Source organism: Phocoena phocoena, chromosome 19, assembly GCF_963924675.1.
Source record: "Phocoena phocoena chromosome 19, mPhoPho1.1, whole genome shotgun sequence".
Classification (NCBI taxonomy): Eukaryota; Metazoa; Chordata; class Mammalia; order Artiodactyla; family Phocoenidae; genus Phocoena; species Phocoena phocoena.
The window spans coordinates 32,459,800-32,603,978 of record NC_089237.1 but is presented as its reverse complement, the minus strand read 5'-3'; positions in this window follow the sequence as shown (position 1 = coordinate 32,603,978).

Below are 144,179 nucleotides of genomic sequence, written 5' to 3'. Positions count from 1 at the left end.
AAGCCCTGAGATAAGAAGGGTTGTTTTTAGCCCATAAGTTCTGGCATACTTTGGTACAGCAATAGGTGACTAACCCTCCACTTCACTTCACTCAGGTCTCTGCTCAAATGTTTCCCTGTTTTGGGTTCTCTCACCTCCCAAACCTACAAAACCAACAAAACTCATCACACATTATCCTTTATCCCCTTACCCATCTGCATTTTTCCGTAAGGAAATTATCGCACTTATATTTATATTATATACTTATTTATTAGCTGGCTTCCCTACTAGAATGAAAACCCAATGAACACCATATCTGTCATTTTCCTGGTAAATAAAATGAATATATATTTGCCTTGATGGTGCTTAGGTTCCTTTGTCAAATACTTATGTTAGGGCTACTATATACCAGGTCCAGTGACCATAGGTTATTTATTCCTGTTCCATGTCACATAATAGAAAGAACACTCACAGTAAAGATGGACCAGGACTCAAACTCAGAGCCCAGCACCTGCTGGCTCTGTGCCACCTGACAAGTCTCTGAGCTGCCATTTTTCTCATCCCTAAAATAGGGTAATATTCACACCCTAAGTTGTTTTGAAAAGTAAATAAAATTAGGTACGTAATCTCTTAGTGTATTTAAAATGCATCTGCCCCTCTTTCACCACTTTTCCCACTTAGCCATCTTGCACATAACAATTATCTCATTCGTTACAAGTCTGAATTAAGTGATTAATACCCATTCATGTTTTTTCCTTTTCTTACCTTTTGAAAAATAAAACTCTTAGAAAGTCAAATCTATAATATATTATTAGATGTTTTTGTCTAACAACTATGGTGTTAGAAGATGTGAGTCCATCCATCACCTTCAAGTTTCTTTTTGTTCAGGTATGGGATTGATGTTAAGAAAATGCCATTCATATCCTGACCAGGTGGTCTGAAATTGCTGCTACTTTGTAAATGTTTTATTGCCAGTGGCTGTTTGATTTAGCATGTTTATGATATTGTCTGTGTGTCCTGATTCCTCTGTCTACAGTGCTATCTTCCTGCTTCGAACCTGCCAAGCACCTGCACTTCTTCAGAACAAGTTCAATGCTAGATCCTCCAGCAAAACTTCCTAAACCCCTTCTTCCATCTTTTACTTATGATGTTTCTACTGAATTGTGTCATATCTCAAAACACCTTAAATTGTTTACTACTAGATGGTAAGCAGCATGCTGTCAGAAGAAAGCACTCTTCTTTCTTTCTATTCCCAGCTTATGGGACTAGGAACAGCCAGTAGGCACTTGTTAGGGATAATTCATGGAAGGCTGTATGGAAAAAATGACTAGAGTTTATGGTCCTTGGGCATCAGGCTTCATCCTCTAAGAAATGAGAGAGAGAGCCAGGTGCCTTAAGAAACCAATTTGAGCACTAAAATGCTATGATTCTTAGCCTTTGTATTATGGTACTCAAATGCAGTATATCTTTTTTATTTCATATATTTGTCTTAATGCCAGAGCTTTCTGTATATTCAGAAGTTTCTTGATTTTTAAGCAACCAGCATTTGGATGCTTATAAAACCCCTCTCTCTTACCCTTTGCCTGCAATTGCACCAAGGATATGGCTGAGTTGATGTATCTACCTTCTTTGCCTCTTAAAGCTTATTCATCCTCTCGGTTTCAGTTGAAAATATCATTTCCTACAGAAGAAGTCTCCTGATTCTCCTATTATAGCACTTACTACACTGTTTGGCAATTGTCTGATTATATGTGTGTTCTCTTCACTTACTTGTAAGATGCATACAGAAGATGACATCTTTCTTGTTTATTGTTTTATCCCTAAAGCTTAGCACAGTGCCTGACACATGGTAGTTGTTCCTGAATCTACTGAATGAATTAATGAATGTAGGAGTCCCTGCTCTCAAGGGGATTGAAATGTTATAGGATACACAAATAAGCACAAAAATAACCAACCAGTATGTGCATGTCTATCATTTATGCTTCCCAGGAATCTGTGGAGTTAGCATTCTTTCTCCTATTTTGCTGAAAGGAAAATTTAGGCTTAGAAGTTATATCACTTCCCAGGATGACTCTACAACTATAAAGTGGCAGAATTGGATTTGAAACATTGCAGCAATATGCAGCAAGTATTAAAAATTGGTACAAAAATCTACTGCTTTTCAGCAATGGGAGAATTCATTTCTGCATAAGATAACATTTAAGTTTGAATTTGAAATACAAGTCAGCTTTTTTAAAAAGAATTATTTTCAGTTATAAAAACATAAACTAACAACCCTATGTGTTATAATAAATTCAACTAATACAGACATATTTAATGCAAGAAGTAAAAGTTCACCCCACTCTTGCTTTAATTACATTTGCAAGACATAACCATCATAAACCATATCCGTGTATATATACATATGCTGGTTTTGTTTTATTTGTTTTAAAAGGAATCACACTATAAATATTGTTCTGCAGTCCTAGCCCCTGCCATTTTAAACTTCAATAATTCTGCAATAATTCTCTTGTATATACATCTCTGAGTTTCATTAAAGATCTTCTGTCCATTAATTCCTAAAAATAGGATTTCTTGTGTCATGGGTTGTATGCCTTTTAAATTGTATATGAAACTGACAAAAATGCACAGAATGTGAAAAGTTGGAATTGGGGGGCAAAAACTATTCAAGGTGGGGAAAGTCACATAAATAAAGGTGCTGAGAAGCATAAGTCACATTCCTTTATTTCTCCCAAGAAATTTCAGCATTTTCATCCTTTGTGTGGGCTCAAATGACAAATTCCAGCTCCTTCCAAGTGGCCACAAGCTATTTGTTAATCTCTCTATCTCTTCCTCCTGTCCCTTCAATGATGAATTCCCCAGAGGTTAAACACTCTCATTAGTAATCTTACCACTAGAATCCCTGAAAACCAATGTTTGCTGCCCTTTGTTTTTTTTTTTTATTTTAATGACTCCTCACCACACACAGACTCTTCATTGTGCCATTCACAAGTTTCCAAATGAAACCAAAGACTTGATTCAACTGTAGTCAAAGAAAAGTAATTCTGCACAATTCCAGACACATACACACACTAACACTACATTTTCCAGCAGCAACGAAAACTTAAAATTGAATGATCATGACATGAGATGTTTCTAAAGATCTGTCACCTTCCCTTCAGTTTTTTTAAGGCACAAATGTGCAGTCACATTTAATCGTGTTTATTTGGAAGCGTGCATGTTTACCCTTGGAAACCTATTATACATCTCTCACCCTACAGTGAACAAAAGGGCATTGTAACTTCATGTAGTCTGACTGCTTGCTTAAATTTAGCAAATTCTGCACTCAACTGAGAAAAATGCTCGATTATCAGTCATCTTGGAATCCAAGGGACTTATTCATAGAGCATGTGGAGCTCTATTCATAAATAATTTATGTCATTGCATAAAAGGGAGTAGGGGCTGTGTGTGTGTGTGTGTGTGTTGCTCAGAGAACCATCAACGGCCTCTCCTGAGTAATTTATACAAGATCAATATTTATCGAAGTGAGCCAAGAATTGTGCCATACTTATCGAGAGCCAAATACTTCATTTACAGTTCCTTCACCCACAGAAGGGAGAGCAACAGATTGAAATGTTTGCGTAAAAGCTACTCGAAGTGGTTCTCACTTTGTTCCTTTTGCTTTAGATACAGTGTGATGCTTTGGTTGGAACTGCAGATTTATTTCATGGATGATGCTTATGACTAACACAGAGTAGGTATTCAAAAATGTATTTGTTGAATAAATGACTAAAGAAAAATAAGCAAATATTGTTGGCACTGTTCTCATGGAAAAAAAGAGGGTTGCCCACTGAAATTACTCTTTTAACATATCTTAATTGAGCACCTGCTAGGCATTTTGCATTGAATGAGGACACAGTTGTTAATGGGAATGTTCTCCCAGACAAATGTGTAAATAATTAAAAACATAATAATGAAAAGTGCTATGTTCTCTATTAAAGATTTTAGAAAAGTGTTCTGGAGATCCAGAGGAAGGATCAACTAATTCTGCCTAGAGAAGTTTAGGAAAGAATAAGAGTTAAACGGGAGTTAAACAGGTTTGTAGTGAATAAGGAAGATAATTTTAGAGTGATGTTATGGCATGAACAAAGGAAATATAAAAGATCTTCAGATTACAGAAATGGGGTAGATGTGTTGCCGTGAAAGATTAGAGTACTTGTGTCAGTAATACAATAAGTAAATCTGAAATTTTACATTAGAATTGAATTGTAAATGGCCCTATACACTCAACCAGTGAGGTGTTACCTTCTTTTGTAAGCAAGAGGAGACTCGCATAGATTTTTAAACATGCAAGTGGCATAATCAGATTTCCTGTAGTGATATATCTCTGGTGACAAATCTATACTATCTACATACCATCTGGTGGAGGAGGATAGAGAGAAGAGGACAACTGGGATTCCACTTGCTTCTCAAGTCTACTAGTGTCTCTATGGATTGCTGCTTTGAGAAGGACTTCAGAACTGCCTTTGGACTCAGCAGGAAAGTCTCCATTAATGTAAAGAAGTGATGCTTGTTATTAGTGTAAGAAGAGAAAGAAGAGAAAGTGGCAGCAGGCATAACCTAAGCATTTGCCATCTGTGAACTAGCAGGATGTTGGGAAAGTCTAGGTGAGAAATCATAAGTCCTAACTTATGGCAGTCTCAATTTGTGAGTGAAGGGAGCATATTTAAATATTTTATACTATATATACTAAATATGCTCTTATAAAATATCATATGTTATTTTTACTACTGCATATAGAAGACTTGATGAATCATGTGAAGTTTAAGATAAAATAGAGGATGACATTATAAATTTGTAGTTTAAGATCAGATGCTGGGGAAAGCAGCCATCATTAATTAAGAAAGAGAATAGAAGCAGAAAAATAAGTTGAGAGTGGAGAAGATGAAAATTTTTAGCTGAGAACTAGAATATATTTAAAAATCAAATAAAACCATGGAACTGAAAAAATAAAACTGAAATTAAGAAATCAACATATGGGCTTCCCTGGTGGCGCAGTTGTTGAGAGTCTGCCTGCCAATGCAGGGGACACAGGTTCGTGCCCCGGTCTGGGAGGATCCTGCATGCCATGGAGTGGCTGGGCCCATGAGCCATGGCCGCTGGGCCTGTGCATCCGGAGCCTCTGCTCCGCAACAGGGAGAGGCTGCAGCAGTGAGAGGCCCGCGTACTGCAAAAAAAAAAAAAAAAAAAGAAATCAACATAGGAACTTAGCAACAGATTAAACACAAGTAAAAGGAGAATTAAAAAATGTGAAAACATACAGGTAGAGTCACTGAAATAACAGAATAATGGAAAATACCAAATAGTCAAGAAAGATATGCAAGAAGATGATAAAATATAAAATATGTGCATTGTGATACCATAAGAGTGAGAAAATATGGTAAGGCGGAAGCAATATTTGAAAAGATAGTGGCGAAAAACTTCTAAACTTGGTGAAGGACATCAAGCTATAGATTAAAGAAGTGTTACAAACAGGAAAAAATACAAATAAAACCACAGTACAATTTAATTCATCACAGTATAAACTGATGAAACAAGATAAAATATTAAAAGCTGTCAAAGGAAAAAAAGAAATACTTTAGCTTAAAAGAAAAAAACAACCCTAAGACTTACAGGTGACTTCTCATCAGAAATTATGGAAGCCAATGAAAATTGATTGGCATTTAAAAAAATATTATAAGAAAAAACCTGCTAATTGAGAACTCTACACACTGAAAAATATTCTTCAAAGATTTGACATATTAAAAGCACTTTCAAGAACTATAATCTTAGGGAATTCATCAAACTCATAGTAGATAGACCATTTAAAGGATATCTTTGCATAGAGGTAAAATGATTGCAGATTTAAAAAGGAAAATGCAGAAAACAATGAATAGCAACAAAAAAGATTATATTTGTGTTTAAATCTCAATAAATAGGGCTTCCCTTGTGGCGCAGTGGTTGAGAGTCCCCCTGCCGATGCAGGGGACATGGGTTCATGTCTCGGTCCAGGAAGATCCCACATGCCACGGAGCAGCTGGGCCCGTGAGCCATGGCTGCTTAGCCTGTGCATCCAGAGCCTGTGCTCTGCAACAGGAGAGGCCACAACAGTGAGAGGCCTGCGTACCGCAAAAAAAATAAATAAAATTAAATTAAATAAATCTCAATAAATATTGATGGGGTAAAAATAATAATAATACCATATTGGGTTTAAAATATCTGTAAAATTAAAATAAATTACAACACTAGCACAAAAGAGAGCAAGAGGTAGTTTTATTTTTTACATTGATTAAAGTCATAAACATTTATATTTATATTAGACTTTAATAAATCAAGTATTCATGTTTTATGATTAATGATATACATGAAATAATTTGTTAAAGAATGTACAATAAACTAGGTAACAGAGGGTGGAATTGGAATAGTGATTAATGAATGGCATGAGTGAAATAAAATAATACAGATATTTATTTAATCCCAGATATGTCTACAATCACTTGAAATGCACATGGATTAAATAGTCAAACTAATAAACAAAGATTTTATACAAAAAAAAAATACAACTATGTGCTGCTTACAAGAAACACTGTTTAAATATAGAAAAGTTGAAAGTAAAAGCCTTGATAAAGAATGATGGCATAGCTATAGGAATATCATACAAACTAGACCTTAAGGCAAAATTATTAATAGGGATTTTTTTTCAAAGCATTTCACAGTGGTAAATGGTCAATCCACCAGAAAGATAGCACAATCATAAATTTTCATGCACCTAACAATATCACTTCAAACTTTATAAAGAAAAAGTTGAGAGAAGTAGAAATAGACAAACACAGCATTATAGTGGGAGGCTTTAATATACCTCTTTCAAGAGGTGAAAAACAAGCCAGACATGTTCACTAAGAATATAGATCTGCACTATATAATTAGGAAATTTGTATTCTTTTGGTACCAGATCTGCCTGTGTTTTGTTTTGTTTTTGAGAAAGCATATAATAAGTCCAGCAGTGTTTGGTGTATGTCTGTCTCTCTCTCTTTCTCTCTTTCTGTGTGTGTGTGTGTGTGTGTGTGTGTGTGTGTGTGTGTGATTTTAGAGAAATCTCTTTGTTCTCATTGGAGAGAGGAATACATCCTGAATAATGAAAATATTTTTATTCTCCTTCAAGTGAAAGGAAGCAGGCTACAGTGTTTCTAGGGAAGGTGTTCTCCTTACCATTCTGGAAAGATAGACAAGAAGCAAAAGCCTAGTTTCTTTTTCAAAGAGCCATTATGTTCTTTAAAAGAGACCACTGAGTCCTATTAGAAAATAGAAGCACAATGAGAGCTTTTGCATTCAGAAAGGCAAATGAGAAAGAAGAACAAAGGGACCGGAACTCAAACATCTGGATACCTGGATGTCATACCTAAGAGGGACACCCTTAGGAGAGTGCAGAGGTTGTACACCAGGATTATCACAGGATTATGCTGGAGCTACTGGTTCATTCTGCCTCCCAAGCACCTTTTGTGTGCATCTCTTCCCAACTCTAATTTTAGTAACATCACATTAGTAGGTTAAAATCACCTGTGGTAGAAATATTCACAACACAGAAATTGGCAAATGCTACACATCGGGACTTTTTTGAGGGAAGCTATTTTATAGACATTTACCAGTATACCACTGCTTGAGGACTACTGTCTAATGCCCAGGGACTACACAGGACCAGGAAAAGAACTCCATCCTCTTAGTCACATGACTGTTTGCCAAGGTAGATTGCCTATTGGAGACACAACCCACTGGGGAACCTGACTTCATTACTGGAATTCAGCCACTATTTTATTCAGTCATTGTGTAATTGGAAACGTCATTCTACCTGTGCCCACAGTAGACCCCAATCTATTATTCTGTTCTGCAGTAGGGTAGGAAACAACACCCTACCCTATGGAGATAACTCTCTTTGTTCTTATAAATTCTCTCATGTCTCAAGGGGATCTCTGTACACCTACTGAGGGCAGTGGGGATTAAGAAAGCAAGGCTCCTACCTAAACCAGAGAACTGGACAAGAACCTGTGAAGATATTCTGACTTTTGGATGGGAGTATGCATATCACTGCTACAGTGTTTGTTTTCGTGGAAGTAATATAAAGAGTCCTTTGCATTTCATATATTTTAAGGAAAAGGAGAATATTTTCATCTTCATCATAAAAAATAGATTTGTGGAAGAGACAGGGATTCCCCAGTTGAGTCCTAAGAAGAGGTGACTTTCTATATTCCAAAGTTACACACAGGTCATAGATGAATGTTACTCTGTTAATAACTCAGGAGGCATTTAGTACACTTTTCCCTGTGTGAAAATGAAATTTACATACATGTATAGGAAAACAATGTATATCAGAACATGTGAAGAACAGCCATGAGGGGATTTTGATCGTGGAAGTCTCTTCTTCATTTCAAGAACTTTCCTTTGATGGAGTTAGGCCATAATGGAGTCCAAAAATGAGCTGTGAACAATAGTTTAATCCTTAGGGCAATAAAATCATACTGATGAGTTATGGTGATTTTTTTATCATCAGCATCATCACCATGACTGCTACTTGGAAACCACTGGGTTTACAGCAGCTGTGTTCATGAAGGGCAGAGCTCTCATGTGTTTATAGGACTAATACAACTTAGAGATTTCTACTGGCAGAAACTAGTTATCAGTGTTCTGGGAGTTATTTTCTGTATTCCTTTGTCACATGGGGCCTGGCAAGACTGACATAAGTATCAGAGCCATATCTACAATTTTGGTTGAAGATGGACTCTCTTCTTTTCCTTCCCATCTCCTCTGGGCACAAAGAAAATCCTTGGATACTTACTGTTTTCCTATTTGTAAGTTTAAGAGAACCCTGTCTTGTATAAGATAGTAGATCTCTGGATGATACCACATCCATGTTGATAAAATGCACTGTAGGAGATTTGATTGACCTTATTGTTAAACCTTTTGCATGAAGCTGATGATTAACTTAGCTATAAGTATACAGCTGATCATTATAAAGGCAAACATCGCACTCTGGAGAGATTGGGGAAATGTGTGGTTTCCTTTTTCACTTTGAATCATATTTAGCATTCTCAGGAGTTAAAACTCTGGAGTAGATTAGAATCAAGACAATTGTGAAATGGATGTCAATTTACCTTGAATTCAATTTATTTCATTTTGAAAATTCTATTTTTCAACTCCCCCAGAGTAAAATAAATTCCAACATTTTTAAACTATTTATAACTTTTTCTTTTTTAGTAGGAAGCCTATCCCTTATCTTATTATAACCTCCTAAAATGCTAAGAGTAAATAAAGTAGATATTAGTGATAATGATAATTACAGCATTGGTAGGAGTATTGGTTTTAATGATGATGATGATGACACTTCCTAAATTCTAGGTCTTGTGATAGTTTCTTGACATATATTACATCATTTAATCTTTCCAACAATCTTATAAGGTGGAGAAGTAAAACCTAGATATTTGAAGAGATTTGTTGAAGGTCACACAGCCCATAAATACTAGAATACCTTTTGGAATCTAAGTGTTTTGTCTTCTGGCTCAGGCTCCTGTACTCATGTACTTATTGCCAAATCTGATGAATAAAATGCCCTTCCTCCTCCTGAGATAATGCACCTCACTTCTTTCAGAACTTGGATTAACCGCACCTCCTCTGGGAAACATTCCCTGCCTTTTAACAGCCATGTGGTTTTAGGCCAAATTATTTAACATGAGTTTACTCATCTATAAAAAGGAGGTAAAAGTACTTGCCTCAAGAGTTGTTGCAAAGATCAAATGAGTCAACTTAGAAAAGTCTGGCAAGTCTCACACACTCTCCAGACTGTGTTTCATTTTCCTATACTGGCCACTAGAATTTTATGCTTTATCCTAATCATGAGGAGTGCAAGCAACAAAAAGAGTCATGGTAACCTGAGCCTCACCATATTTTGATGTCAGCACACTATTCCAGATCACTCATATTAGCCTTCAAGTTGTAATCTTTTCCCTCTGTCCAGAGCTCTTAACAGCACTGCACTGGACCTTGGTCCTGCCATAGTGATGGAGAATAAAATGTCCTAAAGGAAGGTGTCCAAAGAGAAAGGGATAAAAGAGAACCCTGGGAGGTCAGTCCTAGAATGAGCCAAAGCTTGCACTTCCTCAGAGAACAATCTCTTTCTCCAGCTCATTTAATCTGTAGTTTCTAAGAAACCAGCCTAAAGGACTTTAGCCAATCTGATATCAGGCAACTGCTCCAACACACTTCCCATCAATACATGGTGAGACAGTGGTGTCCAAGAAATATCAAGTCAGGGCAAAGGGAGCAACAAGTCAGTCAGGCCTGAATGTTACATCATTAGTTTTCTCCAACCTTGGCTTAAAAAGACATGTTTGGTAAAAGACTATGAAATAACACTTTTTCTTTCAAAAAGTACCATTTTTTTCTTCTCTGTCTCTAAATGAGAAAATACAATACTGACTTGAAAAAATAATATTTAGGATTTTCCTCTAATAGTTCTCAAAATAGTGGTTGTCATTTTTTCTTCTCCTCCCATAGAGAATATTCTTAAAACAAACAAAAACTCCTTATAAGTTGAGACTGAGTTCAGTCTTATTTTTCATTTATTTGGAAATGTTCTCTGGGTATTATTTTACATCTGTTTTCTGTTGGCACTATGACACCCCTTAGGATAAGCAGAGTTAGTTTCATCATCTCTATTTTATAGATGTGGAAGGAAACTTGGAAAATTTTGTGACACACCCAGATGTCTCAGCTCATAAGTTTTGGGGCCAGGACTGGAGCCTCCAAGTTCTGACTCTGCTTTCCAAAATCAGAGACCTTCAGAGCACTTCTGTTTATACCCTTGTTGTTATTGCTCTTGTTGTATTGTGTGGTGTGTGTGTGTGTGTTTGTGTTTCCTCCATACATACTAAACATAGAGATTCACTATGCAGAATCATAAAAAAATGAAACTCAAAACTAATGAAACTGTTACTACCTAAAAATTTACTTTCTGATTGGCCTATAAATGATATTACTCAGAACAGAAAACAAAGTCATTGTAATTAAGTCCTGGAAAGACTGAGAAAACCAATGATAGAAGCTTCATAAGAGTCATCAGAGAAGACTTCTGGGAACAGGTGAGGACCCACTGTTCTGTGAGATACAGGACACTGGTTTTCTCAACTTCTGACACAACCAGCTGTGGGGGAACTGTCCCACTGAGTGGTCTGTGCTTTTAGGAAGTTCTGTCACTGAGTGCAACTTTAATGAGCTTTTAAAAATTTATTTTATTGAAATATAGTTGATATATAATGTTGTGTTAGATTCTGCTGTACAGCAAAGTGATTCAGTTATATATATATTCTTTTCCATTATGGTTTATCACAGGATGTTGAATATAGTTCCCTGTGCTATACAATAGGACCTTGTTGCTTATCCATTCTATATATATTAGTTAGCATCTACTAATCCCAAACTCTTAATCCGTCCCTTCCCCAAGCACCTCCCTCTTGGCAACCACAAGACTGTTCTCTAAAGCATGGGATATCTTTCCATTTCTTTGAATCATCTTCAGTTTCCCTTATTAATGTTTCATAGTTCTCAGACTATAAGTCATTCACCTCCTTGGTTAGGTTTTTTCCAAAATATTTTTTTTATGTGATTTTAAAAGGACTTTTTTTTTATGTGTGTGCTTTTTTTTTTAACTTTCTCTTTCTGATATTTCATTGTTAGTGTAAAGAAATGCAACATATTTCTGTGCGCTAATCTTTACCTTGTTATGTTGCTGAATTTGTTTATCAGGTCATGGTAGATTTTCTGTGGAGTCTTAAGGGTTTTCTATATACAGTAGTATGTCATCTGCATATAATGATAATTTTACCTCTTCTCTTCCAATTTGGATAAATTTTCTTTCTTTTTTCTTGTTTGATTGCTGTGGCCAGGACTTCCAATACTATGTTGAAGAGAAATGGTGAGAATGGGCATCCTTGTCTTGTTCCACATTTGAGTGGCAAGGCTTTCAGCTTTTCATCATTGAGTATTATGTTTGCTGTGGGTTTGTCATAAATGGCTTTTATTCTGTTGAGATGTGTTCCCTCTATACCCACTTTGGTAAGAGTTTTTTATCATGAATGGATGCTGAATTTAGCAAATGCTTTTTCTGCATCTATTGGGATGGTCATGTGGTTTTGTCTTTTCTTTTGTTGATGTCGTGTATCAGATTGATTGAGCTGAGTATGTTGAACCATCCTTGTGACACTGCAATGAATCCTACTTGATCGTGGTGTATGCTCTTTTGTATGTGTTGTTGGATTTGGTTTGTTAATATTTTGTTGAGAATGTTTGCATTTATATTCATCAAAGATATTGGCCTGTAATTTTCTTTTTTGATAGTGTCTTTTTCTGGCTTTGGTGTCAAGGTGATGTTGACTTCATAAAATGACTTTGGGAGTGTTCTCTCCTCTTCAGTCTTTTGGAAGAGTTTGAGAAGGATCAGTGTAAGTTCTTTGTATGTTTGGTAGAATTCTCCAGTGAAGCTATCTGGTCCTAGACATTGTTTGCAAGGGGTTTTCTTATTACAGATTCTATTTCACTTCTAGTGATCACTCTGTTCAAATTATCTGTTTCTTCTTGGTTCAGTGTTGGTGGGTTGTATGTTTCTAGAAATGTGTCTATTTCTTCTAGGTTTTCCAGTTTTTTGGCATGTAATTATTAATGATATTTTCTTATGTTTTTTTATATTTCTGCAGTATTAGTTAGTATTCCTCTCTTTCATGTCTTATTTTGTTTATTTGGTCATCTCTCTTCTGTTCTTGGTGAGCCTGGCTGGAGATTTGTCAATTATGTTTACCCTTTCAAAGAACCAACTCTTGGTGTTGTTGGTTATTTTTATTGTTCTTTTAATCTCTGTTTTATTTATTTCCTCTCTGATCTTTATTATTTCCTTCCTTCTGCTGCATTTAGGGTTTTTTGTTCTTCTTTTTCTAATTCTTTTAGGTAGTAGGTTAAGTTGTTTATTTAAGATTTTTCTTGTTTTCTGAGGAAGGCCTATATCGCTTTGAACTTCCCACTAAGAACTGCTTTTTGGCATCCCATAGATTTTCTATGGTTGTGTTTTCATTGTCATGTATCTCAAGGTATTTTTTAATTTCCTCTTTGATTTCATCATTAACCTATTGGTTATTTTTAGTATCATGTTGTTTATTTGCCATGTAATCTTTTTTTTTTTTTCTCATTTCTCTTTCTGTGGTTGATTTCTAGTTTCATGCCACTGTGGTCAGAAAAGATGCTTGAAATAATTTCTATCCTCTTAAATTTCTGAGGCTTGTTTTGTGTCCTAGTGTGTGGTCAGTATTAGAGAATGTTCCATGTGTACTTGAAAAGAATGTGTATTCTGGGGGATTTTTTTTGGGGGGGGAATGGTTTGTCCTGAAAATATCAATTATGTCTCACTGTTCTGTTATGTAATTTAGGATCTCTGTTGCTTTATCGCTTTTCTGTCTAGAAGGTCTGCCCATTGATGTCAGTGGGATCTTAAAATCTCCTATTATTTTTTTGAATTTCATTTAATTTATTTTTTTTATACAGCAGGTTCTTGTTAGTTATCTATTTTATACATATAGTCTCCTACTATTATTGTATTACCATCAATATCTCCCTTTTTTTCTGTTAGTATTTGGTTTTTGTATTTGGATGCTCCTATATTGGGTGCATATACCTTAACAAATGTAATATCCTCTTCTTATACTGATCCTTTTATCATTATATAGTGTCCTTCTTTATCTTTCTTTATGACCTTTGTTTTAAAGTCTATTTTGTCTGATGTGAGTATAGCTACCCCTGTTTTCTTGTCATTTCCAATTGCATAAAATATCTTTCTCCATCCCCTCACTTTCAATCTGTGTGTGTCCTTTGCCCTAAAGTTGGTCTCTTATAGGCAGAATATTGTAGGCTCTTGTTTTTTTTTACCCAGTCTGCCATCCTATGTCTTTTGATTGGAGCATTAAGTCCATTGATATTTAAGGTAATTATTGATAAGTATGTATTTATTGTCATTTTAAACCTTGCTTTCCAGTTGATTTTGTATTTCTTCTTTGTTCCTTTCTTTTCCTTTTTGTTTTTCCTCTTGTGGTTTGATGGTTTTTTTTTTATTATGCTTGTGTTCTCTTTTTTTTGGCTTTTGTGAATTTACTGTATGTTTTTGCTTTGTGGTTATCCTATTTTTCAAATATGTTAACCCCTTCCTATATCTACTTGCTTAGACTGGTGGGCATATAGGCTTAAACATGTTTTTTAAAAATCTGTATTTTCTCACTCTCCTCTTCCACATTTTATGATTTTCATGTCCTCTTTTACATCTCATGTTTATCATTCTGCTGTTCAATGTGGTTATCACTGCTTTCACAGAAATTTTTTGATTTTTGTTTTTAATCTGTGTACTGGCTTATTTAAGTGAATTACTTTCCAATTGTGATTTTTCTCTTTCTTATAGATTCTTGCTTCTTTTTTATTTAGAGAAGACCTTTTAATATTTCATTTAAGATAGGTTTAATATTGCTCTATTCTTCCAGTTTTTGCTTGTCTGAGAAATTCTTTACCTCTCCTTCTAATCTAAATGATAATCTTGGTGGTTAGGGTATCCTAGGTTGCAGGGTTTTCCCTTTCAGGACTTTGAATATATCTTGCCACTCCCTTCTGGCCTGCAACATTTCTGTAGAGAAATAAGCTGATAGCCTTGTGGTGCTTCCCTTGTAATTAACTCTTTGTTTTCCTCTTGCTGTCTTTAGAATCCTCTCTTTATCTTTAACGTTTGCCATTTTAATTATAATATGTCTTGGTGTAGGTCTGTTTGGGTTGGTTCATCTTGTTTGGGATCCTCTGTGTTTCCTGCACCTGGAAGTCGGTTTTCTTTTTAGGTTTGGTAAGTTTTCAGCCATAATTTCTTCAAATACATTTTTGATCCTCTTTTCTTCTCCTTCTGGGATCCCTATTATGCGTAGATTGGCAAGCTTTATATTATCCCATAGGTCTCTTATATTGCTTTTATTCTTTTTTTTTTTTTTTCATTTGTCTCTCCGTTTGCTATTCTGATTGGGTGATTTCCATCATTCTATCTTCCAGATCACTTATTCATTCTTCTGCATTATTCAGCTTGCTATTTATTGCCTCAAGCTCAGCTTTCATCTTGGCAAATGAGTTTTCTAATTTCTTTTTGTTCCTCTTTATAGTTTCTAGTTACTTTTTACAGCAATTTGCATTTCTATTGATAGCTTTTCAATTCCTTCAGTATTTACATTACCTCCTTTTTGAACTCAGTGTCTATTAGACTGAAGAGGTCTGTTTCATTGTTTGTTCTTTCAGGGGAATTCTCTTGATCTTTTAATTGGGAGTGATTTCCTTGCTTATTTATTTTACTTATATTTCTCTTACTTTATGAGTTTAGGAGAAACAGTTGTCTACTGTGGTCTTGAAGGTTTATTTTTATGTGAGTGCATCCCTGTTTAGTCTGCATGAGTTTAATATTTTTGGTGTGAGGGCTGTTTTTAGTATGGATGCCTGCCACGTCTTTCCTCAGTGTGTGCTGGTCAATATTACTTTGATAGGGGATGTGACTGGTGTTGTGGTGACCAGAGTTTGAACTGGATATTGAGTGAGGCCTTCTCTTTGCTCTTTGGTTGTCATAGTCCTGTTGGGGGCAGGGTCTGATCCCCAGTTGTTGCAGTAGAAGCCCCCAGATCCATTTCTGAGCTGCTGTGTGAGGTAGGTGGTATTGGAATACTCCTTCTGGGAGAGGAGCCACTGAGGATTTCTCTGTCAGAGTTGTCTACAGGGGAATGCACTCTGTGGTGTCACCCATTGTGAAGGCTCACAAAGTACACTATTTCTTGGCACTGCGTTCAGCCCCACCTCAACTGTGAAAATGCAGGCAATCAGCCCTGGTGTCCCTCAGGTGCTGTGATCACAAATCCATCAGCACAGATCAGCTGGTGCATGTCCATCAAAGTCAGGTACCAGGACCGCAGTAGTCACACACCTCGACTGACTGTGGGAGGTATGGAAGCAGCCTAGACCCCAGTCCAACCTCCATGTGTGTGTGCCCACATATCCCACAGCTGCCAAGGCCAGTCCCATTCCAGCTATGGGAGCACACGTACTGGGATGCCCTGCAGCCTCTGAATTTATAAAGCTTGAGGCAGTGACATAAGATGGCAAATCACACAGGTGGAGGGAGAGGGCTCAGATTTCAGCCTATAGGACTAAAGGGACCTGTTCAGTTGTCATGTATTTCAAACAGCTCCTTATCTTCATTTCATTTGTTATATACAAAGTCTTTTCTCCAAAAATAATACATGCTTATTAGAGCAGAAGTAAGAATGTGATGCATTTTGAAAGTTCCAAAGACCTTGGTACGATAATCATTATCACTATAGCAAACACACATTCAGGTCTTACATGTGCCATGTTCCCTTCTGAGAATTTTTCACACATCTCATTTGGTCTTGATAACAACAACCTATGCAGTATTTCCTATTATTTTCCTATTGTATGCATGAGGAAACTAAGTCATAGAGTTTGATATTCCCAAGGTTGCCTTGTTTAAACCACTGAGATGTTAACCTCTGAGATCTCCTCAGGCCTTGAACAATTTCCGCCAGGCATTTTTGCCTTGCTCAGCTGCCAAGGAAGTAGCTGTTACGTGAAATCTGAATACAGCACCTGGATGGAGAGGGTTGCTTGTCTGATGATTCACACTTTTAAATAAAATAATAAAATTCTTGGCTAGACATCTTCACCATCCCACCTGGAATGTGGTCACTGCAGGTCCAAAACACACTTGGATGATATTTCAGCTTGAATATCATAATTTGCACATTCAGTTGTAGAAGTTCTGCATGGTGGCCTTGTGATCACAGTCCTTGTCCAGCGCCTGCCAAAAGCTGGCTCCTGCTTTGGCTTCCTGTCTGGCTGCTTTTTGCTGGAAGCAGATAGGGGAGGGTGGGATGTCTTCTCCTTTAGTTGCAAATCTAAGCTAAAAAGAGACAAACTGAGTGAGTGGCCCAAATGGAAATCCTGCTTCAACCATTATTTACTGAGCAGTTAGTATTCATCGAACGTTAACCTGTATCTTATTACAGTGGATCTTCCCAGGAGCTCTGTGGGATGAGTGTCACTATCGATGTTGTACAGATGGGGCACTAGATTCAGAGGCACTAAGTACTTGTCAAAGTCATTCAGCTACGAGAATGGAAGGAATCTGATTCCAGGTTCCCTGCTATTGCTGCTGTATCAAGGTGCTTCTAGCCCACTTTGTGATGAACAAACTGAAGAATGGAGGGGAAATATAATAAAGATGATGGTCATAATAACAAACATCACTATTAACATTTATTGAGTTCTCACTATGTGCTAGGCACTATGGGAACACTTTACAAGCATCATTTCATTTCATCCTCACTACAACCATGTGAAGTAGGTACTAACTTCCCTTATGTTACAAAGAATTAAAATGTTGCTCAGAGATGTTAAGTCATTAGACCAAGATAACAAAAGATAGCACCAAGATATGAGCCCAGGAATTTTGTCTTTATAGCTGTTATAACAGCTATACAGCTATACATAAACATACAATGTGGGGATTCTGGATTAGATTCTTCCCCTGCCCTATATCTTTAGTCTGAGCACCAAGAGAGAGATGAGACAAGCACTTTGAAAAAATAGGTCCGACTGCCAACATTGCCAACAGAACTCATTCAGCCAAAGTCACAATTCTCAACATTTACCTCCATTTTCTAAGGCAGTTTCTTAGGAAAACTGCAAGCAGACTCTGGGGCAGATGATGGAGGTCAGGATGTCCAGGCCAGTTACCTGTGTCAAGAAATCCTTTTTATCCCACCTGATCGGGAGTCAACTCGGGAGGAAATTTGGATGCTTTGCCAAGTATTTGAAAATACACCACCCTGTCACTGAGATATGAGAAGGACCCTTAGGTTAGTAGCGTTATAACACCACTTCTGGATGGGAATCACTCATGTGTCTCTGCAGCCATGGAGGTTGTCACTCCTCCTGGTGAAGATAGTGGAAACTCTTTGCAGAGTGACTGAGAACAGAGTCATGTCTGGCAAAGGAGAAAGGGAAAAAGAAAAGGAATGGCAAACTGAGGATTAGTTTTATATCTAGTTATTAACATACAAAACCCAAAAGGAGCAGGGCTGTTTTGTGTGTATGTATTATTTGTGACACATTTTCCTTTCCCTCCTCACTAAAACAAGACATCATTTAAACAATGTTACAGCAACATTAGAAGAAGTTTAACAAAGAAAATATTCACATTCTGCATTGGTTCTTTATGATCCTTGCTAGTCTTTGTTCATATACTGTCCATTTTTATGTGACTGTGATCATAGACTAGAGTGAATGTTTTTCCATGTTGTCCCATATTCTTGAAAATATTTCTTATCAGAAGATAACTCAATGTATGGATTACCCGGACCTATTACTTTTTTCTGTCTTGTTTTCAATGACATCTTTGATGTTTGCATCTCTATTCTAGAGTGTGAGCTTATTCATATACCTTCCAGAGGGTACAGAAAGCCTGAAAATCCAGGGAAATGTGAATTTTTCTATTCTGTCATGTAATCATGACTCTCATTAAAAATAAGACAGCTGTTTGAAAGAAGAAGGGAGAAGGAAAAGATGGGTCAAAATAGTTTATTTAAATGAACTTTCATTCTAGTTATTTTCAAGTTAGGAAAACTAAATGTGAAGAAACTCACCAACAAGCTGAGGAGCAGCTTTGCACTCTGCAGCCTTGGCAGTGGGCCAGCAGCCACTCCCAGGGGAGGGCACCTCTGGCTGCACCAGCAGCCTTGCCAAGGCTGGTCAAGGGGAGGGAAAGAAATGCTTCGCATTCCTTTGGCTATGTTTAGTCACTGACTCAGGAAGTAGGTCTGTGTCACTCAGCTGGTAGCTTCACTACATCTTCCTGAGAAGCCAAGGTTTCAGGTCCCACCCCAGGATCTTGGCAGCTTCCCAAAGGCAGCTTCCTTGTCATGGAAGGTGGATGGAGGCATGCACGGGAGAAGGGAGCTCTTTCTCCGTGGTTCTTCCAGGGAAACGGGGATCAGAGGAGCAGGAATGACACCACATCACTCAGCTTAGTTTGACCCACAAACTCCAAAGAATTCCAGTATGAAACCTGTACAACTATCACCCAGTTGCAGGTACTTCCAAGAGAAGAGGAAAGATTGGGCTCTCTGCCCCATGCCCCACTATCTCCTTAACCAGCACTCAGCTTAGCCTTTGCTCCAACCACAAAAATGTAGAGACAAAAACAGCACAAAACGGTGGCAAATCCTCATTGCCAGAGTGAAGAAGCAGGGGTCCACAGGTACAGAGGACACCAAACCTGGAACTCAGAGTTATACTCCTGAAGAATAATCTCTCTCTCTCTCTTTTTAAATAAATAAATTATTTATTTATTTTTGGCTTCTCTGAGTCTTCTACACTGCACGTAGGCTTTCTTTAGTTGAAGCGAGTGGGGGCTACTGTTCGTTGTGATGTGTGGGCTTCTCATTGCACTGTTTCCTCTTGTTGCAGAGCATGGGCTCTAGATGTACGGGCTTGAGTAGTGTGCATGTGGGCTCAGTAGTTGTGGCGCACAGGCTTTGTTGCTCCACGGCATGTGGAATCTTCCCGGACCAGGGCTCGAACCCGTGTCCCCTGCATTGGCAGGCAGGGTACACGGGTTCTTAATCATTGTGCCACCAGGGAAGTCCCAGAATAATCTCTTGATGAACTTTTTTTTTTCAATGCTTTTTTTTAAAATTTTTTGAATTTTATTTTATTTAGTTTTTTATACAGCAGGTTCTTATTAGTCATCAGTTTTATACCCCTCAGTGTATACATGTCAATCCCAATTGCCCAATTCATCACACCACCATCCCCACCGCCCCCGCAGCTTTCCCCCCTTGGTGTCTATACATTTGTTCTCTACATCTGTGTCTTAACTTTTGCGTCTTGATGAACTTTTTATTTAAAATTCTTATACAGCACTGCTCAACAGTTTCATATTGCCTACAACAGCAATTTATCATTTATAATATTTCAATCGTTTAAAATTTTTAAGTGTTAACACATTTGAAATTATTTGGAGTTATTTATATTAAATATACCTGATAATTTTGCTTTTGACTAAATATGGGAATTTGGGGGAACAAACAAAAATGGTGGCAAAGAGGGTGTATGGTAAAGGTGACAATGGTGATGGATATTTTAGAAGAAAATAAGCCCACACCAATAAAAAATAAATCCCTTAAACATGCAGTAAAATATCTTTGTCTGCCTGAAGAATTTCTATGGCAGCTTGCGGGGCCTGAAATATAGGTTTGTGTTGTTTGTGTATGGGGCAGTATTTAGACATATAAGTTGCTTCAGGGCTAGTTCTTGTTGATTTATTTTCTGGACAGCCCTGATTCTAGAGCCCTTTCCCCAGGAGCATGGGAGGCTGAGTGAGAGTGGGGATGGTGATATTCTGGAGAGATTTAGAATGGAGAGGTCACAGTTACAGGAGACACCTCTCAGATGTAAAAAGGTCACCCTCCCCTTTTTTCCCCTTTAAATAAGACACTGTTCTTGCCACCAGCTATCTGGGAGGTTGGACCTGCATGGGACCCCACCAAGAGGTTCGAGTCTGGTGTTGCTCCTCCCAGGACATCTTTGCCATCTTCCCATGGGTTTCATTTCTAGTCAGTTATTAGAAGCTCTCTTCCTGTTCCTGTAAGTCCCTCTCTCCCACCCTCCCAGACCTAAACATGTACCAGGAGAGGTCCTGACAGTTCCGTATGAAAGGAAAGCCCAAAGCCAAAAGGAAGCTGTGCTGTGTAGATCTGCCTCAGCCCCTGTGGTACTTATCTTTAGCTCTTCCTATTTCCACCTGAAAGTATTAACATCTTTCCTCTCTTTGTGAGGGCAAGGTTTTGTGGTTTTTTAAAATGGCTTTATTGAGTATAATTCACATACCATGCAATTTTCTCACTTAAAATGTACAGTTCAAGGGCTTTTAGTATATACACAGGGTTGTGTGACCCTCACCACAATTAGTTTCAGAACATTTTATTACCCCCTAGAGAAACCCCACATCCTTTAAGCCAGCACTCTGCAGCTCCTCCATCCTCCCAGCTCTAGGAAACCACTAATCTAATTTTTGTCTCTACGGATTTGCCTATTCTGAATATTTCATAGAAACAGAATCGATGATCTTTTAAAGCATCCCACTATTCTTCCACAGTCTGGCAAAACAAAAACAAAAAACTTGAACCTAGCAGGTGAATTAGTTAAATGAGTTACCTTATTAAGTATAATTAGATAACCTGGTTTGAGGATTAATATAATCCATGAAGTGGGAAACTAGATAGTCCAAGATGAAAAGTCTCATATTTTGTTAATCAGAGTCTGCTTTGGATATCATCAAAGTGTAAGGACAACCTATGATTCATAGCTTCCCCTAGGTGGGCTCCCACAAACACAGCCCCTTGTGCTTCCAGCCTGTTCAACTTTACAACAGGGATGCCATAGCTCAACAATTCAGAAATCAATTCCTTAGAAGACTGGTGTTCTCTCATGAGCTGGCACACCACTCTGAGTGTTAACAGGCAATAACACTAAAATGCACTAAAGATCATGTAATTTATTCCCAACATGCTGTTATTCTTTCCAAACATTAGCTTTGGAGCAGAACGTTTGCTAAATGTTGTCTTTATTTCCAAAGCTTGGGGTAAAATCATATGCAACCAATGACTGAGAGATAATTGGCCACTTTACAGTTTTAACCCCAAATGAACTCCCCTGTCTGAGTAAATTTCCTGGTAAGAGATCCCATTTTAACAGAACGTGAAAGTGTCAAGAAGGATGGAGCTTACAGATCACAGTATGGTCTGTTAGATAAATGACCAGGAGTAATATTTCTTAAAACCACATTTTTGTAGACAGAGTTAACAGAAAACCTAGGGAAAAAATACCCAGTGGTTCAGCATTCATGCTTAAATGAAAATAACATGTGTGCATTTCAGCCCAAGATGTGCCAGGGCTTGGAGGGAAATTGGCAAGGACTAATACTAAGAGCCTTTCAGGGGCTGTTAGGCATTGTCATCTTGAGTCTGACCTTACAGCCTTCTCTTTGAGGAGAAAGCAAAAGGTGACTGACTGCTTAAGGCTTTGCTCTCAGAGTTGTGACAAAGAATCCCGAAAGCTCCTCTACTGAAGCTGGCTTCTTTTCACTGAGTTGGCACTGAGTCAGAAGTTAAGTGATCATTTTGTTTAATAGCTAAAGACATGAATGTCTTGTGCTTTTCAACCTAAAGATGGTCTCTGGCACTGACTCTAGATCCCTGGATGTTGAGAAGTATCCAAGAAGGTTAGGGTACTCTTGTCCTGTGTTTAAAGTGAGGCTTTTGGTTTCTTCCTTTGGATCATCATCTTTCCTAAGGTCTGCCTCATGGTGACCTGATGACTGTGAGTTGTGTTTTGCAGAATGGATAGGCAGTTTTACTGTTTTAAGTTCAAATTTCAGGTCTTGAGCCACTTGTTTTAGGATTCAGATTCTCCACAATGGAAGGAAATATGAAATTGTTCCAGTCATTCCTCTACTTGGATGGAGAGGTGATTTAAATCTCCTATCAGAGAGGACATCTGTCAGTAGGAGCTCATCCTGAAGATTAAATAAGTAATTCAAGAAGCATTGGACTAGGAACTATCCTGAGTCCTGGGAAACAGGAGAAAACTAACTATGGCCACTGCCTTCAAGCTGCTTATGATTTATTGGTTATAGGTTGTGGGGAAGATGGAGGAGAACATCAATGTGGAGAGCATTACGACATAGGTGAGTATGGATTATGATGGAGCATAGCCTAGTGTGGGTCAGAAAGACTTCCTAGGGGAAGGGATTCCTTTATTGGGTCTTGAGTAGCAATACAAGTTGGCCAGGCATCTAGAAGTTGGCAGTTGAGTAGAAGAGACAGGCAGAGATACATCCTATGAAAAAGTACAGCAATAGAGCCTAACGTGGTTCGGCATGGTTTGGGTGGGTGGACATTTTTTTTTTTTTTTTGAAGATGGGACTGGGCCAATAGGCAAAAGCCAGAGAAATAGAACCCTTGTATTTGAAATAAGACATATCACTTTCCTAGATTGTCCTGCCTCTTCCAACATGGCAACTGGTGTCCCGAGTTTTGTCTTAGCAATTATGACTGTACACATGCCCTTCCCTTTTGCTCCAAACAGAGAGATCTGTAATCAAATTCTGGCTCTGCCACTTACTGTGTATGTAACCTCAGACAAATTAGCCACATAGATCCTCTGTTTTCTCTTCTGAAAAATGGGACCAAACTAGGAACAATATCTTGGGGTTATAGTGAGTATTCTCAGGATCAAACAAGCACAATTCCTGGCATTAAAAGTTCTCATAAAATATTTGTGGAATCAAACTGGGCATACAAGTGAAAAGGAAACAAATACCTGGAAAACAGGCTCTTGCTTTCCAAACACCAGTAGCTGCCAAAGCAGCCTAGCACACCTGGAAAGAGGTAGAAATGGGACCTGAACACTGAAGAAGAGTGACAGGAAGCCAGGGATCCAGAAACAGGAGACAGTAGGCCAGAAAAGTAGATCAAAGTGGGAGGGATGCAGCTTGTGCCAGAACAACAAGGTCACCACTCAGTCAGAAGTGCAGACAGAAGGGAAAGGGTGGCAGATACTTGCTCATAGGGCACTTCAGGGAATGGATGCACAGCAGCCCATGGCTTCCTCTTTCCTGATGTAGTCTTGATGTCCTGTCAGACCCTGGAAAGAAATCAAAAAACAGGGAAAAAGGCAGTAAAAAGGGAAAATAGAACAGTTGCATTTTTGTATAGTAACAATAACATTCTTTCATGATAAGTGCAGACAACAAACTTGAAAAGGAAAGGAACTTCCTCAACTGTATAAAGGTCATCCATGAGCAGACAACAGCCAACCTCATTCTTAATGATGAAAGATTCTTTTCCCCTAAGATCAAGAACAAGACAAAGTTGTCTGCTCTTGTCACTTCTATTAAAAATTATACTGGAGCCAAGAAAAAGAAATAAAAGATTGGAAAGGAAGAAGTAAAACTATCTCTATTTGTAGATGACATGGCCTTGAATATAGAAAAACAATCTTGGAAAGAACAAAAAGTTTGAAGATTTACAGCTTCTGATTTCAAAACTTACTACAAATTGACATTAATCAGGACACTGTGGTATTGGCATGAGGACAATCATAGATCAATGGATGAGAACTGAGAGTCAGAAATAAACCTTCTCATTTATGATCAACTGATTTTCCACAGGTGGTGCCACAAGATTCAATGGGGAAAGTATAATCTTTTCAATATACAGTGCTGGGGCAACTGGATATCGACTTACAAAAGAATGAAGTTCGATTCTTACCTCACACCATACCCAAAAATTAACTCTAAATGGATCAAAGACATAAATGTAAGAGCTAAAACTATAAAATGCTTAGAAGAAAACACGGGAGAAAATCTTCATGGTATTGGATTTCACAATGATTTCTTAGATATGACACCAAAATCACAAGCAACAAAAGAAAAAATTGGTAAATTGGACTTCATCAAAAGTAATAAATTTTCTGCTTCACAGGATATCATCAAGAAATTAAAAACAACCCACAGAATGAGAGAAAATGTTTTCACATTATACATATATTTAAATGAAATACTGATATATACTACAACATGGATGAGACTTGAGAATATTATGTCATATGAAAGGAGATCAGTCAAAAAAGACCACATCATTCCATTTATATGAAATTGTATAATTCCATTTATATGAAACATCCAGAATAGGCAAATCCATAGAGACAAAGAGTAGACTAGTGGTCGCCTAGGATTGGGAAGTAATGATGAGTGACTAATGGATAAGGAGTTTCTTTTTCGGATGATAAAATGTTCTAAAATTGATTGTGGCAATGATTGCACAACTCTATGAATATACCGAAAGCCACTGAAGTGTACACTTTAAATGAATAAATTGTATGGTATGTGAATTATACCTCAATAATGCTGTTCCGAAAATTACCAATAACGATAGACATAGTCGTCATTAACGAGTGCTTTCCAAATGCCAGGCACTGTGCTAAGCTCTCTAATCTTACCTAAGTCTCACAATATATATGCCAGGAAGGTTTTCTTATCTTTATTTACAATGAAAAAGCATAAGTTCAGAGACATTAACGAACTTGCCCATGGTCACAAAACCAGTAAGTACCATAATAGTTAGGAGTTAGGACTCTGACCCATTTTTGTCCCACTTTGGGTGTCAGGGTCTTATTAAAAGGTCTTAGCTGGATCTTGTGAGCCTTCCTGTGCTGCAAGTCCAGTGTTTACAATATGACCAACTACCAAAGAGCAGGCGTTAGTGAAACCTCTGCTTCCCAACTTTCCCACCAGGGAACAGTGGTGAGGTGTTGGGTCCCAGTTGCTGCTTGATACGGGGTGGAGAGGACTCTGTGCTCAGTTAGTTGTGTTCTCTGGCCTTCTTAGGACACATTTGTTGTACAGACTCCCTTAACTCCCCCTCAGATGTGTTACAGCTGTAATTCTGGAAGTGAGACTCTCGATCCCCCACCCCCAGCATCTGATTTTACAGATTATGTCTGGTGTTTGAAACTGAGTCCTGTTCCTATTGGATCTGTCTGCTTCCTAGTTCCAAGAAATAAAACGTGAGAAGGAAGGTGTTAGGCTCATGAAGACAGAGATTTCAAATAGTTCTGACCAATGAAAATTTGGATGAGTTTTGGGAAAATGACTCTGAAGCAGATGGATTACATTTTCTGTTTGCACTCAGCAATTAAGGGGGAAAGGGGCACCAGAGCCAAATGTGCTTGGGATCTTGTCAAATTCCCAATGTCGGAAAACATTTCAGGATGTTTGACTGAGCTTGGCAAAATCAGTACCTTGACTGTGCCCCTTATTTCTTAGTCAAAGGTGACTGAACAACTTGCAATGATCCAAGTCCATGAGAAGCCACAGGCATGATTACTATTTTGTGGGAGGTGGCACAATAGCACCTTCTCTCAATGGAAATTTCAATGGGGGTATTAACTACAAACACAGTTATGATAACAGAGTTTTTGAGAAAGAGAGTGAAAATCAACTGAAGTATCAGAATTTAAGTCCTAAGGAAAACAATATAACCTTCTATTTCGCTCTTTGTGATCAAGAGCAGAGGCTGGCTTAGGAGATTGAGACTGACATATACACACTACTATATATAAAATAGATAACTAATACAAACCTACTGTATAGCACAGGGAACCCTACTCAATACTCTGTGATGACCTATATGGGAAAAGAATCTAAAAAAGAGTGGATATATTTAATGTATAGCTATTCACTTTGCTGTACAGCAGAAACTAACACAACATTGTAAATCAACTATACGCTAATAAAATTAATTTTTAAAATTAATTAATTAATTTAAAAAAAAAGAGCAGAAACTGAAAGGGAAATTGTCTTTCCATGACAGGCCCCAAACCCTTATTCTCTGCATTCTAAAGTATTTCCAGGAATTTTTATAGCCTCATCTCACCTTTTGGTTTTTCCACTGGATTTTTTAGAATCAGAGCAGAACAGGGCTTCCCTGGTGGCACAGTGGTTGAGAGTCGGCCTGCCGATGCAGAGGACACGGGTTCGTGCCCCGATCTGGAAAGATCCCACGTGCCGCGGAGCGGCTGGGCCCATGAGCCATGGCCTCTGAGCCTGAGCGTTGAAGCCTGTGCTCCGCAATGGGAGAGGCCACGACAGTGAGAGGCCGGCGTATCGCAAAAAAAAAAAAAAAAAAAAAAAGAATTAGAGCAGAACAAAATGGGATGCTCAGGATCAGAGAGCCGTCCTCTAGTTGTCAGTAATCCCAAACTCTCCATGATAGATTGAGTGGAAGGAAGGGGAGGACAAGGACGATGTCATAGGAAGAGCTGAGCCCTTGTTGAAACACTGAAATGGGTGTGAGGCTGTCCATGTGCAGATATAAGGCTTTCAAATTGGTTATTCTCATCTATTCACAGTGTTTACTGAGTGTTTGCTACATTCTATACATTAGAAAGACAGCAGTAAATAAAATAGATAAAATTCCCTGTCCTCCTGGAGTTCTCATTCCAATGGATAAAAAAAAAACACATTGTCATTTGGGAAATATAATATTAAATTACTAAATTTTTTAAGTCAGTTGCTGAGTTGGTAAAAAAAGGGCTAGAAATTATTATTTTTTCTCATATATGCAGCTGTAATCCCGTGTCAGAATTTTTTTTTTTCGGTTCGCGGGCCTGTCACTGTTGTGGCCTCTCCCTTGCGGATCACAGGCTCCAGACGCGCAGGCTCAACGGCTATGGCTCACGGGCCCAGCCGCTCTGTGGCATGTGAGATCCTCCCGGACCAGGGCATGAACCCATGTGCCCTGCATCAGCAGGCGGACTCTCAACCACTGCGCCACCAGGGAAGCCCACCTATCAGACTTTTTACCCTCGTATTACAAATATTTATTCTATTTTGCTGATAAATTTTAACATTAACCTCCACTGTTACTCCAGACGGAGTATGTTTTCTTTATCATTAACATAATATCTTATGCCCAAAGTTAAATTTTCTAAGAAGGGAAAGCAACTAGATACATCTTTAAAATATTTTTTTCCCACATGACTAAAACATAGAGACTGGGAAGTGCTTATATCTTCTTGGATATGTCTTTCCTTCATCTTGCTTTCTCATCATCAGATATATTTTATTCACTGAGAAACCAAGATTTGAAAGTATAGATATAAAAGAGAATCTTGTAAAAGAATTAACCTTGTTATTTTTGCTTCAAGTTGAAAGGATGGTTCCCAGTCTCCCCTTCTTTCCATTTATGCATGTCAATGTCATATATAAAGGCTTTCTGGTAGGAAATGTTGTTTTTAGTGGATTCTAGTCCAGGCAGTTATCAACAGAGCTCTTGTATGGTAATCACTGTGGATAGGTTAACAGGTCCAAATTTCTCAGCGCTGCGTTAGAAAGCAATCCCCAGCCTTGCTTTCACTGTTTCTGAGTCCCCAGCTGCTCACAGATGGTTCTGCTGATTCTCCCCAGCTAGAGCCTCAGCCCCCTCAACTACTGCAGATGCCGATGAATAATGCAACATGACTCCCATTCCAGGTTGGTATTATATTATCCCAGACCCAAGAATCTTGACCCCAGATGACTGAGGGGCTCTCACACTGCTTGCCACTAATTAGATCTGAGATCTACTAGCAGGATTGGTTACCAGGAGGGATGGGAAAGAATTGGTTACAGTTCACTTCTTCTACTTTCTTCCCCTACATTCACCCAGTCCACAGACTAGAGCTGCAGTCTTGATGCCCTCTCCTTTGTCCAATCAGTTTACTTGCCTGGTTCACTAGTCCAGATTCTAGCTGTAGTGACCCAGCTCCTGACCTGGAAATTCTTGCTTTGAACAAGACTTTGTAGAGTGTGTCCACCTGGCCTGTTAGACTCTCAGTGTCCACCAGTCTAATTCTAACTCCATTGACTGGATGAAAGTTGTTGGTACAGACATTTCCAAAGTGAATATAGAGACAGGTACAGCCCAAGCAGCACTGAGCATGACTTGGCTTCTCGCACCTTTGGATCTATCCCTTGTCTCACCTCAGTGTGCATGTCTCAGCCCACCTGACAATATTGTAGACATCAGTATAAAGTTTCTAAGGCCCAAATATCAAGCAGTGGTCATTTATTATTGGAGCTACCTCATGGTAAGGAGGGAAGTTTTTGGTGCCAACATTTTTTAGCTGTTACGTATTCTGTAGGTCACTTGGTTCCTGATCGTAGAAATAGACAGACCTGGGTTTCATATTTATCCCAGTTCCCTGAAGGAGGTCAAGACGTTGGAAGCTGAGCGTCCTGGAAGTTCTCTGGGACTAATTCAAGACCCAATGAAACTGTCTAATGGGATATCCTACGATCCACAGCTCCAGATTCTATGGTGTTCCTAGAGCATGGCATGGATTTCAATCATCACCAGTCCTTTTTAATGTTCCCATAATCTTCTTTCACCCCTACTCTAATAGTTCATTGAAAAAACCTGACTTTGGATGTACAAATGAATCTGCAAATGGGAAAGAGGAATTTGGAAGAGAAAGTGAAAGTGAAGTTAAGAAGAAGCTTGTCTAGAAAACCAGATGGCTATTAACTTAGGAAAAGAGCCACCTGGTAGGCTATATTCCCACCAAGTGCCTAAATATATGTATTTTTAACATCTTTATTGGAGTATAATTGCTTTACAATGGTGTGTTAGTTTCTGATTTATAACAAAGTGAATCAGATATACATATATATATATCCCCATATCTCTTCCTTCTTGCTTCTCCCTCCCTCCCACCCTCCCTATCCCACCCTTCTGGATGGTCACAAAGCACCGAGTTGATCTCCCTGTGCTATGCGGCTACTTCCCACTAGCTATCTATTTTATATTTTATAGTGTATATATGTGCATGCCACTCTCTCACTTTGTCCCAGCTTACCATTCCCCCTTGCCATATCCTCAAGTCCATTCTCCAGTAGGTCTGCATCTTTATTCCCGTCTTGTCTCTAGGTTCTTCATAACCACTTTTTTTTCTTTTTTTTTTTAGATTCCATATATATGTGTCAGCATACAGTATCTGTTTTTCTCTTTCTGACTTATTTCACTCTGCATGACAGACTCTAGGTCCACCCACCTCACTACAAATAACTCAGTTTCGCTTCTTTTTATGGCTGAGTAATATTCCATTGTATATATGTGCCACATCTTCTTTATCCATTCATCTGTTGATGGACACTTAGGTTGCTTCCATGTCTTGGCTATTGTAAATAGAGCTGCAATGAACACTTGGTACATGACTACTTTTGAATTATGGTTTTCTCAGGGTATATAGCCAGTAGTGGGATCGCTGGGTCCTATGGTAGTTCTATTTTTAGGAGTTTATGGAACCTCCATACTGCTCTCCATAGTTGCTGTATAAACTTACATTCCCACCAACAGGGCAAGAGGGTTCCCTTTTCTCCACACCCTCTCCAGCATTTATTGTTTCTAGATTTTTTGATAATGGCCATTCTGACCGGTGTGAGACGATATCTCATTGTACTTTTGACTTGCATTTCTCTAATGATAAATGATGTTGAGCATTCTTTCATGTGTCTGTTGGCAATCTGTATATCTTCTTTGGAGAAATGTCTATTTAGGTCTTCTGCCCATTTTTGGATTGTGCTGCCTGTTTTTCTGTTATTGAGCTGCATGAGCTGCTTGTAAATTTTGGAGATTAATCCTTTGTCAGTTGCTTCATTGGCAAATATTTTCTCCCATTCTGAGGGTTGTCTTTTGGTCTTGTTTATGGTTTCCTTTGCTGTGCAAAAGCTTTTAAGTTTCATTAGGTCCCAATTGTTTATTTTTGTTTTCACTTCCATTTCTCTAGGAGGTGGGTCAAAAAGGATCTTGCTGAGATTCATGTCATAGAGTGTTCTGCCTATGCTTTCTTCTAAGAGTTTTACAATGTCTGAGCTGACATTTAGGTCTTTAATACATTTTGAGTTTATTTTTGTGTATGGTGTTAAGGAGTATTCTAATTTCATTCTTTTACATGTAGCTGTCCAATTTTCCCAACACGACTTATTGAAGAGGCTGTTTTTTTCTCCACTGTATATTCTTGCCTCCTTTCTCAAAGATAAGGTAACCATATGTGTGTGGGTTTATCTCTGGACTTTCTATCCTGTTCCATTGATCTATATTTCTGTTTCTGTGCCAGTACCATACTGCCTTGATTACTGTAGCTTTGTAGTATAGTCTGAAGTCAGGGAGCCTGATTCCTCCAGCTCCTTTTTTCGTTTTCAAGATTGCTTTGGCTATTTGAGGTCTTTTGTGTTTCCATACAAGTTGTGAAAATTCTTGTTCTAGTTCTGTGAAAAATGCCTGTGGTAGTTTGTTAGGGATTGCATTGAATATGTAGATTGCTTTGGGTAGTAGAGTCATTTTCACAATGTTGATTGTTCCAATCCAAGAACATGGTATATCTCTCCATCTATTTATATCATCTTTAATTTCTTTCATCAGTATCTTATAATTTTCTGCATACAGGTCTTTTGTCCCCTTAGGTAGGTTTATTCCTAGATATTTTATTCTTTTTGTTGAAATGGTAAATGGGAGTGTTTTCTTAATTTCACTTTCAGATTTTTCATCATTAGTGTATAGGAATGCTAGAGATTTCTGTGCATTAACTTTGTATCCTGTTACTTTATCAAATTCATTGATTAGCTCTAGTAGTTTTCTGGTAGCATATTTAGGATTCTGATAGTAGCTTTAGGATATGTATAGTATCACGTCATCTGCAAACAGCAACAGCTTTACTTCTTCTTTTCCAATTTGGATTCCTTTTATTTCTTTTCTTCTCTGATTGCTGTGGCTAAAACTCCCAAAACTATGTTGAATAATAGTAGTGAGAGTGGGCGACCTTGTCTTGTTCCTGATCTTAGTGGAAAAGGTTTCAGTTTTAAACCATTGAGGATGAAGTTGACTGTGGGTTTGTCACATATGGCCTTGATTTTGTTGAGGAAAGTTCCCTCTTTGCCCACACTCTGGAGGGTTTTTATGATAAACCGGTGTTGAATTATGCCAAAAGCTTTCTCTGCATCTATTGAGATGATCATATGGTTTTTCTCTTTCAATTTGTTAATATGGTGTATCATGCTGATTGACTTACATATATTGAAAAATCCTTGCATTCCTGGGATAAACCTCACTTGACCATAGTGTATGATCGTTTTAATGTGCTGTTGCATTCTGTTTGCTAATATTTTGTTGAGTATTTTTGCATCTATGTTCATCAGTGTTATTGGCCTGTAGTTTTCTTTCTTTGTGACATCTTTGTATAGTTTTGTTATCAGAGTGATGGTGGCCTCATAGAATGAGTTTGGGAGTGTTCCTCCCTCTGCTATATTTTGGAAGAGTTTGAGAAGGATAGGTGTTAGCTCTTCTCTACATGTTTGATAGAATTCGCCTGTGAAGCATTCTGGTCCTGGGCTTTTGTTTGTTGGAAGATTTTTAATCACCATTTCAATTTCAGTGCTTGTGATTGGTCTGTTCATATTTTCTACTTCTTCCTGGTTCAGTCTCAGAGTTGTTGTGCATTACTAAGAATTTGTCCATTTCTTCTAGGTTGTCCATTTCATTGGCATAGAGTTGCTTGTAGTAATGTCTCATGATCCTTTGTATTTCTGCAGTGTCAGGTGTTACTTCTCCCTTTTCATTTCTAATTCTATTGATTTGAGTCTTCTCCCTTTTTTTCTTGATGAGTCTGGCTAATGGTTTACCAATTTTGTTTATCTTTTCAAAGAACCTGTTTTTAGTGTTATTGATCTTTGCTACCATTTCTTTAATTTCTTTTTCATTTATTTCTGATCTGATCTTTATGACTTCTTTCCTTCTGCTAACTTTGGGGTTTTTTTTTTTTTCTTCTTTTTTAATTGCTTTAGGTGTAAGGTTAGGTTGTTTATTTGAGATGTTTCTTGTTTCTTAAGGTAAAATTGTATTGCTATAAACTTCCCTCTTAGAACTGCTTTTGCTGCATCCCATAGGTTTGGGGTCATCGTGTTTTCATTGCCATTTGTTTCTAAATAGTTTTTGATTTCCTCTTTGATTTCTTCAGTGATCTCTTGGTTATTAAGTAGTGTGCTGTTTACCCTCCATGCATTTGTATTTCTTACAGATTTTTTTCCTGTAATAGATATGTAGTCTCATAGTGCTGTGGTCAGAAAAGATACTTGAAACAATTTCAATTTTCTTAAATTTACCAAGGCTTGTTTTGTGACCCAAGGTATGACCTATCCTGGAGAATTTCCATGAGGACTTAAGAAGAATGTGTATTCTGTTGTTTTTGGATGGAATGTCCTATAAATATCAATTAAGTCCATGTTGTTTAATATACCATTTAAAGCTTGTGTTCCCTTATTTATTTTCAGTTTGGAAGATCTGTCCATTGGTGAAAGTGGGGTGTTAAAGTCCCCTGCTATGATTTTGTTGCTGTCGATTTCCAATTTTATGGCTGTTGGTATTTGCCTTATGTATTGAGGTGCTCCTATGTTGGGTGCATAAATATTTACAATTGTTATATCTTCTTATTGGATTGCTCCCTTGATCTTTATGTAGTGTCCTTCTTTGTCTCTTGTAATAGTCTTTGTTTTAATGTCTATTTTGTCTGATATGAGAATTGCTACTCCATCTTTCTTTTGATTTCCATTTGCATGGAATACCTTTTTCCATCCCCTCAGTTTCAGTCTGTATGTGTCCCTAGGTCTGAAGTGTGTCTTTTGTAGACAGCATATATACAGGTCTTGTGTTTGTATCCATTCAGCCAGTCTATGTCTTTTGGTTGGAGCATTTAATCCTTTTACATTTAAGGTAATTATTGATATGTATGTCTCTATTACATTTTCTTAATTGTTTTGGGTTTGTTATTGTAGGTCTTTTCCTTGTCTTGTGTCTCCTGACTAGAGAAGTTCCTTCAGCATTTGCTGTAAAGCTGGTTTGGTGGTGGTGAATTCTCTTAGCTTTTGCTTGTTTGTAAAGGTCTTAATTTCTCCACCAAATCTGAATGAGATTCTTGCTGGGTAGAGTAATCTTGGTTGTAGATTTTTATCCTTCATCACTTTAAGTATGTCTTGCCACTCCCTTCTGGCTTGCAGAGTTTCTGCTGAAAGATCAGTTGCTAACCTTATGGGGATTCCCTTATGTGTTATTTGTTGTTTTTCGCTTGCTGCTTTTTATATTTTTTCTTTGTATTTAAATTTTGATAGTTTGATTAATATGTGTCTCGGTGTGTTTCTCCTTGGATTTATCCTGTATGGGACTCTCTGTGCTCCTTGGACTTGATTAACTATTTCCTTTCCCATATTAGGGAAGTTTTCTACTATAATCTCTTCAAATATTTTCCCAGTCCCTGTCTTTTTATCCTCTTCTTCTGGGACCCCTATAATTCTAATGTTGGTACATTTAATGTTGTCCCAGATGTCTCTGAGACTGTCCTCAATCCTTTTCATTTTTTTTTTCTTTATTCTGCTCTGCAGTAGTTATTTCCTCTATTTTATCTTCCAGGTCACTTTTCCATTCTTCTGCCTCAGTTATTCTGCTATTGATTCCTTCTAGAGAAATTTTAATTTCTTTTATTGTGCTGTTCATCACTGTTTGTTTGGTCTTTAGTTCTTCTGGGTTCTTGTTAACATTTTCTTGTATTTTCTCCATTCTATTTCCAAGATTTTGGATCATGTTTACTATCATTACTTTAAATTCTTTTTCAAGTAGACTGCCTATTTCCTCTTAATTTGTTAGGCCTGGTGGGTTTTGTGTAAATATTTTTTGTTTGTCTTTTTTTTTTCTTATTTAAGAAAGAGAGCAATTGGGTCAATTATATGACTCTTTGTGAAGCACAGATAGATAGTACTCGATATTTATCTTTTCATCCATGTCCAGGAGGGTTGACATCCCTTAATATGAGCTCTGAGAGCCCAATGAGTAGCCTGTTCCTTATAGATTGAGGAATGGCCATCCCTTCATTTTATAATTCTGTGATTCTCCAAGTCACATGTAAAGTAAGGATGTGAAAATTGTAAGACTGCTTCTATTTTATCTTGAATAAATGCTTGCTTGACATAGAGAAGCAAAAGTTAAAAAAGAAAATGAAATGGTTTGATGCATTCATTAAGATTAAGTGTTGAATGTTACTGCCATCTAGTGATGATTTTAGTGATGATTTAACACCTGGCTTCCAGGGGAAGGTGAAGAGTCATATTTTTGTTGCAAAGACAGTGGCATCACCTTACCAACTATCACAGCTTTGCAAGCTCTGGAATGGAAGTGACATCTAGGTAATCTCCTAAGTACCAGAGGACAGTACCTCTTGAAAAAGTCTACTCTTTACAACTCTGAGAACAGTGCATGGCCTCATATGAAATCCTAAATCTCTGTCTATGATATTTCTGCTTTTGTTTTTAAAACTTCATTGGAACAAAAACTTGGCTTCTTTAAATATAACTCCACTTTCCCTACCACATTTCAGGTGTTGCCAGAGACCAAGTTCTATAGCACCCCTCCCTGTGTCTGTCCACAACCTTGTCTCTTCACAGAAGCATCATTAAGCTCTAATTCCAGGCACATTCCTCTTCTTGCTGTTCCACTCACATGGTGCCTGGGGTCGGGGTGAGGAAAGAAGGGAAATACTATGGTTGCTTGCCTACTTTGTACTAGGTGCTTATCTGTCATGGTGGTCCTCACTATAGCACCATAAGGTGGGGTCATCCCAGTATAAGAAATGAGGAAAGTGAGGTTCAGAAAGAGGATGAAGGGAAGAAAAGAAAAACAGATGATCTAAGCACAGCATTAGCAGTCCCTCTGGTGTTGAGAGGAAGAACACTGAATTTGGTGGCCAGAATAGAGAATGGGACTTCGGCTGCCTTGGAATTTGGGTTGATGCCTTAAAGATGAGACAATGGAGACAACTTGTTTCATTTTCTTCGTTGGCACCAAAGAAGCTGCCGTTTGCAGTTAGATAGTCAATGGAATCCAAGCCAAGTTCAGGCCAATGGAAATGATGTAAGCCGTGTCTGACCTCTGAAACCTCCTGCATGATATTTTATGCACTCTTTTTCTCTCACCTTAGGTTACATATGGAAAATCAAAGAGTAACTCTGAGGTTTTAGAAGAAGGTGGAATCAAATCTGGGACCTTGAAAAATTACATAGAGCAGAGATCCTTCTCTCTCCAACACACACCAGCCTTTATTGGACTGGGCTGTGAACAAGAAAAAAAGCCACTGAGATTTTTGGCTTGTTTGTTACAGCATTCAATGTGACTTAGCCTGACTGAAACACAACAACATATGGTAAGTATCCTTCCAGTGGGAAATTGCAAAAAAACAGTCAGATGCTTCACAGTTCCTTGCATCAGGCTTTCTGCAATTCAGCTTTGCACTTTCTCACACTAAAGAGGTAGAATCTATCTCCCTACCCCTTGAATCTGAGCAAACCTGTGACTTCTTTTACCAAGTAGAAAGCAAAGAGGAACATTCTTTGTGGAGTTGAGGCCTTTAGAGGTTTTGTCTGCTTCTGTCACTCTTAGGATCTTGTCCAGCCACCACAACAACAATCCTCAACCTGCTGAATAAAGAGACACATGAGGTCCAGGCACCCCAACTAACCCCAGATATGTGAGTGAGGCCATCCTAGTTCAGCATTCAGCCAGCCCCCTGTCCACCCACCAGTTGACCACAGAAGCATGTGTAAGCACAGCTGAATTCAGCTAAGCCTGCCCCAGATCAGCAAGAATACCAGCAGACGGTATTGTGTGCATTAGTAAATACTGATTATTTTCAGGTACTAAAGTTTGGGGCAACTTGTCATGTGATATCAGCTAACTGACACACATACATTTTAAAGAGCTCTACTAGACATACTCCAGCAAGAGTTACTAAGGAAGTGGCAGAACTGGCTCTACTTCCAAACCAGAAATTTCTACAGTAGAAGAGACATTACTAGGATCAGGAGTTAGAGGCTTCGAGGGAGTTCTTGGTAAGAATTCACTCCATTCTGCCCCTCAGGGAAAAGATCAGAGGTTTTTCCACTAATAGTCCAGACCAATTAAGAAGAAGTTCTGAGAAAATCACTTTGTAGACATTGGTGGCAGTGAGAGAGAGGACCTGCAGGAAAGGGGACTGAGAATCTCACTCCATGTCTTGTTGAACTGCAGAGCCCATAGGACCACTCCACTGCTACCCAAAGATCTAAGCATGATGGAAGAGTTCTTGACAGAAGCTGACTCATGCCAGGGAATTTGAGAATGTTAAGTTAAAATAGAGCATTTTGCCTATTCCTCACTTGGGAAATTCTGAAGGAAGGCAGCTTTCTGGAGCAGTCTGTGATGGTAGACAAAGGGACAGAAAATTAGTCTATTAATCTTTTCTACAATTCATTAGAGGGGCAAAGAGGTATATAGGTTCCTTATGGGAGAGGGAAATTTGTAGCTGGACTTGAACTATTTTGCCAGTACAGTATCTGTATTTGTTTCCTACGCCTGTTGTAACAACCTACCACAAACTGGGTGGCTTATAACAACAAACATTTATTGTCTCACGCTTCTGAAGACTAAGCCATCTGAAATGCTATGCTGCCTCTGAAGCTGCTGGCAAAGGCTCCTTCCTTGCTTCTTTCAGCTTCTGGAGGCTGCAGATGCTCCTGGGTCGTGACAGCATGACTCCCAGCTCTGCCTCCATCTTTACATGACCATCTTCCTTCTGTGTCTTCACATGGCATTCTCCTCTCTTTGTGTGTTGGTTTCCAAATTTCCCTTTTCTTCTAAGGACAACCGTCATTGGATTAGGACCCCTCCTAAGGACTTCATCTTAACTTGATTACTTTTGGAAGTACCTTGTTTCCAAATAAGGTCACATTCACAGGCACTGGGGGTTAAGACTTGGCAGGGCGGGGGGAACGGAGGGAGACAATCCAACCCGAAACAGTGCCCTAAAGGTTGGTCGCTGGGTGAGGAAATCCAGCAGTAAGAGCTGAGAGGTTTATGACTATGGCAGGAGCCGAGGTAGGGAGTGGGAAGAGGTCATGCTGCCCTTCAGCGCCTCCAGAAGAAAGTACAAATACACCACGAGAAAATCAGCAGGGGGACTCTTGCCTCATGTCGGGGAATAGCCAAGAGAGGACTATAAACGGCCCCAGTAAGGTCAAATGACTCCTGCCACCTTCCCTCAATCTTCCCTCCCAGACCCTACCTGTTGGAGGTGGAAGAGACACAGGAAGCAGAGGTTGTGTTCCAGGAATGAAGGATCAGGCCACAGTCCCAATCCCCACTGAGGGTCCTGGAGCCACGGGAAAGGCCACAACAGAGGGAAGGGAGGTGAAAGGAAGGGCTGGGCTTAGTATGAGGTTGACATGTTAAACTGGATCAGGCTGAACCAGACTTTGTGAAACCTGAGTGGACATACAGGTCTGGGATTTGCCCAAGAAGTGATCAAGGGGTAGGGAAGGGACCTTCAGGGACAGTAAGTGGGAAAACAATATTATGTGCTTACATTTTATCTACTAAGTCAGACAGTTCAGTACAGGGGTTCTCAGAGTTCAAATCCAAACTCTGTGACCTTGGGCAAATATCATTCCACCTCTGAGCCTCCATTGCCTCATCTATACAAGTTGGATGATAATTTTAAACACACACATTCACACACACACACACCCTCTGCAAGGCTGTGAAAGAACTTTCTAAGTTTCAGGGTGCTGCTGTGATAGAGGCCAGAATCCATGATTGGTTTCTGCTCTCCCACTTCTTGTTTGTGCTGTCTCACACAATGCACTTAGCTTTTCTGAGCTTTGGCTTTCTCATCTACAAAACCGGGCCATGAGTCATGGGGTTAATGGGAAGATTCAATGAGATGTGAAATTGCTTTTTATTTTGTAAAGTGTTTTATATTTGTAAAGTGTTTCAGGCATGTCTATTTCTTTTATAATATCAAAGAGATGTAACATGTTGAATTAAGTATGAGAATTGACATTACTTGAACTACTATTGATAATAATTTGTGATCAGCAACGAGCCCTGTACATTGGAAATTTCTGCAAAACTTTAAAAAAAATACTGACATCGAGGTCCTACCACCCCCCCTACCAAAGATCCCAGTTTAGTTGATCTAGGCTGTGATCCAGGCATCAGTGTTTTCCCAGCTCCCAGGGGACTTAATGGTGTGGTGTGTGTTGGTGGGAAATCCTGCTGCTGTGCCTGACGGCTGGGTTGCTCCCTTTTTATCTCTTTCTTTTTCTGTTTACCTCTGACAGCTGCTACCTGCAGCACAATTTTTATCCATGGGCTAGAAACATGCTGATTTAAGTCTAATTTTCTGGCTACTCAGTGATTTTTTTTTCACTTTGTTTTTGTCAGGTTTGATCAACTAATTGATCATTTTCAGCTTGCAACATGAAATTGCGATTGTCATCTTAAAAACAAAACTTAGTTGAGAACTTCTGAATTCTGATGGGAAAAATAACATCTTTATTGCGAATCCGAAGCAGGGTTTCCTTTCCACCACTGAAACAACTGCTTTTATTTTTTTAATAATCTCAGGTATCTTAGGAGGTCCACAATTGCACAGTAGGATAACACATGATATAAATAAATCAGAATAAATGCAGTTGTGCAAAACACATTTGAAAGTGCCGAGCAGAAAAAGACCAAGAATATCAATCATTCGGGGAAGGGGGGTAGATGGAGGTGGCTGTGATGAGAGAAGATTTCTGGGAGAGGGTTTAAACACACCTAGGAACACTTGAGCCACTCAGACTGGCTGCTGCCAAGGCAGCAGTGAAACTGCCCTGTAGGAGATAATTCAGACTTTGGAAAGGAGTGATTAAAAGCTTGAGGTCAAAATTGATGGTACAAAGGCAGATGTGTTCTTAACAGAAAACCTTCTTGTTGGCTGTGAGTGCCTTCTTTTCCAGTCCAGTTTGTACAGCAGGGGCAGCGGGTTTCTTCCCTTCAACCTAAACAGGAGAAGAGTTCATTTAATCTATTACAGGCTGTCCAAAGAGAACTGAGACCAAATGACTTTCCTCTCCTCCTCCTCCTCTGCCTCAGAAGGTGCAAGGATGAAACGCCAGATTTCAAAAGTTGTTCAATTACTGAGAGTTCCTGTAATACTCCCAGTCTCAGCTGCCCTCCTAACACCAGGGTGTAATTATCCTTGTACTTCATTGGAGGTTCAGGAGAGCTTACTAGCTTGCTCTATTGTTGCATAATTCAGGAGTTCAGTTCAGGCTTCCTTAACAGCCTTTTCTTTGCTTTTGGTCTCAAAAGACCCTTTTCCAAATGGTCCATTTTTGCAGAAAACTTCAGGATGGAGGGAGGGCTGCAGAAAGCAGTGCAAGCTGCAAGGCTAGATACCCAGGAATGGGGAGACCTGGTCCTATCCCTGCTCTGCTGTTAATTCACTGGGTGGTGTCAGCCAAGAAGGTGCCTCTCTGGGCACCAGTTTCCTTCCTCATCAATGAGAAGGCAGAACTGGGTCAGCACTTCCAAAAATGTGCTCCCTGGAACACTGTCTCTTAAGATGTTTCTGCAGAAAATGGTTATTTAATGACCATAGTCTTAAATAACTTCTGGAAATGCTGTGTACCAGGCCTGCTTGTGGTGTGGGTAATAGATGGCCTCACTAAGTGTCTGCCCCAGCAGCCTTCTGGTTTATTACTTTAATACTACATTTCCCAAACTCCTTTGCACTAGAGTCCAGATATGACTTGGGCTCCCAGTAAGATGCATTTGTGCACCTGGGATTGAAGTAACTGGGCAGGGAGACATCCACTTAAATGGCATGGTATATGGTCACGGTGGCAACTTCCTGAATGCCTGGTTTCCTGACTGTGTCTGGGTTCCCTTAGCAAGCCAGGTCTCTGCTGTGGTTCTGAAAGTTGCTCCTGGAGGCCCGCTATGGAGCTTGCTTTGTTAGTGTTCAGCAACACTGTAAGTTCCCAGCTCCCTGTATCAAATCCCTGGCTAATTAAAATGACCAGAGTGATTCTGTTATCTGCAGCTGGGTTTGACTGAAGCACAGCCTCTTGGTTATTCACAAGAAACATAAAACCTGTTAAATGTTCTAAGATTTTTGGCAGTAAAGAAATCTATTTTACCTAGTATGTTTCAAACTGAATGAATTTATATACACAGGTCTATATCTTATGTTGACTATTCTTATACATTTTATACTTCAAACACTCATGCTGTTAAAATTCATTGTGTAAAGCATATATTTTTTCTTTATGTCTAGCAGTATGTATTTTTCTTCATTGTCTTTGAGAGGGTAAAGAGAATGAAAATATTTATCTTTTAAAACACTGCAAGTTCTGATCCTCACTTTGCTTCCAGCCTTCTTGATATAGGTTATGCAGCTGAGGAATTGATGGAGACACATGTTCATGATCCTTCTGTTCCCCATTCTACCTCTCACTTCTTTGTAAGGATTCATTCTCTTGTACATTGTGTGACTCTTTGGATCTACAGAGAGGTCCAAGACTCTGAGTGGTTAGCAAATGCCCCTGGTGATTCTGGTGCAGCTGATGTGTGCTCCTCCACTCTTTTAGAATAACTGCCCAGGTCTCAGAATGAAATGTCCATGAACAGGTGCTCATGGCTGTCTTCTCAGAAGCCCTCTCCCAGCCACATGGAACTTCAGTCTGAGAGCAGCTATCTTGGCTGCCCCTCCTTCTTCAGCAGCCAACACATTAAGCTCAGTTACAAGAGGAGTATTTTAACCCCTTGCATCAGACAGTTTGCTTTTGAGTCAGTCACACCCCAGGGAAGCTGGGTCCCTTTCTTTCCTCTCTGCATTTATGACATGCTGTAATGCTTCCATCATTATCCTCCTGGAGTATCTCTAAATATCTCTTAGGTGAGGATATGAGATCTTTGAGGGCAAGGTCTATGTCTCAATCATCTGTGATTCCCTAGTGTTTAGAACATCATCTTGCACAGAGTACACTATTATTATCCATTTTATTTATTTATTTTTTAACATTCAGACTCATTCTTCTTCTAATATGGTTACTGTCTCAGGACATTGGAAGAGGGAAAGAGGAATAGAAACTTCTAGTCCAGGAAGCCTTGGAATGAAGAACAAACAGTAAATTGTTTTCCTCTCCTTCTCCCCAGTCCCAGTTCTTAGAAGTCTCTTGCCTGCATGCACATTTGTGTTATTTCTTTGCTTTGTGGTACTTTCAAAGGCAAGACTGCCTGGCTGAACAATGTGGACTCAACCTGAGTGCATTTTCTAAATGTGCAAGATGTGCTATGCTCCTAGGCCTTTGAGAACTGCTGTGTGTATTTCCTAAGAATATGACTTATCTGTGCTTCTATCAAATTATATCTTGTCTGAGCCATCTGGGCACAGGGGAATATTCCATTGATTTATAGGTTTGGTGGGGTAGCAAATTTTTGCTAGATATCAATTATTGCTGTGTTCTGCTGGGCCCAGGCCATTGGAGTGTGATTTACAGCAAAGCATGTGTTTTGATCAGGGCCACCAGCTAAGCTGAGTGTCTGGGGGGCTCTAAAGGGCTGTAACAGCTTCATCATAATTCAGTGTAAATGGTTCAGGAGTTTGAAGAGACGGTTGTTCCCCTCAGGGAACATTTCCTCTTGGTTCTACTTTTCTGTCATGTGTTCCCCAGAGAATACTGCATGGTACTACAGGCTTCATGCTGACTGCCACCCTGGCCCTCAGCAAGCTGAGGCAGTTAAAGTTGGTTTTTGGATGTGTTCTCTTAGGAAAAATCACTCATGAGAGTTTCAGGAGCAAAGGCTAAGCAAAACCATGGACCTTAGGAGGTTAGAGCCAAGAGGGACCTAGGAGATAAGATAATTCAACACTGTCATTCGATAGGTAAGAAACCTGAGACCCAAAGACATATATGTAAACTTGGAAGCCAGCACTCTTTTCTGAATACCACCAGGACCCTCCAGGAGTTTTTGATTTCTATTTCTAGGAATAATCAGAGAAGGAACTTAAATCATGCTTCCTACATACCTCCTCTAAATTTCTCCAAATGCTTTTTAAAAAAAGAACAATTGATCTGAGATGTTGGCCCATGTAAGGGAGGCATCGTCCCCTATTGGGTTGCCTGAGGACGCCCCCACTCTGATACAGCATCTGGCTCTGACATAACTCCGGATTTCAAAGTGAGTAGTTTTCGAAGTGTAGTCCCTGACCCACAGCATTAACTTCACCTGGAATATTGTTAGAAAAGCAAACTCTCACACTCCACTCGAGACCTACCAAGTCATAAACTTAGAGGTGGTCCCAGCTCTCTGACTTTTTACAAGCCTTCCAGGTAACTCTCATGCATGCTCAAGTTTGAGAACCACTGAAGGATCCTGGCCTCTCCTTAAACAATGTGATTTTAGGAGCAATTAGACTACTCCCCATTCTCCAAAAGACCCTGCCTTCTGCCTGCTGTTGCCTGGAACTTCCACTCTTTAGATTTATATATTTGGATTAAGACTTCTAGCTCTAGGATATCCTGGAATATAAAGCGTGTTAAACCTTCAAATCCTTCACATATCAGTTTGTACAACCTTAACAACATTTTCTTTAAGATTAGATTTTGATGGAATGTATTTATAATGTATTTATAGCTTGCTTGTAACTGAAACCTATTGAAGCTAGTGGTAAAGAAAGAGTGGGAGAATTCAGTATAATGGAATGGGAGGTTTTCTACCAGGGACTGGAATGCCCACAGCCATCCTGCTTGCCTCCTGTCTCTGCTCTGCTCCAGGAACCCATTTTGTTCTCCCTTCTTGCTGAACACTGGCTTTCTCTGCTTCTCAGTCCCATGGGAGAAGCTGGCTACAGGCTGCAGCTCTCAGATGGAACAGGTCCAGCCACTAGGAAAGAGCCTGTGTGTCTCTCCCAGTCTCAGTTCTAAGTTTCAGAAAGGGGATTTCAGCCCAGGTAGGATCAGCTCTTCACTTGAAGTCAATCACCTGTGTGTTGGGTGCAGGAACATGGCCTTTGGGAGCCCCACCCTTGTAAAGGTGTGGATGGTAAATAGATAGTTTTCTGAGAAGAGGGGAATGGCTGGAAGTTAACTTGATAGACAGAGTTTGAGGACTCTGAATTGGAAGGAAATTTTCTGTTGAAAGGTGGAGAGGATATGGAAAAGGGAAAGAGAACAGGGAAATACAAGGAGTGAATTTACCAGATGATAGTTATAAAGGTCAGTGTTTGTTACGGATTAGCTTTTGTCCCCCTTCCTGCCCCCTCAAAAGATATGTTGAAGTCCCAATCTCTGGTACCTCAGGATGTGACCTTATTTGAGCATGGGGTCATTTCAGATGTCATGAGTTAAGGTAAGATGAGATCATATTGGAGTAAGGTGGGTCCTTAATCCAATATGACTTGTGTCCTTAAAAGAAGAGGGAATTTTGGACACAGACACAGACACCAAAGGAAGACAATTATATGAAGCTGGAGGCAGAGGTTCTAGTGTGGTCACAAGGCAAGGAACGTCTGGGGCTACCAAAAGCTAGAAGAGCCAAGGAAGACTTCTTGCTTGGACTCTTCAGAGAGAGTAGGGCCCTGCCAATACCTTGATTTCAGACCTCTACTTCCAGAAATCTGAGATAACAAATTTCTGTTGTTTTAAGCCATCCAGTATGTGGTACTTTGTTATGGCAGCCCTAGGAAGTTAATATAGTGCTCTTTAGCCCTTCCATGCCTACTGACCTGCCACCCTGCCCCATATTCTAAGTGCCATAATACTACAAGCAGTGGGTGGTAATAGCAAGATTTTAAACAAGTAACAACCCAAATAGATTTGCATTGGTAAAGGTTATTCTGGCTCTGTGTGCATATTGGATTGTGGACAGGAATGAACGGTGCAAGATTCTTACTGTGCACTTGTGTGATGTTGTCTTGTCAATGGGCACCTACCCTTGTTGGGTATCTATGATGATACTTGTCTTTGGTAAAATGCAATTCTTGGATGACTTAGAGGCTTAAAATTCAATGTGTCTGAAAACCATCTCATGGTGTTCTTCAATGCCGCCCTCCTCCCATAAAATCCCAAACCTGTGTTGCATGTCTTGACAAATAACATGAGCATGCATTTGCTTTTGCGATCTAGAGTCCGTGAATTTCTTTCTCCCTCTCACCTCCCACTGTAAATCCTTCACCAAAGATGTCTATTTTACCCCCCAAATAGTCCTCAAATCTATCATATCTCTCCATCTCTGTCACCGCCATCTGCCCAAGCCACTTCTTGCTCAGAGGACCACTGCCTCTTCTCTCATGTAGTCACCCCCACTCTGCTCACTCCCCTCCAATCTGATCTTCACACCAGAGTGATTTTTTCAAAATGCACATTTGATTATGTCACCTTCCTGCATTACAACTCTCTTTGCTCTCAAGATCAGACAGAATGTGTTAACGTGGCCTCCAAGCCTCTTCAATGTCTAGCCTTTAACCCTCCCTCAGCCTCATCTCTCTCTGCTCCAGTCGCAGTGAATTCTCTGAGTCCACTGATGGAACTTCTCTTGCTACAGGACTTTGTCTCCGCTGTCCCCTCTGCTCAAAATACTCTGCTCTGTTCTCTTCACTTAGTTAACTTATATTCCTACATCATCTCTCTGTTCAAGGGTCACTTCCTCAAGGAGCCTCTTCTGACTTCTTCAAGCAGGTTGAATCCTTTTAGAGCATCCTTCAGCTCCATGTTAGTGTTTATGGCCATTGCAACTTTGTATTTATCTCAGATCATTATTTTCTCTTTCACCCACTAGATTGCAATCTCCATGAGGGAAGTAACTGTTTTTTGTCTTTTTTTTCACCATGTAGCCCAGATCCTCATAGAACCTCAATGGTATTTGTTGAATGAAAAGTGACTAAATAAATACATATCAAATGGTGTTTTTTGTTGAATATCTAATATGGACCAGGCACTTTACACATTTTAACCCAGGCTTTATCAGAACCTGGAAAACGAGTATTTTTTTTAATTTAAAGATAAGGAAAACTTCAGCTCAGAGATATGAATTTGTCAAAGATAATAGAGTTGATAAGCGGTGTCTATCCAGGAGTAAAATCTAGGTCTATCTGTTTCTGCAGGTGGTGCCATTTCTAATATATCAGAATGTTAAGGCTAGAGGGTATCTGGAAAGCATATGGGAACGCTGTCAAAAACACTGTCATCCTGCTGAGAAGGAAGCTGAGACACAAAGTTAAGAAAATAAAAATGCATATAAATTCACATAGAGTATCCACAACAGAGCACAGATAGAAACTAAACCTCTCTTGACTGTGTTTATTCTATTATCATGTGTCATTTTAACCCTTCGAGAAAAAGTAGGAGCAGTAACTTAACAGACTGTATTTTGCACCACCCACAATTGCCAAAAATGGCCACCCAGATCAGGGTCAGAGCTGAATTATACTTGTAGCAAGGAATTCTGGCAGACTTTGGGGTCTAGTGATTGCAGAGGGAGGGAGGGAGAGAGAAAATGAGGGGGAAAGGAGGGAGGGAGGGAGCATGACTGAATAGTAAATAAAAACAGTTTTCTTGATGCTGATCTTCTTGTTACTTGATATAAAGCCATAATTGTTACCATAGCAACATGCTCATTGCACACAACATGAATATGTAGATTCCCTAGGGGAAAATGGAATAAACTGTACATTTGTGCAACTTTACTTAAAAAGAGAAAAAGCTTGTATAATTCCAGTCCATGGTTGCACAAACAGGGCTCTTCATCCATGTAGATGATTATTCCAGTGAATCTATGACAGCCAGAAGTGAATGATGTGCTCACTGAGGCCATAGAAAAATAACCAACAATTGGTGTGTGTGTGTGTGTGTGTGTGTGTGTGTGTGTGTGTGTGTGTATGAGAAAGAGAGAGAGAGAGAGATTAAGACAGAGAAAAAGAGAAAGAGAAAGACAGCAACAGAGAAAGAAATCATAGAGTCATAGACATGGACATTTCTGGAGGGAAATCCACTTAAATAGTGGCCTCCTTTCAGGATTCAAGTTTCCAAAGTGATTATTGAAGTACTTGTGTCATTGATGCTCCAGAGATTACCAGAATGGAAACTATCTTGTAGGTTGTGGACCACTCAGGGGAAATAGAAGAGCACTGTGGTTCTAGAATTTCCATAGAGGAAAGGTTTAGAGTGACCATCCGGTCAGAAGGTTGGGGTGGGTCTGGTACCCATGGGGATGTCCCAGAATATTTGAAGTCTCACCATGGATTTAATTCGATTACATTTTTACTGGGTTAGAGATGGGAGTATGATAAAAGTCCCCCAAGCCACCCTTTGGCACTGCCACCAAGAAGAGTCCTCCAGTTCTCCACTTCACCCCACCACAGAAGACTGATGACAAGGTCTGTGGTTTGGATGCTGCTCTCTGTATAGATGGTTCTGGATCTCAGCCTGATATCCCAGGTGAGGAGGGGGCCGCCATACCTCAGCTGAGGTCTAAGTAATGAGCACCAGAGACCAGCCTGGATTTCCTGGAAGAGTCCCAGTTCCAAATCCTCTCCCGGGACTCCATAAGTAATTGTTAGATTGGATATGTTTATTATTTCTTCAGAAACCATTGTGTCTAGAAGCATACACATGGTGATCCTCATTATGGCTGACTCTGTTTTAATGTTTTCTATCTCTCATTATGTCACTTCCTCTACACCCACATAAACACAAAGGCATCTCTACCTACTTACCTACTAGCTACCTATATCTTCATCTCTATTTATCTAGCTAGTTGTCTTTATTGAAATATAGGTGTGAGTGTGTGTGTCCATTTATACATCTCTTACTATACACACATATACGTATATGGGGGGGGGAAACAGCCAACAAGCAATAACTAAAATAAACAAGTTACAACAAAAGGTACACAAGAATTAGGGTGGAGCAACTGGAATAGGGGTGGAGCAGGTTGCAATTGTAAATAAGGTGATCAGGAAAGTCCTCAGTGAAGTGACACCTAAGTAGGAGTGTATATTATCCAGGAGAGGCTCCTAAGTCTCAGAGCAAATGGGAACTGTTTGGTTTAAGTTACATGATTTTTCCATTGCCTGACTTTCATTGAGTTGCTGCAAGTCCCAGCATTGTTAGATCAGTTCTTGAAAGGGCAGAAGTTTGCCTGAAAAAAGCCAGATCCTAAGTTAATCAGAAAGAGACTGGAAAGAGCCAGCCTTTAGTTTAAAAAGTGAAGAACCAGACTGGAAAGATCAAGACCAGATCCTGATGACAGGTTGGCGTCAGCTTGGAGGCGTGAAGAAATTGGACAATTTATGGTCAGCCTGTGAGGTTGCATCATAATTCCTTGTCTGCACAAGAGCTCCAGTGGAGGGGGGATGAATTGGGAGATGGGAATTGACATATATACACTAATGGGTATAAAATAGATATGTAATAAGAACCTGCTGTATAAATAAATAAATAAAATTCAAAAAACAAAAACAAACAGACAAGAAAAGAGCTCCAGGGAAAGAACAAATAAGTTTTCTGGTTCTATTTTCAGTTTATGTTGCTCTCTTTTTTATGAATTTCAGACTCTTTAAAGATATTCTTTAGGGGCTTTTGTTTCCAAACACAAACAAGAGATGATACTGGAATTTCACAGATAAAGTGGGTGAAAGAAGGGCTCACCCTGTCCAAAATCCTGGGAACAATTGTTTTGATTAACCAGCTAACTTTAAAGTGGGGAAAACACATAAACAAGATGGGCCCTGGAAAGTGCAAGTGGTTTGACCACATCCTGTCAAAGTGGAGATGATACCAAGAAGATGGTATCATTTACTGTTTGTAAGAAAGTATTCTAAACCGAAGAAGCTGATTCATAGATGCTATCACCACCCTGTAAACACATTAAAAATCAAATACAGATTATATTACATATACTATCTGCAATGATAAAATGCAGAAATTGTCAACAGCTTAAAAAAATTCTAGTCACTCGTATTAATTCTCATTGTCATCTTATCTTATTTCTCTTAGTCTCAGTTTTGTTTCTTTTAGGTCTTGAGCACTGAGGCCTTTGAAATGTTTTCTGATTTTATTTAAGGATGATTGCATTGCAGGAAATCCTTCAGTGGTTTCCAAATTTCTTTAGGATAAAATTCCTTTAGGATGAACTAAATGGCTTATAAAATATTACAAAGTCCTTTTGATCTGCCCCCTGCCTACCTCTCCAAATTTATCTTCTGTTGCTCTCCCACAGTCATCCTCCTGGCTGCCAGCATAACCTCATGCATCTCCCTGAATAATTCACACTGTTCTATGCAGCAGTACCTTTGCTCATTATAGTTCCTCTGCCTAGAATATGCTTCCTACTCTCACCTACTAGGCTAGATTTGTCAAATCCTCATGATAGTTCTCCTAACCTTTTTTATCCTCCAGGCTATGTTGAGTTGTTGAGCCTCACAGCACCCTGCATAACTCTCTCATGGCCAGTTTGTCATGTAATGGTTGCCCTTTTTGTTTTCTTATGCTATAAACTAAGATTTTCTTGAGGGCAAAGTTGAAATGAACTTATACCACAGCTTCTAGAATAGGATTGTAGTGCCCAGCATATATGGTGGATCACTGTGTGTGTGTGTGTGTGTGTGAGTGTGACAGAAAGACAGAGAGAGACAGAAAGACAGAGTGAGATATAGTTTGAATTAAAGCACTGAAGGTCTCAAATATTGCAATATCCATAAGCAAAGGAATGAAAACTTGGCAGCTTCTTGGCAATCATTTAACTAATGCTGGTAACAGAGATGAGGCTCAATAAGTCATAACCATTATTATAAGAAGGAATTTTCCAACCTCAGCAGTTCATTATGAGCAGTTACTGGGTCATACTGTCTTCTCCATAACCCTGCAGGGGACAGACAGATTTGGCAGGGAGGGAGAGATAAATAGCTTTTTGATTTCATTTATTTCCACAGTTTTTAAACACTGTATCCCCACAACTTCAAATCACTGTTCTATAAATGGAATTGATCAAATTGTATCATGGCAGAATATTTCGCCTTTGACCTAAGATGGACCAGCTAACAACATTATCTGTATGTGTGCAAGGCTATTTTGTGTCCAAATTAGGAAGCAGGTGGAATCTGTGATTATAGGACACACACCTGGCCCTGGCTCCTCTGTCTAGTGCTCCACCCCATTTTCCCAGGCTCCGGGTTCCCCACCACTGTGCGCAGTGTAAATCAGGCATCCATCCCTCAACCACTGCCCATCACTTCATATCTTGTTTCCTTTCAGTGCTGTTAGCTGACTTGCTAATCCATATTGACTTAATTCTTGTTAGGCTGTCAATGCCATAGCTTCATAGAAACTTAGAGTTTTAATCCATAGAGGGGGTTTAATGCAATCCCTTCATTTTGCAGAGGAGAGATGGAAGGTGGAAAGATAGAAGATAACCCGCTCAAAGTCATGGAGCTGACAGAGGCAGAACTGGCAACTGGGCTCTCCTGGATCTCACAGCATAGCCCCTCAGAGCTGGGCTCAAACCCCCCTCAGCCACTTACTGCTCACATGGTTGTTGAAAACCACTTAAGCTTCCAGAGCTTCTGCCTTGTTCTCCCTCAAAACTAGAAAATGAGAGCTTCCACCTGACAGCATTGTTATGAGGATTAAATAAGGGAATAGATATAATGGACTTCGCACAGCCTCTGACATGTAGTAAACACTTAAATGCTGAACAGTTTACTAGAGCCGGATGCCGGGGGAGGTGTTGGAGCAGGGTGACCCTTTTAGTTTTTAGATCTGCCAGTTGGCATCCCTGATTTCGACCACTTACCGTGCACTTGGCTCATAGGTCTTTCAAGATCAATCGAATGTTCCTAACCATTCACGTTTTGGTTATCCGCGTTTGGCCCTCTTGAGAGGGAGAAGCCACTTCAGCCTCCTCGCTGTCATTCGTCACCTCTCCTGCCAGATCCCGTCTCTGGACTGTTGCTTGTGGAGTTGGAGCCGTCTCTGTACAGGGTTTCTGCAGAATGCTCAAGGGGGCAGTGTGGTCATGCCGAAGAAGGCATCCTCGCTTCGAGGAAAGCCTTGGCCATTTTTGCATGAAAGTGTTTACCCTGGAAATTAAATTATATTTGGGATTTTTGGTTTCCCCTCCCCCACCCCCGCCGTGGGAGGTTTCGGAAAGTTACTGTGGTGACAGTTGCAATCAGAAGGCTGTCAGCATTTCAGCTCTGCACCGGGAGGCCCTGCAGGCTCCTTCAGCGCCCCGGCCCCTAGGGACCCTGTGCACGTGGGGGAGGACCCTGTGCACGTGGGGAAACCCTGTCCCCGTGGGGGGCTGGGCCTCCAGCTGTTACTGGCTCTGCACTCCCTCTACACACATTCTCCCATCTTCAGCCAATTTCGGATCAACAGCTGAGCGTGAATTTCAAACTTAAGTTGGATAGTTGTTTTTGTTTGCGTGTGTGTTTTCCAAAATATTTCTGAAAGTAAGTCTTAAAATGCTCCCAGTCTATCCATGGATTCATACATATTCATAGCTTCTTCCTCTGGGTAGGCTCAAGGTTTCTTCTCTGTCAAAGGAGGCATTAGATAAGTTCCCAGCTCTGGTATTCCAGAGTTCTAGGTTCAACAATATAGAGAAATCTATGAAAAAGATCCAACCCTTGGGAAATTCCTCTTTTCTTTGTGGTTTCCCCCAACTAAGCCAGTCACTCAACCCTCTTGGTAACTTGAAGATTAACAATTCCTGTTCTCCAGGGATCCTACTTAATTAATCATTATTCACCACCAAATAAATATGTAATGGCCCTTGATCTTGTGTCAAGGACTGAGCTAAGGTCATTCATACCAAGTGGTGAAGAAAACAGACACCGTCCCTACCCTCACGAAGCTTGCAGATTAGTGGGGATACAGACGCTACACAAATAATCGCACAGAGAGAGAAAGTAATTACAAAGTGAGAGGAATGCTGGGCAGGAAAAATAAAAGGCAATGAAGATCAAGTATAAAGGGACCTAATTTAAAATTGAGTCAAGGTATGAGGAAGTGATGTTTTAGTTAAGACCAGGAGGTATGTGTGAGTAGCATACTATGTGTAAAAGCCAGAGGTTAAAACCAAATTATCGGCTTAGAATGGTAACAGTGACGCCATATTTTGACATCCAAGGAAGAAATTAACCCATTCTAATTTTCAATGAATACTGGTAGCAAAGTCCATGATATTGCTTGCAGATAATTTGAATTGTCAGAAACTCAGAGCATCCTGCAACGAGAATAACTTCTGAGGACATCTGATTCAACTCTCTTCTAATTTAGGAATCTCCTCAAAAACATGGTAAATAATTATCAAGTTTCTGTCAGGGAATCCAGTCAGTTTTTCCACTTTTAACTGTTCAACTTTTTCCTTCCATTGATTTCTTAGATTTCTCCTTACTTGGATTTCCCTTTCTAGACAGGGAAATAAATTTTGTTTTCTTTCTTCATTGATATATCTCAACTATCAAGAACACTGCCTGGAATACAGTAACTTCTCAAAGCTTATTTATTGAATGAATTAACTGAGACAAAATAGGCTTCCCTAAACTTTGGCTCATGGGCTGTAGTTCTGCTCTCTAGAACAGCAAAGAACAAATTTAACATCTCATATAAGGACAGTAGTACAATCATTTGAAAATAGCTCTCATTTTCCAGTTCTTCTTTTCTCTCTGTTAAATATTCCCATAGATGTAGCTTTGAAACTTTCACAATTTTGATGACTAATTTGGATCCAATTAGGCATGATAATTGAAAAATGTGAGTCTACTTTTTTACATTATCATATATCCATCGTTTCTCTAATTTTTTACATAGGTATGTTTCTTTCTTTAACCCTTCACATACCTCATGTTATTGTTCTTGGAAGATATAGTGTTTTCTTACAAATTGAAGTTTTGCAGTAATCCTGCAACAAGAAAGTCTATTGGCGCTATTTTTCCAACAGCGTTTGTTCACTTTGTGTCTCTGTGTCACATTTTGGTAATTCTCACAATATTTCAAACCCTCCATCTGGAAAAAGATTATGACTCACTGAGGGCTCAGATAATGGTTAGCACTTTTTATTAATAAAATATTTTAAAATTAAGGTATGTACATTTTTTTTACACATAATGCTATTGGACACTTAATAGACTGTAATACAGTGCAAACATAACTTTTATATGCCCTGGGAAACCAAAAAATTCACCTGATTCATTTTATCATGATATTCACTTTATTGTGGTAGTCTGGAATTGAACCAGCAATATCTTCAAAGTATGCCTGTGTATATATAGGTATGCTTGTATATATAAGGAACACATATATATGTGTGTTCCTTATGCTATAAGAAATTGGCTCACATGATTATAGAGCTGAGAAGTCCCAAGATCTGAAGTTGGCAAGCTGGAGACACAAGAGAGCTGATGTGTATTTCCAGCATGAAAGTTGACAGTCCTGAGACCCAAGAAGAGCCAATGTTTCAGTTCAAGTCTGAAGGCCAGAAAAGACTGATGTCCCAGCTTAAAGCAGTCAAGCAGGAGAAGTTTCCTGGTACCTCAGGTAGAGGAAAACTTTTTTCCTATTCAGGCTTTCATTGATTGGATGAGGGTCAGCCACATTAGGGAGGGCAATGTTCTCAGTCTCGGATTCAAATGTTAATCTCATCCAAAACACCCTCACAGACACACCCAGAACAAGGTTGACCAAATATGTGGGCACCCTGTGGCCCAGTCAAGTTGACACATAAAATAAACCATCACATTATCTATCAGACAGTCAAAGAGGAGTGTATGTAAGGAAGCCTTGAGCTAACTTACAAAGAGAGAGAGAGAGTACCTCACAGGTGAACAGCAAGTTGTGGCAGCTTCCGGAAAGATGGTAAACTGTTGAATCTGGGTACAAGCAAGGGGAGAAGAAAGCATTCCCTTTACTGGGTCCATAAAAACCAGTGGAGATAATGGCACTGATGGGAGCAGATGGGACAGATTAGAATCAGGAAAACCCCACATGCACTAATAATTTGCTTGAGATAATGATGCTCTCCAACTATCACCTCCAAAGTTTGTTGTAAGAATGGCAGTGAAAGCAGAACCAAAAAACAGTAAGAACTTTTACAGTCTCAAGCATTTGGGGGGACTTTGAAGTAAGCCTGAAACTGATCACTCCAAGGGTGATACTGCAGCCCACCCCTCCTGGCTTCAGGATCAAACACTGATAAGAAGAGACTAACACTTAATCATCAGTGCCTACTGCAGTAGAACTGGAAGTTGGGAATTGAGCTAACAAGAAATGTGTTCAGCTTTCTAATGCTGGGGATCAATCTTGGATCAACGTATCACATGGTAAAATGTAAACAATCATGTTCTCGACTTTAGCTATCACACATAGAAAAGAGTTTACAATCTCTGGGATAAACCAAACAAAATAAGAGTATAATTCAATCTCCATGTAATTATATATACAACTTCTTACAATAAAATATTATGAGGCATATAAAGAAGTTGGATAAAAATATTCATCATCAAAAAATCGAAAAAATGAAACCAACCTGACCCACAGATGAACCAGATGTTGCAACAAGAAGATGAGGATTTTTATATCATTGTAATCATGTTTGAGGATATACAGGAAAAGATAAAGAAAGTAAATGAATAGGCAAAGAATCCCAGGAGACATTTGGAAACTATGAAAAAGAGCCAGAATAGAAATTCTAGAGCTGGAAAATACAATAGCTAAAATTTTAAAAAGTACATGTTATATGGCTGGATAGGAAATTTCCAGGTCCATATGGTTTTACTGACAAATTCCACCAAACATTTAAAAAAGAAATAACACTAATTTTACACAATCTCCTTCAGACAATAGGAGGAAAACTCAACAAATTTTATGAGATCAACATTGCCCTAACACTAAAACCAGACATAGTACCAAAACAAACAAACAAACCCATAGACTCCTATCCATCCTTTTTGTAGATACAAAATTTCTCAAAAAAAAAAAAAAAAAAAATGGTTAGCAAATTGAACCCATCACTAAAAAATACACCATAGGGCTTCCCTGGTGGTAAAGTGGTTGAGAGTCCGCCTGCCGATGCAGTGGACACGGGTTCGTGCCCCGGTCCGGGAAGATCCCACATGCCACAGAGCGGCTAGGCCCATGAGCCATGGCTGCTGAGCCTGCGCGTCTGGAGCCGGCGCTCCGCAACGGGAGAGACCACGACAGTGAGAGGCCTGCGTACCGCAAAAAACAAAACAAAACAAAAAAAACAAAAATACACCATAACCAGGAAGATTTTTTTCCAGGAACATAAGGCTGGTTCAGAATTTTTAGAAATCTAACAGTATAATCCAATTTATACAGTTGGATTTTAGTTTATGTAATGTAGTTTATATATATTTATAAATATATATAAATAAGTTTAAATAAGAAAGTTTATATATACAAACAGTTTAAATGATCAGATCTATTGATGCAAAAAAAAACCACATTGGACAAAACTTTTTATGACAAAAACTCTCAGAAAGCTAAGAATAAAAAGAAACTTCATCAAACTGCCTAAGGACATCTATAAAAAAGCTACAACTAACATCATACTTAATGATAAAACACTGACTGCTTTCCCCAAAAGACTGGGGAAAAAAAGGATGTCTGCATGCATCACTTCTATTCAACGTGGTACTGGAAGTTTTAGCCAGTGCAACAGGGTAAGAAAGGAAACAAAAGACAAGCCAATTGGAAAAGAAGAAATAAAACTGTCCCTGTTCACAGGTGATATGATTGTGCACATAAAAAATGTCTCAAAGAACCTACAAAAAGAAAAAACTTCTAGTCCCAAAACAAATAAGTAAATTTAGCAAGGTGAAAGAACACAATATAACACAAATACCAAGCGTATTTCTTTCTTTTCATTTTCTGAATTTGTTCTTCAATTTGAAAAAAATTTATCATAGGATCTTAACTACAATGACAGTATATATATTATTTTTTTTCAATTTAGCTTTTAAAAAATTATTTCATTTTAAGAACACTTAACATGAGACCTACCCTCAATTTTTTAAATGTACAATATAGTCTTGTATTTATTTTATCTCATCTTTTCTGTCTTGTTTCAAGTCTGTGAATTCTTTTTTTTAATTTAATTTTATTTATTTTTTTATACAGCAGGTTCTTATTAGTTATCCATTTTATACATATTAGTGTATATATGTCAATCCCAATCTCCCAATTAATCACACCACCACCGTCCCCACCACTTTCCCCCCTTGGTGTCCATATGTTTGTTCTCTACATCTGTGTCTCTATTTCTGCCCTGCAGAAAGGTTCATCTGCACCATTTTTCTAGGTTCCACATATATGCGTTAATATACGATATTTGTTTTTCTCTTTCTGACTTACTTCACTCTATATAATAATCTCTAGATCCATCCACATCTCTACAAATGACCCAATTTCGTTCCTTTTTATGGCTGAGTAATATTCCATTGTACCACATCTTCTTTATCCATTCATCTGTCACTGGGCATTTATGTTGCTTCCAGGACCTGGCTATTGTAAATAGTCCTGCAATGAACATTACTTCTTCTTTTCCAATTTGTATTCCTTTTATTTCTTTTTCTTCTCTGATTGCCATGGCTAGGAATTCCAAAACTATGTTGAATAATAGTGGTGAGAGTGGACATCCTTGTCTCGTTCCTGATCTTAGAGGAAATGCTTTCAGTTTTTCACCCTTGAGAATGATGTTTGCTGAGGGTTTGTCATATATGGCCTTTATTATGTTGAGGTAGGTTCCCTCTAGGCCCACTTTCTGGAGAGTTTTTATCATAAATGGGTGTTGAATTTTGTCAAAAGCTTTTTCTGCATCTGTTGAGATGATCATATGTTTTTTATTCTTCAAATTGTTAATATGGTGTATCACATTGATTGATCTGTGTATATTGAAGAATCCTTGCATCCCTGGGACAAATCCCACTTGATCATGGTGTATGATCCTTTTAATGTGTTGTTGGATTCTGTCTTCTAGTATTTTGTTGAGGATTTTTACATCTATATTCACCACTGATATTGGTCTGTAATTTTATTTTTTTGTAGCATCTTTGTCTGGTTTTGATATCTGGGTGACAGTGGCCTCATAGAATGTGTTTGGGAGTGTTCCTCTGCAATTTTTTGGAAGAGTTTGAGAAGGATGGGTGTTAGCTCTTCTCTAAATGTTTAATAGAATTCACCTGTGAAGCCACCTGGTCCTGGACTTTTGTTTGTTGGAAGATCTTTAATCACAGTTTCAATTTCATTACCTGTGATTGGTCTTTTCATATTTTCTATTTCTTCCTGTTTCAGTCATGGAAGGATATACCTTTCTAAGAATTTGTCCATTTCTTCCAGGTTGCCCATTTTATTGGCATACACTTGCTTGTAGTAGTCTCTTAGGATGCTTTGTATTTCTGCAGTGTCTGTTGTAACTTCTCCTTTTTCATTTCTAATTTTATTGATTTGAGTCCTCTCCCTCTTTTTCTTGATGAGTCTGGCTAATGGTTTATGAATTTTATTTATCTTCTCAAAGAACCAGCTTTTAGCTTTATTGATCTTTGCTATTGTTTTCTTTGTTTCTATTTCATTTATTTCTGCTCTGATCTTTATGATTTCTTTCCTTCTACTAACTTTGGGTTTTGTTTGTTCTTCTTTCTCTAATTCCTTCAAGTGTAAGGTTAGATTGTTTATTTGAGAGGTTTGTTGTTTCTTGAGGTAGGATTGTATTGCTATAAACTTCCCTCTTAGAACTGCTTTTGCTGCAACCCATCAGTTTTGGATCACTGTTGTTTGCCTCTAGGTATTTTTTGATTTCCTCTTTGATTTCTAACCTCATAGCATTCTGGTCAGAAAAGATGCTTGATATGATTTCAACTTTCTTAAATTTACTGAGGCTTGATTTGTGACCCAAGATGTGATCTATCCTGGAGAACATTCCGTGCGCACTTGAGAAGAAAGTGTAATCTGCTGTTTTTGGATGGAGTGTCCTATAAATATCAATTAAATCTATCTCGTCTATTGTGTCATTTAAAGCTTGTGCTTCCTTTCTAAATTTTTGCCTGGATGATCTGTCTATTGGAGTAAGTGAGCTGTTAAACTCCCCCACTATTTTTATGTTACTGTCTATTTCCTATTTTATAGCTGTTAGCAGTTGCCTTATGTATTGAGATGCTCCTATGTTGTGTTCATATATATTTATAATTCTTATATCTTCTTCTTGGATTGATCCCTTGATCATTATGTAGTGTCCTTCCTTGTCTCTTATAACATTCTTTATTTTAAAGTCTATTTTATCTGATATGAGTATTGCTACTTCAGCTTTCTTTTGATTTCCATTTGCATGGAATATATTTTTCCATCCCCTCACTTTCAGTCTGTATGTGCCCCAAGGTCTGAAGTGGGTCTCTCATAGACAGTGTATATGGGTCTTGCTTTTGTATCCATTCAGTGAGACTGTGTCTTCTGGTTGGAGCATTTAATCCATTCACTTTTAAGGTAATTATTGATATGCACATTCCTATTATCACGTTCTTAATTGTTATGGGTTTGTTTCTCTAAGTCCTTTTCTTCTCCTGTGTTTCCCACTTAGAGAAGTTCCTTTAGCATTTGTTATAGAGCTGGTTTGGTGGTGCTGAATTCTCTTAGCTTTTGCTTGTCTGTAAAGCTTCTGATTTCTCCATCGAATTTGAATGAGTTCCTTGCTGGGTAGAGAAATCTTGGTTGTAGGTTCTTCCTTTTCATCACTTTAAGTATGTCATGCCATTCCCTTCTGGCTTGTAGAGTTTCTACTGAGAAATCAGCTGTTAACCTTATGGGAGTTCCCTTGTATGTCAGTTGTCATTTTTCCCTTGCTACTTTCAATAATTTTTCTTTGTCTGTAATCTTTGCCAATTTGATTACTATGTGTCTAGGCATGTTTCTCCTTGGGTTTACCCTGTATGGGACTCTCTGCACTTCCTGGACTTTGGTGGCTATTTCCTTTCCCGTGTTTAGAAGTTTTCGACTATAATCTCCTCAGATATTTTCTCGAGTCATTTCTCTCTCTCTTCTCCTTCTGGGACCCCTATAATTCGACTGTTGTTGCATTTAATGTTGTCCCAGATATCTCTTATTTCTTTTCATTCTCTTTTCTTTATTCTGTTCCACAGCAGTGATTTCCACCATTCTGTCTTCCAGATCACTTATCCATTCTTCTGCCTCAGTTATTCTGCTCTTGATTCCTTCTAGTGTGTTTTTCATCTCAATTATTGTATTGTTCATCTCTGTTTGTTTGTTGTTTAATTCTTCTAGGTCTTTGTTAAACATTTCTTTCATCTTCTCGATCTTTGCCTCCATTCTTTTTTTGAGGTCCTGGGTCATCTTCACTATCATTATTCTCAATCCTTTGTCTAGAAGGTTTCCTATCTCTACTTCATTTAGTTGTTTTTCTGAGGTTTTATCTTGTTCCTTCATCTGGTACATAGCCCTCTGCCTTTTCACCTTGTCTACCTTTCTGTGAATGTGGTTTTTTGACAGGCTGCAGGATTATAGTTCTTTTTTTTTTTTGTACGTGGCCTCTCCCATTGTGGAGCACAGGTTCCGGATATGCAGGCTCAGCGGCCATGGCTCATGGGTCCAGCTGCTCCACAGCATGTGGGATCTTCCCAGACTGGGGCACGAACCCATGTCCCCTGCATTGGCAGGTGGACTCTCAACCACTGCACCACCAGGGAATCCCTAGGGTTTTTCTTGCTTCTGCTCTCTGTCCTCTTGTGGATGAGGCTATCTAAGAGGCTTGTGCAAATTTCCTCATAGTCTTATATTGTTGACTATAGGCACAGTATTTTACAACCAATCTCTAGAACTTATTCACCCTCCTTACCTGAAACTTTATGTCCATTGTTTGGTAATTCCCTCTCCCCCCAGCCCACCAACCACTATTCCACTCTTTGATTCTATGAATGGACTATTTTAGACTCATGTAAGTGAAATTGTGTAGTAGTTGTCTTTCTGTGACTGGCTTATGATGTCTTCAAGGTTCAACCATGCTGTTGAATATTGCAGAATTTCATTCCTTTTTAAAGTCAAATGGCATTTCATTGTGTGTATATACCACATATTCTTTAACCATTTATCTGTCAGTGGACATTAGTGTTGTTTCCACATCTTGGCTATTGTGAATAGTGCTCCAATTTTTGCAAAACTGCCATTGGGATTTTGATAGGAATTGCATCTGTATATCTGTTTATTGCTTTGGGTAGCAGGGACATTTTAACAGTAATAAGTCTTCTAATCCATGAACATGCAATGTCTTTCCATTTGTTTGTGTCTTCTTTCGTTACTTGCATCAATATTTTGTAGTTTTTAGCATTCAAGTCTTTCACATTCTAAGTTTGTTCCTTTGTATTTTATTATTTTTGGTGCTATTGTGAAGGGGATTGTTTTCCAAATTTCCTTTTTAGATAGTTTTCTGTGAGTGTATAAAATAAACATATTTCTATATACTAATATTATTAACAAAATGAAATGAGCCTTTAAAACACAATAGTATTTACAATAGCCCTGACCAAATAAAATATTTACATGTAAATATAACAAAATATGTACAGAATACATATGCTGAAACCTACAAAGCACTAAATGAGGAAGTAAAAGAAAACCTGAATAAATGGAGAGAGCATACTGTGATTATGGATGGATAAAACACAATAAAGATGTCAATTCTCCCTAAGCTGATATACAATTCCTATGAAAAATTCCAGCAACATATTGACAGATAAAGACAAGCTGATTCTAAAATATGTATCAAAGAAACTAGACTAGCTGAAAACAATTTTGAAAAAGAAGAATAAATTTGAAGGTATCCTACTATATGATTATAAGATTTACTATATAGTTAAAGCAATTAAGACAGTATAATTTTGGTAGAGGGTTAGACACATAGATCAATAGAACAAGGAGAGCCCAGAGATAGACTCATATGAATATGACCAACAGACTTTTGATAAAGCTGCAAAAGCAACTCAGTGGCAAAAAATTTTGTTGAAACAATTATTCATAGATAAGAAACATGAACCCTGATAATAACTTAACACTTCATACAAAAATTAACTCAAACAGATTATAAATCAAAATAAAAAAATGTTAAACTATAAAATACATTAGATGGATTAAACACCTGAATGAACACTGCAGAAGAAAGGATCAGTGAAGTTTATGACATTCCAACTTTTAAAATGCCCAAAATGAAGCACAAAAGGAAAAGACTGAAATAAAAACAGAACAGAATGTCATCACTATGAGAAAATATCAAGCAGTACAATATACATGTAATCAGAGTCCCAGGAAAAGAATGAGACAGAATAATATCTGAAAAAACACATGATATTTTTATATAATAGCTTTTCAAATTTGATGAAAACAGCAAATCTTAAATATTAAAACTAGCAAATCCTAAGCAGGAAGAAGGGCTGAGAACCACACTTATTCACAACATATTTAAATTGCTGAAAAACAAAGAGAAAAAAATTTAAAAAAGAATAATAAAGAGAAAGTTATAAATGGCTTGGGGATAAGGGGTGGGGAGAATTACCACATATAGGTGAACAATAAGATTAATAGTTAATTCATAATGCAACCATGCTCTGAAATTATATAGATTATAATTAGTTGGTAATCTTGATCAAATTGTATCACTTTAATATCTCGATCTGTTTTCTCATCTATAAAATAAGAGATAGGATATGTCTCATAGGAGTGTGGCTTTTCGGAAGATTAAATAAAATCATGAACATAAGTGCTTATTAAACTGCCTTTTATACAATGAACATACAATGGTAGCTGCTTTTAAAATGCATACATATGACATGTCTCCTTAAAGAATGACAGAAAATAAAATACAGGCTGGGGGAACCTCTTTACTTCTTGGGTTCTCAGTTTCCTTCATGATGAAATTAGGGGGTGTGTTGGATCAAAACAATGGTTTTCTTTTCTGATTATATTTTTAATTTCAAAATATTTTCAACATACAAAATGGTATAATGAACCCATGTATAGTCATCCGTATCAACAAACCTAATTGACATCTGACATTTTAAAAGAAGTGACATGTAATAAACTACAGTTGAAAATTCCTTTATGTACTATCCTGATCTCATTTCCTGCTCTTCTTCACAATCCTGGAGGTAGTATGTGTCCTTCCATTATTGTGTTAGACTTGATTACACATTACGGATCAATAAACAAAATGTAATATTATTCTACTGGTTTTAGCATTTGAGTCCAATTGTATCAAACTCTAGATATTATTTTGCATTTTCTATTTTCACTCAAATTTATGTTTTTGATATATTCCCATGTTGACATTTGTAGCTCTAGCTTGTACATTTTAAATGTTGTGTAGTATTCTGTTTCATTAATATACACTGAAACCTTGGAATAAGTGTGAAATTCAGGTACAATGGGATTTATCTTTGAAGAATAAGACCAAAATATGCCCCCTTGTCTCCAGTTTCTTTCAGCCTAATTTCCTTGAACATGGTCCTCATAAAAGGTGACAGTTAACTGGGAAGATCTCAACATTGTGACCAATCTCTTGGAATTCCTCTCCAAACATAGTACTTCGAATCACTTTTATTGATATTTAAACTGTATCAGACAACTCCAGCATGCACTACCAAACTAGATAGTAGATCCCAGGAACTGCAAGACTTCATAACTTAGCTGCCTCATTTTACCTGGCTGAATATTTGGACCTTATTTATTGTTATAGAGGGATTTTACTATACCATAATTAATTTATCTGTTCTACTGATGAACATTTTGGTTGTTTCCAATCACTTATTTCTAGTGTATTTAGCATCATTTTATGTTTTTTCTACCCATATATGAGTATTTCTCTATCATCTTCATCTAAGAGTAGAAGAACTGTTGGATGAATAAACAAACCTGCACATCTTCAACTTTGCTAAATATTGCCAATTGCTCTTCTAAGTGGTTGTACCAATTTATAATCCAACAAGCCACTAGGGGTTGAATAATTGTGTTTCCCCCCACTCTAAAATTCATATGTTGAAGCTCTAACTTCCAATGTAATGGTATTTAGGGTGGAGCTTTTGAGAGGTAACTAGGTATAGATTAGCTCATGGAGGTAGGACCTTCATGATGCAATTATTGTCCTTATGAGAAAAGGAAAAGATATGAGAACTCTCTCTCTCTCCACATGCACACAAGGTAAAGGTCATGTCAACATCCAACAAGATGGCAGCCCTCACCAAGAGCTGAGTAGGGTAACACTTTGATCTTGGACTTCCAGCCCTCAGAACCATGAGAAATAAATGTCTGTTGTTTAAGCCACCCAGTTTATGGTATTTTGTTATAGTACCTCAAGCTAAGACACCAGCAATTTATGAAACTTCTCATTGCCCCATATCTTCATTCCACATTCACTTGGCATTGTCTGATTGTTGCCAATCTAACCAATATAAAAAGATATCTAATTATGGTATTAATTTACATTTCCCCAATAGCCAGGGAGACTGAATATTCTTTAATATGTTTTTGGCCCCTTTGTTTACCTTCTGTGAATTACCTGTTTATATATTTGGTACATTTTGTGAGTAGTAGTTGTCTTTTTCTTACTGATTTATAAGAATTCTTCATATGTTGTGGATATTAAACTGTGGTCAATTATATGTATGAATATTAGCTCTCAGTTCATGGCTTGTCTTTTAATTTTGTGTGTGTGTGTGTGTGTGTGTGTGTGTGTGTGTTCCTATACAAGTATCTACTTTTCAAAAAACCTTGTTGAAACACTACGTGCAGGAAATTGAACAGAGCATTATAAGCACACCTATGTAGCCAGCACCCCAGAGGCCTCATCCTGCTCCTTCTCAATCAGACCTTCCCTCAAAGGTAACCTCTATTCAAACTTCTAACACTGTTAATTAGTTGTGTCTGTCTTCTGCTCTTCATTTAAATGGAATAAAGCACAATATTCTTTTCCTTTGACTTATTTCATTCAATATATCTAGTGAAATGCATCTGTGTTTTGCTTGAAGTAATAGCTTGTTCCTTCTCATTACTATGCAATATTTTGTTCTTTAACTATATCCAGATTATTTATCCCTTCAAATATTAATGGACATGGCTTTTGTTTAATCCAAATAGTCTTTCTATGAACATTCTTTTATGTAATTTTGGAGAAATTGTCAAAGCCAAACACTTCTGCATGACATATGTCTACTAATGGAGTTGCTGGTGATAGGATATGCATATATCATCTTTACTAGATAGTACTATACAGTATTCCATATTTTTGTACCAATTTACACTCCCACCAGCAGTGCATAAAAGTTCCTGTTGCTCCACAGCCTTGCTGCCATTTGATACTGACAATTGTTTTCATTTGAGCCATTCTGGCGTATGTGTGTAGCAGAATCTCATGGTGACTTTAATATATATTTTCCTGATGATTAATAAAACTGAACATCTTCTTCATGTTATTGGAATGAGGATTTCTTCAATTGTGAAGGGCCTGTTCAAGTCTTTAGCTATTTGAGAGGGGAGTTTTCTGTCTTTTCCTTCTGATTTGTGGGAGTTCTTTAGTATATTTTAGACAGGAGTTCTTTAACAGATGTATATTTCAGAAAATATACCTCCTCCTCACTTGGTCTTCCTTCAGTTGGTGCTTTGCCATCTCAATCCCTCATAGCATCTTTTTTTTTTTCTTTTACTCTGTATGACTTTTTCTATATATTTCTCTATTTAATATTTTCCATGTATTTTGAATGATATAAAATTACCTTTTAAAAATTGAGCATAACACATAGACAGAGAAGCACATGTAAATATTTAACTCAAATTTTCACACACTGGACAAAACCATGGGCTCAGACCCCAGATAAAAGACAGAACACTATGAGTAAATCATGTCTCCTTTGCATCCCTTTCTAGTCACAGGCTTCCAAAGGTAACCACTAACATTACTTCTCAATCCATGGAGTAATTTTTGTGTTTTTGAACGTAATATAAATGAAATGAAACTTTTTTTATTTTCTTCTTTTTTTGGGGGGTAGAAATGTAGTCTGACTTCCTTTGTTCAATAATAGGTATTGTTGTTTATAGCAATTCTTTTATTGATAAATAGAATTCTCTTGTATGAATTCCATAATTTATATGTTCATTCTACATTTGATGGGTATTTTGATAATTTATATGATGTAGCTATTGCAGATAGCATGGCTATGAACAATCAGTCTTTTTACCAATCGACACTCCCACCAGCAGTTTTTGGAGACATTTTAGAAAGTCAGCCAAGATCAGAAGAACTACAAAACTCATTAGCAGACTTGTAAGCTAAACAAATGTTATTGCTTTGAGCCATTGAATTTCAGGGTCGTTTGTTAAACATCATTATTGTCACAATTTATAACTCATATGCCTGCATTCTTGGATTACCCTTAGTTGATTATACTATATTAGCCTTTTATATATCACTGAATTCAAGTGGATAATATTTAGATCAAGATTTTTGTACCTGTCTTCATTAGGGATGTTGGCTTTTAAATTCCCCTTTTTTTTGTAATATTCTTATTAAATTTTAATATCAAATAATGCTGGTAAACAAATTGACAAGAGAATTTTCCCATTCACCCCCACCTCTGAATATTTTCTCCCCCTAATCTCTGGTGGAGAGTGTGAGAAATTGTTACTCCTTCTTTAAATGTTAGGGAGAATTCACTAGTAAAGCCTCCTAGGCCTTGAGATTTTATAACGGAAAGGCTTTAAATACTAGATTCAATTTATTTAATACATATGGGATTATTTGTATCTTTTATTTCTCCTTGTTTCAGTTTGGCAATTAGGAAACTTCTAAAAATGTGTCAATCTCACCAAAATTTTCAAAGTTATTCATGTGAAATCTTTAATAATATCCCTTTATTATCTGTTAATATATGCAATATCTGTAATGATGTCCTCATTTTAATATCTGGATATTAGGGGATTTTCCCATCTCTTTTTTTTTTTTTTTTTTTGCGGTACACGGGCCTCTCACTGTTGTGGCCTCTCTCATTGCGGAGCACAGGCTCTGGACACGGAGGCTCAGCGGCCATGGCTCATGGGCCCAGCCGCTCCGCGGCATGTGGGATCTTCCTGGACCAGGGCACGAACCCGTGTCCCCTGCATCTCAACCCCTGTGCCACCAGAGAAGCCCCCCATCTCTTCTTTGATCAGCTTTGCTAGAAGTCTATTAATTGTCTTAGTCTGTTCTAAGAACAATTTTTGTTTTTTTATTTTTGTATTAATAAATTTATTTTCTACTTTATTAATTACTTCACATTATTTTTATGATTTCCTTCACTTTCTTGGGGTTAATTTTTTCTTCAGTTTCTTGGATTTGGACACTTAGGTAATTGATTTTCAGCCTGTCATATTTTCTAATATATGCACTTTGACTATAAATTTCACCCTTAGCACAGCTTTAGCTGTATTTCACACAGTTTGATGGCTGTACTTTCACCATTATTCAGTTCAGAATGCATTCTAATATTCTTTGTTTTTTCTTCTTTGACATTTGGATTATTTAGACACATTGCTGAATTTTCAAAGAGTGAGAATTTTCTAGTGATGTTTGTTTTTAATTTTTTACTTCATTCTACTGTTGTCAGAGAACATGTTCTGAATGATTTAACTATCCTTGTTCTGTGTTCCAAGCAGAGGACAGTTTCAAAGTATAAAACTATCATGCCGTCTTGGCTGGTTTTCAGATTGTGAGACATTGGGTCTTGTGGTTTTCCAAGTCACCTGGGAGTCAAAAAAAAAAAAAAGACACAGGCTGAATTCTATTCTACCCCCTGCTCTACTTCACTTTATCTAGAGCAGTTCCACTTTGGCTTATTTATTAGGTGTTATATTAAAAGGTTTTTGTTTAAAAAACAATTTGACTGTTTATAATCCAGTAAACTTGAATATCTTGCCATTCTTCCAATTTTGGAATACCATTATTCTATGTATTTTGCTATTAGCAAAACCCCAAATCACCCTGTAAGGGTCAGCATGACCTTGTCAGGTTAACATGGCACCATAACCTTCACAAAGTGGCTCCATTAAATTGATCCAGTTACATTATTATTATGTTAATTTACATATATAATCTATGTGTGAATGATCAGACAGGGATCTGCTAAATTTAGTAAAGATCAATAGTCAGTTATCAATTACTCTAAAATTATAATTGAACATCTAAAAGATGTTCATCCCATCCTAGGAATCAACAAAGTGCAAATTAAACCAATAGTGTTAAATGGTTTTCTTTATCAGAATGGCATAGATTAAGTATTTTATACACTTGGTGGGAATCCATATGAAAAATTATTTGGCTTCTATATTTTTTGTTTAAGGAAAAAGGTGGACTAAAGTCAGATATCACAAACTCAAATATCTGCAGGAGCCAAGAAGGGGAAATCACGTTGGCATTACTCTTTCCATGGCAGCATTCAACTGTAAAAGCCTCCTACAAAGTTTCTGAGAGTGTGACTAAGAAAAGTGAATCCAGCCAAGATTCGTTTCAAATATAAAGACGACAATTAGATATATTCAAAGATGAAGCATTTTAGCACCCAGCAACACTTCTTATCACAAACAAATACACATATGCTTGATGACAAATTCAGCGAACGAAAGAATGAAGCAAAAAATTTAAATCAGAACTGAAAGAGGCACAGTAAAAATATTAGTGTGTATACTGAATTCTTTTAAAACTAAAACTAATATGAGCAATTATGTAAATTGTATTTACATAACAGATTACACATATGACAAAATATAATAAAAATAATAATAAAGATAATAAAATTACATTTAAAATTAAAGAAGCAGAGGTTGTAGGAGAAGGAATGAGATTGCTCTTTTTCCAGACGCACAGGTTCAGCGGCCATGGCTCACGGGCCCAGCCGCTCCGCGGCATGTGGGATCCTCCCGGACCGGGGCATGAACCCGTGTCCCCTGCATCGGCAGGCGGACTCTCAATCACTGCGTCACCAGGGAAGCCCGAGATTGTTCTTTGGTAGAGTTGATTAATAGGGTAAAAATTTAAATTTATTTTAAAAAATCAAAGACAGGGCTCTTTCCTCTTCTATGTGTACAGGTTCTTGCACTGTTCTATGCCAATTGTAATTTAAATCCTACAACTAATTTCCTCCCTGCCTACCTCTCCCTTGGAGGGAACCATATTTACTGCTTTAGTTAGAGCATGAAGCTGTAGGAGGAAGAACAAGTCTTCAGACTTTCTCTTGACAGCTTCAAACTGGGGAAGCAACTTGGAAACCCTCTGCTGAAAGAAGTTCCAGCTGGGTAATTAGTACTGTGCAGCTAATAGTTTTAAAAAATATGGGATGGGGGATGAGGATCAGTGTAAGCATCTTTAACAAACTTTAACATGCTAAAATGGATTTCCAAATATGTTGCAGGTGAAATGTTTGGGGGATTTTTTTCTAAATGTGACTTAACGTATTAATGTTCTCTTTGTGTGGAGGAGGGAGCAAGATGCTGACATTCATCTAACCTGCAGCAAATGTCATTGAATTGCTGAGCTGACTTTCTTTGTGTTGAAAGGAAAGAATAATTCCCCACAATTATTCCTCCAAGGAGCATTACATTTTCCAACTGATTAAGGCAAGAAAAGACAAAGTTTCTCAAGGTTATTTTAGGAATTCACCAAAGTCTGAATAAGTATTAAGTTTTTAAGGTAATAACCTATAGTGTGTCCAGGGGTGGTTTCCAAAATTATTAATGACTAATCAGAATAGAAGGTAGACATTATTCTGTACAGGCCCATTATACCTCAATATTAGCCCTGGTTGAGTCTTTTGTTCACATACAATGTACCTCTGCATTGTTTGGGAACAGGGATATAAATCTCTGTTGGTCTCTAGAAGAAGAAATTATTTATAGGCAAATTTAATGACTTTCCATAAATTCTGAACACAATCATCCTTTATTCATTTATTCATTCAACAACCAAATATTGAAGGCACTCTGTGCCAAACATTAGGGCTACAGAGATAAACAAAAAAGACTACACCCCTGCTCTCAGAAGTTGATTTTCTAAAGCAGGGGTCAGCAAACATTTTTGGTAAAGGGACAGATAATAAATGTTTTCCACTTTGCCAGACATTCAGTATCTTTCACCACTATTCAACCCCTCTGTTGTAACATAAAAACAGCCATAGATAATACATAAGCAAATGAGCATGGCTGTGTTCCAATGAAATTTTATTTATGGACACTGAACGTTGAATTTCACCTAACTTTCACATGACACCAAATAGTGTTTTTCTTATGATTTCTTTCTATTTGAAAATGTAAAAGCTATTCTTAGCTGGTAGGTTGTACCAGAACAGTGGCCAGCCAGATTGGGAGTATGGGCTGTAGTGTGCAGGTACCTGATCTGGAGGTTTAACAGTGAAGGGATCGAATCATTAGGGGCAGTTGGTTGCTAGTGAAAATGGAGTGATAAATTAAAAACTGGCATAGATGACCATGTGCCCACTGGTGTGTGAATTAGAGAATCTTATGTTTGGAAGAAATCTCAGAGTCTTTGTTGGCCTTGAATAACCTTCACAGAGTATTTGCTTCCCCTACAGGACATTCCCAAAAGGTAAAGAGCCCTTGTTTGAGCACCTTAAATGGTAGGACATTGGCAGTTTCCCGAGACAGTCTATTTTATTGTTGGACAGATAATTTTCATTAAATTTGTACTTTTATTGAGTACAAATATTCATATACATGTAATAAGGACTCTGAGTCCCAGTAAATTTAGCTCAACTAGTATTCCTAGTCTGTCCTCTTTGGCAGGCCTCAGGAAATAAATATAAGCAACTTTTCCACATGACTTAATTTACAGACAGCTATCCCATCGCTTGTAATTCTTTGTATTAATTATATTGTTTGCTCACTTTTGGTCCAAGAGTTTGGTTCCTCTAACTGGAAGTTTAGAAAGGTGTGGTTCTGGGGTTCTCTCTGATTCCTTTATATACTCAGCATTAGAACATTTGTTTCCAGAACAGAGAAAATTAAGAAGGATAGGGAGAAGAAAACCAGATTGTTTCCTTTTAAAGTGGCAACCCAAAACATATTTGCACAATAATAACAATTTGTGCCAATGTGCCCTATTAAAATTAATTTGCTTATGTGATAAGGCTTTTGGAACATGGGACCTAGCTTAGTTTCACCTTGACAAAAAGAGCTAATCTCAAATGGGCATTATCTTCCTTGCAAAATAAATATTGCCCGAGCTAGCATTCTAACCTTTCTTGTGTTTTCTTATCTTTATTCAAATATAAGGCAACTGGTTGAAATCAGCTTAATAACAGAAGTTGCATTCAAATGGACCAAAATACTAGGGTAAAATCCATGCTGTGTGTGTGTGTGTGTGTGTGTGTATGTAATTACACCTATAGCACTATATCATAACCTCTGGGCATGGCATTATACTAGGAATACAAGAGATTTTGGAATCAGACAGACTATAGCAAAGAACAGCTTCATCACATGATATTTGGCTAACTTCAGGCAAGTTACATCTCAGAGCAACTTTAAGTCTTACGTTGTTCATTTGTAAACTGAAAGTAATAATACACATTTTATAGCATTAAATGAAAAATGTTAGCAAACTGTTAAACAGAATGTCTGGTACTGAAATATTATTCTCTTCTGCTTCCTTTCAACCTCCACCAAATTGCTTCTAAAGTTAATAATCGGCAAATTGGGAGTGAGAGGTGGAAAAAAAAAAAAAAAAGATGAGATAGACACTGAAAAATTCAAAAGGAAAAAATCTCAGTAGGAAATACAAACACATCATCCAACCACTTTGCTCTCTGGTTTCTTATATAAAAACCTTTCCCTAGAGTAATTAAAATATGATTGTAATATGAATAAATACTTGGTTAAAAGGAAAATCCCTTTCTCATTTGGAGGTGATTATAAGGAAACAAGCTGGTGTGGTCCTCATTTAAAATGTAAATGTTGCTTGAAGGATATGAGATTATCTCAAAGTTGGGCACTGAGACATTTGGATAATAGCTAACACTTTTATAGCACTTTACTGGTACCTTTAGACTGTGTGCTTTATATCTATCAACTTCTTTAATCCTCACAACCAAACTCGAGGTGCTATTATTATTTCCATTTACAGATGGAGAAACTGAGATGGGTGAAACCCACAATGAGTTAGTGGTAGATTCAAGATATGATTCCAGGCTGGCTGGCTGTGGTTTACAATGACCCTCCTGTGTTCTGAAATGCACTCCTCCTCTCTCCACTGCCCTTCATCTTTCTCTCTATTTTATTGGGAGAAAAAGTGAGCAGTACTTTAAACTGGATGAACAGAAGTCTTAAACCCATAGCCTCTAAGGCCCAACAGGTGACATGAATGAGAGATGCAGGTCATACAAGGAGGTCCATAGACAATGTCATGTATAGGGAACAGCCAATACCTAGCTCAAATTAAGTTTTTTTCAACATTTAGCAAATATTTGCCAGTCTCCTAGGCACTGAGACTTCCATGGTTAAGAAAATAAAACCCTTCTGTCTTGGGTTGAATAGTGTCCTCCCCAAAATTCATGTCCACCCAGATCCTCAGAAGGTAAATTTATTGGGAGCTAGCATCTTTGTAGTTGTAATTAAGGTAAGGATCAAGATGTGACCATACTAGATTAGGGTGGGTTCTAAATCCAATGACAGTGTCCTCATAAGGAACGGAAAGGGACATACAAACACACAGGGAGAAGAGAGCACTGCGAAGATGGAGGCAGAAGTTGGAGTGATGTGTCCATAAGCCAGGAACACCAAGAGCTGCTGGTAGCCACTATGGACCAGATCTCCCCCAAAGCCTTCAGAAGGAGTCAACACTGCTGACACCTTGATTACAACTTCTGACCTCCAGAATGATGAGGAAAAATTTCTGTTGTTTTAAGCCACAAGTTTGTGGTAATTTGTGGCAGAAGTCCTAGGAAACAAATACATTCCACCCTTGCTGATGTGCATTCTAGTAGGGGAAAGAGAAAATACATAAATAAGTACATAATATAACACAGTCCTGAGTGCTTCTTATCATTGTACAAAAATACTGAAGGACTGAACATTTCTACCTAGCTCCCTGCTCACTAAACCCAAACTGACCCACAAGAACTATTAAACTTCAGCCCTAGTCTTGCCATCCCTACATCTTGTCCCAAGAGCAGGACAATCTTATTTTCCTCAGTGAAAACTACCTGGAACAAATATGAACACTCACTGACTTTCCCTGATTTCCTTATAAACTCTTCAAACTACTGGTATTCTGCGGAATAGTCATCTTGAGTTGTTCCCATATCGAAGATTTTAATAAAGGCTTGAGCTATCAATTTTGGTTGGCTTTCTCCTTCCATGTCTTAGAATGGAAGGGACCTTAGAAATCTACTTACTCCATCGTAGGGCAGCCATGATGTCATTGGAAGGGATAATGACTGGTTAGCAATAAAATCACGAGCCTTATTCTATCACATACAAACTGTGTGAACTTACATCATTCCACCATTCTGTCAGTTTCTTCATCTGTAAAATGGGAAGGAATTAGAATAAGTGACCTCAAAAGCCCTTTCCAGTCTTAGTCTTGTATGCTTTTTTGGGTACAGCTGCGTGAGAACAAGAGTCAACCAGTTGGATATCCTGTGGCTTAAAAATATTTAAAGCCCAAATCAAGACTAACAAGCATTTCACTGTTATTCAATACATTAAAGGCCATTTAATCCCAAATTTTATAAATCAGCAAATGTCTCATCTGTACCTCATCTAGGATGTGTTGCTTTTTTCAGCCATATGACGAAGAAGTTATTTATTCATGAGGTTCTATTCATGCCCACTGTTGATTACATAATTTGACCTCCTCTACGAAATTTTGTCTCACCTCTCCTGTCCAGAACAATCCCTCTCTTCTGCAAACTGTTACCACTGACAGGTACGACTAAATGTCCCTGTGCATGACACTTAGATTTTTCAGCTGGGCTACAATTTCTTGAATAATAGGAGTCCAGTAATTTTACATTCTATAACTATGATTTTTCGAGAGAAACCGGAGATTTAGATTTATTTGTAAGATCTTCTTACTTTTGTTTATTTATTTATTTATTTATTGCTGTACGCGGGCCTCTCACTGTTGTGGCCTCTCCCGCCGTGGAGCACAGGCTCCGGACGCGCAGGCCCAGCGGCCATGGCTCACGGGCCCAGTCGCTGTGCGGCACGCGGTATCCTCCCAGACTGGGGCACGAACCCACGTCCCCTGCATCGGCAGGCGGACTCCCAACCACTGCACCACCAGGGAAGCCCAGATCTTCTTATTTTTAAATGTTAGCAGTTAAATCAAACATTTTCAAAACACCGTGTGGCCATGTAACATATTGACAAGACAAATTTACTTCATGGGCTGAGTTTGAGACCTCTGAAAGACAGAATCCCTAAAAATTTGAAGATTATGTTTTGGGAAGTGAGAAAGTCTCTGGAACAAACACCCATTCAATAACTCAGCAAATGCCTCCAATTCCCACATCTGTAACAAAGTGGGAGACTCTTCAATATTTAACAAAATATTTTTCTAGAGTCTGTTTGCCAAATATTATTCCTGCCCTCAAGAAACCGACAGTTTTATTCAAGAGCAAGTTTTTAAAAGCAAGTACTAACACATATCTATCACATATAAACAAAGTTCCGTAGATCCTAAATAAAATGTGAAACGAACAGAACACTGTGATTAAGTTGATTAACGATGTTTTATCCCAGAGGTGCAAGGTTGGCTCAACATTACAAAATGTGGGGCGTTCCCTTGTGGCCTAGTGGTTAGGATGCTAGGTTTTCACTACCATGGCCCGGGTTCAATCCCTGGTTGGGGAACTGAGATCCCACAAGACACAAGGTGTGACTAAAAAAAAAAAGAAAGAAAGAAAAGAAAATCTGGTCTCATAATTTGTTATATTAAAAAAAGAAAGAGAAAAATGAAGACTGTGATCCTATCCAATAGAAGCTGAATTTTAAAAATAAAATTTGGTATTAACTCCTGTTACATCTCTAGGTAAATAGAAAGAAACCTCTTACAGAAGATAATGTATCATCAGAAATAAATAATAAACTTATTTAGTGGTTTAAAACTATAAGAATTCTCATTAAAGTCAGACATAACACAGAAATACCTACACTCTCTACTGTTATTCAACTTAAAATTACAGCAAAACTTATATAAGTAAATTAAAAAGAAGCATACAATAGTATTATGAGCATAAAATAAAATCTGAAAAATAAATATGCTTCTTCTGAATAGAAGCTTAAACACTGTAAAGATGCCAAATATTCCTAAATTAGCATACACATTCAACACAGTCACAGTGAGATTGCTAAGGCCTATGTTTTTAGTTTGCATTAGTGAGAGGGGAGCTTGACAAAGGATAGTAAAATTTCACTGGATAGAATACAAGCATTAAAATAGATGAGAAAATTTTTTTTTTCATGTTGAGATAATTTTAAGCTTACAAAAGAGTTGCAAAAATAGTGGTGTTTTTCCTTTATAGCCTTCATATCCAGTTTTCTCTTACATTAACATCTTATATAGCCATAGAAGAGTTACCAAAACTAAGAAATTAACCATGTTATAATATTATTAACTAAATTTTCAGAATGTATTCAGATTTGACCAATTTTTCAACTAACAAACTTTGGCTCTTTCAGGACCCCACATTGCATTTATGTGCATGTGTCTTTAGTTTCTTCCAATATATGACAGTTCCTAAGTCTTTCCTTATCTTTTGTGACCTTGACACTTTTGTAGACTACTGGTTAGTTATTAGAATGTTCCTTAATTTGGGTTTGTCTGATGTTTTCCATGATTAGATTGAGGATATGTGTTAATGGGAAGGATGCTTCAGAGGTGATTTGCACTTCTCTGTGTGTCATATTGGGGTATGTGATGTTGACATGGATTATTAGTGATGTGACATTTCATCACTTGGGTAAGTGCTATCTGCCAGGATTCTCTACTATAAATTTATTATTTGCCTCCTTCAATTACTAAATATTTGGGAGGAGATACTTTGAGACTATGCAAATATTCTATTTCTGCTTAAATTTGGCTTACTAATTTTAGCACTCCTTGATGGATCTAGGCAAACCATTTTGAAACAGAATATTTAAACATCAAGACTTGCCTAATCAGATTATAAATGACTGTATAGCTTATATGATTTAAAGAAGTATGAAGAATAGACAAATAGATTAGTGGATAAGAAAAGAGAGCCCAATAAAAAGTCCAAGTGTATATGCAAATATAGGCATAATAAACACTGAGGGAAGGATGTATTATTCAATAAATTATGTGGAGATAATTGGCTAACCATTTGAAGGAAAATAAAGTTAGATCTCTATTTTATGTATGCACAAATATGTATTCCAAATATGTAAATATAAAATTAGATCTATAAATGTGCTAGGATAAAGTACTGGAGAATAGTAATATAATCTTGAAAAGGGGAAATCTTTGCCAAGCATGATTCAAAACTAAAAGCCTTAAATGGAAAAGCCGACAGATTTGACTGCATAGAAGTTTAAACATTTATCCAGTGAAACATATTATAAACAAATACTTTTTTTAAAAAAAAGGAACAGAGTGGGAAGTGTGTGTATGTCTGTGTGTGTTTGTGTGTGTGTATCTGAGAGCTCTTACAAATCAATGTAGAATAACAACAAACCACACCAAAAAAATAGGCAGGAGTCATAATCAGGAATGTAAAAAAATACATATGCCATACATATACAGATTTCATTGTAGAATTACTTGAAATATCAAAAACTGGAAACAAATATCAACCTGTAGATGCATGGTTAAATCAATTATAGTATAGTCATACAAAGGGTTAACTACACAGCTGTTAAAAAATAATATGAATGTTCTATGTGTTCTGACATCCAGGAACCATAACTTAATTAAAGTAAAAGTAGAGTCAGACTGGGAAACGATACACCAAAAACTCACGAAAAAAATGTCCATTTTTTTTAGTGATTACAGAAACTAAAGACAGAGCAATGAGAATGCAATAGAATCACCCCTCTCTTTCTCGCTCTCTCTCATTCAGACCCTTTTACTAAATTATCCCACCTCTGTTGTTTTTATCTTATGGAAATAATAAGGATGTGACAAAATTTATGCTCACAGGTTTTCATTAAAGTATCATCAAAAGTGGTAAAACCAATAGCTAGTGGGAAGCAGTCACATAGCACAAGGAGATCAGTTCTATGCTTTGTGACCACCTACAGGGGTGGGATAGGGAGGGTGGGAGGGAGGGAGATGTAAAAGGGAAAAGATATGGAGATATATGTATATGTACAGCTGATTCACTTTGTTATAAAGCAGAAACTAACACACCATTGTAAAACAAATATACTCCAATAAAGGTGTTAAAAAAAAGTGCAATGTCCCACATTTGGGGAACTTATAAGTAATATAAATATAATGTGAAACTAAAAAAGCAAAAGAGGTACATATGTGTAGTATGCTCTCAACTTAGTAAAAATGCATAGAAAAAAGGGAGAGAAATTGTTCTATGTTTTAAAAAGTTTATTTCCTTCAGATCAGAAATTCCAAACCTGGGAATCTGAATTTTCTCATCCAAAGGGTAGACATTATTGAAACATTATTTGCTGCAGCATTATTTGTTACATCTAAAACACTGGAAACTAAATAAATAACCAGAAATTCGGGAACTGTTAAGATAAAATTTGACACATTCATATGATGGATTATTTTTTGGCTATTAAAAATAATATTAAAAAAGAATTTTAAGGGACATGCAAAAATACAGTGTCATACAAAAAGCTGGAAATAGAAAGGTAGCTGGTCTTAACTGTAAAAATATATGCTTTAGAAGAAATTCAATAAGAGGTAAGAAGAAAATGTACTTGTTTTTCTTTGTGGTGGGGTTATGGGCAATCTCAACATTTTCCTTTACCCTTCAATTTGCACATTTTCTCCTATGAGTATGAGTCAATATTAATCTCAGCAAATAACATTTGTTTTAAAAACAAGAAAAAGTATGAGGAATAGGTGTTTTTCAGAAGGGAGTTCTATTCAATAGTATCACTAGCTTCCCCAAAAACAAAGTGAGGCAGCAAAAAATTGGCCTTTAAACTTGAACAACCCATAGATCTGAGAGAAAGTGAAGGGCAGACCTTTAACTGTTGATTTTCCTCTAGCTGAGGGATGAGGCATACAGTAAAAATAATGTTAGGGATAGACAGATAATTGGTGCCTTGAGGTCTGCACTGTACTGCTTTGAAAGAAAAAATTGTGATAATAATATTTCTGAGTCAGTCAGACATAGACCTCTTGGTGTGAATAAAAACCTAAGAGAAGTGCATGTTAGAAAGCCAAAGGAGGGAGGGAAGAAGATGGCAGAAGAGTAAGACGTGGAGATCACCTTCCTCCCCACAGATACATCAGAAATACATCTACACGTGGAACAACTCCTACAGAACCCCTACTGAATGCTGGCAGAAGACCTCAGACCTCCCAAAAGGCAAGAAACTCACCACGTACCTGGGTAGGGCAAAAGAAAAAAAGAAAAAACAGAGACAGAAGAATAGAGACGGGAATGTGCACCAGTGGGAGGGAGCCATGAAGGAGGAAAGGTTTCCACACACTAGAAGCCCCTACGCAGGCCGAGACTGCGGGTGGCAGAGGGGTGGAGCTTTGGAGCCATGGAGGAGAGCACAGCAACAGGGGTGTGGAGGGCAAAGCGGAGAGATCCCCGCACAGAGGATCGGTGCCGACCAGCACTCACCAGAGCGAGAGGCTTCTCTGCTCAACCGCTGGGGCGGGTGGGGCTGGGAGTTGAGGCTCGGGCTTCAGTCGCAGTGCAGGGAGAGGACTGGGGTTGCCGGCATGAACACAGCCTGCAGGGGGTTAGTGCACCACGGCTACCCGGGAGGGAGTCCGGGGAAAGGTCTGGACCTGCCGAAGAGGCAAGAGACTGTTTCTTGCCTCTTTGTTTCCTGGTGTGCGAGGAGAGGGTATTAAGAGCGCTGCTTAAAGGAGCTCCAGAGATGGGCTCGAGCTGCGGCTATCAGCACGGACCACAGAGACGGGCATGAGACATTAAGGCTGCTGCTGCCACCAGCAAGAAACCTGTGTGTGAGCACAGGTCACTCTCCACACCTCCCTTCCGGGGAGCCTGTGCAGCCCACCACTGCCAGGGTAGCGGGATCCAGGGACAACTTCCCCAGAAGGACTCATGGCACGCCTCAGGCTGGTGCAACGTCACGCCGGCCTCTGCCACTGCAGATGCGCCTCACACTCCATACGCCTCCCCCCGCCCAGCTTGAGTGAGCCAGAGCCCCCGAATCAGTTGCTCCTTTAACCCCATCCTGTCTGAGAAAAGAACAGACGCCCTCCAGGGACCTACACGCAGAGGCGGGGCCAAATCCAAAGCTGAATCCCGGCAGCTGTGAGAACAAAGAAGAGAAACGGAAATCTCTCCCAGCAGCCTCGGGAGCAGCGGATTAAATCTCCACAATCAACTTGATGTACCCTGCATCGGTGGAATTCATGAATGGACAACGAATCATCCCAAATTGAGGAGGTGGACTTTGAGAGCAAGATTTATTATTTTTTCCCCTTTTCTTCTTTTTGTGAGTGTGTATCTGTATGCTTCTGTGTGAGATTTTGTCTGTATAGTTTTGCTTTCACCATTTGTCGTACGGTTCTATCCATCCATTTTTGTTTTGTTTTGTTTCACTTTTTAAAAATATTTTTTTCTTAATAATTATTTTCTTATTTTAATAATTTTATTTTATTTTACCTTTCTTTTCTTTTCTTTTATCCTCTTTCTTTCTTTCTTTCTACTTTTTCTCCCTTTTATTCTGACACATGTGGATGAAAGGCTCTTGGTGCTGCAGCCAGGAGTCCATGCTGAGCCTCTGAGGTGGGAGAGCCAACTTCAGGACACTGGTCCAAAAGAGACCTCCCAGCTCCACATAATATCAAACGGTGAAAATCTCCCAGAGATCTCCATCTTAACACCAACACCCAAATACACTCAACGACCAGCAAGCTACAGTGCTGGACACCCTATGCCAAACAACTAGCAAGACAGGAACACAACACCAACCATTAGCAGAGAGGCTGCCTAAAACCATAATAAGTCCACAGACACCCCAAAACACACCACCAGATGTGGACCTGCCCAGCAGAAAGGCAAGATACAGCCTCATCCACCAGAACACAGACACTAGTTCCCTCCACCAGGAAGCCTACACAACCCACTGAACCAACATTAGCCACTGGGGACAGACACCAAAAACAATGGGAACTACGAACCTGCAGCCTGCAAAAAGGAGGCCCGAAACACAGTAAGATAAGCAAAAAGAGAAGACAGAAAAACATACAGCAGATGAAGCAGCAAGATAAAAACCCACCAGACCTAACAAATGAAGAGGAAATAGGCAGTCTACCTGAAAAAGAATTCAGAATAATGATACTGAAGATGATCCAAAATCTTGGAAATAGAATAGAAAAATGCAAGAAATATTTAACAAGGACCTAGAACTAAAGATGAAACAAGCAATGATGAACAACACAATAAATGAAATTTAAAATACTCTAGAAGGGATCAATAGCAGAATAACGGAGGCAGAAGAATAGATAAATGACCTGGAAGATAATATAGTGGAAATACTACTGCAGAGCAAAATAAAGTAAAAGGAATGAAAAGAACTGAGGACAGTCTCAGAGACCTCTGGGACAACATTAAACACACCAACATTCGAATTATAGGGGTTCTAGAAAAAGAAGAGAAAAAGAAAGGGACTGAGAAAATATTTGAAGAGATTATAGTTGAAAACTTCCCTAATATGGGAAAGGAAACAGTTAATCAAGTCCAGAAAGCACAGAGAGTCCATATAGGATAAATCCAAGGAGAAACACACCAAGACACATATTAATCAAACTGTCAAAAATTAAATACAAAAAAAAAAAAATATTAAAAGCAGCAAGGGAAAAACAACAAATAACACACAAGGGAATCCCCATAAGGTAAACAGCTGATCTTTCAGCAGAAACTCCGCAAGCCAGAAGGGACTGGCAGGACATATTTAAAGTGATGAAGGAGAAAAAATCTACAACGAAGATTCCTCTACCCAGCAAGGATCTCATTCAGATTTGATGGAGATATTAAAACCTTAACAGACAAGCAAAAGCTGAGAGAGTTCAGCACCACCAAACCAGCTTTACAACAAATGCTAAAGGAACTTCTCTAGGCAAGAAACACAAGAGAAGGAAAAGACCTACAATAACAAACCCAAAACAATTAAGAAAATGGGAATAGGAACATACATATTGACAATTACCTTAAATGTAAATGGATTAAATGCTCCCACCAAAAGACACAGACTGGCTGAATGGATAGAAAAACAAGACCCATATATATGCTATCTAAAAGAGACTCACTTCAGACCTAGAGACACATACAGACTGAAAGTGAGGGGATTGAAAAAGATATTCCATGCAAACGGAAACCAAAAGAAAGCTGGAGTAGCAATTCTCATATTACGCAAAATAGACTTTAAAATAGAGACTATTAGAAGAGACAAAGAAGGACATTACATAATGATCAAGGGATTGATCCAAGAAGAAGATATAACAATTGTAAATATTTATGCACCCAACATAGGAGCACCTCAATACATAAGGCAAATACTAACAGCCATAAAAGGGGAAATCGACAGTAACACATTCATATTACGGGACTTTAACACCCCACTTTCACCAATGAACAGGTCATCCAAAATGAAAATAAATAAGGAAACACAAGCTTTAAATGATACATTAAACAAGGTGGACTTAATTGTTATATAAAGGACATTCTATCCAAAAACACCAGAATACACAGTTTTCTCAACTGCTCATGGAACATTCTCCAGGATAGACCATATCTTGGGTCACAAATCAAGCCTTGATAAATTTTAAAAAATTGAAATTGTATCAAGTATTATTTCTGACCACACACTATGAGACTAGATATCAATTACAGGAAGAGATCTGTAAAAAATACAAACACATGGAAGCTAAACAATACACGATTTAATGACGAAGTGATCACTGAAGAAATCAAAGAGGAAATCAAAAATACCTAGAAACAAATGACAATGGAGACACGATGACACAATACCTATGGGATGCAGCAAAAGCGGATCTAAGAGGGAAGTTAATAGCAATACATTCCTACTTAAGAAACAAGAAACATCTCAAATAAACAACCGAACTTTGCACCTAAAGCAACTAGAGAAAGAAGAACAAAAAAAAAACCCAAAGTTAGCAGAAGGAAAGAAATCATAAAGATCAGATCAGAAATAAATGAAAAAGAAATGAAGGAACCGATAGCAAAGATCAATAAAACTAAAAGCTGGTTCCTTCAGAAGATAAATAAAATTGAAAAGCCATTAACCAGACTCATCAAGGAAAAAAAGCATAAGACTCAAATCAATAGAATTAGAAATGAAAAAGGAAAAGTAACAACTGACACTGCAGAAATACAAAAGATCATGAGAGATTACTACAAGCAACTCTATGCCAATAAAATGGACAACCTGGAAGAAATGAACAAATTCTTTGAAATACACAACCTGCCAAGACTGAATCAGGAAGAAATAGAAAATATGAACAAGCCAGTCACAAGTACTGAAATTGAAACTGTGATTAAAAATCTTCCAACAAACAAAAGCCAAGGACCAGATGGCTTCACAGGCGAATTCTATCAAACATTTACAGAAGAGCTAACACCTATCCTTCTCAAACTCTTCCAAAATATAGCAGAGGGAGGAACACTCCCATACTCATTCTACGAGACCACCCTGATACCAAAACCAGACAAGGATGTCACAAAGAAAGAAAACGACAGGCCAATATCACTGATGAACATAGATGCAAAAATCCTCAACAAAATACTAGCAAACAGAATCCAACAGCACATTAAAAGGATCATACACCATGATCAAGTGGGGTTTATTCCAGGAATGCAAGGATTCTTCAATATATGCAAATCAATCAATGTGATACACCATATTAACAAATTGAAGGAGCAAAACCTTATGGTCATCTCAATAGATGCAGAGAAAGTTTTCGACAAAATTCAACATCCACTTATGATAAAAACCCTCCAGAAAGTAGGCATAGAGGGAACTTTCATGAACATAATATTGTCCATATATGACAAACCCACAGACAACATCATCTTCAATGGTGTAAAACTGAAGCATTTCCACTAAGATCAGGAACAAGACAAGGTTGCCCACTCTCACCACTCTTATTCAACATAGTTTTGGAAGTTTTAGCCACAGCAATCAGAGAAGAAAAGGAAATAAAAGGAATCCAAATCGGAAAAGAAGAAATAAAGGTTTCACTGTTTGCAGATGGCATGATACTATACATAGAAAATCTAGAGATGATACCAGAAAACTACTAGAGCTAATCAATGAATTTGGTAAAGTAGCAGGATACAAAATTAATGCACAGAAATATCTTGCATTCCTATACACTAATGATGAAAAATCTGAAACTGAAATCAAGAAAACACTCCCATTTACCATTGCAACAAAAAGAATAAAATATCTAGGAATAAACCTACCTAAGGAGACAAAAGAACTGTTTGCAGAAAATTATAAGACACTGATGAAAGAAATTAAAGACAATACAAATAGATGGAGAGACATACCATGTTCTTGGATTGGAAGAATCAACACTGTGAAAATGACTACTACCCAAAGCAATCTACAGATTCAATGCAATCCCTATCAAACTACCACTGGCATTTTTCACGGAACTAGAACAAAAAATTTCACAATTTGTATGTGAACACAAAAGACCCCGAATAGCCAAAGCAATCTTGAGAACAAAAAACAGAGCTGGAGGAATCAGGCTCCCTGACTTCAGACTATACTACAAAGCTACAGTAATCAAGACAGTATGGTACTGGCAGAAAAACAGAAATATAGATCAATGGAACAGGATAGAAAGTCCAGAGATAAACCCACAAACATATGGTCACCTTATCTTTGATAAAGGAGGCAGGAATGTACAGTGGAGAAAGGACAGCCTCTTCAATAAGTGGTGCTGGGAAAACTTGACAACTACATGTAAAACTATGAGATTAGATCACTCCCTATCACCATACAAAAAAATAAGCTCAAAATTGATTAAAGACCTAAAGGTAAGGCCACACACTATCAAACTCTTAGAGGAAAACATAGGCAGAACACTGACATAAATCACAGCAAAATCATTTTTGACCCACCTCCTAGAAAAATGGAAATAAAAATAAACAAATTGAACCTAATGAAACTTAAAAACTTTTGCACAGCAAAGGAAACCATAACCAAGACCAAAAGACAACCCTCAGAATGGGAGAAAATATTTGCAAATGAAGCAACTGACACAGGATTAATCTCCAAAATTTACAAGCAGTTCATGCAGCTCAATAACAAAAAAACAAACAACTCAATCCAAAAATGGGCAGAAGACCTTAATAGACATTTCTCCAAAGAAGATATACAGACTGCCCATAAACACATGAAAGAATGCTCAACATCATTAATCATTAGAGAAATGCAAATCAAAACTACAATGAGATATTATCTCACACCGGTCAAAATGGTCATCATCAAAAAATCTAGAAACAATAAATGCTGGAGAGGATGTGGAGAAAAAGGAGCACTCTTGCACTGCTGGTGGGAATGGGAATTGGTACAGCCACTATGGAGAACAGTATGGAGGTTCCTTAAAAAACTACAAATAGAACTACCATATGACCCAGCAATCCCACTACTGGGCATATACCCTGAGAAAACTGTAATTCAAAAACAGTCATGTACCAAAATGTTCATTGCAACTCTATTTACAATAGCCCGGAGATGGAAACAATGTAAGTGTCCATCATTGGATGAATGGATAAAGAAGATGTGGCACATATATACAATGAAATATTACTCAGCCATAAAAAGAAATGAAATTGAGCTATATGTAATGAGGTGGATGGACCTAGAGTCTGTCATACAGAGTGAAGTAAGTCAGCAAGAGAAAGACAAATGCCATATGCTAACACATATATATGGAATTTAAGAAAGAAAAATGTCATGAAGAACCAGGCATAAGACAGGAATAAAAGCAGACCTACTAGAGAATGGACTTGAGGACATGGGGAGGGAGAAGGGTAAGTTGTGACAAAGTGAGAGAGTGGCATGGACATATATACACTACCAAACTTAGAATAGATAGCTAGTGGGAAGCAGCCGCATAGCACAGGGAGATCAGCTTCGTGCTTTGTGACCACCTAGAGGAGTGGGATGCGGAGGGTGGGAGGGAGGGAGACGCAAGAGGGAAGAGTTATAGGAACATATGTATATATATAACTGATTCACTTTGTTTTAAAGCAGAATCTAACACACCATTGTAAAGCAATTCTACTCCAATAAAGATGTAAAAAACAAATAAATAAAGCCAAAGGATGAGAAAACAGCCTACAATTCAATGAGGTTGAGGATAGGGTTTTGTTTGTTTGTTAATTTTAAACCTGATTAAAAGAGAAGTCTGCAAAGTCCCTATAGAAGCGGGTGATGTCTCACTTTTCTAAAAAATGATTCTAGAGTTCCTTAAGGGCAAGCTTTATTGATTCACATAAATGTTCACTTTTTAATCATTAAGACTGTCAAGAAGAACTAGATGGAATAAGGAACAGTTAAGGTGGGGGAGAATCACTGCCAAATTTCAGACCCTCAGAAGTGAAGACAAATGAGAATAGAAATCAGTAGGATTAGATATGTAAACACTCGTTTATAGACATTTCTTTGGGAATTCAGCTGCAGGGACCCTGCAAAGTAGATTGATTCTGAGTTACTTATGAGAATATGATCAGTTAGTAGAAGCTTCAAAGTGTCAGTATTCCATTTCAAGGTAAAGGTAATTTTTTCTAGCCATTAAAAATATATTCAACGACTTTGGTTACCTTCTGCACCCATGAGAGATCATGTCATTGCAACTGGGTGGATGAAACTCCCATACCACATAATATTTGGTCACCTTACCATCCCATACGTTTCTCCTTCAGTATTCTGATCTAGCTAATGGCATCACTACACACTGCCCATTTGCCTAAATTGGGAGGCGAAAGGGCATTTTTGTCTTATTCCACCTTCTTATAGAAAATTGGGTACCAACGAAAACTTTAGGAAATGCATGTATTAGTCCAAGAATTTCCCAGTCAATCCACTCCTGCACTGCCATGCCCTTCAGGCTCTTGTCATCTTCCACCGACCTATCACAATAGCCTTCTTATTAGCCTCCAATGCTGTTATTCTTACTCACCCAACCTTATTGAGAGAAAGATTATCTCGGGTTTGTAGCTCAGAGCCTCACACTTTGTAGGTGCTCAGTAAATATTTGGTGGATGAATGAATGGATAAGTACATCTAATGAATAATAAAATGCCAATCAAATGATGCCTTCCCCTGCTTAAAGCCCCCCATCTCCACCCCCTTTATGTATGTGTTAAAGCTAAAATCCTCTAACTTGATCTGGCTCTGTGTTATTGTGATTTATAATAACATATACAGACCTTCCTCAATTTACAAAGAGGTTCCATCCTGATAAGTCAAAAATGCATTTAATTACCTAACTTACCAAACATCCTAGCTTAGCCAAGACTACTTTAAACATGCTCAGAACACTTCCATTAACCTATAGTTGGGGAAAATCATCTAACACAAAGCCTATTTTATAATAAAGTATTGAATATCTCATGTAATTTATTGAATACTCTACTGAAAGTGAAAAACAGAATGGTTGTCAATGTATCAGTTGTTTACTGTCGTGATCCTGTGACAGGGCTGCTGCCTTGCCCAACCTCAGGAGAAGGTATAGTGCTGTGTATTGCTGGCCCGGAAAAAAATCAAATTTTGAAATTCGAAGTATAATTTCTACCAAATGCTTGTTGATTCACACCATCTTAAAGTGGAAAATCATAAGTCGGGACCCTCTGGTCTTCATCCTAGTTTCTGCCAAAGAACTCCTAAAACCCTCGGCATTTTCTAAGTGTTGAGAGGATGAAGGTGTCTTTTTTTTTGTTAATGAAGTAACTTTTGGACCCCACCTCAGGAAGGGGGCTGGTTGCCAGGAAAACTAACGGTGTGATTAGAGGGTAGTAACTTTCAGTTATAACCCCCTGATTTCCAGAGATGGGAGAAGAGCTGGAGGTTGAATCGATTACCAGTGAACAACAATTTCATCTATCATGCCTATGTAATGAACTCTCCATAAAAACCCAAAAAGGACACTTTGGTGAGCTTCCAAGGTGAACATGTGGAGATTTGGGAAGACTGACACTTGGAGAGAACGTAAAAACTTTGGCCCTTTCCCCATATCTTGCCCTATGTAGCTCTTCCAACTGACTGTTCCTGAGTTAAATCCTTTTATAATAAATCTAGTAAGTAAAATGTTTCTCTGATTTCTATGAGCTGCTCTAGCAAACAAATCAACCCCAAGGATGGCATCACGGGAACTTCTGATTTATAAACAGTGGGTCAGAAATGCAGGTGACAACCTGGACTTTCAACTGGCATCTGAAGCCAGTGGGTGGAGCAGTCTTGGAGAAAATAACCACTAACCTGTGGAATCTGATGCTATCTCCAGGTAAGTAGTGTCAGAATGATTTGAATTGTAGGACACCCAGCTGGTGCCCTGAGAATTGCTTGTTGGTGAGGGGAACCCACTCCACACATTGAAATTGGGTCCAGGAGACCCAAAGAGGCCCCTACAAATCTTTCTAAGTTCACTTCTTGACACTTATAGATTCTGGTGCACAGTATATCTCAAATGGTATATGCATGATATTGAGCTAGAATAGTGGTTCTCAAACCTCACGGTACATCAGAATCAGCTGGAGGGCTTGTTAAAACAGATTGATGGGTTTCACTTTCAGAGTTTATGACTCAGTAGCTCTGGAGATGAGCCTGAGAATTTGCATTTCTATCCATTTCTCATATGATGCTGATGTTGCTGGGCTAGAGAACTTCTGAGCTAGATTATCTAAAAAACCCTTTAGCTGTGATATCAAAGGATATTGAGTATTATAAACATCTGTAAGGTGTTTTTTTATAATTCAAAATAATTTTATCCAAAATAATACTATTTGAAGTTATTATTTTGTTTCTAAGCAGACCAGAGAAGCTAGAGCAATTTTATAAAGGGAATATGATTATCTTAGGGAATACATTTTTATACTCTTGAGTTCAGAAAGAAAACAAAAGAAAACCTATCTCTGACCCTGAATAGTTATTAAGTTCTAAAGTTCTGGTGGTGAATAGTATGGGCTTTTTTTACTCAGTATGATAATCCATCCATGTGGCTGTAAATGGAAATATTTTATTCTTTTTTATGTCTGAGTAATATTCCATTATATATATATGTGTGTGTGTGTGTGTGTGTGTGTGTGTGTGTGTGTGTGTGTGTGTATCTCACTTGTACTGAGTGGAGTAAGCCAGATAGAGAAAGAAAAATATTATATGATATCACTTATATGTGGAATCTAAAAAATAGTACAAATAAACTTATTTAAAAAACAGAAACAGGCTAACAGACATAGAAAACAAACTTATGGTTACCAAAGGGAAAAGTGGGGGGTGGGGGAGGGATAAATTAGGAGTATGGGACTAACAGATACACACTGCTGTATATAAAATAAACAGCAAGGATTTACTGTATAGTGCAGGGAACTATGTTTGATATCTTGTAATAATCTGTAATAAAAAAGAATTGGAAAAAAATATATGTATATGTATAACTGAACCACTAGGCTGTACACATGAAACTAACACAATATTTTAAATCAACTATACTTCAATTTTTTAAAAAAAGGAAAAAAGTATGGGCTTTTTTATTGTTGAGTTCCAGCCTTGCTACTTACTACCTGTGAAATCTTGCACAACTAGCTTAACCTCAATAAGTCAAAGTCCTTCAAATGGAAATGATAGTAAGATCTACCTCTTAGGTTTGTTAAGAGGATTAAATAATGTGCTTAGCTAGATGCTTGGAACATAGCTGAAGTGTAACAAGTAATGTCATTAAAATCTTAACAAGTAAGAAACTTGGTCAACAGAATCAGTGGCAAAAACTGTAATTTGTCTATTTTTATATGACTCAGTTTCTCTTAAGAGTACATATTCTATCACTTGACAAAAAAGAAAATCAAGTCAATTCAGTCCCCATCCAATCACGTTTTCTTCAAGGAACATCTGCTTTCTAGGGACTTGTGTGGTGCTTAGCATGGAATTTGGGGATATCTCATTAGTTCTTTGTCATTAACAATCTACACTTGTATCCACCAAGATTGTATTTGTGACTGGCCTTCAGTCATGAATCCAAGCAGATCACTGCTATGTCATTCCAAACCATATGACCACACCCCATTCAGTTTCCTTGCCACCCTTGGGGACCCAAGAGAAATTCAGCTCTGTCCTGACCTACTTTGAACCATGGAAATACATTGAATTTGTGTAAGAGCCTGCCTCTGTGGTTCCCTAGGTAGCACAGGAAATTGTTTCACTGCTTCTAGCTTCTCACTGGGGTGCATAGAACTATGGGAATATGCCTCAGTCCAATGCACCCAGAGGCACTGTGCCTTCTCTATTCTACTTTTCCTGGGCCTTACTGGGATGTGGGCAAAGGGGTGCTATAAAGTCTCACTGTTTTCCAAGATGCCATCCAGAAAGAGAGGAACCAGTTTTGAAATCACCAAGGCACTTGTAGTTTCTGTGCACCTCTAGGCTGGTTTGGAAACTTGAATGAGGGAAGCAAGGGAAGGGCCCATTTCTCTGAATACTTGCATCTCAAGTTCTGAGTCAGCTTTCCTCCCCACAGCCCAGGCTAATTTTATGTCATTTCAAGAACAGACAAAATCAGTTCTGCCTACTCTAAGTCTTTCTCTTATCCTTTGTCATCACTTTTAAAATTCAAAGACCAAAAATATGATGATTTTAAAATTTGCATTCTGTCCTTGAGGCATTGAATGCCATTGTCCAAAAAGGGAAAAGGCAAAAGTGTGGTGAAGAATAAAATATGCAGAAAATAAAGACATATTTTAATACCTCCATATCTTATCTAATATCATCATCCTTACTCATCCTCATCCTCATCATTTCTCCTCAGCTAAGTAGACCTACATGGATTTGGGCACAACACACCTGGAAGTCTATTCTACTTCTGCTTTATCATCTGCTTCCTCACATCCTCCACCCCTCACCAGTATACCAACACACAGGACATTTCTGTACCCATTTCCTTAATTGTAAAATGGGGGAACTATATCATACCCCAAAGAATTAATTTATAAACAATAATTAAAAGTACTGGTTTCCTGTTTTTTACTGGAGGAGATATAAAACTGAAAAGAAATCACTCTCAATCTTACAATTAAAAAAACAATTTCATGACTTTTCTTGACACTACAGGAGCACTGAGGTTGCAGGCCAATCAACTGGCCCCAAAGTATAAGAGACAGATGTCAGCCATGATAGAGGTATGCTAGTGCTGCAGGAGAAGAAAATATCACATCCTGGGACACACACGAGCCCCTGGGATGGACCACCAAGTGACGGTCCTTGGCTTTGCACAGGAAAGAATTCAAGAGTGAACCAAAGTAAAGTGAAAGCAAGTTTATTTAGAGAGATACACATTCCATAGGCAGAAGGTGGACCTTCTCAAAAAGTTAGAGCAGCCCAGGGTTGTGGGGGTGGTTAGTTTTTAATGGGCTGAGTAATTGCATATGTTAACAAGTGGGAGGAATATTCTAACTATTTTGGGGAAAGGGGAAAGGGATTTATAGGAATTGGGCCACTGCCCACTTTTTGACCTTTTATGGTCAGCCTTGGAACCGTCATGATGCTGGTGGGTGTGTCATTTAGCATATGCTAATATATTACAATGACCATATAATGAGACTCAAGATCTACTGGAAGTCAAATCTTCTACCATCTTGGGCCTAGTGGGAGTCGTAAACAGTTTTTGACCTATCTTGTTTTTCTCAACAGCTGTGTCATTCTTTTAATTGTTGTGCCCAGCCCTCTTCCTTCCTGTCTCATTAGCAGTTGGTTAGCTAGGAAAGATGCAACTGGACACCAAGGGGAGGTTGCAAAGCCTCTGGAGAACTGCAGAAACTGGAGGATTCTTCAATTTCTTGTGTTTTTCTCCATGAACTCTACTGGGTGCTCTCAGAAAAGATTGGTGAGAGTCCTCTGATAGTGTCCCTTGAGGTATAAATGTGGGGGAAGGGAAGAACAGCCAATGAAGGAGGGTCATGGAACTCTACTGAGACCCTTTTCTCCAGTCTCACTATAGAGCAAAAGCTTAACTGTGTAGCAGAAAGGACAAAAACACACTTTAGGGCATTGATGAAAATTCACCACAGCTGGGGGAAAGGAATAGAAAGGAAAAACTCCCAACCTGAGGGAAAGCAGGGCTAGTATGGGGAACAGGCTATAACTAGAAGAGGAGGAGACCACATCTTTGAGACCCTGGGATATGGTGCCTGCTAAAAGACTGAGGCTTAGTCATAAGTACAGAGAATACACCTCTCCCACCACTACCAGGCTAACTAGTGTGAAGTAACAAGTAAAAATGGAACATTGCTGGGAGAAGTATGGAAGAGAATCACAAGTGTGGAGACCTTCTCTGAGACATGGTGCACAAAGAAGACCTAGAACTGATGGTAGAGCAGACATTGAGATACACCCTTTTGCAAATAGCCCACACCCTAAACACAAGATATCACCAGAGAAACCTGAAGCCTATGGTGTACTGAGAGTGAACATAGCACCATCAGACCAAGCATTTCTAATTAGAATGCTCCAAAATAACTGAGAGAACCAAACTCCAAGTCCAAGAAACTCAGAAATAGCCAAGGAGAATAAGTACCTAACATAAACACATACACACCCCTAGTCATTCATATCATATTCAAACCACTGAACACAAAGACAAAGAGAAGTTCTTGAAGACAGCTAATGGAAAAAATACAGATTTATACAAAGGAAAGAAGATAAGAATTACAGACAGACTATTTTGATTTCATATAGAAGTAAGAACTTATCCAGACTAACAAAAACTGAGAGAATTTGATGCCAGCAGACTTAATGTTCTAGAAAAAAAATGTTCAAAGAAGTTGTTCTGCAGGCAGAAGACATACGCTATAAGATAGGAACTTGGATCAACAGAAAGAAAGGAAGAGCCCTGCAAATAGAATAAATAAAGGTAAAATGAAATGGATTTCTTCTTATATTTAATCACTCTCAAAATTAATTTGTCTAAAGGAAAAATAGAGGCAAGGTATTATGAGATCATAACAAATGCAAAACTAAATTATGACATCAATAGAGCAAAAATGAAAGGAAGGAATATAAGGTATTCTGTGTTTCTTAAATTACATATGAAATGGCATATTATTTGAAGGTGGTCTCTGATTAAAGTTGTATACTGTAAACCCTAGAGTAACCACAGAAAAACATTTAAGTAAAAATATTTAAATAATAAGCCAAGAGAGAAGATAAAATCAAATTATAAAAAAATGCTCCATTAACCCAAGGGCAGCTATAAAAATAGAAAAACAGAAAAAAAGATCAGATAAACTAAATAGAAAAGAGCTAACAATATGGTAGATTTAATCCAGTCACACTGGCATCATATTAAATGTAAATAGTCAAAACACACCAGTTAAAATACAGAGATTGTCAGAATGGATAAAAAACAAGACCCAACTCTATGTTATCTAAAAGAAACCCAATTTAAACATAAAGACATAAATACATTGAAAATAAAGAGCTGGAATAGACACTAGTAAAACAGAGTGGGAATAACTATACTAATAACATCAAGCAAAGCAGAAATCAGAGCATGGAATACTATCAGGAAAAAAAAGAAACAGTAGGTAATGATAAAGGGTTTGATTTTCCAAGAAAATATAAAAATTCTAAATATGTATGCACCCAACAGTAGAGCTTCAAATGCATAAAGTAAGTCAATAGAATTGAAAGGAGAAATAGAGAAATCAATGTTTGATTGCACTAATTGCAGGCTGATTCTTCTACTATTTTTGACAATGCCCTGAGGCAGAGTAGAGAATGAGAGTTGGGAGAGGCAGGAAGTCAGAACCATAGGTAATCATGAAAATCTAAGTTCCCTTGGGAATTTGAGGAACTTTGGGAGATTTCCCAAGAGTTCACTCACTAGGATTTCCAGGATATGGAATAGGCATGGGAAAGGGGGCTTAGTTCCACCCCATTCCCTTCTGGGTTCCAGGAAAGAAGAGGCTTTTGTTCATCGGGCAGATTTTGGTTTTGAGATATAGGCCATTACCTCAGAGGCACATTCTACAAAGGATATGCTAGAAAGACAGTCAAACCAAACCTTTGCATAACTCTCAGAGGTGGCACAACTTATCCCCTTAGAATGAAAAAGTAGGGCCCCATTGAACTGGGGAATTGATGTTTGTCTCTGGTTTTGGCAAGGAACAAAATGTTATACAGCCCAGGAAGAATTGCCCATTTGACTTAATTTCTATGTTTTGAAATTCTTCAGAAAAGCATAAGCACAACTTTATTTCTTGTATTAAAAAAGCAAGCTTCCCCATCTGAAAAGACCAGACCAAAGCTAAACCTTGCTGTCCAGGCTTACCTCTGACAAAAGGTTAGTGATCCCATCTGCGGGCAGTTTCAGCTTTAGCAAGGCTGGTTTTAGGGGTGAAATTGACACTTTCAGGAGGCTAGTAGAAACTCCTGGGGAAGGAGGGCAAAAATCTTATTGCTTTGCTCACTGTTCTGTGACTTTGTGGAGCTCTGTGGTTGTTCTTGCCCTTGGGATATGTTAATAATTACCAGACTATATTACTGAACAAAATTCAGCTCTTGGGAGGCCAGAGTGTTCTTTAGCAGTGTGAGCTAATATAAAAAACAATATCCGAATATTAACACTGGAAGGGTTGAAAGACCTCAATGTTTTCAACCACATTTTGTGGAGCCCAAGGTTCTGGAGAGGTACTGAGAAGAATGAGAAGGAAGCTAAGGGAACAGTGTTCTAAGCTCTCCACTAAAGCCTCTCAGCTCTTCAGCCAGAGCAGTTCTCCCTATTTGTTTCATTTGGATTTGGTCCCATGTGAGATTTCACTTAGTAGAAACGGATATTTCCTGATTTTTTTAAAAAAGCCAAAATTGACAATTAATGATCCAGTTCAGAGGTCGGCAAAACGTTTTTGTAAAGAGTCAGAGAGTAAATATTTTAAACTTTTGGGCCATCCATGGTCTCTGCCACATGTTCTGCTTTGGTTTTGTTTTTATAATCCTGTAAAAATGTAAAGAAACATTCTTAACTTGTAGGCCACATGCAAACAAGGCTGAGAGTTGCCCTAGCTTGACTATCTCAAGTCAAATTTTGACTTTGCCTTTGATCAAGAGACCTACAAGGGCATGAGATGCATTGAGCCTATCAGAAACTGTATGACTCAGAAACCGGTAGACTGATAGAATGTTGGAATTTTCTCTTAAAGGTATCAGAGTTGGGTGTACTATCTTTCAAGATTTGGTATATACACTGAACCAAAGGCCATTTTATGGTGCTGAACACCAAAGGGTAAAAGTAGTACTGGCTCCTCTCACCATCACTCCTAGTGGCTCCCTTGGCTAATTTGTGATCCCTGATCCCACAATTTTAGAGTCTGCTGGTCTAAAGCTACTGGTTTCCAGGGAGTAGCTGCTTCTACAAGGGGACATGGTAAGAGTTTCACTAATCTAAAATCAGAGCTCCTACTTGGTTGTTTTGGGCTCTTTGCACCAATAGCTCAACAAGCAAATAATAAGCTACTATATTGCCAGAAAACTGACCCTGATTATCATGAGAATATTGGGTTGCTGCTACATAAGGGAGCCAGGGAGGGTAACATCTGGAAGTCAAGGGATACACTAGGACATACATTGGTGCCTTTATCCCCAGTGGGAACCATACTTGCATACTGCAACAACACTGGCCTGACAAAAGTATAACCAGGATTTAGTCACCTCAGGGATACACTAACAGTCAAACAACCTAGACTAGCAGAAGTTCTGGTTCAGGATAAGGGGAATGTAAAACAGGTAGTATTAAGATAAACATGATGAATATCATTTGGATATGAATAGTGCAAGAGAAGGACTACATGAAATGCCGTACATACATATAGCCAATCCATAACCCCTTGCCTTTATCACTTCGGTGTACACTAGTACTTACCTGCACTTCTTTTCTTGAAGTTTCTTGTTTTTGTTTTTTTAATCACCAAAGCTTGTTTTGCTGCCTACAGTGGAGCTCATAAATGTTAGGGAATTCCTGCCCCTTGGAAGAAGTCCCCAACCAATGACTGATCGTAATCAGGGTATAAACATCATAACTGTCTCACACTATGAAAATCATTTTACACAGTCCTTTTACATTGGCTCCAAGAGTTTGTCCAGCTCAATTAAGCTTCAGTTGCCTTCCTAGGTAGCTGGTTTGATTCTGTGCCATTTATTTGCTGCTTTCCCCTTCTTGTTTCTCATCCCTACTTGTCTACTTGTGCTTTCGTTCACCTCCAAATGTGCTACTTGCATGTGAATCATTTTCTCAGGATCTTCTTTGGGGAACCAAAAAAAAAAAAAAATTGGGAAAAAATATGGGTTATTATTGGTTGCTTTTCATACATAATCATGAGTTAAATTGCGAGCTATGTTTGGTGCCCAGGTATCTCATATATTAATAAGTCAGAACCTCGCAGAAGCTAGAAGTATAAAGTGTAGTTCAAATCCACACCAACTTATTTTAATGTAAATATTAATAAATAGCACTCAGTTAAAAATGAAATTTCCAAAGCATATGCTAAACTGAGTTGAAATTGTAGGTATAAAATGGGATTGTCCTGGGAAATTGGGACTTACTTCCACCCTACAAATATACTTAGTCCCTGACTATCCATTACAATTTGGACTGACCTCATCATTTGGATTCCATTTTTGGTTTCACATTCCTATGAGCTCCAAGTAACAGAATCCTGGCTGTTCTTCTATGTTTTGACTCTTGACCTTAGCCCAGTGCTGAAGATATCTCTGAATCTCAGTTTTCTGGGTCCAGGACATTCTACCATGATTTGAACCTCAGCCATATAACTCAGCATCCTACTATCACAAGCCATTGAAATATTTGAAGTCATAATTATTGTCTGTTATTATTTTTGCGAATAATCTAAGGACATTTTATTTTTCTATCTCTTTTCTATCATTTTGATGTCCTTTGTACTTCTCAATTCCCCAGAACCTCAAAAGATTTTGGATATTTCCAGTGTTCTAGGGAGCATCCCAGTCTGATTAGGAAGCAACCATTTCTAAATAAGATAGCTTTTATTTCACTGTCCAGCCTGGACCTTTTCCAGATATGACTGAGCATCCTTGGCCCTTGGGGATATCCTCCTCTCTCAACAACTCTGGGAAGCAGAGTGATGCCCAATTCACACATCCCAAGCTTTTAGCAAGAAAGAGCATTTTATTGAATTCCAAATTTGGGTCCTGGAAATTCATCACTGCCTGTGGGTGGCCTCTTGAGAGTAGTGTGTGTGTGTGTGTGTGTGTGTGTGTGTGTGTGTGTGCATGTGTGTGGTGGGGGGGTTGGTGTGCATGTGTGTATTTTTTTTCTTCTTTTGGATGGGTCTAACTAAGACATGTTTTGTGTACTGAGTCATACAAACAAATACAGCTCTAGCCCCAGCCACGCTCCTGGATCATCAACTCTGCATAATATCCCTTTCTTAATTATGAAGGAGCCAAGGCCTACTTACAACAGGATATTCGCCTAGTACTTGAGTCGACTCCCTGATGATGCCTGATGAATCCCACAGAAGACTTGTCTGTCTTTTTTATTTGTGACCTCACCTCTATGTCCTTCCAGAATGGCACAGTTAGCTAAGATAGCATTTTAATTGAGAAATTTAAAAATATCCCAGAGAGCATAATTTAACAATCAAAATATTCCACCTTCAGGGAAGAGTAATTACAGGCCTCCTGTCTCTTCTATCTTTTGTGGAAAATCTGCGCGGCTATCTTCTATTCTCTCATTAAAGGAGAAGAGTTCTGTGTCTACAGAGAAAATTGTTTCACACTGGGAGTCCAGAGCCTTCGGTGGTCAACTCTGATTAGTGTCCCCTACCCCTAGAAGAAAGAATTAACTGATTTGCTTTGCTGTACCAGAGACCTCCTTTGAGGCTCATATGCTCTCCTGGTATAGAAATTTAACCAGATTGTGAGATCAGGAATAATTTTTGTAGAATGTGAAGCCTGAGCTAGCAAAATTTTAGAAAGATTGTTATAGGCTGGCTGAGACCTATATCACCACAAACTATCCCAGACTACCCAGACTACACCTGAATCTTTCCAATGATGTCAGAATTCCTCTCTTACCCTCAGAAATAAAGTACAGTCAGTGTGCCAGCAACCAACTATGAGGCCTAGCTCTTCTTTCTGTCTCCCCTGAACACCATCCTCCTTCTGCCATCGTGTAGGAGACATTGAAAAAATGAGCAAGACTTCCTTTTTTCCTGTTGTTTGATTGAGATATAAGCCTGAACTTTCCCATGGTGCATTTTGTAATCTCCATTCCTTACTTCACATTAATCCTATATCCTCAGCCTGTCTGAATGCTGTTGCCTGTAACAGAAGACTTCTTCTCCCTCAAGGGCACAATTTACCTTTGTAGTTCATCCTAGGTAGCAATGATAATAATGACAGTGGATCACAGTGATAAATTTTCTCACATTACAGTTGGATGGGAATGTGATATGGAGCTCCTTTTTTCCTAGAATTTGTCTGGTCATTTTTATAAGCATACCCACCCACCTGCTGCTATTTGGGAGTGTGCTGGCTTAGCCCCATCCCTGTGCATTCTGTGAACATCCTCTGCTGATGACGCTGTGATCCATTCACTTTTGGCCCAATGGCACAGCCCCATTGACTCAGCCTCCCCGGGCTCCTGCAGTCTTTGCAGATACCTCTGATGCCTCATCCAGATGCCTATCCATGTGAAGCCCTTGCATTTCTGAGACTCCATGGCCCCCATCTTTTCCTTTTCCTCTTCTCAATCATTTCCATGCTCTGTACCAGACCTGTCTAAGGTAGGTTTGGGTTAATTCTGCTATGCGGTTTGGAAGCAGTGCCAGTTTCCTCCTAAAATCTGGTGTTCCTGGTATTAGTCCCAGGTGTGGGGTCTCAGGGCATATTTTCCTTCCACCCAGCAGTTGTCTTACCCTTGTAGGCCCTGATCTCTGATCTTTATCGGGTTTTAAATCCCCTCCTTTATTTCAGATCATCTTGAACTGATTTATAATCCCCTTTTTCTAACTTGCTTGGCATTAGTTGAGCACAGGTCTTTTGTACTCACCTTGATTCATACTTTAGGTCTATTTGGTTTGCAGCACACATTTTCACTAGTTTATTCTTTAACAATAACCTAGCAATCTTTTATGGAAATAGGGAAGAAGAAAGGAATAGGAACATTCACTAAGTACCACCTGTAGGCAGTTATCATATGCGTTCTCTATGTAGCTTACCTCATTTAATCCTCATAACCCAGGTGAAATTTGCGTTATCATCACCATTTTAGAGATAAACAAACTGAGTCTCAAGAAGATTAGGTTAAGTAGCTTGTCCAAGGTCACAGAGACAATAAGAAGGAGAGATAAGATTAAAACTCTGGTCTGAATCTAACGTGCATACCTCTCCCATTGCTCTATTGCACCAGCCTTGCCATGTTTGGCTGTTTCACCAACTCTCCTAAGTTCTCCAACAAGGATAGGTCCCATTTGACCTTGATGGAGAATACCTTTGTTTCTGTAACTGACTTCTTAATGCTGGTTCTAGATTACAGCTAAAAAAAGACTGCTGCTTCTTCCTGTTTCAGTTTTTGTTCCCCAGTGGCCAATACATCCAGTGTTTTCTGTTTTGATTTATTTTGTTTATTTCTGTCTACCTATGGAATATATTAATGTGATCACCTTATTGGTGGCAAACATATTGGAGGTGTCTTAAAACCAATGCATTCAGCCATAATTTTTGCCTCAGATTATCAGATGTGTGTCTTTCCAAAATATAGAAGAAATTCTATTGAAAAGCTCCAGTTCTCTGACTTATTTTCCACAACCCTAATTCTATTTCTCAAAGGCACCACTTTTTTTTTTAACATCTTTATTGGAGTATAAATGCTTTACAATGTTGTGTTACTTTCTGCTCTGTAACAAAATGAATCACATATACATATATCCCTACAGCCCCTCCCTCTTGAGTGTCCTTCCCACTTTCCTTATCCCACCCCTCTAGGTGGTCACAAAGCACTAAGCTCACCTCCCTGTGCTATGCAGCTGCTTCCCACTAGCTACCTATTTTACATTTGGTAGTGTATATATGTCAGTGCCACTCTCTCACTTTGTCCCAGCTTACCATTCCCACTCCCCACGTTCTCGAGTCCATTCTCTACAACTGCATCATATTCCTGTCCTGTTCCTAGGTTCTTCAGAACTTTTTTTTCATTCCATATATATGTGTTAGCTTACAGTATTTTTTTTTCAATTTCTGATATACGTCACTCTGTATGACAGATTCTAAGTCCATCCACCTCATTGCAAATAACTCAATTTCACTTCTTTTTATGGCTGAGTAATATTCCATTGTATATATGTGCTACATCTTCTTTATCTATTCATCTGTTGATGGACATTTAGGTTGCTTCCATGTCCTGGCTATTGTAAATAGTGCTGAAATGAACACTGGGGTGCATTGTGTCTTTTTGAATTATGGTTTCTTCAGGGTGTATGCCCAGGAGTGCAATTGCTGTGTCATATGGTAGTTCTATTTTCAGTTTTTAAGGAACCTCCATACTGTTCTCCATAGTGGCTGTATCAATTTACATGCCCACCAACAGTGCAAGAGGGTTCCCTTTTCTCCACACCCTCTCCAGCATTTATTATTCGTAGATTTTTTGATTATGGCCCTTCTGACCAGCGTGAGGTAATACTTCATTGTAGTTTTAATTTGCATTTCTCTAATGATTAGTGATGTTGAGCATCCTTTCATGTGTTTGTTGGCAATCTGTGTATCTTCTTTGGAGAAATGTCTGTATACTTCTTCTGCCCATTTTTGGATTAGGTTGTTTGTTTTTTTGATATTGAGCTGTATGAGCTGCTTGTATGTTTTGGAGATTAATCCATTGTCAGTCGCTTCATTTACAAATATTTTCTCCCATTCTAAGGCTTGTCTTTTCATTGTGTTTATGGTTCCCTTTGCTGTGCAAAAACTTTTAAGTTTCATTAGATCCCATTTGTTTATTTTTGGTTTTATATCCATTTCTCTAGGAGGTGGGTCAAAAAGGATGTTGCTGTGATTTATGTCATAGAGTGTACTGCCTATCTTTTCCTCTAAGAGATTTAGAGGGTGTGGCCTTATATTTAGGTGTTTAATCCATTTTGAGTTTATTTTTGTGTATGGTGTTAGGGAGTATTCTAATTTCATTCTTTAACATGCAGCTGTCCAGTTTTCCCAGTACCACTTACTGAAGAGGCTGCCTTTTCTCCATTGTCTATTCTTGCCTACTTTATTAAAGATAAAGTGACTGTAGGTGAATGGGTTTACCTCTGGGCTTTCTATCCTGTTCCACTGATCTATATTTCTGTTTTTGTGCCAGTACCATACTGTCTTGATTACTGTAGCTTTGTTATATACTCTGAAGTCAGGGAGCCTGATTCCTCCAGCTCCATTTTTCTTTCTCAAGATTGTTTTGGCTATTCAGGATCTTTTGTGTTTCCATACAAATTGTGAAACTTTTTGTTCTAGTTCTGTGAAAAATGCCATTGGTAGTTTGATAGGGATTGCATTGAATCTGTAATTGTTTTGAGTAGTTTAGTCATTTACACAATCTTGATTCTTCCAAACCAAGAACATGGTATACCTCTCCATCTGTTTGTAACGCATTTAATTTCTTTCATCAGTGTCTTATAGTTTTCTGCATACAGTTCCTTTGTCTCCTTAGGTAGATTTATTCTTAGGTATTTTATTCTTTTTGTTGCAGTGGTAAATGGGATTGTTTCCTTAATTCCTCTTTCACATTTTTCATCATTAGTGTATAGGAATGCAAGAGATTTCTGTGCCTTAGTTCTGTATCCTGCTACTTTATCAGATTCATTGATCAGCTCTAGTAGTTTTCGCATAGCATCTTTCGGATTCCCTATGTATAGTATCACCTCATGTGCAAACAGTGACATCTTTACTTCTTCTTTTCTGATTTGGATTCTTCTTATTTCTTTTTCTTTTCTGATTGCTGTGGCTAAAACTTCCAAAACTATGTTGAGTAATAGTGGTAAGAGTGGAAAACCTTGTCTTGTTCCTGATCTTAGTGGAAATGGTTTCCGTTTTTCACCATTGAGAATGATGCTGACTGTGGGTTTGTCATATATGGCCTTTATTATGTTGACGTAAGTTACCTCTTTGCCTACTTTCTGGAGGGTTTCTGTGATAAATGGGTGTACGATTTTGTCAAAAGTTTTCCTGCATCTGTTGAGATGATCATATGGTTATTATCTTTCAATTTGTTAATATGGTGTATCACATTGATTGATTTGTGTATATTGACGAATCCTTGCATTCCTGGGATAAATTCCACTTGATCAAGGTGTATAATCCTTTCAGTGTGCTGTTGGTTTCTGTTTGCTAGTATTTTGTTGAGGATTTTTGCATCTATGTGTATAAGTGATGTTGGCCTGTAGTTTTCTTTTTCTGTGACATCTTTGTCTGGTTTTGGTATCAAGGTGATGGTGGCCTTATAGAATGAGTATGGGAGTGTTCCTGCCTCTGCTATACTTTGGAAGAGTTTGAGAAGGATAGGTGTTAACTCTTCTCTAAATATTTGGTAGAATTCGCCTGTGAAGCCATCTGGTACTGGGCATTTGTTTGTTGGAAGATTTTTAATCACAGTTTCAATTTCAGTGCTTGTGATTGGTCTGTTTATATTTTCTATTTCTTCCTGGTTCAGTCTTAGATGGTTGTGCTTTTCTAAGAATTTGTCCATTTCTTCCAGGTTGTCCATTTCATTGGGATATAGTTGCTTGTAGTAATCTCTCATAATCCTGTGTATTTCTGCAATGTCAGTTGTTAATTCTCCTTTTTCAATTCTAATTCTGTTGATTTGAAGCTTCTCCCTTTTTTTCTTCATGAGTCTGGCTAACGGTTTATCAATTTTGTTTATCTTCTCAAAGAACCAGCTTTTAGTTTTACTGATCTTGGTTATTGTTTCCTTCATTTCTTTTTCATTTATTTCTGATCTGATCTTTTTGATTTTTTTTTCTTCTGCTAACTTTGGGGATTTTTTTGTTCTTCTTTCTCTGATTGCTTTAGTAATAAGGTTAGGTTGTTTATTTGAGATTGTTCTTGCTTTTTGAGGTAGGATTGTATTGCTATAAACTTCCCTATTAGAACAGCTTTTCTGCGTCCCATAGGTTTTGGGTCATCATGTTTTCATTGTCATTTTTTTCTACGTATTTTTTTATTTCCTCTTTGATTTCTTCAGTGATCTCTTGGTTATTTAGTAGTGTATTGTTTAGCCTCCATGTGTTTGTATTTTTTAAAGTTTCTTTCCTGTAATTGATATCTAGTCTCACAGCATTGTGGTCAGAAAAGATACTTGATATTATTTTTATTTTCTTAAATTTACCAAGGCTTGATTTATCACCCAAGATATGATCTATCCTGGAGAATGTTCCATGAGCACTTGAGAAGAAAGTATATTCTGTTGTTTTTGGATGGAATGCCCTGTAAAGATCAATTAAGTACATCTTGTTTAATGTGTCCTTTAAAGCTTGTGTTTCCTTATTTATTTTCATTTTGGATGTTTTGTGCTTTGGTGAAAGTGGGGTCTTAAAATTTCCTACTATTACTGTGTTACTGTCGATTTCCCCTTTTATGGATGTTAGCATTTGCCTTATGCATTGAGGTGCTCCTGTGTTGGGTGCATAAAGATTTATAATTGTTATATCTTCTTCTTGGATTGATCCCTTGATCATTATCTAGTGCCCTTCTTTGTCTCTTGTAATAGTCTTTATTTTAAAGTCTGTTTTTTCTGATATGAGAATTGCTACTCCAGCTTTTTTCTGATTTCCATTTGCATGGAATATCTTTTTCCATCCCTTCAGTTTCAGTCTGTATGTATCCCTAGGTCTGAAGTGGATCTTTTGTAGACAGCATATATATGGGTCTTGTTTTTATATCCATTCAGCCAGTGTATATCTTTTGGTTGGAGTATTTAATCCATTTACATTTAAAGTAATTATCTATATGTATGCTCCTATTACCATTTTCTTAATTGTTTTGGGTTTGTTATTGTAGGTGTTTTCCTTCTCTTGTGTTTCCTGCTTAGGGAAGTTCCTTTAGCGTTTGTTGTAAAGCTGGTTTGGATGTGCTGAATTCTCTTAGCTTTTGCTTGTCTGTAAAGGTTTTGATTTCTCCATCGAATCTAAATGAGATCCTTGCTGGGTAGAGTAATCTTCGTTGTAGGTTTTGCCCTTTCCCTTCTGGCTTGCAAAGTTTCTGCTGAAAGATCAGCTGTTAACCTTATGGGGATTCCCTTGTATATTAATTGTTGCGTTTCCCTTGCTGCTTTTAATATTTTTTCTTTGTATTTAATTTTGGATAGTTTGATTACTATGTGTCTTGGTGTATTTCTCCTTGGATTTATCCTGTATGGGACCTTGTGCACTTCCTGGACTTGATTGACTACTTCCTTTCCCATATTAGGGAAGTTTTCAGCTATAATCTCTTCAAATATTTTCTCAGTCTCTTTTTTCCCCCTCTTCTTCTTCTGGGACCCCTATAATTTAATGCTGGTTCATTTAACAGTGTCCCAGTGCTCTCTGACACTGTTCTCAATTCTTTTCATTCTTTTTTTGTTCTGTGATAGTTATTTCCACTATTTTATCTTCCAGGTCACTTATCTGTTCTTTTGCTTCAGTTATTCTGCTACTGATGCCTTCTAGAGAATTTTTAATTTCATTTATTGTGTTGTTCATCATTGTTTGTTTGCTCTTTAGTTATTCAAGTTCCCTGTTAAACATTTCTTTAATTTTCTCCATTCTATTTCCAAGATTTTGGATCATCTTTACTATAATTACTCTGAATTCTTTTTCAGGTAGACTACCTATTTCCTCTTCATTTTTTTGGTCTGGTGGGTTTTTGCCTTGCTCCTTCATCTGCTGTGTATTTCTCTGTCTTCTCATTTTGCTTAACTTACTGTGCTTGGGGTCTCCATTTTGCACTCTGCAGTTTTGTAGTTCCTGTTGTTTTTGGTGTCGGCTCCCAGTAGGTATGGTTGGTTCACTGGGTTGTTTGTGTAGGCTTACTGGTGGAGTGGACTAGTGCCTGTGTTCTGGTGGATGAGGCTGTATCTTGTTTTTCTGGTTGGCAGGACCATGTCTGGTGGTGTGTTTTGTGGTATCTGTGAACTTATTATGATTTTAGGCAGCCTCTCTGCTAATGGGTAGGGTTGTGTTCCTGTTTTGCTAGTCATTTTGTGTGGGGTGTCCAACAGAGCAGTTTGCTGGTTATTGAGTGGAGCTGGGTCTTACCATTGAGACGGAGATCTCTGAGAGAGTTCTCACCAGTTGATATTATGTTGGGCTGGAGGTCTCTGGTGGTCCAGTGTCCACCTGACCACTCTTGTGGTCTCAGTTTAGCCAAGCTGAACTCGGCTCTCCCACCTCAAAGGCTCAGGCCTGGCACCTGGCTAGAGCACGAAGGCCCTGTCAGTCACATGGCCAGGTAGGTGGGGAGATTTTTGCCTTTTAGGAAGTGTGAGGTCTTCTGCCAGTGTTCAGTATGTGTTCTGTATGAGTTCTTCCACATGTAGATGTATTTTTTGATGTATTTGTGGTGAAGAAGGTGATCTCCATGTCTTATCCTTCTGCCTTCTTGAAGGTCCTGTCAAAGGCAACCCTTTTTAGCGCTTCTCTTTTTTGTTTTTATCTCTCATTATGGTTACTTCTCTGTCTTTAAATAATAGACTTGTCACTCTGTCTGTTGAGTTATTAAATTTAGTTATCTGTTAAATTCTTGCTATGATAAATGAGGACTCAGCTTACACTATGGCCAATGCCATCCCAATCTCTAAAATAGCTAATTATTCTTTTAAATCTTCTAATAGTTAACAGTTAAGTTTCAATATTATATTTATTTTTTCTTCTATCACATATAGTTTTTTTTCTCTAGACCCCTCATATTTTAAGATTAGGATGTTACATCCCTTTTCTTCTATTCTCCTCTATATTCTTTTATTTTTTTTTTAAAAATTTTATTGGAATATAGTTGCTTTACAATGTTGTGTTAGTTTCTACTGTACAGCAAAGAGAACCAGCTATATATATACATATACCCAATTTTTTTTGGATTTCCTTCACATTTAGGTTACCAAAGAGCACTGAGTTCTCTGTGCTATAAATAGGTTCTCATTACTTATCTATTTTATATTTAGTATCAATAATGCATATATGTCAATCCCATTTTCCCAATTCATCCCACCCCCTCTTTTCCCCCTTGGTATCCATATTTTTGCTTTCTAGGTCTGTGTCTCTATTTCTGCTTTGTAAATAAGATCATCAATAACAAAATTTTCAGGTTCCACATATATGCATTAATATATGATATTTGTTTTTCTCTTTCTGACTTACTTCACTCTGTATGACAGACTCTAGGTCCATCCATATTTTTACAAATGACCCAATTTCATTCCTTTTCATAGCTAGTAATGGTCCATTGTAATATATATACCATATCTTCTTTATCCATTCATCTGTCAATGGACATTTAGGTTGCTTCCATGTCCTGGCTATTGTAAATAGTGCTGCAATGAATACTGGGGTGCATTGTGTCTTTTTGAATTATGGTTTTCTCAGGGTATATGCCCAGGAGTGGGATTGCTGGGTCATATGGTAGCTCTATTTTTAGCTTTTAAGGAACCTCCATACTGTTCTCCATAGTGGCTGTATCAATTTACATTCCCACCAACAGTGTAAGAGGGTTCCCTTTCCTCCACAGCCTCTCCACATTTACTGTTTGTAGATTTTCTGTTGATGGCCATTTTGACTGGTGTGATGCAATATCTCAGTGTAGTTTTGATTTGCATTTCTCTAATAATTAGTGATGTGAAGCATTGTTTCATGTGTTTGTTAGTCATCTGTGTGTCTTCTTTGGAGAAATGTCTATGTCCTCTGCCATTTTTGGATTGCATTGTTTGTTTTTTTGATATTAAGCTGCTTGTAAATTTTGGAGATTATTCTTTTGTCAGTTCCTTCATTTACAAATAATTTCTCCCATTCTGAGGGTTGTATTTTTGTCTTCTTTATGGTTTCCTTTGCTGTGCAAAATTTTTAAGTTTCATTAGGTCCCATTTGTTTATTCTTATTTCCCTTACTCTAGTAGGTGGGTCAAAAAGATCCTGCTATGATATAGGTCAAAGAGTGTTCTGCCTTTTTTTCCTCTAAGAGTTTTATAGTGTCTGGCCTTTCATTTAGGTTTTTAATCCATTTTGAGTTTATTTTTGTGTATGGTGTTAGGGAGTGTTCTAATTTCATTCTTTTACATGTAGCTGTCCAGTTTTCCCAGCACCACTTATTGAAGAGACTGTCTTTCCTCCATTGTATATTCTTGCCTTCTTTGTCAAAGATAAGGTGACCATATGTGTGTGGGTTTACCTCTGGGTTTTCTATCCTGTTCCATTGATCTATATTTCTGTTTTTGTGCCCGTACCATACTATAGCCCTGTAGTATAATCTGAAATCAGGGAGTCTTATTGCTCCAGCTCCATGTTTTTTCCTCAAGATTGATTTGGTGGGAGAGAGGAGTCAAGATGGCAGACTAGGAGGATGTGGAATTCGCATCTCCACACAACTAGAGTACCTACCAGGCACTGGTGTGGTACCACAGACACCTAAGGGAATGGAAGGAATGTCCAGCGAATAGGTAGGGCTTGGGGCATGAGAGGGAGTGAGGGGGGAGGTGAAATGGATGGAGGATGGGCCTGGTGCCCCTGAGAGGCGGCTGGTGGAGGGGAAGGGATGCCATGCCCAAAGGGGAAAGTTGGGGGACAATTGGGAGGGCAGAGTATCAAAAGAGAGAATGGCCATGTTTCCCTTGCCCTCTTGAGACCCCAGGAGCCTGCTGAGATCATGGGCCTGATCCTCTGCTCACTGAGGCGCCCTCCAGCAGGGTGGATCCTGAGGTAGTGAGAGGGAGGGAAGGGGGAGCAAAAGTAAAGAATGCACCTATGGGTCTGACACTCTTGAGGGTCAGCTGGGGGAGGGGAGGAGTTCCTACACCCAGTGGGACCCACCCTCTGTTAGGGCCCCAGCAGGAATGGGGAAGACCCTGGAGGAGGTATGGGGGTACATGAAGGGATGGAAGGGAATGTGGCCAGCACTTTCCCTCTCCACTTAGGCACTGGGTAGCCTGTTTTCTTCCCAGGCCTAATCCTCTGCCCTTGCACCCTCCCTCATACTGTGCAGAACCCAAGCCCTATTCCCACATCCCCACACCCAGGGCCCTACCTCTACACTTGGAGACTCCCTCTGAGACCCCCTCCAACCACACTGGGCCTAAACTCCACCCACACACCCCCACACAGGACTTTACCTCCAAACTCTAGAACTCCACACTCTGGAGGCAGCCCTTTGGATGTGCTGTCTCTCCGCTTCTGGGGGTTCCTAAACAGAGATCTTACCCCATGCTTGAAAGTCGCCCCCCTAGGTCTCACCCCCCAAAGCCTTTTCCAACTGTGTGGGTCCTGAGCCGAAGCTCCACCTCATGCTCAAATGTCACCCCACTGCCTAGGTCCTGCCCCATCCTAATCCCCACCCCTGCATAACTTCCACCTCGGCCTAAACTTGGCTCCCTCATCACCAAGGGTTATTTTTTTTCTTTTTTTCTCTTTTATATTGGGGTTCTGTTTAACATGTTTTTGATTCATTGTTGTCGATTCATTTATATTTTTATTTTTTCTAATAAATCTTTTATTTTTCAAATTTTATATTATTCTTCATAATTTTTTATTGTTCTCCTTTTAGCTTTTTCCTCTTTTCTGTTTTTTTTTTCTCTTGTGGTTTTGTTTTACCTTATTGCAGTTGTTTCAATTATATTTATTTTTCCTAATAGACTTTTTATCTTTCTAATCTTTGTTATTGTACTGCTACTTTTTTTTTTTTTTTTTGCCTCACCACGTGGCTTGCGGGATCTTGGTTCTGAGGCCAGAGATCAGGCCCAAGCTCCTGTGGTGAGAGCTCTGAGTCCAAGCAATTGGACTAACAGACAACCTCAGACACCAAGGAATATTCATCAGACTGAAGCCTCCTGGAAGTCCTCATCTTGGCACCAAAACCCAGTTCTATTAAACTGCCTGTAAACTTCAGTGCTGTACACTTCAGGACAAACAACTAGTAAGACAGGAATACAACCCCATGCATCAGAAAAAAAGAAAAAGGGAAAGAAACTACCAAAAAATATATTACATACAAAGGAGCAAGGTAAACACATGCAAGACCAAATAAATGAAGAAGAAATAGGAAACATACCTGAAAAAGAATTCAGAGTAATGATAGAAAAGGTGATCCAAAATCTCAGAAACAGAATGGAGAAAATACAAGAAAAATTTAACAAGATTCTATAAGAACTAAAGAGCAAAAAACCAGTGATGAACAACACAATAACTAAAATTAAAAATAATCTGGAAGGAATCAATAGCAGAATAAATTAGTCAGAAGAACAGATAAGTGACCTGGAAGATAAAATAGTGGAAATAGCTGCCACAGAACAGAATAAAGAAAAAAGATTGAAAAGAATTGAGGACAGTCTTAGAGACCTCTGGGAAAACATTAAATGCACCAACATTTAAATTGTAAGGTTCCAAGAGGAAGAAGAGAAAAAGAAAGGTTCTGAGAAAATATTTGAAGAGGTTATACTCAAATACTTCTCTAACATGGGAAAGGAAATAGCCAATCATGCCCAGGATGCTCAGAGTCCCATACATGATACACACAAGGAGAAACATGGCGAGACACATATTAGTCAAATTATCAAAAATTAAATACAAAGAAAAAATATTAAAAGTAACAAGGGAAAAGCAACGAATAACATACAAGGGAATCCCTCTTATCCCTATAAGATCTAATCTTTCAGCAGAAACTCTGCAAGCCAGAAGGGAGTGGCAGGACATATTTAAAATGATGAAAGGGAAAAACTTACAAATAAGATTACTGTACCTGGAAAGTATTTAATTCAGATTTGATGGAGAAATCAAAAGATTTACACACAAGCAAAAGCTATGAGAATTCAGCACCACCAAACCAGCTTTACAACAAATGCTAAAGGAACTTCTCTAAGCAGGAAACAGAAGAGAAGGAAAAGACCTACAATAAAAAAACCAAAACAATTAAGAAAATGGTAACAAGAACATACATATTAATAATTACCTTAAATGTAAATGGATTAAATGCTTCAACCAAAAGACATAGACTGGCTGAATGGATACAAAAACAAGACCTGTATATATGTTGTCTACAAGAGACCCACATCAAACCTAGGGAAGCATGCAGACTGAAAGTAAGGGGATAGAAAAAGATATTCCATGCAAATGGAAATCATAATGTAGCTGGAGTAGCAATACTCATATTAGATAAAATAGACTTTAAAATAAATACAGTTATAAGAGATAAGGAAGGACACTACATAATGATCAAGGGATAAATTTAAGAAGAAAACATAGCAATTATAAATATTTATGCACCCAACAGAGGGGCAATTCAATACATAAGGCAAATGCTAACAGCCATAAAAGGGGAAATTGACAGTAACAAAATAATAGTAGGGGACTTTAACACCCCACTTACACCAATAGACAGATCATCCAGACAGAAAATAAATAAGGAAACACAAGCTTCAAATGACACAATAGACTGATAGACTTAATTAATATTTTTAGGACATTCCACCCCAAGGTGGATGAATACACCGTCTTCTCAAGTGCACATGGAACATTCTCCAGAATAGATCACATCTTGGGTCACAAATCAAGCCTTGGAAAATTTAAGGAAATTGAAATCATATCAATCATCTTTTCCAACCACAATGCTATGAGAATAGATATCAATTACAGTAATTAAAAAAACAGTAAAAAACACAAATACATGTAGGCTAAACAGTGCACTGGTAAATAATCAAGAGATCACTGAAGAAATCAAAGAGGAAATACAAAAATACTTAGAAACAAATGACAATGAAAACACGACAATCCAAATCCTATGGGATGCAGCAAAAGCAGTTCTAAGAGGGAAGTTCATAGCAATTGAAGGCCGACCTCTGGCCTCAAGAAACAGAAAAATCTCAAATAATCAATCTAACCTTACACCTAAAGCAACTAGAGAGAGAAGAAAAAAGAAAAGCCAAAGTTAGTAGAAGGAAAGATATCATAAAGATCAGAGCAGAATTAAATGAAAAAAAATAGCAAAATCAATGCAACTAAAAGCTAGTTCTTTGAGATGATAAACAAAATTGATTAACCTTTAGCCAGACTCATGAAGAAAAAAAAAATAAAAAGGGAGAGGATTCAAATCAATAAAATTAGAAATGAAAAAGGAGAGATTACAATTAACACAGCAGAAATACAAAAGATCATAAGAGACTACCACAAGCAAATCTCTGCCAATAAAATGGACAACCTGGAAGAAACGGACAAATTTTTGGAAAAGTACAACCTTCCAAGACTAAATCAGGAAGAATTAGAAAACATCAACACACCAATCACAGGTAATGAAATTGAAACTGTGATTAAAAATCTTCCAACAAACAAAAGTCCAAGGCCAGATGGCTTCACCAGTGAATTTTATAAAACATTTAGAGAAGAGTTAACACCTATCTGTCTCAAGCTCTTCCAAAAAATTGTAGAGGCAGGAACCCTCCCAAACTTGTTCTACAAGGCCACCATCATCCTGATACCAACAACAAAGATATCACAAAAAAGGAAAATTATACACCAATATCACTGATGAACATAGATGTAAAAATCCTCAACAAAGTACTAGCAAACAGAATCCAACAACACATTGAAAGGATTATACACCATGGTCAAGTGAGATTTATCCCAGGGATGCAAGGATTCTTCAATATATGCAAAAGAACAATGTGATAAACCATATTAACAAATTAAAGAATAAAAATTATATGATCACCTCAATAGATGCAAAAAAAGATTTCAACAAAACTCAACACTCATTAATGATAAAACCTCTCCAGAAAGTGGGCATAGAGGGAAACTACCTCAACATAATAAAAGCCATATATGACAAACCCACAGCAAACATCACTCTCAATGATGAAAAACTGAGAGCATTTCCTCTAAGATCAGGAACAAGACAAGGATGTCCACACTTGCAACTATTATTCAACATAGTTTTGGAAGTCCTAACCACAACTATCAGAGAAGAAAAAGAAATAAAAGGAATCCAAATATGAAAGGAAGTAAAACTGTCACTGTTTCCAGGTAACATGTTACTATACATAGAAAATCCTAAAGATTCCACAAGAGAACTACTATAACTAATCAATGAATTAGGTAAGGTTATAAAATTAATGCACAGAAATCTGTATGCATTCCTATACACCAAAAACAAAAGATCAGAAAGAGTAATTAAGGAAACAATCCCATTTACCATTGCAACAAAAAGAATAAAATACCTAGGAATAAACTTACCTAAGGAGGCAAAATACCTGTACTCAGAAAAGTATAAAACACTGATGAAAGAAATCAAAGATAACATAAAGAGATGGAGAGATATACCATGTTTTAGATTGGAAGGATCAATATTGTGAAAATAACTATACTACACAAAGCAATCTACAAGTTCAATGAAATAGCTATCAAATTACTTATGGAATTTTTCACAGAACTAGAACAAAAAATTTTACAACTTGCATGGAAACACAAAAGACCCTGAATAACCAAAGCAACCTTAAGAAAGAAAAATGGAGCTGGAGGAATCAGGCTCCCTGACTTCAGACTATACTACAGAGCTACAGTAATCAAGACAGTATGGTACTGGCACAAAAACAGACATATAGATCAATGGAACAGGATAGAAAGCCCAAAGATAAACCCATGCACATATAGTCACCTTATTTTTGACAAGGGAGGCAAGAATAAACGATGGAGAAAAGACAGCCTCTTCAATAAGTGGTGCTGGGTAAAATGGACAGCTGCATGTAAAAGAATGAAATTAGAATACTCCCTAACACCATACACAACTCAAAATAGATTAAATACCTAAATGAAACATCAGACACTATAGCTCTTAGAGGAAAACACAGGCAGAACACTCTACGACATAAGTCACAGCAAGATCCTTTTTGACCAACCTCCTAGAGTAAGGGAAATAAAAGCAAAAATAAACAAATGGGATCTAATGAAACTTAAAAGCTTTTGCACAGCAAAGGAAAACATAAACAAGATGAAAAGATAACCCTCAGAATGGGAGAAAATGTTTGTAAATGAAACAACTGACAAAGGATTAATCTCCAAAATATACAAGCAGCTCATGCAGCTCAATATCACAAAAACAAACAACCCAATCGAAAAATGGGCAGAAGACCTAAATAGACATTTCTCCAAAGAAGACATACAGATGGCTAACAAATACATGAAAAGGTGCTCAACATCACTAATCATTAGAGAAATGCAAATGAAACTACAATGAAGTGTCACCTCACACCGGTCAGAATGGCCATCATCAAAAAATCTACAAACAATAAATGCTGGAGAGGGTGTGGAGAAATGGGAACCCTCCTGCACTGTTGGTGGGCATGTAAACTGATACAGCCACTATGGAGAACAGTATGGAGGTTCCTTAAAAAACTAAAAATAGAACTACCATACAACCCAGCAATCCCACTATTGGACATATACCCTGAGAAAACCATAATTCAAAAAGTGTCATGTACCACAATGTTCATTGCAGGTCTATTTACAACAGCCAGGACATGGAAGCAGCCTAAGTGTCCATCGACAGATGAATGGTTAAGGAAGATGTGGCACATATATACAATGGAATATTAGCCATAAAAAAATGAAATTGAGTTATTTGTAGTGAGGTGGATGGACCTAGAGTATGTCATACAGAGTGAAGTAAGTCAGAAAGAGAAAAACAAATACCATATGCTACCACATATATATGAAATTTTAAAAAGCAGTAATGATGAAACTAGTGGCATGGCAAGAATAAAGACACAGACATTGAGAACGGACTTGAGGGTATGGGGTGAGGAGAGGGGGAAACTGGGATGAAGTGAGAGAGTAACCTTTACATATATATACTACCAAATGTAAAATGGATGGCTAGTGGTAAGCTGCTGCATAGCACAGGGAGATCAGCTTGATGCTTTGTGAAGACCTACAGGGATGGGATAGGGAGGGCGGCCGCAAATAGCCACAAGAAGGAGGGGATATGGGCATATATGTATACAAATAGCTGATTCACTTTGTTGTACAGTAGAAACTAGCACAACATTTTAAAGCATTTATACTCCAATAAAGATGTGAAAAACAACAAAAAAGATTGACTTGTCTATTTGAGGTCTTTTGTGTTTCCATACAAATTGTAAAATTTTTTGTTCTAGTTCTGTGAAAAATGTCATTAGTAATTTGACGGAGATTGCATTGAATCTGTAGATTGCTTTGAGTAGTATAGTCATTTTCACAATAACCATTTTTCTATACAAGAACATGGTATATCTCTCCATCTGTGTCGTCTTTGATTTCTCTCCTTAGTATCTTATAGTTTTCTGCATACAGGTCATTTGTCTCCTTAGGTAGGTTTATTCCTAGGTATTTTATTCTTTTTGTTGCAGTGGTAAATGGGATTGTTTCCTTAATTTCTCTTTCTGATTTTTCATTTTGAGTGTATAGGAATGCAGGAGATTTCTGTGTATTCATTTTGTATCCTGCGACTTTACTAAATTCATTGATTAGCTCTAGTAATTTTCTGGTGGCATCTTTAGGATTTTCTATGTATAGTATCATGTCATCTGCAAGCAGTGACAGTTTTACTTCTTTTTTGCCAATTTGGATTCCTTGTATTTCTTTCTCTTCTTTGACTGCCGTGGCTAGGACTTCCAAAACTATATTGAATAGTAGTGGCTAGAATGGTCACCCTGTCTTGTTCCTGATCTTAGAGGAAATGTTTTTAGTTTTTCACCATTGAGAGTGATGTTTGCTGTTGGTTTGTCATATATGGCTTTTGTTATGTTGAGGTAGGTTCCCTCTATGCCCTCTTTTTTGTAGAGTTTTTATAATTAATTGTTGTTGAATTTTTTCAAAAGCTTTTTCAGGATCTATTGAGATGATCATATGGTTTTTATTCTTCAATTTGTTAATATGGTATATCACATTGATTGGTTTGCATATATTGAAGAATTCTTGCAACCCTGGGATAAATCCCACTTGATCATGGTGTATGATCCTTTTAATGTATTGATGCTTTCATCTTGCTAGTATTTTGTTGAAGATTTTTGCATCTATGTTTATCAGTGATATTGGTGTATAATTTTATTTTTTTGTGGTATCTTTCTCTGGTTTTGGTATCAGGGTGATGATGGCCTTGTAGAACGAGTTTGGGAGTGTTCCTCCCTCTGCAATTTTTTGCAAGAGTTTTCAAAGTATAGGTGTTAGCTCTTCTCTAAATATTGGATAGCATTCGCCTGTGAAGCCGCCTGGTCCTGGACTGTTCTTTGTTGGAAGATTTTTAATGACAGTTTCAATTTCATTACTTGTGATTGATCCGATCATATTCTCTATATTTTCCTGGTTCAGTCTTGGAAAGTTGTACCTTTCTAAGAATGTGTCAATTTCTTCCAGGTTGTCCATTCTATTGGCATATATTTGCTTGTAGTAATCTCTCATGATCTTTTGTATTTCTGCAATATCAGTTGTTACTTCTCCTTTTTCATTTCTAATTATATTGATTTGAGTCTTCTCCCTTTTTTCCTTGATGAGTCTGGCTAATGGTTTATCAATTTTGTTTATCTTCTCAAAGAATCCGCTTTTAGTTGTATTGATCTTTGCTACCATTTCCTTAATTTCTTTTTCATTTATTTCTGATCTGATCTTTATGATTTCTTTCCTTCTGCTAACTTTGGGGTTTTTTTTTTGTTCTTCTTTCGCTAATTGCTTTAGGTGTAAGGTTAGGTTGTTTATTTGAGATTTTTCTTGCTTCTTGAGGTTGGATTGTATTGCTATAAATTACCTCTTAGAACTCCTTTTGCTGCATCCCATAGGTTTGGGGGCATCTTGTTTTCATTGTCATTTGTTTCTAGGTATTTATTGATTTCCTGTTTGACTTCTTCAGTGATCTCTTGGTTATTTAGTAGCATATTTTTAACCTCCATGTGTTTTTGTTTTTTACATTTTTTTTTTCTGTAATTGATTTCTAATCTCATAGCATTTTGGTCAGAAATGTTGCTTGATACGATTTCAATTTTCTTAAATTTACTGATGCTTGATATGTGACCCAAGATGTGATCTATTCTGGACAATGTTCCATGTGCACTTGAGAAGAAAATGTATTCTGCTGCTTTCGGATGGAATGTCCTATAAATATCATTTAAGTCTCTCTTCTCTAATGTGTCATTTAAGGCTTGTGTTTTGTTATTAATTTTTTTCTGGATGATTCATCCATTGGTGTAAGTGGAGTGTTAAAATCTCCCACTATTATTGTGTTACTCTTGATTTCCCCTTTTACAGCTGTTAGCATTTGTCTTATGTACTGTGGTACTCCTATGTTGGATGCATAAATATTTATAATTGTTATATCTTTTTCTTGGATTGATCCCTTGGTTATTATGTAGTGTCCTTCCTTATCTCTTTTAACTGTCTTTATTTTAAAATCTATTTTGTCTGATATGAGAATTGTCCAGCTTTCTTTCAATTTCCATTTTCATGGAATAACTTTTTCCATTCCCTCACTTTCAGTCTGTATGCTTCCCTAGGTCTGATGTGGGTCTCTTGTAGGCAACATATATACAGGTCTTGTTTTTGTATCCATTATCCAGACTTTGTCTTTTAGTTGGAGCATTTAATCCATTTACATTTAAGGTTATTATCAATATGTATATTCCTATTATCATTTTCTTAATTGTTTTGGATTTGTTTTTGTAGGTCTTTATCTTCTCTTGTGTTTCCTGCCTAGAGAATTTCTTTTAGAATTTGTTGCAAAGCTTGTTTTGTGGTACTGAATTATCTTAGCTTTCACTTCTCTGTAAAGCTTTTGATTTCTCCATCAAAGCTGAATGAAAGCCTTGCTAGGTAGAGTAATCTTGGTTGTAGGTTTTTCCCTTTCATCACTTTAAAATGTGTTCTGCCATTCTCCTCTGGCCTGCAGAATTTCTGCTGAAGGATTATCTGATAACCTTATGGGGATTTCCTTGTATGTTATTTGTTGCTTTTCACTTGCTGCTTTTAGTATTTTTTCTTTGTGTTTAACTTTTGATAGCTTGATTAATATGTGTCTCGGCATATTTCTCTTTGTGTGTATCGTGTATGGGTCTCTCTGCACTTCCATAACTTGATAGGCTATTTCCTTTTCCATGTTAGGGAAGGTATTTCAACTGTAATCTCTTCAAATATTTTCTCAGACACTTTCTTTTTCTCTTCTTCTGGGATCCCTATAATTCGAATGTTGGTACATTTAACGTTGTCCCAGAGGTCTCTGAGACTGTTCTCAATTCTTTTCATTCTTTTTTCTTTATTCTGTTCTGCAGCAGTTATTTCCACCATTCTACTTCCAACTCACTTATGCATTATTTTGCCTCAGTTATTCTGCTTTTGATTCCTTCTAGTGTATTTCTAATTTTAGTTATTGTGTTGTTCATCACTGTTTGATTGTTCTTTAATTCTTCTAGGTCATTGTTAAATGTTTCTTGTATTTTCTCCATTCTATTTCCAGGATTTTGGATTAACTTTACTATCATTATTCTGAATCCTTTTCAGGTATTTTGCCTATTTCTTCTTCATTTATTTGGCTTTATGAGTTTTTAGCTTGCCCCTTCATCTGCAACATATTTCTCTCTCCTCTAATTTAGTCTAACTTACTGTGTTTGAAGTCTCCTTTCTGCAGACCTGATGTTCATAGTTCCTCTTGCTTCTGGTGTCTGCTCTCTGTGAGGTTGGTCCAGTGGATTGTGTAGGTTTCCTGATGGGGGGAACTGCTGCCTCCGTTGTGTTGGGTGGAACTGGATCTTTTCCCTCTGATGGGCAGGGTTGCATCAGGTTGTGTGTTTTGAGGGGTCTGTGGGCTTAGTACAACTTTAGGCAGCCTGTCTGCTGATGGGTGGGTTTGCCTTTCTGTCTTTCCTGTTGTTTTGCATGGGGTGTTCAGCACTGGAGCCTGCAAGCAGTTGGGTGGATCTGGGTCTGGGAGATGAGATGGAGACCTCCAGGAGAATTCTTGCTGATTAATATTCCCTGGGGCTAGGAATTCTCTTGCACTCCAGCATCCTGAGCTCAGTGCTCCCACCCCAGAGGCTCTGACCTGAGCCAAAAACCTGGCAACCAAGACCCCCACGAGCCACACAGCTCAGCAAAAAAAGGGGAAATAAAGAAAATGAAAAAGAAGAAAAAAGGGGCAGGAAGAAAACAAATGAAAACAGACAGACAAACAAAATCCAAGACAAATAGCCAAGACAAAGACAAGCAAATAGCAACAGCAACAATTGAAAACCAATGAACAAACAAAAACCTAAACAAATTGTAAAAGCAAAAGCAAACAAATGAAAACAAAGAAACACAGACACATACAAAAGAAAAAACAAAAACAGAGAAAACATAAGACCAGAGAAGAACTAGAGAAACAAAAGAATACTGAAATGAAATCCAACAATTAAAAACAAAATGAACAAAAACAAAGAGTAGGCAGCTAATAGCACGGACCCCAGAGGCAGGCATGAGATGCTAAGGCTGCTGCCACTGCCACAAAGAAGCTTGTGTGCAAGCACAGGTCACTATCCACACCTCCCTTCTGGGGAGCATGTGAAGCCCGCCACTGCCAGGGTCCTGGGATCCAGGGACGACTTCCCAGGGAGAATGCACAGTGCACCTCAGACTGGTGCAACATCACTCCAGCCTCTGCCGCCGGAGGCCCAGCACACATCGTGCCGGCCTGAGTGAGCCAGAGCCAACGAATCAGTGGCTTCTTTAACCCCGTCCTGTCTGAGCAAAGAAGAGATGCCCTCCGGCGACCTACATGCAGAGGATGAGTCAAGTCCAAAGCTGAGCCCCAGGAGATGTGCGAACAAAGAAGAGAAAGGGAAATCTCTCCCAGCAGCCTCAGGAGCAGCGGATTAATTGTCCACAAACAACTTGATATACCCTGCATCTGTGGAATACCTGAATAGACAATGAATCAACCCAAATTGAAGGAGGTGGACTTTGAGAGCAAGATTTATGATTTTTTCCCCTTTTCCTCTTTTTGTGAGTGTGTATGCTTCTTTATGAGATTTTGTCTGTATAGTTTTGCTTTCACCATTTGTCCTAGGGTTCTATCCATCCGTTTTTTTTTAACTTTAATAAAAGATTTTTTTCTTAATAATTATTTTTTATTTTAATAACTTTATTATATTTTCTTTTATCCTCTTTCTTTCTTTCTATGTTTTCTCCCTTTTATTCTGAGCCGTGTGGATGAAAGGCTCTTGGTGCTCCAGCAAGGAGTCAGTGCTGTGCATCTGAGGTGGAAGAGCCAACTTCAGGACACTGGTCCACAAGAGACCTCCCAGATCCATGTAATATCAAACGGTGAAAATCTCCCAGAGATCTCCATCTCAACACCAGCACCCAGCTTCAATCAACAACCAGCAAGCTACAGTCCTGGACACCCTATGCCAAACAACTAGCAAGACAGGAACACAAACCCACCCATTAGCACAGAGGCTGCCCAAAATCATAATAAGTCCACAGACACCCCAAAACACACCACCAGACATGGACCTGCCCACGAGAAAAACAAGATCCAGCCTCATCCACCAGAACACCAGCACTAGTCCCCTCCACCAGGATGCCTACACAACCCACTGAAACAACCTTACCCGCTGGGAAGAGACACCAAAAACAATGGGAACTATGAGCCTGCAGCCTGCAATAAGGAGACCCCAAACACAGTAAGATAAGCAAAATGAGACAGAAAAACACACAGCAGATGAAGGAGCAAGAGAACTACAAAATGCAGAACTAAACGAGAGCTAAAAAATGAAGAAGAAATAAGCAGTCTACCTGAAAAAGAATTCAGAATGATGATAGTAAAGATGATCCAAAATCTTGGAAATAGAATAGAGAAAATGGAAGAAACATTTAACAAGGAACTAGAAGAACTAAAGATGAAACAAACAATGATGAACAACACAATAAAGAAATTTATAAATACTCTAGAAGGGATCAATAGCAGAATAACTGAGGCAGAAGAACAGATAAGTGACCTGGAAGATAAAATAGTGGAAATAACTACTGCAGGGCAGAATAAAGAAAAAAGAATGAAAAGAACTGAGGACAGTCTCAGAGACCTCTGGGACAACATTAACCACACCAACATTCGAATTATAGGGGTTCCAGAAGAAAGAGAAAAAAGAAAGGGACTGAGAAAATATTTGAAGAGATTATAGTTGAAAACTTCCATAATATGGGAAACAAAATAGTTAATCAAGTCCAGGAAGCACAGAGAGTCCCATACAGGATAAATCCAAGGAGAAACATGCCAAGACACATATTAATCAAACTGTCAAAAATTAAATACAAAGAAAACATATGAAAAGCATCAAGGGAAAAACAACAAATAAGACACAAAGGAATCCCCATAAGGTTAACAGCTGATCTTTCAGCAGAAACTCTGCAAGCCAGAATGGACTGGCAGGACATATTTAAAGTGATGAAGGAGAAAAACCTACAACCAAGATTACTCTACCCAGCAAGGATCTCATTCAGATTTGATGGAGAAATTAAAAACTTTACAGACAAGCAAAAGCTGAGAGAGTTCAGCACCACCAAACCAGCTTTACAACAAATGCTAATGGATCTTCTCTAGGCAAGAAACACAAGAGAAGGAAAAGACCTACAATAACAAACCTAAAACAATTAAGAAGATGGGAATAGGAACATACATATCGATAATTACCTTAATTGTAAATGGATTAAATGCTCCCACAAAGAGACACAGACTAGCTGAATGGATACAAAAACACGACCCATATATATGCTGTCTACAACAGACCCACTTCAGACCTAGAGACACATACAGACTGAAAGTGAGGGGATGGCAAAATGTATTCCATGCAAAAGGAAACCAAAGGAAAGCCGGAGTAGCAATTATCATATCAGGCTAAATAGACTTTAAAATAAAGATTATTACAAGACACAAAGGAGGACACTACATAATGATCAAGGGTCGATCCAACATGAAGATATAACAATTGTAAATGTTTATGCACCCAACATAGGAGCACCTCAATACATAAGACAAATACTAACAGCCATAAAAGGGGAAATTGACAGTAACACATTCATAGCAGCGGATTCTAACACCCCACTTTCACCAATGGATAGGTCATCCAAAATGAAAATAAATAAGGAAACACAAGCTTTAAATGATACATTAAACAAGATGGACTTAATTGATATTTAAAGGACACTCCATCGAAAAACAACAGAGTACACATTTTTCTCAAGTGTCATGGAACATTCTCTAGGACAGATCATGTCTTGGGTCACAAATGAAGCCTTGGTAAATTTTGAAACATTGAAATTGTATCAAGTATGTTTTCTGACCACAACGCTATGAGACTAATATCAATTACAGGAAAAGATTTGTAAAGAATACAAACACATGGAGGCTAAACAATAAACTACTTAATAACGAAGTGATCACTGAAGAAATCAAAGAGGAAATCAAAAAATACCGATAAACAAATGACAATGGAGACATGACGACCCAAAAGTTATGGGATGCAGCAAAAGCAGTTCTAAGAGGGAAATTTATAGCAATACAATCCTACCTTAAGAAACAGGAAACATCTAGAATAAACAACCTAACCTTGCACCTAAAGCAACCAGAGAAAAAAGAAAAAAAATCCCCAAAGTTAGCAGAAGGAAAGAAATCATAAAAATTAGATCAGAAATATATGAAAAAGAAATGAAGGGAACGATAGCAAAGATCCATAAAACTAAAAGCTGGGTATTTGAGAAGATAAAAAAGAATTGACAATCCATTAGCCAGACTCATCAAGAAAAAAAGGGAGAAGACTCAAATCAATATAATTAGAAATAAAAAAGGAAAATTAACAACTGACACTGCAGAAATACAAAAGTTCATGAGAGATTACTACAGCCACTCTATGCCAATAAAATAGACAACCTGGAAGAAATGGACAAATTCTTAAAAATGCACAACCTGCCAAGACAGAACCAGGAAGAAATAGAAAATATGAACAGACAAATCACAAGCACTGAAATTGAAACTGTGATTAAAAATCTTCCAACAAACAAAAGCCCAGGACCAGATGGCTTCACAGGTGAATTCTATCAAACATTTAGAGAAGAGCTAATACCTATCCTTCTCAAACTCTTCCAAAAAATAGCAGAGGGAGGAACACTCCCAAACTCATTCTACGAGGCCACCATCACCCTGATACTAAGACCAAACAAAGATGTCACAAAGAAAGAAAACTGCAGGCCAATATCACTGGTGAAGATAGATGCAAAAATCCTCATCAAAATACTAGCAAACAGAATCCAACAGCTCATTAAGAGGATCATACACCATGAGCAAGTGGGGTTTATTCCAGGAATGCAAGAATTCTTCAATATATGCAAATCACTCAGTGTGATATACCATATTAACAAATTGAAGGAGAAAAACCATATGGTCATCTCAATAGATGCAGAGAAAGCTTTCAACAAAGTTCAACACCCATTTATGATTAAAACCCTCCAGAAAGTAGGCATAGAGGAGCTTTCTTCAACATAATAAAGGCCATATATGACAAACCCACAGCCAACATCATCCTCAATGGTGAAAAACTGCAAGCATTTCCACTAAGATCAGGAGCAAGAGGAGGTTGCCCACTCTCACCACTCTTATTCAACATAGTTTTGGAAGTTTTAGCCACAGCAATCAGAGAATAAAAGGAAATAAAAGCAATCCAAATCCGAAAAGAAGAAGTAAAGCTGTCACTGTTTTCAGTTGACATGATATTATACATAGAGAATCCTAAAGATGCTACCAGAAAATTACTAGAGCTAATCAATGAATTTGGTAAAGTAGCAGGATACAAAATTAATGCTCCGAAATCTCTGGCATTCCTATACACTGGCATTCCTAATGATGAAGAATCTGAAAGTGAAACCAAGGAAACACTCCCATTTACCACTGCAACAAAAAGAATAAAATATCTAGGAATAAACCTACCTAAGGAGACAAAAGACCTGTATGCAGAAAATTATAAGACACGGATGAAAGAAATGAAAGATGATACAAATAGATGGAGAGACATACCATGTCTTCTTGGATTGGAAGAATCAACATTGTGAAAATGACTCTACTACCCTAAGCAATCTGTAAATTCAGTGCAAACCCTATCAAACAACCACTGGCATTTTTCACAGAACTAGAACAAAAAATTTCACAATTTGTATGGAAACACAAAAGACCCCGAATAGCCAAAGCAATCTTGAGAACGAAAAACAGAGCTGGAGGAATCAGGCTCCCTGACTTCAGACTATACTACAAAGCTACAGTACTCAAGACAGTATGGTACTGGCAGAAAAACAGAAATATAGATCAATGGAACAGGATAGAAAGCCCAGAGATAAACCCACACACATATAGTCACCTTATCTTTGATAAAGGAGGCAGGAATGTACAGTGGAGAAAGGACAGCCTCTTCAATAAGTGGTGCTGGAAAACTGGACAGGTACATGTAAAAGTATGAGATTAGAACACTCCCTAACACCATACACAAAAATAAGCTCAAAATGGATTAAAGACCTAAATGTAAGGCCAGAAACTTTCAAACTCTTAGAGGACAACATAGGCAGAACACTCTATGTTATAAATCACAGCAAGATCCTTTTTCACCCACCTCCTATAGAATTGGAAATAAAAACAAAAATAAACAAGTGGGACCTACTGAAACTTCAAAGTTTTTGCACAGCAAAGGAAACCATAAACAACACCAAAAGACAATGCTTAGAATGGGAGAAAATATTTGTAAACGAAGCAACTGACAAAGGATTAAGCTCCAAAATTTACAAGCAGCTCATGCAGCTCAATAACAAAAGAACAAACAACCCAATCCAAAAATGGGCAGAAGACGTAAATAGATATTTCTCCAAAGAAGATATAGAGATTGCCAACAAAGACATGAAAGAATGCTCAACGTCATTAATCATTAGAGAAATGCATATCAAAACTACAATGAGATATCATCTCACACCTGTCAGAATGGCCATCATCATTAAATCTAGAAACAATAAATACTGGAGAGGGTGTGGAGAAAAGGGAGCACTCTTGCACTGCTGGTGGGAATGTGAATTGGTATAGCCACTATGGAGAACAGTATGGAGGTTCCTTAAAAAACTGCAAGTAGAGCTACCATATGACCCAACAATCCTACTACTGGGCATATAACCTGAGAAAACCATAATTCAAAAAGAGTCATGAACCAAAATGTTCATTGCAGCTCTATTTCCAGGAGATGGAAACAACCTAAGTGTCTATCATTGGAGGAATGGATAAAGAAAATGTGGCACATATATACAATGGAATATTACTCAGCCATAAAAAGAAATGAAATTGAGTTATTTGTAGTGAGGTGGATGGAACTAGAGTGTGTCATACAGAGTGAAGTAAGTCATAAAGAGAAAGACAAATACCGTATGCTAACACATATATATGGAATCTCCCTGGTGGTACAGTGGTTGAGAGTCTGCCTGCCAATGCAGGGGACACAGGTTCGTGCCCCAGTCTGGGAAGATTCCACATGCCGCAGAGTGGCTGGGTCCGTGAGCCATGGCCGCTGAGCCTGCACGTCCAGAACCTGTGCTCCACAACAGGAGAGGCCACAACTGTGAGAGCCCTGCGTACCGCAAAAAAAAAAAAAAAAAAATTAAGGAACAAAACTAAAGCAGAATGCAAACTGAAGGAAACAGCAAACAAAACAAACACATAATAATGATTTAAAAAAAGATAAGAACAAATAAAGCAAGGGACAAATGGATAAAAAACAAAATAGAACAAAGAAAAAAAAACAAGGAATATACACAACAGAAATGTAATGTAGAATTAGAAATATAAAAAAATAAAAACTATATTGAAAAAAAGTTTAAACTAAATAAAAATAAAAACAAATAATAATAAAAAGCAGAATAAAACAAAACATTTAAAAAATAGTAATGATTATATTTTCTTGGGGTCTCTGCTGTCAGTGACCTTGCCCCCACCATGATTCACAGCCAACCTCTGCCTCCCCAGTAGGCCCTCCAAAACCTCTAGGTAGGTCTCTGTTCCCTCTGTGGGCACTGTGGGGGCAGCTCAGACTCTGACCTGGCCCAACTCCCACATGTACTAATCCCCAAAGTCCCCAGTTGCTAGAGCTAGACTGGCTTCAGTTCTGGGAACACTCCTTGTCCATTTAGATATTCCACAGATGCAGGGTTTACCATGCTGATCATGGGGATTTAATCTGCGGTTTGTGCAACTACACAGAAAGATTTTTTTTCCTCTTCCTTAGTCACCCCACCCCTGGGGCTCAGCTGTGGTTTTAACCCCACCTCTGCATGTGGGCCAACCACAGGAGTCTGCTCCTCAGGCTGCCCTGGAGGGCTTGGGTCTGCCCCGGTAAGGAGAATGTGTGGACATGGCATGACTCCCTGGATTGTGGGGGCCCTGACAGCAATAGGTGCACAAGAAAGCCAGTGGCCATGGGTGTGAGAGATCTGGCCCTAGTGAGAGCATTTCCTAGCACCTGGTGGCTGATGTGAGAAGGCCATCACTGGTGGGGTATTTTTCTAGCACCTGGCAGGGCAGGGGGCCAGTGTGTGGGGAGAGAGATGCTGCAGTGGCAGCTCCACCCCCTGTGCATCACTCAACAGTGGCGCCTTGCTTCTATGGCAGTCTGGATTTCCTCCACAAACATTCCCAGTTGCAGATTCCCTCCCTCCCATCCCCATAGGCTGTCTCCTCACAGCCAACAGCAGTCCTCCCCCAGTGTTTGCGCTCCAATCCCCATGTTGTAGCTCTCAGCCCCCGTGTGCACCAGTGGACATGCATCCCAGTCTGGGCTATGCAGGGCTGTGGCACGGACTATCTGTGTAGGTCTCACTCTGTCCTGTCTGCCATAGACCAGACATTTCATCCTGCTCTGACAGCTTCAGATGCCCCCCATCTGTCCCAACTGACTTCTCCATCAGTGAGGGGGCTTCCTCGGATACAGGAAACTCTCCTCAGCTTCAGCTCTCCCCCAGGGTTGCAGATCCAATCCCACTTCCTCTCCTCTTCTTTTTCCCTTCTTTCTTTCACCCTACGCAGTTATGTGGGGATCTTTCTTGTCCTTTCTGGAGTCCACGGTCTTCTGCTACTATTCAGCCAGTGTTCTGTGGGAATTGTTCCATCTGTAGATGTATTCTTATGCATTTGTGGAGAGAGATGAAGTCCACATTCTCCTACTCCTCCACCATCTTGGTTTTCCCCTCTATATACTTTTATATCCTACTTCCATATCACAAATTTACTTTTAAAATTTACTGTTGTTCTGTCTTCAAATTTACTTTTAAAATGTCAGACTGATCATATTTACATTTTGTTCTGTAAGTATAATGAGCCTTCCATGCCTTGTGTATAGACTGATTTTTGAATTTAAATGTCTCATTGTTGTGACCATGTAAGATCATTCACTGAAGAGCCAAATAATGTGCTATGATCACATTTCCTTTGATAACCATTTGCTTGTCACCTTGTTTCCAATTTTCCCCCTTTGTACCTTTATCATGTCCCCCAAGTACTTTAACCTCTACCTCAGGGATTCCAGCAAATCTTCCAAGTCTTCCTTTGTTTGAGCTCCATTTCTCCTGCTCCTCCTCCTCAACACTGACATAATTCTTCTCTGGCTTGATGAGCAGCTATCATCATGGGACTTTCCTTCATTACTCTGCTGGTTTGGATTCACTATCCTATGGCTCTCATTTCTTCCTCTCTCTTTATTTAAACCTTCAAGGAACTTCTGGGTGTGGGGGGGGATGCATTGGCAGCAATGTTATGAGCCTTGCTTTTGTTTCATCTGCACACTTCGTTGGTAGTTTGGCTGGATTTGGAATTCCCTCAGGCCACTGACCATCATCCCATCACCTTGGGGCATGCAGGGTTGCAGAGGAGAAGTCTGAGACCAGCATCACTCTTCTTCTTTTATGATGACCTGTTGGGGGTTTTTTGTTTGTTTTTTTGTCTCTCTAGACACTTGGAACCAACTTTTCTATCCTACTTACTAAGACAGATACACAGAAAATGCTTTTAATTTGAAGATTCATATCCTTTAACTTTTTAGCATTTACCTCTACTACCTATTTGATAATTTCTTCCCTTCTGTTCTATTCTCTCTCTAGCAATCTTATTAGTCAAGTGGCAGACCTCTAGTCTCAAATTTTCCACCGCTGTCTCATATTCTATATTCTGTGAGATTTCCTCAAGTTTTTAATCCTCTATTCTTTATTATTTCTGTAATCATATGTTTAATTTTTAAAAACTCATTCTTTTGTTGTACCTTTCTTGGCATTCCGATTCAATAGATGAAATTTTTATGCATCTCTTTGAGAATTGTAATTAGATTTAATTTTTTTCTCTCTTCAGTTTGCTGAATTACCTGTTTCCTTCAGGATCAGCTTTGGTATTGATTTCCTTGTTGGTATTTCTCTTTTATGTTGGAAGCTTTTCTCAAGCACCAAATGATCCTGGATTTTTCATTCATGTGTAAGAATTAAGTGCCAGGAAAGTTGACAGTGTTTGGGAGTAGAGTTTGTTCACTAATTGGCTTCATTTTAAGCTAAGCAGGCAGGCATCCTGCTGTTACATGGAGGGATCCACGTGTGCCAGAATACAAGGGCCACACCTTCACTGGCTGATCAACATTTTACAATTTATTTTTTTAAATGTAGGTAAAAATAAACTTTATCTAACCACCCCCCCCCCCACCATGGTAGATTAAAACCTATTTCCTTGGTGGACATAGGAGTAGAGAGGAGAATAGGAGAGTTAACTTCTGTGTACAGATTTTCACAACAGTCTTTATGCCCTAACCCCATTATACCATGTGTCTCTGAGTCAAGAGTCTGTATGGAGTTCTGCAATGCTCAGCTTTCTCTTCCCACCTGCTTCAGCAGTCAATACTCCTGCATCTACTTTGGGTCTACCGATATGTGTTGAAACATTCTATTACTGATGACTTTACCCCCATTCTCTTTGTTTTATGGGGGCAAATGAATTTTTTTCTGACCTTAGAAAGGTAAAGGGGTAAACTTACATGCTTAATCCTCTATCTTGGACCAGAAGATTTAATTTCCATTTTAAGACGATCCCAGTGATTGTTGTGGGGTAAATGGCATGCATGAGGGTTAGAGGGGATTCAGGGAGACAAGGAGGTGACTGTTACATAGTTCCCGAGAAAATGAGTTGGAGAAAAATGGACATTTTTTAAATAATTCTAAGGTTAGGACCTATATGGCATGCTTATTGGATGTGGGAACATAAGTAAGAGAGAGGAATTAAGGATAACTGTAAGTTTCCAGATTGAGCACTTATGTGGTGACATTTAATGTTTGAGAAGGAAAAGGAGCGGTCCAGTTTTGGAGAGAAATAGAAGTTTCATTTGTGACAAACTAAGGTTAATATGCCAATTAGACATCCAAGTGGAGATGTCAAGTAGAAAGTTAGATGCACATATTTGGAACCCAGAGAAAGATATCTAGGGTTGAGAAAAATTGGAGTGTTCCTCAGGAGATACATGGTATTTATATTTCTCACCAGGAGCTCACTTGGGTAATCTCTAGGAATAGTCTTCTGAAACATTTCAACTAAATCAAAACATTCATTAATACAGCAAGAATAATACAATTTCCATGAATGTTAATTTAGTCATTTGAAATGAAGAATCTGTAAGGAAAGACTTATGTAATTTTCAAAATCCATTAAAAAAAACGTACTTCTCCTGCCACTGAGAAAATCATGAGAGTGTACCTTTGGGTTTGTATTGATTCTCTGTTCTTAACCTAAATAACCTGAGCTACAGTAGCCCTCCTTAAAATTCTCAACCCATCAAGGTAATGGTTAAGCAAGAGGTCTTGGAAAGGCACAAGTTAACATTTTGTCAGCCAGGTGTAATGACTTTATAATGTGGCTAGCAATTGAATCAACAACCCACAACACCAACACTACTTATTAATTACTCACCATGGGTCTATCACCAAACACTTGAGAACTTATCCTAAAGATTCAACATTAAAAAATGATTTGTAAGCATTCAGGCAAAGAGGTTTTCCAGAAAACTAGAAGGCTGGGGGCAGAGCTGCCATGTGGGATGCCTGAGCTCTGATTCTGCTTCCTGCACCTGCTGCTTAGAGAGAAATTGACGCTATGTGCTTCCAATTAATCTCTGTCTGACAGATAATAATGTTTTTATGCCTGAGATGTTATTTAAGTGCATGCATATATGTGCACAAGTACACACACACACACTTTTAGTCTTAGAACAAAAAGTTTCATTTTGCCAGTAGTCAACCAATACAAAATCATTCCAAAGGTTGGAATGTGCCCTAAACTGGCCAAGTATTTTTTCAACTCCTAACAGCAGTTGATCAGGAAATCTTTCTCCTACAGTGTTATTTCTGGGCTAATAACATGAAAATGTCTCAGATACCAGAATAGGTACAAAGTGTTTTATGGTGTACATTTGAGAGACAGAATCATTCAAGCAAAGGAGCATGAGATTTTGGATAAAACAGACTTGAGTTCAAATTCTGGCTCACTATTGCTGATTCATTAAAACTGACTTTCTCTCACTCAAAGACAATATTTTTCTTACTTTAACAAAAGCAGGAAGATTAGGTGTTTTTTAGGTTATTGATTAAATTTTTCTCATTCACCAGATTTCTGAGACATAAGACCCATCAGTTTTATTTACCAAGGGTCTTGGGAGATCTTGAAAAAGCATTGCAAACATCCTCATAAAAGAAAATGTATCCTGAGAAGGAGAGAGATGACAGGCTGACTTTTCATTCCCCATGAATTCTGGCTGTCTACGTAGGCTTCAGGGTGTCCTCTTTCCCCAAGACTTTTTCTCATGTTTCAGTGACTCAGTCACTTTACTACTTTTACCTGAGTTGGAAAAAAGAGGGATGCCTTATGTAGCATCAGGATTCTTTCAGATAGTTTTCAAGCTTTAGGTCCAACTCACATTCTCCATTAGCTCTATTCCGTGGGTCCACTTGTCTACTCTGCATCTTTGTAATGTTCATGAGAACTCTTTGTGCTGTGGTGACCTGTAACAGCCTGTTAATGGAGTTTACAGGTTCCACATGTATTGTCCCCAGTGTGGTTCAGTGACAAGAGTGTAAGAATGATGTTAGACAATACATTGGGAGCATTGAACTAGTGGAGAAAGTTAACCAATGAGAAATTCCTAGTGACTGGGTGCTGAAGAACTTTCATGAAGAACCATGCCTAATAATCTCATATAATTATTAACAATGATACAAGATGTGCTACTATTTCCCCAACTTTCAGCAAAGCCTAATAGACCCCCTACAGCCTTGTGTGTTAGTGGAGTGTAAAGGACATGGAAGTAAGGAGAGTAGTGACCTGCTCTACATGAACTCCACCTGTGCCTGTTTCTCACTGGGGCCCACAGAGTTACAAACGTCATATATAAAGAGGGAGCAGTTCCTGGAGGTTCAGGAGGTGATCTGAGAGACTGTCATTGAAAGTGGCACAGAGAAGCAGACACAACATGGAACATAGGAAACTCCCCTCTCCAAGTGACCAAAGCACCACAGTGACTGACTCTGGATTATGCCAGTGGTACCTAGTAACCACCCAGTAGATGATATTTATCTTCTCACATATACCACTAAAAATGAGGGTCACGAGAATACCTACCTCATAGTGTTGTTACGAAGATTAATTGAAACTTACATATTCTTGTGGTTGTATTTTCACTCTGTTGTGTTATAGTTTTCCCAAGACAGGATGATCTTCTCTCTTCTTTTGCTCCTTCTGCCCTTCTCTGAGCACAAATCCATGGAGCCCCAACACGTGCTATAGACATTCTTGACACCTTGCTTGCATTCATTTCTTCTTTGGTTCCATTAGAATATGTCTTTGGCCTTCTTAAATTGCCAACCTGTGGCATTACATTTGGACCGATTTTAAAATGTGAGGACACATATGTATTGTCTCTGTGTCTTATTTTAGAACATATGTCTGATTCCTATTGTGGTTGAATTAAATATTCTGATTCAAATTCTGAGAATGTATGTAATATTAGTGTTGGGGTTTAGGGCCCATACAGATCTAAGACACATTTTGGAGCTGAGAGGGTAGGTGAATTACCCATCTGGGGTCTTCTCTGTGAATGGAAGATGTCACCCACGTATTGCAAGATACTAAGAGCCCCAGTGAAGAAGATCACATCACTGGATGAAACCCTTGATTAGAAGGAGATAAATTTATAGACTGGCTCCTTTCTGTATTATGGATAATATCCCACTGACCACTTTGGGTGGTAGGTTGTCAAAGATATAATGGGGCTGTGTGGCAGAAGGATTATGAAAGTTGTTGCTTTGTATTGATCTGAACCTACAAAACTCTTGTAAGAAATGACTCATGTAAAATCATTTCTGGACCCCACATTGTGCTGTGTGATATAGGCTGGCATTATAAGGCCAATGAAGATATCTGTGATTCTGTGGTTTTTATGTTACCCTGGAACTCCAATAGTCACAGTCACTGAGTGGGTGGACCCTACCCTGGTCAACATTAATTATCCCACTTCCTGTGATCACAAGAAGTCACAGGAGATGAAAAGGAAGCCGTGGGCTGACGTCTTTCCAAAGGCAGTGACAAATACTACTGTCAGTCTGAAAATTGTATGTGAATCCTGCATATTAATAGCTCCTCAACATGAAGGGGAAGGCGAGCCAGACAGTCTATCTCTGTAGACAGATAGCTGGCTTCAGAGAGCATCTCTGAATGGGAAGATGCTATCTGCACACAGAATAGATAAATCGTGATGGAGGAAGCAGGGCCGGGGGTCAGAAAGTTGTTCTCATGTGTTGTAGGATGTTTAGCAGCATCCTTGGTCTCTACTTACTAGAGGCCAGTAGCATCCTCTCCCCAGTTGTAACAACTAAAAATACCCCTAGAAACACTACCAATGTCTCCTAGGGAGACAAAATCAGCCCTGTGCCTGAGGCTGTGGTCTTTGTTCGCATAATCAAAGCTGGTGTACTAATACCATATTCACATTTCAATTCATGGGATGGAGAAAGGAAAAAAAGTGGAAAGCAAGCAACTTCCTTTTAAGAGGGTGATGTAGATATTGTATATATCTCTTATGCTCATGTTCCTTGCGCTAGGACTTGGTCATATGGCAATAGAAAGATGTAGAGAGAGGCTGAGAAATTCGGTGGCATGCTAAAAATCAAGGGGGTTCTATTTCTAAGAATATTTGGGGAATATGAATAATGGGGGGAGCAATTAGTCTCATTACCAGTATGGAATTATTACATAATTAAATATGATAATGTACCTTAAGTACCCAGCATAATACCTGACATAGTAAATGCTCAATGAATATTTGTCCTCCTCTCCCTCCTGCCTCTCCATCCCCAAGCACTTGGCCTGTGTCTCTTTCACACTGAGATTTTGTCTTAAATTATTCTGATAAACATTAATAATAATTACTCTCCTTTATACTTGGTAAATACTGAGACTATAGACCACTCTCGATGTATGCTTTAAGCCCACCCTCTCTTTCAGGTTTTTTCTGACTTTGCCTTTTGCCTGCTATGGGCTTGCCATTAACACAATCTCCATAAACACAGACAAATATGGACCCTTAGGTGATGCTTCCTGGAGGTCCTACTTCAAAGTGAATGACATTTTGGTATTGAATCAGTTTTAACCCTGGGTCTAGAATTTACCAGGACTGTCACTTTGGGGTAGTTGCTTATGTAGTTACTTAATTTGGGGCCCTCAATTTCCTTATCTGTAAAATGGGCAGAACAATACCTACTTTGTAAAGATGTCATAAATTATCCCAAATAAAAATGTTTCAAGCCACTAATAGTCTGGTCCTGTAAATATTATTTCAAAAAATTTTTCATAATGCCATATAGCTTCTGAAATAATATGCCAATTTTATAGAAAAGTAAGTGTGGCTAAGAGGGGTAAATTTGCTTGCCCAAAATTTTATGTGCACACAATTTTAGGAGGATAAAGAAATGGGATTTGAACTCAGGTTTCTCTGACACCAAATTGAGCCTCTTTACAATGCCAAAGGTTTTCTTCCACTTCTTTTGTGAACACATATTACTCAACAGCTGTTAAACCACTTCTGTCCCTTAAAGAAGCTGCGTGTGGACTGACAGAATATGGGACAACGGCTTCCCCAAGAGGGAGACTACAGCCCACAGTGGACTGTCCCCTCTTCCCCGGGAAAGAGGCTTGATATGGAGAGTGACAACTGGGAATTTTCAGCCACTGACCATCCACCTGTGCCCGGCTCTGTCACCAAGAGCATGGCCAGGGGTCCCTGTGTGCTAAGCTTATCACTGGGGTGCTGGCACCCTCCAAGGGGCTGACCCACCCTTTCTCTCCTCGCCTCAGCTAGTTGTGCAAGTTGCTGACCCAAATGGAAAGCACTGCATTTCATGAGAATGAAATAAGTACATTGGACAAGAGCTCCACATTTCTCACCATCAGCTTCCCTTCATTTTCGGGAATGGCCCTACTAACCTGTGATTTTGAAGGATTCCAAAGAATTTTGGAGTCTAGGAATCAATTTTACTGGTAGTTTATTTTTTTCTGGATGTCTCAATGTGGCATGTTCCTTTCTCTCTCTCTCTCTCTCTGTGTGTGTGTGTGTGTGTGTGTACACATGTGTGAAGGCAGTATTTGTATATCTGCTCCAGATATACCAAGGTGTCTTGTGATATGTAACAGCAGCTGTGGTGTAATGAAATGACCTTAATACTTGGTGTCAGAAAACCTGGATTCAAATCCTAGGTGTCTTACCTGCAATGTGACCTAGGGGATCTTTCTGGGTCCTAGCTTCCCCCAAAGGAAAATGAAACCTAATAAACCCTACTTTGGAAGGCTGCTGAAGAATTCAGTGATATTACAGATGGATGGCAGTGTGCTGTAGTGGAAAGAGACCTGAGTTCAAATCTATCTCTAAAAAGTCTTGTGAATCAGGAAAATTTACTCAACTTTGTTGCTCAGTTTCCACATCTTTAAAATGATATTTCCAACAGATTTGTGTGGGTCAAATGAGAAATCTGTGAATTCTCTTATATAGTCCCCAAGCAAATGATATGACTCATTTCACGGGGCTTAGGAAAAGATGAGGGGATGCTCTGAGACAGAGCAGGCTGGACTGTGTCTCAGTGAGCCTTCTTCAAGGGTGTCTGTTACTGCAGCTGGGTCCCTGGAGCTTCTTCACAAGTTAATGGGCTGGTTAATGGACTCAATGGAGAACCCACTTGTCTCCCTCTTGTAACACAAAAGGCATCTTGCCTGCTTTGATTGCTCTTTAACATTTACTTCTGCAGCCTAATTTGGTTACAACAGGATTGTCTTCTCCAAGGGCCATCTCCCAAATTACCAGCTCCAGATAAGAGTGATTGCTTTTGTAAAGATCCATCTTAATCATGGACCCTCCCTCTCACCTTAGCTGCCTTCTTAGCTCCATAAGGAGCAACCAGCTTGAGTACTGGGTGAGGTTTAACGTGGTCCCCAAGAATGTATGTTGGGGCACTCATCCCAACTCTTTGAGAGAAACATTTGGGGTAATGCCTCACTTTTCATGACAAGACCAATGGAATGCACCTTCTCTTTCAGGCTCTAGAGAAGACTTTGAGAAGAATTCAAACTTTGTCTTCTGACCCCACCCTGACTACCTATTCAGTACTTCTCACCAACTCCATTAGCCACACCCTCACTTTCTGTCCAAAAGGACAGAGTTCTCACTCTGTGCCTTGGCTTCCAAAGCTACCCACTGCAGTGTCCCACCCATGCAATCCTTCTCAAGTGTTTGTCGTAGTACCTCAAGGGTCCACAGGTGAGAGATGATATCCTGAACTAATTTATTACTTATTATTAAAGAATGATAATGAGTTATTTCAATTTGATTCAAATCTACCTTATATTCATAAAGCAGCCATGGTCCAGGTACTGGGTCAGGTACTATATAGACAGCTACACTATGCTAGAGAGTTTACACTCATTATCTCATTTAATACCCAAAAAAGTAGACATAATTATTCTTGCTCTCAGGGGGGAAACTCAGACTCAGAGAGGTTTGCTGATTTGCTCAGTGTTACTAGGACCTCTGCATTACACAGTGCCACAGGACACCATTCCCATGGTAGTCCATGCAAACAGCACTCTCTGGATTTGTGTTCTGGGACACAATGCAAAAGGAATGGTATCCTGGAGCTGTGCAAAGCTGTGGTTTTGGTGCTTACCCAACAGAGTCAAGATTTCTAGTTCTTCTCATCCTGAGTTTAGTGATTCTTCTAGCCCACACAAAAAAAGATTAACCTCTAGCATGATGCCAACTCTCTTCTGATGAATTAAATAAGAAAAGTGGTGATTAAAGGTTTCTTCTAAATTATTTGAGCACTCAGGTGAGGATGGTGAACACAAACAATGCTTAGTGTACGGCCCAGGTGATTCATTGCAGTTCAGAAAGGGATAGTGAACAACATTCCACATGGGAAATCATCTGGCAGTGGAGAAATAGCAGAGGTCAGACAGAACTAGGTTCAGATCCTAGATGTGCCACTTCTTAGTGTGCTCTAGGATAAACAGTAAGTTCTTTTACACCTCAGTTTTATCTTCTGCAGAAAATGGCCCTTTTGCTTGGACCAGGATACCTTAAATTCATCAGATAAGATTCACTCAAGTGTTTAGAATACCATAACTGAGTGCTTTAAAAAGTGAGTAAAATTTTGGTGCTATCTCAGGAAAGTTTTAAGTTACATTGGTAATTTAAAAATTTCCTTTATTCTGAATCAGTATTTTTTTAACATCTTTATTGGAGTATAATTTCTTTACAATGGTGTGTTAGTTTCTGCTTTATAACAAAGTGAATCAGCTATACATATACATGTATCCCCATATCTCCTCCCTCTTGTGTCTCCCTCCCACCTTCCCTATCCCACCCCTCTAGGTGGTCACAAAGCACCAAGATGATCTCCCTGTGCTATGTGGCTGCTTCCCACTAGCTATCTATTTTACATTTGGTTGTGTATATATGTCCATGCCACTCTCTCAGTTTGCTCCAGCTTACCCTTCCCCCTCCGCGTGTCCTCAAGTCCATTCTCTATGTCTGCGTTTTTATGCCTGTCCTGCTCCTAGGTTCTTCTGAACTGTTTTTTTTTTTAGATTCCATATATATGTGTTAGCATACAGTATTTGTTTTTCTCTTTCTGACTTACTTCACTCTGTATGACAGACTCTAGATCTATCCACCTCACTATAAATAACTCAATTTCGTTTCTTTTTATGGCTGAGTAATATTCCATTATATATATGTGCCATATCTTCTTTATCCATTCATCTGTCAATGGACACTTAGGTTGCTTCCATGTCCTGGCTATTGTAAATAGAGCTGCAATGAACATTGTGATACATGGTTTTTTTTTTTGTTTGTTTTTTGTTTTTTGCAGTACGCGGGCCTCTCACTGTTGTGGCCTCTTCCATTGCGGAGCACAGGCTCCGGATGCGCAGGCTCAGCGGCCACGGCTCAAGGGCCGAGCCACTCCCCGCATGTGGGATCTTCCCGGACTGGGGCACGAACCCGTGTCCCCTGCATCGGCAGGTGGACTCTCAATCACTGTGCCACCAGGGAAGCCCCACGACTCTTTTTGAATTATGGTCTTCTCAGGGTATACCCTGAGAAGACCATAATTTAAAAAGTCTTACTGATTTTTAAAGTCAATGTCCTTTCTGTTATACTCCTCTGCTCCTCAACTGTTTTTAACTCATTTTAAAAGTATAAGACAATGTGTATTTCATACATGCTTCAGTGATTGCAAATACTCAGTCCAGTTTTCTCTGAGCCTGGTCGTATCCCATCTTTTCACTTTGATGGTGGCATAGGGTGTTTGCAAATATGCTGCTTCCTACACGAGGGCCAGTGTCCACACATACACACTCATCTCTCTTCCCCTTGGCTGCTCAAATATTCCCCATGCTGTCCTGGAGAGTTTTGTGCTTGAAGAATCAATCAAAGGATTAGCAGATGTGCTGACAGCCACACAAGCTGATTTCCTGAACCTCTTAGCCCTCGGGCCCAGAAAGGAAGCACAGCCCCTAATGGACTCTCATTTGTAATTAAATGACAAGGATATTGTGGTGGGAAGAGTTGTCTCTTCCTTATTAGGGCCACTTGCTGGTCTTTTTATTCATTTTTATGTGAGTTCAGTTCCCATTGATGTGGGTGATGATTGTTGGCCAAATACCACTCCTGCATCTGAGTCGACATGGCATTCTCCCCCAATGTCCCTGTGGTAAACACGGAGGACTTGAAAGACAGAATGATTTCACCTCTGAAGTCCTATTTGGTGCACATTTTGAGCCCAGGGACCAACCACGCAGGAGGCCTGGGGTGTTTTCACTAGGGCACAACCATGAAAGTGTTGTGTATATTTTTCCCCTTGGTGGAAAAATGATGGCTTTACTTTCTTGAAGCATTCCTGTTGACTTATTCATGGAACCCAAAGAGGGTGACATCCAAGGAGGGCAACATGCAGCCTTCTGTTTCCCAGCCAGAGTCAGGGTTTGGCAAAGAGTGAGAGTTGGAGGGAGGCAGGACTGCCCAGTGCAGTAGGTGAGAAAAGAGTTGGCCAAAAAGTAGGAAAGACTTGAAACCAAAATCCACACTCTGATGTGTGGGGCCTCCCAGTGAGAAAAAACACTCACCAAACACCCACATACTTATTTGGGTTGGAAGAGGGTATGCAGTGCCCAGGAGGCTGTTGAAACAGAGAACCGACCCCCTTCAATGGGCTGTAAGAGCTGCGGAAAGCTGGGGCAGGGGCTGGGAGGAGGGATGAAGTGGAGCATGCCCAAGACAAGGCTGTAGATACTTGGCCCAAAGAACCCATTTTGCAGGTTTACTTGGGATGAAACTGTAGGCTTTGCCTTGTGTGGGTGGTGGATGGAGAGACTTAGGAGAAGAAGGAATATGACTTTTCTTTGGAGCCAGACAGACTTAGGTTTGAATTCAAGCTCCACCACCTATGAACATTGGAACCTTGGGGAAAGTCACTTAATTTGTCTGGGCCTCAGTTTCTTAGCCAGTAAAATGGGAATTAAATTGTGGTTTTTAATGAGGATTAAATTTGGCCTCGGTGTACTGGCCCTAACCAGTTTTCAGTACACAGCTGCCATCATTCCCTATGTTTGATGACTAGTTGAATATAAGGAGGAAAACCTAATATAATGGTTTTAGAGCATCTCAGCCTAGCTGTAAATCCTGGCTCTACTTTGCATTAGCTTTGTGACTTAGAATAACTTTCTTAACTTCACAAAACCACAATTTCTTCCATCATAAAAAGATGATCACAATAAGATTTACCTCACAATGTTATCGAGAGTTGAGATAAAACACTTGCATAAAAACAGTTGCATAAAAGCACTTAGCACAGTCTCTTACTAAGCAAGTGTATTTAGGTTTTTGTAAGTGTTAGCCAAGATGATAGGAGTAGTAGTCTCTGAGGATGGGAATTGCACAGTCTAAACCATGGTTCTTAATTGGGTGCCTCCAAGAGACATTTCACAGTGTCTGGAGACATTTTCAGCCATCACACTTTTGCTGTGTGTATGCTGCTAACAGGATCCAGTGGGTAGAGAGAGACCAGGGATGCTACTAAACCTACAGTGCATAGGGCAGCCCTCCACAACAAAGAATTATCCATCCCAAAATATCAGTAGTGCCAAGGTCATGAAACCCTGATCTACACCTGGCACTTTGGCAAGACAAACAAAATAAAGTAGATATCAGAGATCTGCCTGAGTTGGTATTAGGGATAACTAAGTTTTTCGGTTATTTAAATACAAAACATATACCACTTTCTAGATTGTATCTCCTTGAGTATAGGGACTGTGTCTTCATCACCTTTATCCCCTGTAGCTTGGCACAAGTTTTGTATTCACTAAATGTCTTTCAAGTCAGTGCATAAGTTGATGCAGTAGCTCCAGTGCAAGGTCAAAGATATAACTATTATTTGATAATCCATGGAGAATTTTCCCCTTGAAACAAAATGGAAAAATGGTTCAGCTTTTGGATAGAACACCACCCAGGGTAATCAGAACTGGAACTGAAAAACCAAAGTGGCAGAAAACACAGGAAAGTTACTGCTTGGCATGGACCACCAATTTGGGGCTGAGAAGGCGGGGAGTGGATTTGCCTTTCTAATTAGGTTTGACTTGGGCTAATATTGAAGTGGGCTTTTGTTCCCTGAGTAGACACCAGCTGGGAGGTACTCCAGGAACGTGCTGGGTGGCAGGGTGAAGTCAGCCTGATATTACACATTTTCTCTGGGTGATCCATAAATAGATGGTTCATACATGGACATATGAGACCAGTCTATAAACTTAGCTCTGACGCAGAATGTTCAGAGAGGTCAGACTCTTGAGTCACTCTGTATGACAGTTCAAACCCAGTCTCTGTTACTAGCTCGCTATGTGGCCTTGCACAAGATTTCAGCTTTTCTGAGCCTCATTTTTTTCTCAGTCAAGAAAATGCAGATGGATAAGATCTACCTCAAGAGGTTGTTGTGAAGGATAAAAAACAAATGAGATAAGAAGTTATATTGACTTTTATCACAAAAAGCTTGGAATAACCCCAAATTCATCACACCATATACTGATTTAGGGAAGAATTCCCCTACATAAGTGATTTATTGTTTACTTAATTTTTGTATTGCCTCTAGTATCTACCACCTCTTAACCACACGAATGGATGGTTAGTCTCCTAAACATTCTTGCTACTTCCCTTCCACCTCACCCCAACAACTGTCCTTAGAACATACTCCAGATAACTCCTCCTAAATCATAATGCTGGTCAAGACATTCCCACACTTAGAAATGCTTCTTGTGACCTACAGAATAAAGGCCTAGACTTACTGGCAAGGCATTCAAAGCCTTGCACCATCTGGTCTCCACGGACTCTCCACCCCTAATCCTTACCAATTCTGGACCACACCGTTTCCACGTTATTTTCTATTCCTGAAACATCCCCTTGATTTTTATGCCCTTAGGTATTTGCTCCTGATCCTCCCTTAGCTTGAACTTCCTTTTTAAATGAAATCATATCCAGCTTTCAAGACTCAGGTCAAATCCCATCTTCCTCAGAGGAATGTTTCTTAATTTCTCCTTTTGTACTTAGAATTATAACTCTTATTCCTCTGGCCTCCAAAGCACTTGCTGGCTCAAGTTTTCTGTTCCTGCTGTTATAGCAGTTTGGGTATGCATTTTTACTCCCTTAAGAAATGAGAAGTTCCAGACAGGTATTAGGAATCTTTATGACCCCTCCAACCACCCCTACTCCAGCGTTTGGAATGGTATCTTACACAGGGGAGGCACTCAAAAATGTTTGTTGGATCAAACGTCAAGATCATCAAGGGATTCATTTCTTAAGGGAGATTCTGTTGCCAAAGGTATATCCTTCTATGCTAACAAAATATCCGCCCCCGCCAAAGGAGTGGTAGAATAAATTTCATTTTCTCTACACCAGAACAAGTTCATGTCCAGCAGTGCTAGAAGCTGGGTGTGATGGTGGGTGTGTGATTTAAAGATTTAGTGTTTCACACCCACTTATCCATTAAATAATCATTCTTGTCATGCAAACAGACTGTGCTGTGTGTGCACATGTGTTTGTGTGATTTCTCTCCATTTAGACTTGAGTTAATTGGAAGGTCCATGTGTTATTTCTTTATACTTCTTACAGGTCTCATCTCAAGGCACTGCTTTGGACTTCCAACGTGTACAGTATGCATGGAAAAAGGAGGGAATAACTTTGCAGTGGAGAAAGCTGGCAAACTGTCTCAGCCAGGTGGTCAAGGCTACCACCAGCAGTGATGAGTTGTCTTGATAAATTTCATACCCTTGACGTGACACAAAGAAAAGGGAACTTTACTTCTATGGTCTTCCTCTCCCAAACCCATAAGCCCTATCTAACCATGAGAAAAACATCAGACAAACCCAAATTGAATGACATTCTACAAAATGCCTCAACAGTATTCCTCAAAACTCTCAAGATCATTAAAAAACAGCATAAAATCTTGGAACCTACTACATTCTACAGCAGTCCAAGAAGTCATGACATCTGAATGTAATGTATCCTGGATGGGATCTTGGGAAAAAAAAGGACATTCAACTTCCACATGAAGAATTAAAAAGAAACTGTTAAAACATGTGGTTATGTTATGGTAATTGGATAACCCTGAGCAAGTCATTTGAATGTCTTTGTTTCTTCATTCATTTAATAATACTTTTTAAAAGTGCACAACTTGTGGGTTAGAACAAATTAAATGACTCTGGATGGAATACCTAGCATTTAGTAGGTGCTCAATGCACGTTCCTTTCCCTTTGTCATAATGACTTGGGTGCGAGTCACTGAACCTCTCTGTGCTATTGAACAGAATTAAAAGAAAAGTTCTTTCAAACAAAATCTGTAGCTACTACTACCTTCTCATGAGTGGGGTAGCATAAGTTTTATCAGTGAGGAAGTAAGTCTCTGTACGCTCCCCTTCCAGGATGTTGGGAGGAGAGAGGAGAGATGGACATTTCAAACCTTCTTCCATTTCTTCTGGCTACTATGAGTCCAAGGGTGGATGAAACTCTGTTTCAGCAGGCACACTAATGAGGTCGTATTTTTAAAAATAAGCCTAAACAGTAGAGGGTAGAGAGTTCAGAAACAGCTGAACTCTTCTGCATAATTAAAGTAGGGAATTAAGATAATAGGAGTATAAACATGTGTGTTGGGGGTTGGAGGTGGGTGGGTGGTGGTGGTACTGAGCCACAGAGCAGGAAGCTACCATCTTTATAGAAATGTGACCAGCAATAAATTCTCTGTGGAGGCACAACACTAGGACTATTAAAGCAAGTGTCTAAACTCTCCTTTTAACTTATTTGTTTTTCTGTAAAGTAAATGCCCTTCATCATCTCAAATTTCAAAAGGTCTGCTAAACATACAAATTCCTGGCATGAAAGATTTTGGTGGAAATCGAAATCCTCATCCACATTTATAATAATCCAAAGAAAAAATACAACCTCAGTGGTGAGGTAGGATAGATGAAATGAGATTTTGGTTTCAGCCAAAAGAGGAAATTGGACATAGAAATGACCATTGATTCCACATATCCCCGGGAATTTGCAGCAAGTTGGGGTGCAGCATTAGATATTACATTTGGACTGATTTTAGTAAGTGGGGCCCATGTGTGTGTGTGTAGGAAGCAAAGCTATACTGCCACTAATGAACAGACACATCCAATTCTTATCTATCTTCCCAGAGCAGAGGTCTGGGGCAGTGGGAAGGGCTGACATTTCCTAGGCTCTCAGTGTGTCAGAGATGTGCCCTCCCCATGGCTGAAGCGTCCAAATGCACAAACACACTATACTGCATCCTCCCACCTTCTCAACCTCATTCCCTAATACGCTCCACATCCTGGAATTGCCGTACTAAGTCATTTACACATCCTGGAACACGGTGTCCTTTATTCTTCCTCCATGTCATACACATGCTATTTCCTTACTGCTCACTTTTCAAATCCCAACTCATCCTTTAAGCCTAGCTCTAGTACTGTATCCCTCCCACTGTAATGCTTTCCTAAGCACGCTTTCTCCCTTCTCAGATCCCAGATTCTCATAGTAGAGTTCACTCTCTCCATAGTAGTTGCATTGTTATCTATCTTTATCTCCATCTCCATCCCTACCTCTATTTCTATCTATCTGCAAATAACTGCTGTCCCCTCTAGAGATACACATCTCCTGCAGCTCATAACAGAGGGGACTGTGATCATTTGTAATTATTTTATTACATACCAGTCCCCACCTCCCCAAGACTGCAGGGGCAGACAGTGGGGAGACCCGAAGGGCCTCCTTATCATGTTCTGGGATCATTTAACACAGTGCCTTGTTCTTAAGGTGCCCAATAAATATTTGGAGAGCGACTAACTTGAGATCTCTCTTCCATTGCAGGTATAAGTATCTGGTCCTAACAGCAGCTGTTGATGCTTTGACTGGTTAGTTCCTGTTAGTGCAGAGATTTCCAAGCCTGCTGGCACACTGGAATCACTGAGAGATTTAACAATTACCGATGCCTAGGTTTCAGCCCAGGCGTCCTCAGTTCTCACTTAGCTGGTCTAGCTGCAGCTGGGTAAGGGGACTTTGGAAGCCCCTCGGCGGGTGCTGATGCACAGCCCTGGTTGAGGCACCTGCCTTCGGGTCCAGTGTCTGTCTTGTTTGGGTTCATTTGCCCCCCTCACTCTCACTCCTGACACTGTTGCTGTTCCCTCTTTCAAGACCAGACTTCCAGAACTACCTATAAATAAAATAAAATAATAGATATGACAGTCCTCTGAGGTAAAAAGTGTGCTGGGACTATTAGATTGATACAGAAACATCCCTTCAGTTGGATTTGATTTTCCAAGCCCTAACTGAGGTCATTCAACTTTCCTCTGAAGCAGACTTTGGTGAGGAACAAATAAAGAACAATGGTAGAGACTTGCAGGTTCCTGGGAGTTGTGGGCTTTTGTTCCTCCTCCCAGTAGCCATTCTAGAAGGGTGGGCGGAGAGGGAGAGTGTGAGAAAAGGAGAATGGGGACATTCAGCTATGGCTCTGTGCTGCTTTTTCTCCACTGACCTCCCTGGAGTTAGCAAATGCAGAGTCCCCACATCAGAACTGTGGCAGAAGAAGCTCAAGCGGCTCTGAGGTCAGGGGCAGGAACAGACAGCAGAACCCTCATCACGGGTCCATCTCAAAGCTGCTCCATCTCAAGTTGGTCCCCTGGAATCTCTTACCAGGTGATGGAAAAGAAAATGCTTAAAAAGTGCCTCGTTCAAAGAGAGGTGCACACAGACAGCGACCATCCATCTAGCCTCAGGTCCCTCTTCCTGTTTCCAGGTGCCCCCCCCCCCCCCCCCCCGCTGCCTTGTGAATGCTTTGTTTCTGCTTCTTTGGAAGAAGGCTTTAGGAGTTGCTTTGCTCAGGCTTCAAGAACCGGAGTGCCTGGGAGTGTGTGTCTATCTGGGGCTACCTTAGCCAATGACTGCAGACGAGATAAAGCCCAGCCATCTGGTCCAGAGTTAGATCAGCCTTTGAGCTGTGATTTACACTCCAGGGTCCCCTTGAAGCCCGAGACTGAGACTTTGCCTCAAATCCTATGCTGGCTTGGCCTTTTGCCCTTCCCTGCCCTGCCTCCCCAGTCCCTTACTGCTTCCTGCCAGGAGCACTTCCTTTATCATTTACTTGCACACATATCTTGTCTCAGAGTCTGCTTCTGGGAATCTAAGTCATGAATATAACATGATACAACCGTGTCATTCCTCCTGGCAACTTGATGATTACAGAAACATATACTTATTGAGCATCTTCTTAGACATTGCTAGGTGCTTTTTATTTGAAACATGTATCACCTCATTTAATTCCCAATCCAACACTTCATAAATCAGGAAGCAAGAGTTTAGGAAGTTTAAGTAATTTTCCCAAAATCATGCAGTAGCTTAGTAGTAATTAAAGATTTAACCTAAAACTGATTTAACCTAAAACTCCTGCTTTGGTTTACTCCACCAAATTAAAGGTTTTTGAGGAATGGATTTTTCCCTGTGTTTTTGTTAATTTTTCCTACCTTTCCTTTTTTCTTTACTCCTCAACCCCTTTCATTAATGTTAGCCCAAAGGAAGGTCTAAGGAGAGAATCACGTTCTTCTGTCAGGCAGATGGGAAACGAAAACTCTGCCCACAGCGTGGCAAGGACAAGGGTAGTGATTGATCTTAGGTTGCTGGTCAAAATGACAGCCACTTTAAAATGTTTAATCCTGCCTCTATCCTGGGTGGAAAAAATCATCACTCATCACGTTTCCCATCCTGCTCAAGACACTGCTTGCAGTTTTCAGCTCAGGTGTGAGAAGTAAAGTGAGCTGTCAAAACAGGGTTTCGTTGTCCCGGGAGGTGGGGAGAGGATTCAAGCTGTGATTCTGTGGGGAGCCAGAAGGCCAGTGATTGGCAGGTTATTTTGAATGACTGCTGGTTATTTTATTATTTAGCTCTGCATCGAGTATTGAGCATCTGTTAGATACAGAGCAGAGAGATGGGCAAGGCTTTGTTCCTGGTCTGGAGGAACTTGCAGTCTGTGGTGTTACAGACACATTCAGCCAACAAGAGCCCAAAAAAGAATTTAGGACCTGAGATCAAGGACCATCAGGTCTGCCTTGGAGATTCATAGAAAGCTTCAGATGCAGGGCAGCACTTCCGTTGAAGTGCAGGATGGCTGCAATTTTTTCAGGCAGAATTATAATGGGGTTGTGGGGGAGGGAGACTGGAAAATTGAAGGTATTTCAGGCGAAGTGAAGAGAATGCAGAAAAGCAGAGCTCTCAGTGTGTAGGGAACCTCCTAGGAATCGTCCAGAGTAGCTGGAAATGCTGGGAATGGGTAGTGGTGAGAGGTGCAGTCAAACTTCATGCAAACTTTCTCGCATTCCTACTATGTAGCATGTAGGATGCTAATCACTGTAAAAGATGAAAAATATGAGTAAAATGCAGCCTTTTGTCCTTTAGTTGTTTATAGGTGGAGGAGACAGACAAGCAAAGAGATAATTACAGCAAAATGAAATATATTTATGGGACAGCACAAGGAAATGATCTGATAGAGCTAGGAAGAATTCCTGGAGGAGGAGACACTCAAGATAAGTCTTTTACAGTCGAAGGAGTGATGAGGTAGGAAGGATAGACTGTGGACCAGTTACTGAGTGTTTTATGCAAAATTAGGGAGTTACTTAATCGGGTAGTGAAGATTGGAATCCAGGCATATC